The sequence below is a fragment of the Siphateles boraxobius genome, unplaced genomic scaffold (genome assembly GCF_051911475.1).
Source record: "Siphateles boraxobius isolate OS27281-9 unplaced genomic scaffold, OSU_SipBor_1 16, whole genome shotgun sequence".
In the NCBI taxonomy this organism is placed as follows: Eukaryota; Metazoa; Chordata; class Actinopteri; order Cypriniformes; family Leuciscidae; genus Siphateles; species Siphateles boraxobius.
Genome location: NW_027508766.1, coordinates 3,665,101 through 3,809,279, shown reverse-complemented (window position 1 = coordinate 3,809,279; position 144,179 = coordinate 3,665,101). Strand labels below are relative to the sequence as shown.

The 144,179-nt window shown below is 38.9% G+C and overlaps 9 protein-coding genes and 1 long non-coding RNA gene across 21 annotated transcripts in view; 3 read left to right on the top strand and 7 right to left on the bottom strand.

The window, feature by feature from the left end:
* Positions 1-1,227, bottom strand: part of nfkbib (nuclear factor of kappa light polypeptide gene enhancer in B-cells inhibitor, beta) — a 3,798-nt gene extending 2,571 nt beyond the window's left edge. The window contains exons 1-2 of the mRNA XM_077231176.1: positions 374-1,227; positions 166-283 (exon numbers count right to left, since the gene is read on the bottom strand). Of these exons, the coding sequence (XP_077087291.1) occupies positions 166-283; positions 374-885 (630 nt within the window). The 5' untranslated portion in view covers positions 886-1,227. The remainder of the gene's footprint in view (positions 1-165; positions 284-373) is intronic.
* Positions 1,228-21,202: 19,975 nt separating this feature from the next.
* Positions 21,203-33,648, bottom strand: gjd1a (gap junction protein delta 1a). Its single transcript, XM_077231178.1, has 2 exons — positions 32,677-33,648; positions 21,203-22,373 (listed from the first exon to the last, which is right to left on the bottom strand). Exons 1-2 carry the CDS (start codon positions 32,745-32,747, stop codon positions 21,545-21,547), a joined length of 900 nt encoding a protein of 299 aa, XP_077087293.1. The 5' UTR covers positions 32,748-33,648; the 3' UTR covers positions 21,203-21,544.
* A 19,489-nt stretch (positions 33,649-53,137) lies between these two features.
* On the top strand, positions 53,138-56,011 carry h3f3c (H3 histone, family 3C). The gene is made up of 4 exons (XM_077231143.1): positions 53,138-53,268; positions 54,144-54,287; positions 54,368-54,521; positions 54,669-56,011. The coding sequence occupies exons 2-4, from the start codon at positions 54,160-54,162 to the stop codon at positions 54,795-54,797; spliced, it is 411 nt and encodes a 136-aa protein (XP_077087258.1). The 5' UTR covers positions 53,138-53,268; positions 54,144-54,159; the 3' UTR covers positions 54,798-56,011.
* An 8,091-nt stretch (positions 56,012-64,102) lies between these two features.
* On the bottom strand, positions 64,103-67,147 carry crx (cone-rod homeobox). Its single transcript, XM_077231142.1, has 3 exons — positions 66,603-67,147; positions 65,515-65,666; positions 64,103-65,096 (listed from the first exon to the last, which is right to left on the bottom strand). Exons 1-3 carry the CDS (start codon positions 66,697-66,699, stop codon positions 64,500-64,502), a joined length of 846 nt encoding a protein of 281 aa, XP_077087257.1. The 5' UTR covers positions 66,700-67,147; the 3' UTR covers positions 64,103-64,499.
* Positions 67,148-71,807: 4,660 nt separating this feature from the next.
* Positions 71,808-76,876, top strand: kptn (kaptin (actin binding protein)). 2 transcript variants are annotated; one of them, XM_077231141.1, is made up of 12 exons: positions 71,808-72,117; positions 72,203-72,285; positions 72,443-72,527; positions 72,691-72,745; positions 72,902-72,980; positions 73,077-73,150; positions 73,254-73,360; positions 73,457-73,552; positions 74,811-74,874; positions 74,952-75,087; positions 75,238-75,411; positions 75,511-76,876. In XM_077231141.1, exons 1-12 carry the CDS (start codon positions 71,907-71,909, stop codon positions 75,610-75,612), a joined length of 1,266 nt encoding a protein of 421 aa, XP_077087256.1. In that variant the 5' UTR covers positions 71,808-71,906; the 3' UTR covers positions 75,613-76,876. The 2 variants fall into 2 exon arrangements, with proteins under 2 accessions (XP_077087256.1, XP_077087255.1); XM_077231140.1 differs by having other exon boundaries at positions 71,819-72,117; positions 75,506-76,876.
* Positions 76,877-80,931: 4,055 nt separating this feature from the next.
* Positions 80,932-81,621, top strand: LOC143739069 (uncharacterized). The gene is made up of 3 exons (XR_013204130.1): positions 80,932-81,069; positions 81,260-81,302; positions 81,482-81,621. It is a non-coding gene; the product is annotated as an uncharacterized LOC143739069 (long non-coding RNA).
* hnrnpl (heterogeneous nuclear ribonucleoprotein L) lies at positions 81,075-96,662 on the bottom strand. 3 transcript variants are annotated; one of them, XM_077231172.1, is made up of 14 exons: positions 96,517-96,662; positions 95,759-95,877; positions 91,459-91,696; positions 91,237-91,322; positions 90,982-91,078; positions 90,373-90,445; positions 85,212-85,247; positions 84,904-84,972; positions 84,484-84,755; positions 84,003-84,124; positions 83,541-83,742; positions 83,222-83,279; positions 82,930-83,037; positions 81,075-81,381 (listed from the first exon to the last, which is right to left on the bottom strand). In XM_077231172.1, the coding sequence occupies exons 1-14, from the start codon at positions 96,598-96,600 to the stop codon at positions 81,323-81,325; spliced, it is 1,623 nt and encodes a 540-aa protein (XP_077087287.1). In that variant the 5' UTR covers positions 96,601-96,662; the 3' UTR covers positions 81,075-81,322. The 3 variants fall into 3 exon arrangements, with proteins under 3 accessions (XP_077087287.1, XP_077087289.1, XP_077087290.1); XM_077231174.1 differs by having other exon boundaries at positions 82,930-83,031; XM_077231175.1 differs by having other exon boundaries at positions 82,930-83,025.
* Positions 96,663-100,298: 3,636 nt separating this feature from the next.
* srsf7a (serine and arginine rich splicing factor 7a) lies at positions 100,299-104,474 on the bottom strand. 3 transcript variants are annotated; one of them, XM_077231136.1, is made up of 9 exons: positions 104,317-104,474; positions 104,122-104,205; positions 102,648-102,872; positions 102,101-102,280; positions 101,948-102,016; positions 101,820-101,858; positions 101,076-101,195; positions 100,873-100,959; positions 100,299-100,793 (listed from the first exon to the last, which is right to left on the bottom strand). In XM_077231136.1, exons 3-9 carry the CDS (start codon positions 102,863-102,865, stop codon positions 100,742-100,744), a joined length of 765 nt encoding a protein of 254 aa, XP_077087251.1. In that variant the 5' UTR covers positions 102,866-102,872; positions 104,122-104,205; positions 104,317-104,474; the 3' UTR covers positions 100,299-100,741. The 3 variants fall into 3 exon arrangements, with proteins under 3 accessions (XP_077087251.1, XP_077087252.1, XP_077087254.1); XM_077231137.1 differs by lacking the exon at positions 101,820-101,858 and having other exon boundaries at positions 104,317-104,415; XM_077231139.1 differs by lacking the exon at positions 104,317-104,474 and having other exon boundaries at positions 103,986-104,144.
* A 586-nt stretch (positions 104,475-105,060) lies between these two features.
* Positions 105,061-132,307, bottom strand: slc8a2a (solute carrier family 8 member 2a). 7 transcript variants are annotated; one of them, XM_077231134.1, is made up of 14 exons: positions 131,189-132,281; positions 127,015-127,174; positions 116,133-116,378; positions 115,489-115,626; positions 114,748-114,975; positions 114,254-114,508; positions 112,884-113,327; positions 111,956-112,305; positions 110,344-110,447; positions 109,499-109,611; positions 108,042-108,107; positions 107,281-107,380; positions 106,891-107,160; positions 105,061-106,102 (listed from the first exon to the last, which is right to left on the bottom strand). In XM_077231134.1, exons 3-14 carry the CDS (start codon positions 116,241-116,243, stop codon positions 105,726-105,728), a joined length of 2,556 nt encoding a protein of 851 aa, XP_077087249.1. In that variant the 5' UTR covers positions 116,244-116,378; positions 127,015-127,174; positions 131,189-132,281; the 3' UTR covers positions 105,061-105,725. The 7 variants fall into 7 exon arrangements, with proteins under 7 accessions (XP_077087249.1, XP_077087247.1, XP_077087250.1 ...); XM_077231132.1 differs by lacking the exon at positions 108,042-108,107 and having other exon boundaries at positions 116,133-116,460; positions 131,189-132,307; XM_077231135.1 differs by lacking the exon at positions 108,042-108,107 and having other exon boundaries at positions 127,015-127,188; positions 131,189-132,303.
* Positions 132,308-133,049: 742 nt separating this feature from the next.
* nccrp1 (P1, F-box associated domain containing) lies at positions 133,050-136,551 on the bottom strand. The gene is made up of 6 exons (XM_077231179.1): positions 136,235-136,551; positions 134,763-134,849; positions 134,431-134,527; positions 134,011-134,106; positions 133,455-133,593; positions 133,050-133,374 (listed from the first exon to the last, which is right to left on the bottom strand). The coding sequence occupies exons 1-6, from the start codon at positions 136,377-136,379 to the stop codon at positions 133,225-133,227; spliced, it is 714 nt and encodes a 237-aa protein (XP_077087294.1). The 5' UTR covers positions 136,380-136,551; the 3' UTR covers positions 133,050-133,224.
* Between the last annotated feature and the right edge of the window lie 7,628 nt (positions 136,552-144,179).

The following is a 144,179-nucleotide window of genomic DNA, read 5'->3' as shown; positions in this document are numbered from 1 at the left end:
GACTTTGACAGCAAAATGCAATTTAACCTAATCTAATATGTAATATTTTATGAAACAATAAATCAGATCATTGGAAGAAAATCAATTTTTCTTGATCCATAGGTGCTGCCCTGTCAGATCAAGTTGCTTGTTTCTTTAGATCTGGCAACACTGTTGTGCGTTTACCTGGCCCAGGTCATTTTGGATGTGCAGGTAAGGAGTCCAGGTCTTGTCCACCACAATTTCTTCAAGCAGGCACTGAACAACACCCCACTGCTCATGAATCAGTGCCAAATGAAGTACCCTGAGAGACAAAAAAGATAATATACAGTCTAAATCCAATGGCCTTCCAAACAGACAAATGTACAGGCAACAGAAAACAACAAAGACTTACGTGTCACCATCCTCTGACAGAAAGTTGAGCGTGTTGAAGAGTTCTTCTCTCCGCTGCCGAAACTCCTCAGTGTCCGAGACCGCCAGTCTATCTGTAACGTTAACTGCGGGCTCGCTTAGGATCATGGTGCCGATCCCGTCGGAGAGACACCCCACCACCGCATCCTCATTAATCGAGTCCCCTATGGCAGAATCGAGCCTCTCTCCGCCGCCAATCGACACGCAGTCCATGGTGCCCCTGTTGTCGGACTCGTCCGAAGGTGGGATGTCAGGTATGTCAGACATAGATCGATCAGGTGCCCACATCTGCTCGGCCTCTGTGTGAGTGCCGTAAGGACCCTCAAAACCGAGTCCGACCCCGCTTAAGGAGTCTAGCCCGCTGTCACACCAGTCCTCCGGAACAGCGTCCACGGCGCCCCGTTTCTCCATAATGTAGCTCGGTCCAGGCCGTGCATTCTGTCTTCGGGATTCACCGTGAATATCTTGCGTCCCCTCCATTTGAATATGAATCATCCGTTTAAATTATGTCAGCTGTAATAAGAGAAACTGCTTTTCTTGGCCAACAGCTAACGTTATCTGCCTGCGCCGTTTTCGCTTCTATTCAGATGTAACGTTATTGTTTTTAGGGGAACAAGATGAGCTCTTTCTGGACAAATTGCCAAACAACAGCGGCAAGCGCTGTCGCACGAGCCTCAGATTCCCTCCATGTCCGGAGCATTATAAAACTACAGAGTGCTCACCTTGTGAGCGGCTTACTGTTGCCCAGTTTGTCCAGAAAAGGCCGTGTGTCCGCGTAGGTGTTTTCCTGGGGAATTCCCAAATCCTCTCTCGTAACCAGACACCGTGGGAAAGTGCGCATGCGTAGGGCGCAAGGCGCGCATGCGTAGCACACAAAATTAACTGTCAATTAGCCTACATTCGTTTCTTTGGGAGTTTCACCGCGTTGCGTTTGTTAGGGGAATTTCAAGTGGTTATTAACTTGAACTGTCAGTAAAGCAAGGCAAAGAAACGGCGTGGCCATTTGATCTGTCTTTTAATTGTTTGTTTTGTATTGCAATTTAATATGCTGCTGGGTGTGTTAGATTAATAATATAACATAGACTAGCCTACAGTAGGAAGAGCAGAAAATTAACGCTATTTGTCTCAAACATTTATGTTCCCATTTTTGTCTGCTACAAAATTACAGTAGTAAACTGTGTAAATTAGTGCCAAATATAAAGAGTGTTGTTGTTACAAACCACTGCACTACCATGGTGAGTTGTAACAAGGACATAAAATGTTGTGGTTGTTGAATTAATATCACCACCCCACATTTTAAGCACTTAAATACAAAATTGTAAACAGCCTATATGTAGCACTAAAATTCAAATAAAATTGGTAATATGGCCTAATATATGGGTCAGTGACATGACGTGCATATTTTTGTGTCCAAGTGCATTATTTCCTTTTAAAATAATTTGATAAATTCATGACATCACTTTATTCCATAAAACCTAGCCCATTAAGCTAGAATAAATTTTTAGTACAATTAATCAATAGATATTATGTAATGTTTTGGTATCTTAAACCCCTAAAATGTCAGGTGGTGCACTGTCCGAAAAAATGACCTATAAGAAAATAAAAAATGGTGTCTTTCTAATAAAAAGTTAAAAAAAAAAATACTATGGCATCATTTTCGGCTTGAAACCTTTAATATAAACAAATTTTATGAATATCAGTAGTTTTAAAGCTGTTAGGCTACTTAAAAAACCTTTATATACTCTCAAATGTCAGCGTGGCACAACTGCAAACATGGCTTTTTTATTATGAATGGACAAGGTAGGCTAATAACAGTAAGCATGATAATGCATCATTCAGAGGACCTAAACTGATGTTAAAATGTTTGTAGATCTCTCTCAAATACTGGTAAAAACCTGCTAATTTCAAGTATGGGTAGGTTGGTACACTTTCCATGTCAGCTGGTACAACTACATTACATACAACTATTGTACAGCCTGACATGATAAGAGTCAAAAACTGAATTTAAACACTTTGAAATTTTATTCAACAACTGAAACTTGTTTAAACACATTGTTCATGACTTTATTCTATTATCATGACTATAATATCTATTTTATATTAATATTTTTATATTTATATTCATAGGTCTATTTATTAATGTTTTTACATATTAAAACCCGCATGGTCGGTTCAGCCACGTTTTTAACATTTTAGCTTAGATGAGAAGCTTTTTATGCTGTAAATCATTTATATTAATATAATATTTATATTTTACACAGAGTCTTAAAACTTCTGCTGTCATCTCAGAAGGATGGTGGTCGTATAGTGATTTCATCACTGTAGCTAACTTTCTAACACTAATTAGTTAAACAAATGGTGTTACAACTCATCCTGTCTTACAACATTCCCATGCCTCCACTATCTAGATTTACCTTTTTAAAATTTCTGTACTTGCCTTTTACTTGAAATTTTTAAAAAAAAATCTCACAGGGCAGGGAGTGGTATTTTAAACATATCAGACACCAGGTGGCAGTGTATCTGTTAATTTCATATTTGTGCCACTCTCTCTGGTAAACAAAATAATTAATCCTCACCAATGACAGGATGATGTCATTGTTCACGTTTTTTATGCTCTATTTTGTTTTTATTCAGGAAAGATCTGCAATAAAACCTCTAAATTATTTATAAAAATCTCAGTAATATTTTATATGTTTTGATAAAATGTTTTATCTATATATATATAAATATTTTTTTTTTTTAAGATAATGCAGATAATGTTTAACATGTAACAGTGTGACTGTTTGAAAGTGTGCAGGTTCCACACCAGTAACTGCACACAAAGAATGGTAATATGGTTCAAGACAAGGACACATTATTATTTTTTTTTGCCCATGTTAACATGTCTTAATTATAAGTGCCACTGTAGATTGAGGGAAGGATGATTCAGAGTGACTATGAAGCTAAATGGAGAGAGTGATGAAAGAAAGAGTCATTGGATATAATAAAAGGTGTTTGAAGGTCTCTCTCTCTCTCTCTCTCTCTCTCTCTCTCTCTCTCTCTCTCTCTCTCTCTCTCTCTCTCTCTCTCTCTCTCTGTGTGTGTGTGTGTGTGTGTGTTTTGTGTACATTATGAGGAATAAATGTCCTCGCATAAATAGTAACCTAAAATCACTTGCACTGAGAGTATACCAATGGTCTCCACTATGAAAAGGGCTTAATAAGCACAGTAATTAGTGATTAATGCAAAAAAATGAAGAAGGTTTCTGTGAGGTTTAGGGCAGGATTAAGGAATAGAAAATATCATTAGCTCAGTATAAATGTAGAAGTCAGTAGAAACTCCCATGAAAGAAAAACAGACGTGTGCATGGGCATGCAGGATCCTAAAAGGTGCTGGGCTGAATGGGATTTTGTTGGAATTTGAGGGGATTGCTGACAGAGTTTAAGTTCGCCTAACCACCCTTAGCCCCCTCTCTCTCTCTCTGCCTCAGTCTCTGTGTATCTGCATTGCAGTTTTTTCAGCAGGACATCCTCTAAATGTCTCTGATAAGAAACCCACTCCCATTAATCTCCTTCAAGACGATAGGGATATATGATAAAAAGTAGAGACGGAGAGGCATGATGGGCATGTTTTTACTTTGACTTATTATAACTTGTTCCCCCTGCACCTCGCTGTGCTCCACTGCTCTGTCAATCGCTCAATGCCTGGTCTCCTATACTGTACCGTAAGCTGTGCTTTGCTCTGTTTACTGTGACGTCCTTTGTGCTGTGGTCTGTACTGTGATGGATGTTTGCAGTCTCTGTCAAGAGCAATTAGGAAATAAGATTAGCCCTGCAATTAATTTATGCGGCCTTACAGAGACCACCTATTGATCTCAGTAGGGGGCTGTGTGCAACATATTCCTGAGAGAAGTGTAACAGATATAATATAAAATTATATTATAAAATAAGATTGAACAAATATAAAATAATTATATACAGAATATATAAATTATATTATACTTATTTTAATCTTTCATGTGTTACATGTGCATGCGTGCGTGTATGTGTGTATATATATTTTAAAGGGTTTAAGTTCATATTGTTCACTTATATTAAAAGTAGCTAGTAAATTATAAATAAAAACATGTGATAAACAGAATATAGGCCTGGCTTTCAAATACTGTAATATACTTGCGATAATTAATTTTATCCCCAGATAAATTATATATATATATTAAGCATCAATATATATATTAAGCATCAGTATATTAGTATTGGTATCAATGATGCAGGCCTTCATTCATAGTACATTTTAAAAAAATAATAATAATTTCCATTAAACCAGATATTTAAAATACTGTTTATGTTGTTTCCACATTAATTTGGATATTCAATGTGGAAATATATTTATGATTACAAATTGTAATGTTAGGTGCAATTAATTAGAGAAAACAGTTAAATTAATTTGTGCTTTTTTCATCAATCAACAACCCTAACAATGAAAGAAAATCTACATATTATCTCTTTGTATATGTATATTGGATGGGTGTTGCTCAGTATTAAGTGTTTTAAAGTTTATCTCACACATCTTTCATTCTTAGCCTGCCTGTTCTGGCCATTCAAAAATGTGTATTTGTATGTAGATGGGAATAAACTGTAAAACCACGATGCAGAACTCATTGATTGTGAATGTCTGATTTGTGTGTGAGTGAGAGAGAGATGGGGAGAGAGAGAGACGGGACAGTTCAGGTATTATCCTGACCTGTACTGTTCAAATTTGCTCAGGATGAACATGCCGATTATTAAAATGGAAGCGAGGCTCTGAAGGAGAATCCCTCTCCAGGGGTGGGGTTGAGCTTTGACGGGGGGCTGATGGTGAATGCTGAGCTGCAGACCAGATCTGCTGCCACTGCACTTTTCTCTGATCATTCCTCAAGACACACACACTCACTCACACACACACACACACACACTGCTTTACACTCAGACTATAAGAGGCTCCTAATCTCAGTAACGCTCTCAGTAATGTATTAACTCTGAACCAGCACTGCAGAGTGCTGCACTGCGCTATATCAACATTCCCACATAAAAGAACAACACTTGTAAAAAAAACTAAAAACATCCCACCCCTGTAACTAAAGGGAATTCAATTCAATTCAATTCAAATTTATTTGTATAGCGCTTTTCACAATACACATTGTCTCAAAGCAGCTTTACAGAAAGTGCATTTCGGAAATGTACATAGAAAAATACAGTTAGTTAATCATGTATTAATTTATGGCATAACATATCGCCGGCTTTGAGTCGTCTCTTCACAGGCGTCGAGTCGTCTCTTCACAGGCGTCGAGTCGTCTCTTCACAGGCGTTGGGGCATCTAAAGTCTCCGTGAGAGGCTGGATACAAACTGGAGCTGACGAACGCTATTTACCTCGGGACTAGCGTCCCGAGATAACAGCAGAAAGGCAGATGGGAAATAATTAGCATAGCTGATGTTCATAATGTTAATGCATTCGAACTGATTCAGCAGTAGTATTAAAGGTTAAGCATTAAGTGAATGCTTGGTTAAAGAGATGCGTCTTTAATCTAGTTTTAAACTGGGACAGCGAGTCTGAGTCTCGAACAATATCAGGAAGGCTATTCCAGAGTTTAGGAGCTAAATGCGAGAACGCCCTCCCTCCTTTAGTGGACTTAGATATCCTAGGAATGACCAGAAGCCTCGAATTTAGCGATCTTAAAGAGCGCGATGGATTGTATGGCGATAGAAGGTCTGTTAAATACACAGGAGCTAAACCATTTAGGGCTTTATAGGTCAGTAGGAATACTTTGTAATTGATACGTAACTTAATAGGTAACCAGTGTAGAGATGATTAAATAGGTGTTATATAATCATATTTTCTTGATCTAGTAAGAACTCTAGCGGCTGCATTTTGCACTAACTGTAGCTTGTTTATTGAGGATGCAGGACAACCAGCTAATAAAGCATTACAGTAATCTATTCTCGATGTCATGAATGCATGAACTAGCTTTTCTGCATCAGAAACAGATAGCATGTTACGTAGCTTAGCAATGTTTCTAAGGTGGAAAAAGGCTGTTCTTATAATATATGAAATATGATTTTCGAAAGTCAAGTTGCGGTCTAGTATAACACCCAGGTCTTTTACTGTAGTGGATAAAGTAACAGGACATCCTTCTAAATTAAAGTTGTATTGTAAGGGATTTTGTGGGTAGTTTTTTGGACCAATAAGTAGTACCTCCATTTTATCTGAATTTAATAGCAGGAAATTACACGTCATCCAGCATTTTATATCATTTAGACACTCTGTCAATTTAGATAGGTTAGTGTTTTCATCTGGTCGTGATGAGATATATAATTGAGTGTCATCAGCATAACAGTGGAAATTAATTCCATGTTTTCTTATAATATTACCAAGTGGCAGCATGTATATTGAGAATAGCAGAGGGCCTAACACCGATCCTTGTGGCACTCCATAGTCTACTGGCGTTATCTTTGATTTTTCCCCATTTAAACAGACAAAATGGTAACGGTCTGATAAGTACGATCTAAACCAGCTTAATGCCTGTCCCTGAACACCAGTGTAGTTTTGTAGTCGATCCAAGAGTATTTTATGGTCGATAGTGTCGAACGCAGCGCTAAGATTGAGTAGAACTAGTATTGAGATACAGCCTTGGTCAGAAGCTAAAAGTAAATCATTTGTTATTTTAACTAGCGCAGTTTCTGTGCTATGATGCGGTCTGAATCCCGACTGGAATTTTTCATAGATATCATTTTCTTGCAAGAAAGAGCACAATTAAGCGGACACAACTTTTTCTAGTATTTTAGACATAAATGGAAGATTTGGGTCTGTAATTTGCTAAGTTATTTGGATCTAATTGCGGGTTCTTAATGAGAGGTTGTATTACTGCCAGCTTGAATATTTTTGGAACATGACCTAAAGATAAAGACGAGTTAATAATATTAAGAAGAGGCTCTTCCACTACAGGTAACACTTCTTTCAGTAGTTAAGTGGGTATTGGATCTAATAAACATGTTGTTGGTTTAGATGCAATGATAAGTTTATTTAGCTCTTCCTGTCCTATAGTTGTAAAGCGGTGTAGTTGTTCTAGAGGGGCCATAATTGAGGCTGAATCATAAGACATCATAGAGGATTGTATATTTACAATTGTGTTACGGATGCTTTCTATTTTCTCATTGAAGTAATTCATAAAATCATTGTATCTAGACTGCACAAAAGGACCCCTTGCCTGGAGTGAAGTTTTATGGTGTTTAAGAAGAATATTTTAAACGGCTTGGTTTGTTTACACTATAAAAAGCCTCTGGACTATGAACAATGTGCTAGCTTGTGAATGTTGAGTAGAGGAAAGAGAGAGCTCAGCCCACACAGTTAGAGTCCATCACAGCACTGCAGAGGAGACCCGACAAGTTCATTTTGATAAACACCCTCTATTCAGGAAAACAACAATCGTTGTTTTATCATCCAGGTGTGTGTACGATCATATACTCATGTTGCTTTCCAGTCGAATATTATTTTGTACAAAAGCTGCATTAGCTGCTTTATATGGTTAATGTTTAGTAAACGCGCAAAGCTCATAATAATCTGTGTGAGATAAGGTGAGCTGTATCTGCATTATGTAACTCTATTCCAGCTGCTGTTATACCTGACTGCTCGCGTTCTCTTATTCACAAAGACCTCGCCATCTTGAGCTCTCTCCGTTTCTTCCTTCCTTTGCTTTCTTAAGTATACACACATTTGTTAGTGGGGATGTTCTATTGACTTTAATTGTTTCGATACTGAGCCAGTGATATTTGCTCCCCCATATGAGTGTGCAATATTGACAAAAATGTATATCTTGATATTTTCTTTGTTGATTAGGTAATGATATTTTGCTTATGTGTTTTTGTGCTGGTACCTTGGATGATTTAGGCTGGTCGTGGACAGCAAACATTGAAACTTTTCATATTCTTCATTTTCTGCGCTGTAGTCAGTTCATAATAAAAATAACTTTTACATTATGGACTGATATTTACTGCCTTAAATTGATTTCCAGGGCCATTTTTACCATTTATATATGCTTTTCTGTCTAACCTTAATAAATATTTTAACTCGTAATAGTACTTTGTGATCGTAATTGTAACTCACAACTCATAATACATAACACACACCCCTATTCCCTACTTGTGAACCATAAGCTCATACAAATCTTTGTAAAATTCATTAATTTGATCTATTCCATACCAAGCATTTGCATTAGCTTTCTCTTTTATTTGCTACCCCTGGAACCTTAATGAGACTTTAATTTATCTTAATGTTCATTAAAACAGTTGGTATCACTTTATTTCTATAGTCCACTGTAGAAATTCGGACTATTAGTAACTACATGTCAACTACCAGTCATTGGAGTATTAGCAGGCTGTCTGCCTAATATCTACTTTGCAACTACAGCTCAACTTATTGTTCTGTTACTACTAACCCTAACAGAACAGTCTACTAAAACTCTAATGAGAGTTAGTTGACATGTAATTGTAAAGTTACTATTGAAAGTAGAATGTCTAAAGTGAAAATAAAGTTTAACCGAATAGTTGATTCAAATCATTAGAAATATCATGAAACTTATATACATTGTATTATATATCATCTTCTCCACTAACTAACTGCAGTACCTTCACATACTAATTTTATCCTAACCTTTATGAACCCTTCAGTCCCCAATAGAAGCTAAATGATACAAAATAAACACATTACTCTCTTTCTGACACTTTGATTATAACAAAGGTCCCCTGAGATTAGAAGTGACCTAATTAAGACTGATAATGAGCTAAACATGACTAGTATCCACTTGACATGACTAGTCCACTCTTCAAAAACTTTACCAATCACAGCACTGCGAACTCGTGTTAGAAACTCTCCTTGTGTTACCTTGCAGTGACCTTGCTCAGTTTATGTTTGTTTGCAGTTACACCTGCCAATAGGGCATCTTGATGGCCTGTCCATGTGCAGGTTATTCGGCACCATTGATAAATCAATCTAGCACTGAACAGCTAAGCCACTCTAGTCACCTTATTTTCACATAAGAGCAGGTGCCACATTTTAGACTTGAATGTCCAAGGCTTCCGGTGTCAGCCATTCCAGTTATTTTAGCCATACAAATATGGTATGTTATGCTGCTTGATATTACAAACTGGTATCATTTTTATTTATTATTATAATCATAAACACACTGGTCTGTAGAACAAATAATTTTAGTTACTGCACTTTATAGTTATTTACATAGTGGCTAATGAATCAGTCTCAATGGGCCTCATCATTTATTTAATCGCAAATTAGGCTTTCATTGCATACTATAACTTCTAGAAGATAAAGACTTTCATTTTGATGTAATGGGGTTTTTAAATGAATATGTATGTGGTGTTTGCACGCGTGTGTTGTTGTTGATGGATGTATATGGTAGTCTTCGCCTCAAGATCCCTTTCTGAATGCCAGACGTCTTTATTGTCTCTATCTATCACCTCTCTCTAAGTCAATCTATCTCCAGCTCTCTCTTTATCATTCACATGAGTCATGTTAGGAACGTAACGTCTGGTTCTGCTGCTCAAGTACAGCTGAGCTGAGTCTGCCACTCTTGGTAAATATTTGATGCTGTTTGCTATTATACACCAGCCTGAACACACTTTCATCACTCTGTTGTTCTTTTACCAGAGAATAAATATTTCTGGTGTTTGCATTCTGAAGGTTCTAAGTGTGTGTGGTAGAGAGGGATTGTGTTTATACTTCAGACTGAGATTCAGGATTCCAGCTGTACAAGTAAAGCACTGTACCTGTGAAGCTGAAGTGACAGTGTATTAAGCGTTCTTGAGTGTATGCATGACTGTGCGGTTTTGTCTGGGAGTTGAACCGTAGCAGATTAGCTGTGAGCACTTAGGTCTGCTTTCTTCCTCTAATGTGATTCTTTCTGATTCCCTTTCTTTTTCTTTCTTCCGCTCTCTCTCTCTCTCTCTCTCTCTCTCTCTCTCTCTCTCTCTCTCTCTCTCTCTCTCTCTCTCTCTCTCTCTCTCTCTCTCTCTCTCTCTCTCTCTCTCTCTCTCTCTGGTGAATATCCTCTTCTCGGATCACTTAGAAAGAAATTATTTTTAATCTTTTGCATCTAAATGTGGAAAAGACTGCATTGCATGTGTGTTTGTACTCTTATGTATGAGTGTAAATATCGATTTCAATATATTGATTTCTCATTTTACTGTGGTTCTCAGTGCATTGATGTTTTCATTAATGGATTTTTTTAGATTAATTTCATTACAGTTAAAGCCGAAAATTATACTCTTCATCATATTGACATGAGGGAACCTCTTTCCCAGGTTTATCAATGTTTAGTTATTTGTATATCATTAATGAACAATGTTATATTATTATTGTTTTTGTTGTTAACATGTAATATTTGTTGTAATATTGTTGTAATATTATTATTAAAATTAATTTTCACTTATCACAGTGTATGTTTTGCACTGGTTCATAATATATTGTATATTATAATTAAAGAGGAAATCCCAAAGCAAAATTACATTGATGATGAAGTCTCCATTGCTCCTTCTGCTTACTGTTGCTTTACTGCTTTTCAGTTAAAGACCAAAAAAGATTTTCCTTCAATGTCAAAGGTCAGCAGGATCAATGGTCAGATAGGTTCATGTTTTGCTGTGCATCTTTTATTCTCACTTGTTTAGCAGGCAAATGCACTCTCTCCATTGGCGCCTTTCCACTGCATGGTACGGTACGGTTCAGTTCGGTACGGCACGCTTTGTCGCTTTTCCACTGCATGGTAGGCCTACGGTACGGCTCGGCACGGCACGGCTCACGTGTGGCGCTTTTCCACTGCATGGTACAGTAGCCTACGGTACGGCTTGCTTCGGCTTGCTTTAAATGGTACCACCTCTGTTGAGGTTCCAAGCGTACCATACCGATACTAAAATGTGACGTGGAAGCACTGTAGATCACTGATTGGTCAGACAGACAAAATCGTCACTACCAGTGTCATTGTATTTGCGAGACATCAAACCCGCTAGACTTAAATAGCCAGTAACAGCCACCGCTGTAGCACCTGTTTTAAAACTACTTGCTTGACTTGCTTGAAGAAAAAAAAACTTCCAAAAAGGAAATGGCTGAATCATGGTCAGTGGACGAGAAGCGCAGACGTTCCTCTTGTTGGTTGCCGAGGAGTGGATAAACTATAACGATCAGTCATAATCCCACCCACTTTGAAGCGGTACTAACTGCAGTGGAAAAGCAACCGAGCTAAAGCGAACCTAGCCGTGCCCTGCCCAGTCGTACCACGCAGTGGAAAAGCGAAGCGAGCCGAACCGTGCCGCGCTGAACCGTACTGAGCCATACCGAGCCGTACCATGCAGTGGAAAAGCGCCACATGTCATTTACAGCAGCACACGCTTTGCCTTTGCCTTACTCTTTCACTCTCTCAGTCTCAATAGGAGTTAATTTTTAATGCTGAGTCCTTTGGTGTGTAGGCTACAGGAGGATGTGATTGCAGTATCGCTGTTGTAGTGTAAATAATAGATGTTTCTGGTATTATTGAAACTGGTATTATTGAAAGTGTTACTCAGCACAACTTGGTGCAGTGCACAGCACTGCAATGCACAGCAGCATGCATTTCTTGGTAAGGGTGATAGTCACCAAAAAATAAACTGATGTCAGTGTTGATGCAAAGTAGATTTTATATTAAGAAAACACAGCTTGAAATGAATTTAACTATTATTTCAATAAAAGGATTTCACTGACTACACATTGCAGAGTTTATTTTTTGGGATCCATTTGGATTTGTTTTACAGTTACAAACCAGATTTAAAGCAGAGTTCTGTTATAATATGTGTTGGATTCAGGTTTTGTCTATTGTGGGGACCAAAGGAGGAAAACAGCTTAATAAACACAATAAATAATGTCGAAATGAAAGTAATAAAGGCCCCATTTTATACCTGGTATTAAGATGGATCACAAGTAAACGAGGGAGACAACTCGTCACATATGGACGCTACCGTAAATACTAGTTTCCTAGTTAGAAAAATGGACATTGATGCCCTCTCAAGTCAAAATTTTAATGCAACGAGCTCGTAATCACAACTTTAGAAGTGAAGTAGGAAATTTCCAAATAGCATGTGAAGGCAGCATAAGAACGTGTTGCTGGTATTGTAATCCGTATTTTTTTGTCCACTTTCAACCATTTCTGTCCTGTTTTCTTCTTCAAGGGGAGGGTCTATGGGCGGGCTTTTGATGTTACGCACAAAAATAATCTCAAGCTACTTACATATGAATACACCAGAGACGCAGGAAAAACATACGGAAACATTCTTTTCTGCTATGACAGCTGCAAGACCACTACAACTGCTTTGAGTGCATGTTGGAAAACAGGAATGGCGAGAGAACATTGTGCTTGGTATGTTTTTCATCTTCAAACCAAACTTGGCACTTAGTTTAAATCCTGTCTGTCTAGCATGCTTCCCAATTCCCATAATACTTACATGTTAGGACAGGCTGAAAGCAGGCAGTCTTTTGTGGCTGTTCACACTGTCAGTCCAAATCCGATTATTTGTGTATCCGATTGGCGTCTGATTTTAAATTATTGACGTCCGGATTGTGTTTCGCAACTGTTCAGATCCGATTTGTGTGTCCATGCAGCTTTTTCGTTTTCCAAAATATCTGCATTGGTTTCTATGGCAATGACGTTGTTGGTTGGCATAAGGCTTAAAATAACAACAACAACAACCTCAACATGGAGGGGTTTGCAATACAGATGTTGTCTTATTTACAACATGTTAATGTGTCGCTGCCGGGCTGGACTACTGTGTCTTCTGAGGCAGCGGCAGAACTGTAGGAGGCTGGTATGAGCAGCTTTATTCCGTACTGTTGTCACTGCCGGATTCAAACCATGTCTCCATCAGGCTATATTGTCATTTTCTGCTCGTCCAGCACTTTTCAAAAACATAACCTTGTTTTTGCAGCGACTTTCGGCATGTTTTTCGATAGCAACGACTTACGTGGCGTGAGAAAGTCACTTAAACCACGCAAAATCCGTTCAATGACTTTGAATAGAATTTCAAACCACATATGAATATGGCTGGAAACGGATTTGTAAAAATTACATTTCATGTGATATGGACTGACAGTCTGAACGTAGCCTATAGCAATCAGGTCGAATACGTTTTCGACTAGGCCTACCTTATGGAAGTGGTCGAAAGTGGACAGACCCTGTTTACACCTGTGTACTTCTTTAACCTAAGTTGTGAGGCAAGGCAAGGCAAGTTTATTTATATAGCACATTTCATACACAATGGTAATTCAAAGTGCTTTACATAGAAGAAATTAAAATAATCAAAAGAAATCAGAATAATTAAAACAGTTTAGAATAAAAGATAAAATACAGAAATAATCAAATGAAATCAGAATAATTAAAACAAAATAAAATAAAGTATAAACAGTCGGACGAACAGTGGTACAGTGCTCATTCAGTAAATGCACAGCTAAACAGAAGTGTTTTGAGTCTGGATTTGAATGTGACTACTGTAGGAGCACATCTGATCTCTTCTGGAAGCTGGTTCCAGCTGCGGCTGGCATAGTAGCTAAAAGCGGACTCACCATGCTTAGAGTGAACCCTTGGTATTTCTAGCTGATGTGATCCTAATGATCTGAGTGATCTGTTGGGTTTATATTCAGTGAGCATATCTGCAATGTATTGAGGTCCTAGGCCATTGAATGATTTATATAACAGTAAAAATAATTTAAAATCAATCCTATATGTAACTGGGAGCCAGTGTAAAGACCTGAGGACTGGTGTGATATGTTCATATTTTCTGGTTCTGCTCAGAATCCTGGCAGCAGCGTTCTGTATGAGCTGCAGCTGCCTTACAGTCTTTTTGGGAAGGCCAGTGAGGAGTACATTACTATAATCCACCCTACTGGTGATGAAAGCATGCACAAGTTTCTCTAAGTCTTGACTGGAAACAAAGCATCTAATTCTTGCAACATTTTTCAGGTGATAGTATGCTGATTTAGTTATTGCTTTGACATGACTACTGAAACTAAGGTCTGACTCTAGAGTCACACCAAGATTCCTGACCTTATTTTTAGTTGTTTGACCCCTAGACTGAAGGTATGCGTTCACCTTGAGAACTTCATCTTTGTTTCCAAACGCAATGACTTCAGTTTTGTCTTTGTTTAACTGAAGAAAGTTTTGGCACATCCAGTTGTTTACTTCATCAATGTATTGGCAAATGTATTGTATCAATGGGGCTGTAATTGTTAGGCGATAGGGCTAAGTAGATCTGTGTGTCGTCTGCATAGCTGTGGTAAGCGATTTGGTTCTTTCTCATTATTTGGCTCATTGGGAGCATGTACAGGTTGAATTGGAGTGGCGCAAGAATTGAGCCTTGAGGGACTCCGCATGTCATGGGTGTCCACTTAGACTTATGATTTCCAATACTCACATAATAACCTCTCCCTACTAAGTATGACCTGAACCATTTTAGGACTATCCCAGAAAGCCCGACCCAGTATTGCAGCCTGTCAAGAGGTATGTTGTGATCGACAGTGTCAGCACTGAGGTCGAGTAGTACCAGCACTGATAATTTGCTTGTAACAGTATTTAAGCGAATATCGTTTATTATCTTTATGAGAGCTGTCTCTGTGCTGTGATGCGGTCGGAAACCATATTGAAAATTGTCAAAGTATCCTTTCGAGCTTAAGAATTTGTTCAGCTGATTGAAGACAACTTTTTCAATGATCTTGCCTATGAAAGGAAGATTTGAGATCGGTCTATAGTTGTTTAATATGGTCTTATCCAGATTTCTCTTTTTCAGGAGGGGCTTGACAACTGCAGTTTTCAGGGAGTTCGGAAAACTCCCAGAGAGAAGTGAGGCATTTCTCGAGGAGACACTTCTAGGAGATCTGCTTCTAAGCTGTGTAACACATTTTTGAAAAAGATGTGGGAAGTGCGTCAAGGGCGCAGGTTGATGTGCTGTAAGGTGCTGTACGGTTTCTTCCAAAATTTTGCCATCAATTTCTTCGAAATCAGACATAGTGACTACTTTCTCAGGCTGTGGTCTGATCTGCCTGACCCCAGCGCAACTCAAGGATGAGCTGATCACCTTTCTGATATTATTGATTTTCTCAGAGAAGAAAGAAGCAAACTCACTACACTTGCTCTCTGAGAGCATTTCATTGGGAATCTGTTTTGGGGGGTTTGTCAGTCTCTCTACAGTAGCAAAAAGAGTGCGTGTGTTGTTTATATTGCTGTTTATAATATTTGAGAAGAAAGTCTGTCTAGCTTTACCTAGTTCCTTATTTAAAGCATGGATGTAGATGTTACCTTATTTGTACCTTATTTTGTAGATGTTATAATGGACTACAAGTTTTGTCTTCCGCCACATGCGCTCTGCTTTTCTGCATTGTCTTTTCATATTTTGCACTGCTGTTGAGTTTCTCCAAGGTCCTTTTTGTCTGCCATTCTTCTTCCTGACTTTCACAGGAGCAATATCATCAATTACACTGGAGAAAAGGAGAAGGAGAAAATCAACAGAGTCAGCAGATATGCTTGGTGTTAAAGATATAGCCTTCATAAATAGCACACTAGTGTTCTCATTTAAGCATCTCTTCTTGACAGACACAGATCTAGCTTCAATGGCAGGAGAGATCAATATATCAAAGAAAATACAAAAATGACAGACAGTCCTACGTCCTTAATAACAATCGATGAAATGTTTGGAACCTTACTGATAAGTACATCTATAGTGTGTCCACGATTATGTGTGGGTCCATGTACATGCTGAGTCAGATCAAAAGTTTTTAAAACAGTTTTGATTTATTTTGCCATATTGGTTTATGCATTATCTATGTGAATGTTAAAATCTCCAGCAATGGCAAAGCAGTCAAACTCTGAGGAGGAAATTGTTGATAACAGTTCTGTAAAGTCCTCAGCAAAGGCTGGAGAGTATTTTGGAGGCCTGTAAACAATGATAAGTAAAATGCGTGGAGCACCTTTTAACACAATACCCAGATATCCAAAAGACGGGTAATTCCCAAATGATATTTGCTTACATTGATAGACATCTTTAAAAAGAGCAGCTAAACCTCCACCTCTTCTAACAGCTCTGCAGACACTCAAAGAAGTAAAGTTAGGAGGGGCTGTTTCATTGAGGACTGTTGCACTGCAGCTTTCTTCTAGCCAAGTTTTATTTAGCAACATAAAATCCAGGTTGTATGTGGTTATTAAGTCGTTGACTAGAAGTGATTTATTTTTAAGTGAGCGGATGTTTAAAAGTGCTAACTTAACAGTCTTACTTTTTGTCCCCACAGCAATCTTAGTTTGTTGTGTAATAGGCACCAGATTAGATGGGTTTGCTGTATGGCTTTTGAAGGCCTTAGACTTTCTATCATGTAATCGAACAGCAATAGAGAAAGATAAAGATACAGGCACACTGGGTTCCCGCTTGTTCTGTAAACATTTGAGAAAGTTATTGTTATCATAGCGGGGACCCGACACATATCACTGAGAGCTGGTATCAGTTGTTTTTGGTTCACCTCGAGCTGCTGGAGGAGGGTGTGGGCCTTGGCGCTGTGGCAGAGGCCGAAGAGCACTCACAGGAGGAGGGGGAGGGCGAGCTGGGCCCGCAGGTTTTGGTGGTTGCAGGGCCTGCTGTTTTTTGGTTGGTATCTGGGGGCTTGCAGCAAAAGAGTGGGATAGTCTAGTTCCAGCATACACCTGTTGTTCCATTTTCTCTGAGAAGCACAGAAGTGGAGATGCTGGAGAGAGGGATAACGTGCCTGGTTAGAGGGACTGTTGCTCTGGTGTTATCGGAGGCTGTAATATGCTGTCCTGGTTTTCCTGGCTGTTTTCCAGAAAGTCGTCCTTGGGTGCTGAATCTTGGGTGCTGAATCTTGGAGTAGTGCTAGTATGTCACAGTCTGTCTGTGGTGAGCTCTGTGGGCAGGGCTCAGCTGAGATTGTGTCCGTGAGTAGAGGTTGTTGTGGCCTAGTGGTGTTATCATTGTCCTTGTGTGATGTGTCAACCATATGTCCATTCAGGTGCTGAAGTGAAATCCTGTGGTCATTCATACTGTATCCAGGTGTGTGTGTGCCATTCAGGTTGAGTGGATTTGCACAAATTGCAGAAGGATGACAGAGGGAGAAGTAGATTTTGTCCTTTAGCACTCTTGAACCAAGTTTCTTTGGGTGGTGGCCATCCTGTTGAAACAGTTGCCTCTGACTCCAGAAAAGATTGAAGGTGTCAATGAAGTTCACTCCTTTTATATTGCAGTTTTTTTGCAGCCATGTATTAAGCCCAAGCAACCGTGAAAACCTGTTTGTTCCTGTTGCTGGGAGTGGTCCACTGATGAATGTTTGAACTTTCAGTCTTTTAAGTGTTTCAAAAAGTTCATTGAAATCCTTCTTAAGGAGTTCCGACTGCTCTTTATGAATATCATTCTTCCCCACAGGAATGATGAGTCGATTTGCAGTCTTATGTTTAATCAGAATGTTCTGAAGTTCTCTGTTTACATCAGAAGTTGTTGCTTGTGGAAGGCAGCATGTAGTTGTATCCCTGCTGCTAATGTTTCTGATTATGGAGTCACCGACTATCAGAGTCCTGGGCTCGGCTGCGCTCTGAGCTGAGTGCCGCTGTCTGCTCGACCTTGAGCCCCAGTTAGCGTCAGTGTCAGCTACAGGCTGATTCAGTCTGTGTTCAATCACATTCATCAAATTTGGGGATTCCTCATTCATTAATACTTCAAATCTGTTCTCAAGATGTATAGGCGGTGGTAGGAGACCAGTGTTTGCAATCCTTGTCAGAGCCGTATCTGGGGTAGAGGATGCTACTGCAGCAATATGTGATGCTCGTGACAATCTGATGTCTCGAGTGCCTTTGGGTCTCGCTCCCTGTTTGTGCCATCGATTAGTAAGTCGATCGGCTTGTTTCTCTACACTCAGTATGCCCTGTCGAGAAGCACTAGATTCATGGGACTCACCGGCTGTATGCTGAGGGCGTCCATGACGAAGCTCTGTTGTGTGTTCCGTCTGGTTTGGTGGTCCCGCAATTAACTTTGTTTCAAGAACTGCAATGCTTTGTAAAAGTCTGTGGCAGGTAGAGCAGCAAGTAGATTCCAGAGGAGGCATTTTCTTATCCTTATGAATGTTGGCAGTTGTGTTTTCTCTTCCCCGGAATGTAAGCTTTCAGTGGGAGGCTGGTCGGTTTAAAGAATTCTGCTTTTTTGTAGTAATCCAAGCATTTGAGCACTGTGCTGATTTGCTGAAGTTAAAATTAGGTGATAAAAGGAGATAAAATATAAAAATATAAAAGCGATAGAGCAAAGCGCGGAGCAGTAAGCGAGAGCGTCCGAACAGTAGTTGAGCAGGAAGTGAGGACCAAATATCCCCACAAAGATAGTCAAACCTGAGATCACCTACATTGGGGAGTCAGCGGTCCCCACGAGGGAATTGGAAAAAATAAACATACTAAAGGATGCTTATTGAAAATGTAGCAGAGAGTATTATGTGATGGGTAGGGTTAGTGTAGAGGATAGAAAATACAGTTTGTACAGTATATTGTGGGGCTCCCCACAAAGATACCGTAGTGTGTGTGTGTGTGTGTGTGTGTGTGTGTGTGTGTGTGTGTGTGTGTGTGTGTGTGTGTGTGTGTGTGTGTGTGTGTGTGTGTGTGTGTGTGTGTGTGTGTGTGTGTGTGTGTGTGTGTGTAATATGACCGAAGCCTTAGCGAAGCCTTTTTGTGGACGTCAATAATGATCAAATGATATGAGAAAAGATAGAAAAGAAAGAAATATAGGTACTTATCTAAAGCCTTCAGATTTTAATTTTAATTTCATTCTGAGAATGGCTATGATCAGCTAAAAGGAAAAACTATAAATATGATAGAATACCTTTTTCCAAACATTAATTTAACAGTATTAATGATTTAAAATTGAAATAACTTTGAGGACAGCAATGATCCTGAATAAAACATAGTTGGAGTGCAGGATCATTTGTATTCCATGTATGAATAGAGATCCTAGCAGCACATACAATAGAAGCTGTACTTAGCTTGTTTAACAGCTCTGACTCATTCCAAATTAGTTTGCAACCATTACACTGTCTTACCTACACTCATTTTCATTTAATTTCTAATGTCTTAATTTAGCAGCTACTCTCTTTGCGGCTAATGATTCAAGATCATGGATTCGTTTGGCTGTTCATGGCTAAAACTCACTAGATTTCAATTCAACAATCGAAATTAGGAAATCCTAATGAAAAAGCTAGATATGTGCATAAACTCTGAGATGGGTTTTCTCATGTCAAAATGCACATTGAGCTGATGGAAAAAATTGTTTTTGACTGTTGCCATGTGTTTCTGCTCTTTCTCACAACAAAGATGGGCGACAGAAGAGGGTACTTCAAGTATTGTCCGTAGTTGATAAAAACATGTAATGTTACACATTTCAGAAATTCTGTTAAAACTGAAACGTTTGGATGGAAACCCAACTACTATCAACCTATTTAGTGTGTGATGATTTTCCAACTGTGTCAAGGTAAAACACACACACACACACACACACACACACACACACACACACACACACACACACACACACACACACACACACACACACACACACACACACACACACACACACACTCCTCCTCTCTGTGGTTCAGAGAACATCTGCAGGTGAGCAGTGCTGTGTATTGGTTTGAGAGAGTCTGTGATTTATGCTTTCACTGCCTTCATCCCTGCAGTGATTGCAGTCTGGATAAAAACCCTCCAGCAACATGCCCACTTGGATGGAAATTCATGTATATCCACACACACAAACAAGTAAAGAAGAACTCTTTATGCTACTATATTTCATTTATTTTTGTAATAGTTTATTCATTTATTTTTATGACATATATTTATTTATAATTTTGTATATATATATATATATATATATATATATATATATATATATATATATATATATATATATATATATATATTATTGCTGCATTGGAGCCGTACTCAGTATAGACTCTCTCGGTCATTCCCATAGAGCTATAGATCTCCTCCCGCATGCTTCAGAATACACCTCAAAAATACTGGGTGCAAAAAAGAAACAGTCTGTTTCTATACACAGCTCGTAACACTATCTAGCCATTCTAATGATGCATCGTAACATGCCTTTGTCTGGAAATGCCCATAGTATAAAATCACAATTTTTCCTATCCATTGCAGAACAAATGCAAATACAATTATTGTTTTTTTCTTTCTTTTTTCTTTTTCTTTTTGGCAATCAATTATTTTAAATAATGGCAAAAGCTTCACTTCAGTGTGTTAAATACATGATGTTGTGATATCAGTATTCTAAGATATGTACAGTAATGATTTGGGGGTTGGTGAAACAACGGAATTTGGACTGGGGACTGTGGTGTGTCAATGTTGATTTTTGCGTCTCTTTTAGCTCCCAGCAAACGTGGGGGTGTCTTATCAGAAGATGAATGTTCGTTTTCTCTTCTTGCCTTGTATATTTAATAGCTATATCTATAAAACTATGCAGAAAGAAAGAAATTAAATGAAAGAAAGCAAGTGGGGGAGAGGCATAGAGGAGTCTGTGCTGAGGTACATTTTTATACTTTTTTGTTTGTCCTCCTTTTTTCTCTTTCTGGCTGTTCAAAACATGAGGGATGTCTCAGCGTTGACCCTGGAGAAAATTGTTCATATTTTACAATACTTCTGAGTCACATGCTGAGCAGTCCTCTTGCTTTATCCCTCCACCTCTTTTGACAGCAAGCAATTAAATTTTGTTTCTTAAATTTCTCTTTTTCTGTTGGAAGACTTTTGTTGTTCAGCGGGGCTCAGGTATATCAGTGTGTGTGTGTGTGTGTGTGTGTGTGTGTGTGTGTGTGTGTGTTTGCAGTGTAAATTTGTTTGTGTACCAGGTATGAGCCCTTGTTCTGTTCCCCAGCATTCATCATTAAAATCTGAAAAAGCAGTTTTATTCTCCATAAAGTTTATAATTTGCTTTTTTATTTTCACCCTACCCCTCTCTCACCCTGTCCGATCTATGCATAAAATTAGCAGTGTCAAGTATGCAGCACAGGGCGTGGCCGTCGCCTCATCAGCCACACCCAACCTCGTCTAAGCCCCTCCCCTATTCGCTGTCAGACATAGGCTGATTCGCTAGACTGGGTGCGGCCCAGGTTGGGCACAGATGAGAGGTGGGACACATCCTTTTTCCGGATCTCACAAATGGACTTTCTGCGAGCCTGGACGCCACGGATCGCCGCCTTAATCTTCCGCCAGCCCAGATGGTTGAGCTCGGCCAAGTTTAGGACCACGCAGATCCCGCTAACAGCGAACATAAACACCAGGAAAACTGTCTTCTCCGTGGGACGTGACACATAGCATTCGACCTCCTTCACGCAGGGATAGCGATCGCACTCAAACATGGCGGGAACATTGAATCCGTACAGGAAGTACTGGCCGGCAAGAAAGCCAATTTCCAGAACGTTCCGGAACACCACCTGTATGACGTAGAAACGGGAGATGCCCTCCTGTTGACGAATCTTGGCACTTTTGGAGTACGTGACCCCTTGCGGAATGTTGGGGATGTCTTTCAAATCCAGACAGTCACGGTCATCTTTACTTTCCGGGTGAACCAGGATACCGTTGATGTTGCGGAGCTTGCGGTTTGGTCCATGTCCGTGGTCGATGTAAGGGCCGTGCAGGAGGCTGTAACTGCGATCTTTGTGCTTGGCAGACTGGTGCACTGAGTAAGTGATAAAACAGAGACTAGGCGTGCACACCAAGATGATCTGGAAAACCCAGTAACGGATATGGGAGATGGGGAAGGCTTTATCGTAGCAGGCCTGGTTGCAACCTGGCTGCAGCGTGTTGCAAATAAACATAATCTGTTCGTCCTCATACACCTTCTCTCCCACTATACCCACGATCAGGATCCGGAATATCACCACTACTGTCAGCAGGATCCTTTGGGGGAGAGAAAGGAAGAGACACAAAGAGGCAAGGAAGAGGAAGGCAGTGATAGAGACAGGATTGAAGAGAGGAAGGAAAAAAAAGCGAGAAGAAAAAAGGATTAGAGTTCATTTCATTTTCTGGAGGGCTGACAAACAACACATTGTTAAATTGCTTTTTCCCCTCTATCTCACAAATGCAGACACATGTGCACAAAATACAAAATGGAAAAACAGTGAGTAATTGCTGTAAGAAGCAGAGGTAAACAGGCATTTTGTTTACAGAGGTAAACAAGCTGAAATGTTTCATTTTTTTAAGTTAAAAAACATTTGTCTATTTCAGCTTAATATGAAAAGAAACCTTTAAACCAGTCCTATGTTCCCTAAAAAAAAAAAACTTTTTGTTTACACAAAAAATACCAGCCCGACATTGTTACACTAGTTTAACCAGTGGCGTGAGATTGGGGGCGGGACTACCTGTCTGTACAACCAATTGAGGATGAGTAACCTGTTTGAAAAAAAGTCATTAGGTGTGAAATTCATGCAGTGTGTTTGAATTCAAGCAGTGCATGTTGACTTGAAATTTTGTCCGACTTGAGACAGCGCTGACGCCATGGTCAGACTCACTGGTAACAACAATGGCATTTGATGAACACAATAAATGATGTTTATTCTGACAGCTTCAGTTCCACATTTTCTTAACAGTAAAAACTCTTGTGTGATCTTTTCATGTGATTTTAATGTTATATGGGAATGTCAAAATTAAAATATAGACCCCACTTAATCTATATTTAAATGGCTTATGTTTCACTTTTTTCATATACGCACTGTATTAAACCCCACAGAAAGTATTGAATTAAAAGTGTTTCTTTTGAAACTTGTTAATATATGTTATGACAAATACTACATCTTATCATAAAGAAAGCAAACACATGCAAGTGTCGCTACAGGAAGCTGAAAAGTGTCCAAATTGACGACTGCAGTCGAAGTAGAACACACCAAATATTTTTGGTGCTAAATGCTAGTGTCACAGAAATGGCAAATTTCATCTTTAAGAATGTGCTGAAATACTGAAAATATCTGTGTAGGCCATTCAAGAACACCTTTCATGTTTCAGCATTCATTCGTGTGTGTGTGTTTGTGTGTGTGTGCAGGCATACTGTATGCTCCCTGATGATGATGATAACTGGGGCATACTGCATCAAGGCCAGCAGAGTTTGTGTTGGGACGACTGCACGTTTGCATTTATATCCCCACCTCTGCTCTCTTATCAGATTTTTGCAAGTTTAAATGTGTAATCAGTGGAAAAATAAATGGAGATTCATACAAACACACACACAAATCTAGACAAAAGCACAGACTCATTCGATCATAGTGACAGATAAGAACAGAGTAGATGAGCTTGATCAAAGTTCAGACACTAGTCCCACATACTGTAACACACAGTGTGAGTGTCCTGATGAGAAACACCTTGAAGCTTTACGCATAGCTGGGTCTCCTGTGAGTGTGCCATTTAGAGCGAAACATCTCCACCCTTCTGTCTCACGCACACTCTCTCTCTCAACAGATGCAGCTAGAGCACACAAATGTTCCTCAGTCTGTCTATAGCTCTCATCCTTGCACACACCTACTCACACACACACACACACACACACACACACTTGTGCTGAGACCGTCCTTCACTCACAATAACCTTGCTCTAGAACAGCCATGACGTTATTCCATTGCAGGCTGGTCTCAATTCACGAGCACATACATTTTCTTACACACACACACATACATCGTGAGAGCTAGTATTTTGCATTCAGTATTTTATAAGGCTTATAATCATGAAGTACTTATTTTAGGCCCTATCGACTGTGTTAAGCTATTACCCTGCAACAATGGCATTCATATAGCCCTCAGTCCAAGTCCTTCAGCTTATTTTTTAAAATATTGGATGGTGTAGTTTAGTGGTTGAAGATCTGGGCTGTAAGAAAAAGGTTGCATGGGGCGATGCTTGAATTATATCCCGTATGTTTCCATGAGCAGGTTTCAGACTGACTTAAAATTGTCTCATTCTACAGTAAAGCTGTAAATTTGTAGAAACAATGTGGAGTAGCCTTGTTTTTGTGGAGATAAATAAATAAATAAAAAAGTATGAATATTTTACATTGTTGTGATTCATTTGGCATATTAAGATGTACAAGATATACATACAGTGTACACTAATGTTTAAAAGTTTGGGGTCGGTAAGATTTTCTAATGTTTTTGAAAGGAGTCTAAAAATGTCTGTTTTCAATTGTAATATATTTTAATTGTGATGTCAAAGCTGAATTTTCAGCATCATTGCTCCAGTCTTCAGTGTCAAATGATCATTCAGAAATCACTCTCATATGCTGATTTGGTGCTCAAGAAACATTTCTTGTTATCATCAATTTTTTTTAAAAAAAATGCAACTTTTTTCGTGATTCTTTGATGAATAGAAAGTTCAAAAGAACAGCATTTATTTGAAATAAAAATGTTGTAACATTATAACTGTTTTTGCTGTCATTATTTCATCAACTTAATGCATCCCTGCTGAAAAAAATGATTAACTCCCATGACTCTTGAATGGTAGTGTATTTTACAAGACTTCCATGTCACACTCAAGAAAGAGAGTGATTGAGGCAGACAGGTTTTGCTTTCTAGCCTTTAGCGCAGGTTCCCCCTCCTGGACTTATTTAATTATAATGTGGAGTTGGAGGGGTGAAGGATTTCCTGATTCATTTTCAGTGTTACTTTAGCATGCTATTTATACATTATTAGCATTGTGATGGCTCAGCGATAAATGTTAATATATAGAGCACAACAGACCGGTTTTGATATTTGTGTATATTTCAATATTCTGAAATTGAATTGGATGAAAAGTCAGTAATTTAATGCCATATACTTTTTTTTCTTCAAATCAAATTTTTTAATGTTGTGATTGATCCTGGTGGTGGTCTTAGAATTCTTCTTCTGAATTTTTTTGAAATCGCTCTAGAGAAAATGAATGTGAAAAGAATAATGAGAAATCATTTGTGCTCTAAATCAGAAAGGCTAATGTTAGCTCAGTGCTGTGTAGTTAGCAGTGGTTTTAATGGACATATGGTGAACATTTGTGCTGCGGTAAGTAGGACAGTTATGACTCTTGATCAAACTCAATGACAATTTACTGTAGTATAACAGCAAGACAATTTTTCCCCAGTTCAAACGGCAGATGGTGTTACCTTTATATAACACTAGAGTAGAATACAAAAAATCTAACGTAAATGTATCAATGGCTAACAGCCCTGGTGGGTCTTAGCAGCACATCCCCCACTCCCTGCTGCCGTTACTATAGCAACCACATAGTGAACCACTCAGCACTCTGCACTGTAGCAGAGAAAGAGAGAGAGACCGATAAGGAGGGAGGGAGGAATGATTGATGGAATATTGGGAAAGAGAGCAAAAGAGAGGAAGTAGGCATACCAAGGGCACAGGACAGGCACAAACCTACCTGCATACCAAGAAAGAGAGGAAAAATTAGTGTGGAATTGGTGGATGAGGAAAAACACATTGGGACTGAGAATGTGAGACATCTCAAGGTGAACTAAAGAGAGAGAAAGACAGAGCTTGGATGGGATAAGGAAAGGAAGGAGGGAAGATGACACAGACAGATGGGCTGAGGCAGACTTGAGGAGCGACTAGACAAATAAACAGATACTGATAGACAGACGGAGAGAGGCGACTGAGAGCATACCGACAAACACAGCATATTTATGAAATAAAACATGAAGGACTCATTTACAGCACCTGGTGTGTGTGTGTGTGTGTGTGTGTGTGTGTGTGTGTGTGTGTGTGTGTGTGTGTGTGTGTGTGTGTGTGTGTGTGTGTGTGTGTGTGTGTGTGTGTGTGTGTGTGTGTGTGTGTGTGTGTGTGTGTGTGTGTGTGTGTGTGTGTGTGTACAGTACATTCAGACATAAAACTGTAAAACTGTCAAGCTTTCTGTGCTTTTGTTGTTTCTGAAGTCACACAAACCTTTAAACACATTATTTTTTATTTTTTATTTATATGCGTTTATCATTTTAATTACAAAAAGTGATTTTTTTTGTCTTGTTTTCCAGTACAATATCTAAACCATTCTTAATATTTACTTGAGATGCAACATGACTTAAAATATTAACTCTTTCCCCACCAGTGTTTTTGAAAAAAGTTGCCAGCCACCGCCAGCATTTTTGACCATTTTCATAAAAGTTTCATAGCCCCCAGAATATTTTGTTGTATGAATATCTCAATATGCAATATATCATAAGAAAGAACAGAAAAAAATGTTTTATTCTAGATTAATGCATTCTTTTTTTATCAGTACTTTAAAAAAGTAAATTTAATTTTAAAAAAAGCAACATTTCAGGCAAAAAACTGAGAAATTTGTTTGTCAAAGACTACATCCAGTTCGGATTTAGAATGATGAAAATTACTGAATAAGAAAAACACTTTTTTGCAGTGCACATATGCAAACACAGAAGAGGACACACCTGCACATATAATAAGAATAAGTATTCTCTTTTCCAAGTAAGCCTAGGCACACACAAACAAAATTTTATTTGGGTGAAATAACACTCCAAATGTATTTTATGTATCAGAAAGAACAAGGAAAGTTTACTAAAACTAACAGCATCTCACAGGTTATCAATTATTCATATGAACTTCGAGAGCTTTTCAGTGATTTTCAGCTCAAATTCTCTTTTCATCTTGCATCTTCTCTCTTTCCCCACACATCAAAACACACATTCGCCCTTCAATAAACATTGTCCCTGGTAAGAAAGCATTTTTAACAGCCAAGTATACAGCTGGGCCTGTGTCATGCGTCCCAGTCCCCCTGCCTCTCCACAGATAGAGCTCTGAAGTGCCTAATATGTGTGTGTGAAACGTTTATGCTTTTCTCGTTTAATTTCATGCAACAATTAATCACACACATATAGAGACAAACACATATGGCTGTGTATTTAAAATTGTTATCAAAATAAGGACTTCATTCTTTAGTTTTTATATAAAAGCTAACTGTTACTGTAACCCTAGCCCTACTCTTTTAATTTAATTATTTTTATTTTTTTATTTTTATTTTGGGGATTTAGAAAAACCTTATGAATTGATTTTCCAAATCATTGTGTCCTCAAATTTAAATACATGTAAACACATGTCTCCAAAGGATAGCTAAATGAACCCCAAAACACACACACGCACACACACACACACACACTTATTCAAACATATAAAACGAGGACAGCAGGACAGATATGTGTTTGCAAATGACTACCACTCCAGAGATTTACCTCATATGCTCTCTATCTCTTCCACTAACTCTCTCACTTTTTCCTCCTCTGTGTCTCCTCTGTGTCAATAAAGACTTCCTACTTCAAACATGATACAACTAGTGATGCCCTACATCCTGGCTGAAAAAAATGAAAGAAGACAAGGAATGAAGAATACAAAATCATAAATTCTCGAGAGACAAAACCAGCTAAATAGTTGAAAGGATGAGAAAATGTGGGGTAATGTTAGCTGTATACGTGTGGACTGTGACTCCAGAAAACACACTCACATTCTCATATCCTGTGTGTGTGTGTGTGTGTGTGTGTGTGTGTGTGTGTGTGTGTGTGTGTGTGTGTGTGTGTGTGTGTGTGTGTGTGTGTGTGTGTGTGTGTGTGTGTGTGTGTGTGTGTGTGTGTGTGTGTGTGTGTGTGTGTGTGTGTGTGTGTGTGTGTGTGTGTGTGTGGTAAGAGAAAGAAAGAAGGGCTGCGCATTGACAGTTTTCATTTTTAAATAGTGTCACTGTAGCTCGATCAGTAGAGTGTGCTGCTAGAAACGGCAACGCCATTAAATTCCCAGGGAATGGATACATTTTTGGGTAACACTTTAGTATACTGGTCTGTCATTAATGTATAACTACACGAGCAATACCATGTTAACATATAATAACAAGAAATTCTGATTAACGAACTAGTGTAATAGCACTCGGTTGAACTACAATTTACAGGTTCATAATTAATGTTAATAATGCATGATGTATACTTAATTGTAAAGTGAATATCATGGAAACCATCTATGACTGAAGTATCAAACCCTTCAGAAGGATTACTAATTATTTGTATTCTAAAGTGAAAAGCATGATAACTCTCTAGTAATGATGACTAAGTCATTGTAAGCTTTTGAGATTTTTGTTTCAAAAATTGTTAAAAATAGTAGTTACTGATTAGCTAGTGAATAGTTACTAGAATTTTAATATTGTGTTTGTCATTTGTGAGTTATTTATTAATGACAGAAAACCCTAAAGTGTTACCGTGTATCAACTGTTTTACATTTTAATATACTTTCAAATGCAATTTATTCCTGTGATGCAAAGCTGAATTTTCAGCAGCATTACCCCAGTCTTCAATGTCACATGATCCTTTAGAGATCAGCTAAATCATTCTAATATTCTGATTTGGTGCTCAAGAAACATAACATTGACATAATAATTATCAATTTTGAAAACAGTTGTGCTGCATAGTGGAATTTGCAATGGTGTTTGTTTCTAATGATTATTTGATGAATAAAAACTTTAAAAGAACAGCATGTATATGAAATAGATTCTTTGTTTACTTTATTTTCTTTAGGGTCACTTTTGATTTAACGTGTCCTTGCAGAGTAAACTTTTTTTTTAAAAGTTTTTTTCTAAAAGTTTTTATTTAGGAATGGGGTTACTTATTTTGCTAAGTAATTAATGTAAGAGCTAATGTTAATGTTGGAGAAATGGGGCTTGTTTATTTCCGTCTCTCTATAGCATTACAAGATGCACACAGGATGTGTGTGTGTGTGTGTGTGTGTGTGTGTGTGTGTGTGTGTGTGTGTGTGTGTGTGTGTGTGTGTGTGTGTGTGTGTGTGTGTGTGTGTGTGTGTGTGTGTGTGTGTGTGTGTGCGTGCGTGCGTGCGTGCGTGCGTGCGTGCGTGCGTGCGTGCGTGTGTGTGTGTGTGGGGTGGGGTGGTATGTGTTATGGTATGAAATGCAAGGAGTGTGTGTAAGTGGTTCAGGTACTCTCTACGTTGTGATTGTTTGTGAAATTTCCCCATAAAACATGAAAACACAACATGTGTGTGTGTGTGTGTGTGTGTGTGTGTGTGTGTGTGTGTGTGTGTGTGTGTGTGTGTGTGTGTGTGTGTGTGTGTGTGTGTGTGTGTGTGTGTGTGTGTGTGTGTGTGTGTGTGTGTGTGTGTGTGTGTGTGTGTGTCTGTTGACCCAAACGTTGTCCTGACCAGACAGTAAATGGAGAATGGTATAGATACAGTGTTGTGACACCATGAAACAACGGCAGAAAGAAAATATTGACTGGTTGAAACTACAACAGATCATCTATCAATTGCAAGAACACACATTCAACCACACATACAAGTGTTTTTGCTAGGATGAGATCAGTATCATTTATACTCTCTCCCTGCTAGAAAGAGAATAGTGTGTGTGTGTGTGTGTGTGTGTGTGTGTGTGTGTGTGTGTGTGTGTGTGTGTGTGTGTGTGTGTGTGTGTGTGTGTGTGTGTGTGTGTGTGTGTGTGTGTGTGTGTGTGTGTGTGTGTGTGTGTGTGTGTGTGTGTGTGTGTCAATACTCATAAAGCCTGCAACTGAACTTGGCTGAGCTGCGGTGTGTTTGTCTTTATGTGTGTTCTGAGGGAGGGATTGCAGCAGCTGATGAATGATAGTAGAGGCTTTTTTCATCTGTTCATTCATTTATTCATTCAGTCGCTATGATTCCGGCCTCAAGTGCTTGATCAGACCTCAAAGGAACAGAGAGAAGAATACTCAGATTACCTCACACTGAGGGACACATACATCAGCAGCACGTGTTTTCAACAACACAACACTGCCATGCAGATTCCAAAACAGCTCCAGCATGTGAAAAATAAGTGATTTTGTGTGCATTTGCATCAATCTATTTGTGTTTAAGTGTGTCAGGTTTTGCCTACATTGTGTAGATAAATTGTCTCCCACATGTATAGAGTAAGAACAGAAATCTTCTTCATTTTGAGAACACACTCTTAGATGAAAAGCTTTTGTATAGAACCTTAAAAGGTTCTGGCAGGCGATTCATTGAACCTTTTAGAGGTTCCCATTATGAGATTATTTTATAAATGTGGTTTTAATTAATTTTGTTTTAATTAATTTTTCATTTTAACTACATTTTATGAACTAATCAGCTCGTAAACATACTGTATCAGTAAAAAAATGTTAATACCTGGTTAAACATAAAAAGTATTATGCAATAATTTTAGACATTTCTCCTTAAATAGAACCTTTTTGGCATAAAGGTACTTTAAAATTGAGTCAAAAACCCTAGAGTGCCAAAAAATAGGCTTAATAAACCCACTATATAATGTTGTAATGAAAATTAAAACATCCGGAAAGGTGAGTTAGGTTTAAGGTTAAAGGATAGAATTTTTTTTTTTAAGTCAATATAAACTTCCCATCATGATGATGAGAATAACAAATAGCTATATGTATGTGCGTGAGTGTGTGCATTTCCCTCACATAAAGTGTTACATAATATATGAAACAGTTAGCTAACCTCAAGACAACCCTACATTAAGGATTCATTAAATGAATGCAAGTCTGCTTCCCAGTATGTGTCAGAGGTTTTGTAATCGATTGATGTGAAGTGATTGACTGCTGGTTAAAGCAGTGCTGGACTGATGGAAGTTTATTACATCACCTGAGGTGAAATCGGTATTCTTTTACACGCTGAAGTTTCATTAAATGAAAAACACCTAAAGTCATCTCTTGAGAGGCTAACACATTTGAAAAAAATACTGAGTAAAAAAAGCACAAGATTAAAAAATACTTATTTACGGATTACTTATTAAAATACTTATTTAATTTAATTAAAAACTATGAAGTCTGTTTATGTAACCCTGTGTTGTAATTGACTAGATTATATGAACATTCTTCTCAAAACCGCAGTTTGTTATTTTCAGTATGTCTGCGTAGAAATGAAATATATAAACTTGAGTGTGTGCTGCACACACCCACTAACATGCCCTCTGTGCCACAACCCACATATACACACACATCCTCTCACAGACGGGAGAAGGACGTGCCCTTGATGTGGGGCTACCTGCAGTTAAGGTTAATGAGCACAGCAGAGAGCAGTGCTTACTCAATTCTGACACACACACACACACACACACACACACACACACACACATAAACACACACACACACACACACACACAAACACACACACACACACACACACACACACACACACACACACACACACACACACACACACACACACACACACACACACACACACACACACACACACACACACACACACACACATACACACATAAACAAAGGTGCACAAACTTTAGGCTACCAATCTCAACATACCTTCAAGACACACATGATTAGTGTAGGTGGGTGCGTGTTTGTGTGTTAATGGGAGTGTAATATCTCTCAATTAATAGCAAATATCTTGATATGAGTCTTTAAGGCCCATAATGCAGCCTATTGATTACTGACCATTTACTTTGCATCAAAGAGAAAGACGGAGAGGAATGCATAGGCTACAGTCTAAAATTACCAATACATTTTTTATTTTTTATTTATTTCTCTAAGAAGTCTATGATGCTCACCAAGGATGCATTTTTTACGATCAAACATACAGTAAACAATAATATTGTAAAATATTATTACAATTTAAAATAACTGTTTTATATGGTAATGTATTTTAAAATGTATTTTTGTATTTATTTTTTTGCTGTGTGATGCAAAGCTGTATTTTCAGCATCATTACTCTAGTCTCCACATGATCCTTCAGAAATCATTCTAAGGTGCTGATTTAGTGCTCAATAAACATTTTTTATTATTATCAATGTTGAAAACAGTTGCCCTGCTTGCTATATTTGTGGAAACTCTGATACATCTTTTTTAGGATTCTTTGATGAATAGAAATCCAAAAGAACAGCAATTATTTGAAATAGACTTTTTTGTAACATTGTCAAAAGTCTTTACTGTCACTTTTGATTTGATCAATTGAATGCATTTTTGCTAATTGAAAGAATTTTGATAGATAGATAATTACCTCATGTTAATTTATACATCTTGTTAAAATGTTCACAAAATGTGTTAGTACAAATTACCATTCACCTAGATTGACCTAATGCATTTACTAATCTAAACTATTTGAGCCATAATATATAAAGTGTTATCAGCATTTTTGAATTGCACACTACCGAGTCGCCACACATGCACACAGTCCTTCTGAGGTGTGTGTGTGTGTGTGTGCTGCACTACAGCTCTTACCTGCCGATCATAGTAGAGTGCTGCTGTACCGCAGCCTCCAGCAATCTCTCCAGTATAGTCCACTCGCCCATGATGCCGTGCTTTTTGCTCTCACTCCACCTCTGACCTTCAGGTATTGTCACGACCTCTGCCCTTGGCAACTCTTCCAGTGTCCCCCTGTTGACCTTTGAACGGATATCTCGGGCTCCTCTTGAAAGCCGCAGCTGTGTGCGTCCGTCCGTGCGACCGTCCGTGTGTGTGTGTGTGTGTGTCAGGGTAGCGCTCTAGTGCGGAGATGAGCTAGTGTAGCATCTGCAGCAGAAAATCTGATGATGCTGAGACACAGAGACTTCAACCATACTGCATCTCTCAGTCTCACAGACACACTCACTGTCCACATTCACTGCTTTATCTCTCTTCTCAGGGTGTAGGACCCTCTACCTGCTCTTGCATCTTACCCTGTGTTACAAATACACACTCTCTACACCTGTCTGACCTTTTCTACCCTTTCCTCCACATGCACACTCACACACACGCACTCACTTGACGGTCACTGCAGACTCTCTTTTCCCATTCGTTGAACTGAACGCTAAAGGAACACACATGCAGGAGCACACGGATGAAGATGCAGCTCTCTGAATCTCATAGCAACGCCTGAGCGCACCTTCACACACACACACACACACACACACTATCGCCTGTGCTCCAGTGTGTGGCGGCGGCAGCAGCAGCAGCAGACGAGGAACGTCAAGGTTATGTCCGGTTGAGTGATGAGCTCATGGTCATGTCTGCGGCTCAATCTTCCTCAACCTCAGCCTCTTCTCTCTCTCTCTCTCTCTCTCTCTCTCTCTCTCTCTCTCTCTCTCTCTCTCTCTCTCTCTTTCTCTCTCTCTCCACACCTTCCCCGTTCCTTTCGTCTTTATGCTGCACTGCTGTTGCTGCTGATGATACCTTTCCCTCTGCTCCTCCTCCTCTCTCCCTCTCTTTCCCTCTGTCACATGCCATAAGCATGCCACCCACCCTCCCTTCATCCTGGACCTGCTCTCCTCTCCCCTCCTCCCCTCTTCTTTCTCTTGTTCTCCTCTGCTCTGCTGACTGTTTTACTTGTGCTGCTGTTCAGGTTATCTGTGCTGCAGGAGGGAAACAGGTTTTAACCTTCTCTTATTCTGTCCCACAGCATGTACACATTAATAATAACGACACTTCTGCACTTTCAGGAACCTTTTTGATTATTTTGGCTTGTATTTACTGAAGAGTCAGACTATTAATGGGGAATTGTTATTGTGATATTTTGGTTAGCTCTTCTGTTCTTCATCCTTTTTCTTACTGTCATCTATCCAAGCCCGAATGGGTATCAGGCTTTAGAATGTTTGCTGAAAAAAACATTTTGAAGCACGTTTTAGATTAACCAACAACATATAAATAAAGTAAGGGATAATGTATTGCAAAATGTATTTGAGTTGCAAATGTTTTATAATTGTAGCTGTATGTTAAGTTAAAGGTTCAGCTATACAAAAAAATATACAAATCAATTAGATGAGCAACAAGATGAGCACTAATTTGAGGGAATTTTCACTACAATCAATAACTGAGACGCAAGAGCAAAACAGTTGTGTTTGTGTGAAACAGAACAGAGCACTATGTGATATGAAAAACAAGAATGTATACTGCCTTTTTCAGGTATCCGGAAGAGCGGTTTGTATTTACACCATTGCCATGGAAGAAGCAGAATATTTGGAAACATCGGACTGCTGAATGTTCGGATTGACCAGTCAGAATGCAGCATTTCAATTAACATTGTTTTAACATCATATAGTATTATACAATATATTATTTGACATCACTGAATCAACACATAAAAAAATAGCTCCTTAGGGACAGTTCAACCAAAAATGAAAATTCTGTCATTATTTATTCACCCTCAAGACTTTCTTTCTTCATTTTGAAGAATGTTGGTAACTAAACAGTTTTGATTACTTCCATTTAATTAACAAAATATGGTGAGGCATTACTCAAAATATCTTCTTTCATGTTCCACAGAAGACAAAAAGATATACAGGTTTGGAACGACAAGAGGGTGAGTAAATGAAGGTTTAAGACAAACATTAAGTTAAACTTTTTACAATGTATTAGCTTTTTTATTTTATATATTTAAGAGGGAAAACGGCATGTTCTAAATAAAGATATTATCCGATTTCTGGATCGTGCACCCGCACATATTGAAAAGATTGGCTCCATCACAACCTGTCATGCACTTATATTTCATTCAGTTCATTTTCTTATGTCTTCCATCTCTTTCCTCATTCTTGCACTGTCCATCAGTGCGGCCACATGACTCTGAGTGCTGCATTTATTTGATTAATATTTCGGGTTGATTCCCTCCCCCCTCCACTTCTCCTGCACATTCCATCATTTCACCTCCGCCATGTGACTCAGAGACTAGGGGTGTGAAGACAGAGAAAAAGGGAAAGAAAACGATTTACAACCAACATTTAAAGGCTTGGTGTCTAATCAATTTTGATAGAGCACCTTAAACTGTAATTTAAATTATTGTGTATGTGTACGGCTCTTTGTACCGATTGTGTGATGATGACTGATGCAGTTGTGTGCAGGCATGCGTGTGTCAGTGTCATGGTAACATTGTGTATAATTACATTAGTCTTGTACTGCACAGAGAGAGGAGAGGAGTTGGTTATCCAGATAAGCAAGCAACCATTAACCTTTCCCGCACACTCACTGCCTGGGTGACTCTAAATGAAATAGTTAATCACAGAACAGCGATGTCATTATCAGGGGGCATTATGGGTAAGGACACACTGACTTTGGCTATGTCAGGTGTTTCTACTCTCATAATGCACACGCACATGAAAACTCAAGATGTTAACTGTGGAGGTGGAGGAGGGACAGTTTTTGCTTCGTGGTTAAACGGTCTGGACTGCTGTTTGAGGGAAAGCACACTTTTGGAAATTATATGTTGTCAGGTTTTAGGCGATGTGTTGGCTTGAAGGCAAGAGGCACAGGTGTGTCATTTGTGACCTAGAAAAGCTATTTCTCTTTTGCTCTCTCTCAGACACACATACAATTAAATTACATAAACATAAGTGAACATGGGGGTATTCAATCTGGACTCACGCCTGCTCACACTCACGCCTGCTCATACAAACATGAGTTCAATTGAATTTTATAATAAAGATCTATCTTTCTATCTATCCATCCATCCATCCATCCATCCATCTATCTACCTATCTATCTATTTGTCTGTCTGTCTGTCTTTAGGGTCAGTAAGTTTTTTTTAAAAAGGAATTCAAATTTTTATTCTGCAATGATGTCCGTGCGACCGTCCGTCCGTGAGTCCGTCCGAGTGTGTGTGTGCGTGTGTGTGTGTGTGTGTGTGTGTGTGTGTGTGTGTGTGTGTGTGTGTGTGTGTGTGTGTGTGTGTGTGTGTGTGTGTGTGTGTGTGTGTGTCTGTGTGTGTGTGTGTCTGTGTGTGTGTGTGTGTGTGTGTGTGTGTGTGTGTGTGTGTGTGTGTGTGTGTGTGTGTGTGTGTGTGTGTGTGTGTGTGTGTGTGTGTGTGTGTGTGTGTGTGTGTGTGTGTGTGTGTGTGTGTCAGGGTAGCGCTCTAGAGCATAGATGATCTAGTGTAATATCTGCAGCAGAAAATCTGATGATGCTGGGACACAGAGACTTCAACCCTACTGCATCTCTCAGTCTCACACACACACTCACTGTCCACATTCACTGCTTTATCTCTCTTCTCAGGGTGTAGGACATCAGAGACCCGAGTTGTAGTCCCGGCTCTGACAGAAACATCAAGCCATCATGAACCCAGAGACACCCAGCATGCAGGGGCGTCATGCAAGCCAAAATTCTGGGGGGGCACAATCTGAGGCAATTCTTTTCTGACGGTTAGACTAGGCTAGCTATCGATAACGTTACACTGACACAACTTAAGTTAATGCTCTGAATTCGCAGCTAATATCAAATCCATAACTATTTGATCAAGTTAAAATTTCCAGGTCAACCACAAATAATCCCACTACCTTTTAATATCATCCGATAACTAATTAAATGCCGATTTGTTGCTTTGCCCACTTACCACTTCAAGACCATATGTAAAACATTGCCAGGTCAACGTGCGAGACGAGTGAGTTGCTTGAACATACACAGCAAAGATTCTAGAGCGCTGATTTGATATACACAGACACCATATTAGGAAAAAGGGGCGGGCTGATGCTGACCGATTTATTACACATCCAGAAGAATCAGGCATGTGATTGGCTAAGGACAAAAAAGCAGGAAAATATACAGATTTTCTTGTTTTATTAACATTAAATAGATAGTTCTCCCAAAAAATTTAATTGTCATCATTTACTCTCTCAAGTTGTTTTAAACCTGAATAAGTTTTTTTCTTCTGTTGAAGTTATTTGGAAGAATGTGGGTAACCAAACAGTTGATGTACCCCAGTGATTTCCATAGCATATTTTTCACAATGGAAGTCAATGGGGACCAGCAACTGTCTGGTTACCCACATTCTTCAAAATATCTTCTTTTGTGTTCAGCACAATAAATAAATTAATATCGGTTTGGAACAACATTACAGTGAATAAATAATGACAGAATTTTTATTTTTGGGTGAACTATCCCTTTAAGGACAAGCGGCTGCATGTTTATTATTAGGGCTACTGTCTCTTTAAGACCTGTACGCAACGCGTCTAATTTGACAAGCAGATTTCTCTCAATTTTCTCGGTTTGCTTTCAGTTTAGACATAACCAACTTTCCTTATGTATTTGTGTGTAACCTTGTGTGTATTTGAGAGTATTAGCGAAATAAAACTCGAAAGATAACTTAGTCCAGTAACCAGGCGCTGTTAGACAGGCTTTTAGTGCGTGTGCGCGTCGGGTGTTCGCGCTCAGTTAAGCGCATGTTAGAACAGCGCATCTGCAGTGAATGACATGTGTAACCGGCAAGGCTTTAAAGCACATGCAAATAATTAACTTTTGTGAACTCACTGAACTGATTTGTCCCGTTCCTCTGCGCTAACATTTGATATGAGCATTTGTCGCGTTGTACACTAATGCTGTTGAGACGGAGGCGCCAAAACTGCAACTGATAGAATGCACGATATGTATTTCTACAAAAGCAGTCAGCAGCTTGTTTGGAGCAAGGATCATAGCACAAATTTTTGAACTATATCGATATGGTCTAATTCCATATCACGTTTAAAAATATATAGATATATTTTTTATATCGTTATCGGCCAGTCCTACTGGTGGCCTAACGGCGATGTTTTTGTCAACTGACAACGATACCACTGTAGCGCGAGAGCGACTGAGGTACGGAATTGAGCAGATGAACAAGCTGAACGCAAATACGTCCTTGCTGATACTTGGAAAGGAAGGAAAAAATCTGTACGCACGTCAGCCTGTTATGTCTTCATATCCTCTACTTTTTACTCCGGCAAATCGGAAAATCCGGAAAAATCACATTCCTGAGAATAGGCTACATTTGAGTCGTTATAGGCTCTGGTAATTATGGAGCATAATAGGAATCAAAAAAATTATCAGGGAGGAAAAATATGAGGGGGCACGTGCCCCCTCACCTTGAATGGGCATGACGCCACTGCCAGCATGCAAGACCTCTTCACTACCGTGGCTTAGCATGAGTCCTCAGTCCAATGTCATGAAGCAGTGCTAGTCCAACAGGAGGCCTTGATGGTTAAGCATTCCCAGTTACTGTCTGATGTCATGACCTCTGTCTGTCAGATCTTTGATCGGCTGCCTACCCATGATCTCAAGACCCTCATTGACCTGGCGTTCTGGCTGGATAATCATCTGAGGGAGAGGAATCTGAGTCGCCAGTTTGTTTTCACACCTCCTGTCAGTTCAGTTCCCACAGAGAAGTTACCTCCGTCCCAAGGATTTCCTGAACTGATGCAACTGGGTGGTACTCGGATCTCCTCATCAGAATGTGACCGCCGCATGAGGGAGCGGTGTTGCCTATACTGTGGACTGCCTGGATATTTCCTTTCCTCCTGCCCAGAGTTCTCGGGAAACGCTTGGTACCGTACAGGCAAGAAAGGACTGTAACGGAATTACTCACAATGCCCCACCTTCCAATTCAGGATTGATTCTCCCATCACACTTGCTTGGGGAAATCATAAGCATCAACTTAAAGCCTTGGTGGATTCAGATGCAGCCGGGAACTTTTATAGACTTATCTCTTGCTAGGAGTCTGCAGATCCCCTCTGACTCACTCGATACCCCTTACTGCACCGGATGGAAGACCTCTGGGCCCTGGGAAGTTACCCTTCTTACCGTTCCCCTTCACCTCTCTATTTGTCAACACCAGAGGAGCTGAGACTGATACAATCTCCAGAGTTCCCTGTGATCCTCGGCCACCCCTGGCTTCTTCACCCTAACCCCCCTCTTGACTGGTCCACTGGCGTTATCCTCAGTTGGGGTTCCACTTGCCCTGTCACCTGTCCAGAGTTCCCGTGACCCCATTCTTGAGTCTCAAGAACCCCTAGACCTATCTCAAATCCCCACTCAGTACCACCAGTACCTTGTCTTCTCCCAAACATGCAGCTATGGACAATTACATTGAGGAGGCCCTCACGGCAGGGATCATTTGTCTGTCCACTTCCCCCGTGGGTGCTGGTTCTTTTTTTGTGGGTAAAAAGCATGGAGGCCTTCGACCCTGCATCCATTATCGAGGCCTCAACAAAATCCCTATCCGGAACGGTTACCCATTGCCGCTAATGGCAACAGCTTTTGAGATACTGTAGAGGGAGCTTCCATATTCACCAAACTCGACTTCCGCAATGCTCACCATCTTGTGCGCATTAGGCAAGACAAGGCAAGTTTATTTATATAGCACATTTCATACACAATGGTAATTCAAAATGCTTTATATAGAAGAAATTAAAATAATCAAAAAAATCGGGGGGATAATGTCTCATCTGCTGGGAATTTTCAGGGATGCTCTAAGTACTGGGAATGTTCCAATTGTTAAAGCAAACTAATAACAGAAACCTCTGAAAACAACAGTATATTTTATTAACACTCAGCAATGGTAGATACACACACTTATTTAAAATGATTAAATAGGCCAATTATTTTCTCTTTCAATATTTTGATCACATGAAGAATAATGAAGACCACTGTTCGACAAAACAAATATTAGCATGCTGGTTAATAAGGTAATGTATTTGAAATATAAATCATATTTCTGTAAGAATCTGTAAGACATTCTTGAAATTGAATAATAGGGTTTATTTTCCCCCAGGAGCAAATGTTACAACACAGGCATTTCACGAGTTCACACTTACCAATGATCAGAGAATAAAAAGGTTATGCGTATTTGGCGTGCTGTCCGGGGGGAGGGCTCCGAGCTCGGAAATTGTGCCCGAACCCAGAGTACTCCCCCCCCCATCTCTGTTTAGGAAGATAACTAGGCAAGTGTGAGGAGATGGGGTGGTGGAGGGATGCTGAAAACTGTCGAGGAATATGGGTGAGTTGACTGTGTGTATTTATAGGCTTTATTTGTGCTGATTGAGTGGACCAGTTGATTACTGATTGCTGACAGCTGGCTGACTTGATTGTTTGATCATTAGAACGTGTTCCTCCCGAACCTTGTTAATAAAACATCAATTCACGAGTTCACACTTACCAATGATCAGAGAATAAAAAGGTTATGCGTATTTGGCGTGCTGTCCGGGGGGAGGGCTCCGAGCTCGGAAATTGGGCCCGAACCCAGAGTACTCCCCAAAAGCAAAGTGAGTAAAGGACAGCCGCCTGCTTAAAGACCCCCCGAAAAGAGCACAGAGATTGGCGGGCTGGCATTTCAAGAAGAGCCTGGTAGTTTGGCTGGGAGAGCTTGCGGTGTCCGACGAGAGTTCAATGCTTACGGTGTCGGAAGGGTGAGTATGGATGTTCGAACGGGAGGGTTCTTGTGGCAATGGTCCCAGCCTCGGAAAGGGTAAGCCTCACCAGTCCTGGGAAGCTCTCGCGGAGTCCGCTGGGAGCATAAAGAGGAGATATATATACTTGACCGGGAGGGCTGTCTCTGGGTCCGCTGGGAGATCAATACTCGCTGGACGGAGAGAAGACAGAAGCTCGACCGGGAAGGCTCTCGCTGTGTTCGCTGAGAGATCAATACTCGCTGGATGGAGAAAGAGGAGATATAAATACTCGACCGGGAAGGCCGTCTCTGGGTCCGCTGGGAGATCAATACTCGCTGGACGGAGAAAGAAGAGATATAATACTCGACCGGGAAGGCTGTCTCTGGGTCCGCTGGGAGATCAATACTCGCTGGACGGAGAGAGAAGACATAGAAGCTCGACCGGGAAGGCTCTCGCTGTGTCCGCTGGGAGATCAATACTCGCTGGACGGAGAAAGAAGAGATATAAATGCTCGACCGGGAAGGCTGTCTCTGGGTCCGCTGGGAGATCAATACTCGCTGGACGGAGAGAGAAGACATAGAAGCTCAACCGGGAAGGCTCTCGCTGTGTCTGCTGGGAGATCAATGTTTGCTGGACGGAGAAAAATAGAATTTTTTTTTTTTTTTTTTTTTTAACTAATGAGGATTTGGTGGGCTTTTTTGATATGGAAACGATAAGTTCTGATATAGGTTTGGAACGCGTCTGAGGACCATCTTCCAAGCGCTTGGATCTGTTGTTGAGAGAGGCCTTTTTGGGCTGCTGAGGTTGCTGCTCCGATGCGGAACGAATGACTGGAGAAATTCTCTGCTGGGATGTCTGATAGTTGGAGAACAGATTTTAAGTGTTTTTGGAACCAAAAGCGTGTCACGGGTTTAGAGTCGTCGTCGATGAACAGGGGTTCGAGAGGGGATTTAGCATGAGGGATTCTCATGAGATTCTCATAGATGGCGCCGCGGATGGCTGCCTCGGTGTGGAGCTCTCCAGCTATTGTGTTGTTTTTGTTCGTTTGTTCTGCGTTTAGTCATTCTTTTCCTATCAGTTTCACCAAAGACGAACTACTGGACATTAGGAAACACACACCAGAAACCTTTTCTACAGTTTTTGATTATTCGGACGTTTTGCTGGACATTCTCGTCGGAGGGGCAGCGTTGTTGTTCAAACGCGCGTTCAAACGCAAACGCGGGAAGCGAGCCGGCGCGCTGGTTAAACTCCGCGAGCGCGGCCTGCGCACTGCACTCCCCAGCATTCATCTCGCGAATCTCCGATCCCTTCCTAACAAAACGGATGAACTTCTTCTCCTCACCCACACTAAAAAGGATTTTTTAAACTCTGCTGCTTTGTGCTTCACTGAAACCTGGCTGAGTGAAGCCATACCGGACAACGCAATACATCTGCCGGGCTTCCAGCTGTTCCGAGCGGATCGCATCGCGGAGCTAACGGGGAAAACGAGAGGTGGTGGATTGTGTTTCTACATTAACGAAAGTTGGTGTTCAGATGTAACAACACTGAAGAAGATGTGCTCTCCTAATTTAGAGGCACATTTCATAAACTGTAAACCCTTCTACTCGCCTCGGGAATTTTCCTCTTTCATTCTCGTGAATGTTTACATCCCTCCAGACGCGTGCGCGAGCGCGGCGCTACAACAGCTGGCTGAACAAATATCTGAAACGGAACAAAGGTACCCAGACTCTCTTTTAATCATTCTTGGGGATTTTAACAAAGCAAATCTTTCCCGTGAACTACCAAAATACAGACAGCACGTTACATGTCCCACCAGAGACAGTAATATACTGGACCACTGTTACACCACAATAAGAAATGCATATCACTCCGTCCCACGGGCAGCTTTAGGGCTCTCTGATCACTGTTTGGTTCATCTCATACCGACCTACAGGCAGAAACTGAAATCAGCTAAACCTGGAATAAGGACTGTGAAAAGATGGACTAATGAAGCAGAGCAGAATCTACAGGCCTGCTTTGATTGCACTGATTGGACTGTTTTTGAAGCTGCTACCAATGATCTGGATGAGCTCACAGATACTGTAACATCATATATAAGTTTCTGTGAGGATACATGCATTCCTACCAGGACATTCTTATCATTCACTAATGATAAACCATGGTTTACTGGGAAACTCAAACACCTTCGTCATGCCAAAGAAGATGCTTACAGAAGTGGGGATAAAATCTTGTATAACCAGGCCAGAAACAGATTGACAAAGGAGATCAGAGTTGCTAAAAGGAACTACTCTGATAAACTGAAAAACCAGTTTTCATCCAACGACCCATCATCAGTCTGGAATGGCCTGAGGAACATTACCAACTACAAGTCACCATCCCCTCGATCTGTGGACAATCAACACCTGGCTGACGATTTAAATTCATTTTACTGCCGGTTTGAAAAGCCCTCATTCACACCACACACCCGGTCTGATCTGCACTTCACACATTCAGCATCACCTCCTGTTCTCCAATTATCACTCCCCCCTCCTGCCATCCAACCTGAGCTTAAGGTCTGTGTGGAGGACGTGAGCCGAGTCTTCAAAAAACAGAAGACTAGGAAAGCCTCAGGCCCAGACGGCATCTCATCTGCTTGTTTAAAAGCCTGCGCTGACCAACTGGCCCCGGTCTTCACGCAGATCTTCAACAGATCATTGGAGCAGTGTGAAGTTCCCTGCTGCTTCAAACGCTCCACTATCATTCCTGTCCCCAAAAAACCCAAAATCACTGGACTTAATGACTACAGACCTGTCGCTCTCACGTCTGTGGTCATGAAGTCGTTTGAAAGACTGGTGCTGGCCCACCTGAAGGACATCACTGGACCCCTGCTGGATCCCTTTCAGTTTGCTTACAGAGCAAACAGGTCTGTGGATGATGCAGTCAACATGGGACTGCATTATATCCTGCAACATCTCGACAGACCAGGGACTTTTGCAAGGATCCTCTTTGTGGACTTCAGTTCGGCCTTCAATACCATCATGCCTGGTCTTCTCACAGCCAAACTGACCCAGCTCTCCATACCATCCTCGATCTGTCAGTGGATCACCAGCTTCCTGACGGACCGGCAGCAGCGAGTGAGACTGGGGAAACACACATCCAAGACACTCACAATCAGCACTGGTTATCCCCAAGGGTGCGTTCTCTCCCCACTGCTCTTCTCCCTGTACACTAATGACTGCACTTCTAAAGACCCCACTGTCAAGCTCCTGAAATTTGCAGACGACACCACTGTCATCGGTCTCATCCGAAACGGTGACGAGTCTGCTTACAGACTGGAGGTTGAACAGCTGGCTGCCTGGTGCAGTTATAACAACCTTGAGCTGAACACGCTCAAAACAGTGGAGATGATCGTGGACTTCAGGAGGAACAGCCCAGCACTCCCCCCACTCACCATCATGAACAGCACTGTGGAAGCAGTGGAGTCATTCAGGTTCCTGGGCACTATCATCTCTCAGGACCTGAAGTGGGACAATCACATTGACTCCACTGTGAAAAAGGCCCAGCAGAGACTGTACTTCCTTCGCCAGCTGAGGAAGTTCAACCTGCCACAGGATCTGCTGATTCAGTTCTACTCAGCCGTCATTGAGTCTGTCTTGTGCGCTTCCATCACTGTCTGGTTTGGTTCAGCTACCAAATCAGACATCAGGAGACTACAACGGACAGTCCGGACTGCGGAGAGGATTATTGGTGCCCCCCTGCCAAACCTCCAGGACCTGTACTCTTCCAGAGTGAGGAAGAGAGCAGGTAAAATCACAGACTCCACTCACCCTGGACACCACCTGTTTGAACTGTTACCCTCAAGACGGAGACTCAGATCACTGGCCACAAGAACATCTCGGCACAGGAACAGTTTCTTCCCGCAGGCCATTTCCCTCCTGAACAGTTAAAACTCCTCCCAAGGCATATGCCTGTAAGTGCAATACTCCCACTGTTTAGTGCAATATCCCACAACTCAGGTGATACTTATATGTAGATTTATTTATTTATAATATTCAAAACACTGTAAATAGGTTCATAATCTGTAAATCTGAAAATGTCTATTCTGACTAAACCCAACTGTGATAGTTTTATTCTCATATATTTATATTTTTATTTTTTATTCTTATAATGTGTAGTATTATGTTTCATGTTGTATTTGTATATGTCCACTGGAAGCCTTAGTACCAAAACAAATTCCTTGTGAGTGCAAGCACACTTGGCAATAAAGCTCTTTCTGATTCTGATTCAATTGGTGACGAGAGGTTGAAAATATATATGAAGTGGCCTTTTTTGGTCTGATCTGTTTTGCTTTGTTTAATCAGAAACGATATTGTATCGCTGTCAAGCACTGAAAGATCTGAGATGTTTGGGTGGATTTTTGGGTCGAACCTGGAAGTGATAGCCAGTTCCGAGCATCTTAGGAAACCAAAAAAGGCTAAAATGAACATGGCGTCGAGTGTGCGAGAGGTATTAAGGGATCGGTAGCCTGTGCGGAGGGTATGAATGCATTTAGTAAGAATATCTAACGTTATGGGTTGTCTGGTATCCGGGCGGGTGGGCTGGGAACGTTGGATGCCTTTAATTAAGAGGGAGGTTTGTGAATTATTTATTTCTGGAGAGGGGGCGCCGTGAATCAATTTGTGAAAAAATTGGATGCCGCTTAAGTAGCTTTTGATGGACCCGACTTGGAGGCTTTTAACGCTGTTAAGGTAAGAGATGAAGGAGGTTATTGTAAGGAGGGAAAAATCAGGGAATGGCGTGTTATAAGAAAGGTGGAAGGCTTTAAAACATCTCCATGCGGTCACATAGGATTGGAGAGTTCTGGGGGAAACTGCTTGGAGAATGGTGTCGAGCGATATGTTGAGGAGGGAATTTTGCGGGTGGGTTATGGGAATATTATTTCCGAATAATGAGGTACTGGAGTTGGGAGCTTGTCTGCCTCTGGAGCCAGCATCCTGAATTTCTGAAACATAAAGCGAGACAGAGAGTCAGCAATTTGTTTTTTTGACCCGGGGATGTGTTTAGCGATTACGATAAATTGATCACATGCGGAAATCCAGATTAGACGTCTTAAAAGTGGCATCAGTGCAGGTGAATGGGAACGGCCTTTATTAATGCACTGGACTGTAGCTTCATTGTCACAATGCACTACAATACTGCTAGCACTCCATTCTTTCCCCCACAGGAAGGCTGCTACTACGAGCACGAACTAGAGCTCGAATAATGCAGAGGACTGTAGCGTGTCCTGTATTTGGGGGGGCCACGTAGACGCGAACCAGCGTCCTTGGTAGAACCCTCCAAAGCCAACGGAGAGGGCTGCATCTGTGAATAGCTGGATGTCGATGGAGGAGGAAATTAGATCTTTATAAAAAAAAGATAGGCCGTTCCACTGTTTAAGGAAAGTTATCCATAGCCCGAGTTCGTCGCGGCATGCTGAAGTTATGGAAATTAGATCCTCTAGTGCGTGGACTGAAGACGCGAGGGAGAGGAAATGAGAAATGAAAGGGCGGCCTTGTGGAATAATGCGCATGGCGAAGTTTAAGTGGCCGAGCATGGATAGGAGTTCGCGTTTGGAACACTTTGGACTGTCCACGAGGGTAGATGAGATGAGGATTCCTCTATCGATTTTTTCCTTGGGCAGGGAGGCCTGGAATCGAACTGAATCTAGATTAATGCCAAGGAACTCGATGGATGTGGCGGGACCCATGGTTTTTTCCTGGGCGATGGGGATTCCGAGCTCGGAAAATACTTTTTGAACTGTGAGGATCTGGGCTGCTGGAATGGCGCCGGGAGGCGAAATTATTAGAAAATCGTCCAGCAGATGAATGAGATGAGGAATTGCGTAATTGTTTGACAAGATCCAGCAAATGGCTTCAGATAGCATGTCAAAAATTTTGGGGCTACTTTTGCATCCAAAAGTTAAGCGTACGGCGAAATAGAATTTCCCATGCCAGCGCACTCCGAATAAGTGGCATGAATCCGGGTGGATGGGCATCACTTTAAAAGCCGAAGTGATGTCGATTTTTGCGAGCCAGGCAACCCGACCCACGATTTTTATCAAGTCGACTGCGTGATCTACGTCGTGATATTTGAGAGAAAATTCGTCGAGTGGGATCAGGCTGTTAATGCTTGGGAACAGGGATTTATGTGGAGATGACAGATCGACTATGAGGCGTTTCTTACCTGAAAACTTTCTCGTAGCCACTCCAATGGGGCTAATGCGAAAAACTTTGAAAGGAGGCTCGTCAAAAAGGCCAATCATGAAGCATGACTCGACTTCTTTTTTAATCAGGTTGTCTACCACGTCGGGCTCGGCGAGAGCCGATTGGAGATTATCGCAGATGATGTTTTGGGAGAGCGGACAAACCACTCCAGGTTTAAAACCGTGTTGTAGGCCAGACAGCAGATATTCGGTGAAGTCAGAGTCTGGGTGGTGAGCTAGTTCGATGGAAAGGCGAGAAATATTCACGTGAGTCGATAAATAATTTTTAGATCTTTTATTGACATCTTTATACACAGGGCATACGGGACGGGCATGAGCACCGCCGCAGAAGCTGCATATGTGCAAGTACCGACAACGCTGCCTGGTGCATTTGCCAATATTAAAATTGTTGCATGGCTGTTTGTTGTCTGTAAGTGCTCTGGAGCTGAATTTAGACTCATGTAGGTTGCTAGTCGCCGGTCTTGGTGTGTAGCTGGTGGATTTGACTGGTGCTGTTTCAGGGCGTGGGGGAACGAAGGGGTTAACTTGGGGGCACGATGTTGTGGAATGTGCCACTGACCTGCAGACCGCGCAGGAAATATTCCTGCAGCAGAGGAAAACTCTGCTGTGTAAGTCAGTGTCTAGTGCTCCCCAGTAAGGGCATTGGTTCCACTGAGAAACCCTGACAGCGCATTTTGCTGAAAAGAGTTTGTGGTATGTGTAAAAGTGCCCTCCCCCGTAGGACAACGCGAGCTCGGCTATCAGCGCTAAATAGTCATTCAGTTCGCGTCGCCTATGAGGGAAGGCTGAGCAAATGATGTCTGTGAAGTGGCTGAAAGCAATTGAAAACTCTGAAAAAGAAAGTAAACGTGACGAATGTGTATTTTGATTTTTTAAGGTGACTGAAAAATCCCCGCAGTCTAACTGGCAGAGAAAGTAAATGTGAGAGATCTACATCCGCACTTGCCAGAATCTGTGCTCGGATGTTTTGAGTCACCGGGGGAGGCTCCAGAGCGACGGCGTTTGGTGGAACTGTCATCGGGGTAGCTGTGAAGAGAGAATATTGTGATTTGGCATTTAGAAGATAGCTGTAAGGGAGAGAAGCCTGGGCTGCGACTATCGGCGGAGGCAACCTCACGCTTAGGTCGGCCTGTGGGGTTTGAGAAGGAAAATTGAGAAAAGCACCAGGGGGTAAAGGAGGAAATGGATGAGATGCCTGAGCCTGAGTTGCAAGCGGAGGTGGTCTTGCACTTGCTTGGGCTGCAGGCCACTGAAAAGGGGAGGGGTTAGCCGTAGTCGCTGGAAAATGGTGGAAAGTTTGAGTCTCCGCCGCTAGCGGAGGCAACCTCACGCTAGCGTCTGCTACGGGAGCCGGAGGCCACTGCAGAGGAAAAGGGTTAGAAACAGCAGGAGGAAAAAACTGGGAAGCAGAATGAGAGCCGGCGGGCCCAGCTGTAGCGGGGAGCACCGTGTTGAAAAGCTGAGGTGAAGCGGGAGGCGGGCGAGGTCTCGTGGCGGTGGAATCTGGAGCGCGACCCAGGCTCGCAGAAATCCTGGCGCCCCGGGCCGAAGCGCGCGGCAAACCGGACCTTGCACGGGAAGGTGGCGGAGTCGGGCGAGGCGAATTCGGGGCCTCGCGAGAATTTCCCGGCCTGCTGGCCGCCTTGGAACCTGGGGTGGAATTAGGAGAGATATTTGAAGATTGTAAGGTAACATACAGGTTGTAAAGTTGCGCTTTAGTCATCCTGCGCGAGGGCTGAATATAGGAATTTATCAGCGCTTGTCTCAGACTCAAGACTGTCCACTTTCCAATAGGCGGAATCGTTGGCACGGCCGAACGATAGGAGGACGCTGGCGAGGAAGCTGGAGTCCTCGCCGGTGGAGGTGAGGGTAGACCTCGACGTCTTGGTGTGCGACGAGTTGTTTGTACTGACCGGCGCCCACGAGATGAAACGTGGGGCTCGGAGGCGGTATCAGGCGGAGAGGTTGTCCTGGGGCCAGCTGATGGCGGCGGAGCATGGTTGAGCTCGTCATCGGACAGTGAAAGTCGCATTTGGGACATCTTTTAGCAAAGCAGTACGCCAAATGCTGAAAACTGTCGAGGAATATGGGTGAGTTGACTGTGTGTATTTATAGGCTTTATTTGTGCTGATTGAGTGGACCAGTTGATTACTGATTGCTGACAGCTGGCTGACTTGATTGTTTGATCATTAGAACGTGTTCCTCCCGAACCTTGTTAATAAAACATCAATTCTCAATGCACTGAGATTGACAAGCACATGTTCGGACTGCAGTTGCTCTCCTATAGCCGTTGTACTAATCAAATGACATATAGGGATTTTAGGGTCACAGAAACACAATCTAAAGGGAGGATCAATTGGGTCTTATGCTGAGTTAGCATGTGCTAATCTATACATTTACTTTAGTGGTAACTGCAAATAAGATTCACCTATAGCCTGCTACAGAGGTTATGTGAAGTTAAATATAGAGCTGGTTTACTCTGCTGGGGGACCAAATCAGGCCACTAGCAGAAATGGGGTTGGAAGGAAGTGGACACGTCTACACAAGACTAAAAAGGGAAAACTATCATCATGTGGATAAGATTTTTATGATTTTATTACATTATAGCAAGAATATCATTTGTATGTATATGTCCTGAATCATTTATGAGGATTATTCTGTCAGGGTATTGCTAAATTATATTAACAAAGGTAATTTAGCATAAAGAAATGCAATGACTTTAATTGTTTCTGTTGCATGTGTGTATAGAATATTAACATTGTTGAAATTTAATTTATATTTTTTGCATCCTGTCAGTTTCACTTTGAAAAGAGACATGACCATGACTAATTGCTGTACACTAGTGTACAATTTATATCATTGAGATACTCTTTAAGTTTTTTTTCATATTTGATTTTTATTTATTTTTTTAGGTTTTTAGTTTTTTTCCCATTTAAAAAAAATGTCTACCTAGTTTTATTAATTTTTCATTTCAGTTTTATTTATTTTTGTACATCAAGTTAAAATAAATAAAAATGTTACCTTTGGCAGCCTGCTGACATAAAGTTATTTTTTTCAGTTAGCGTTTTATTAATTAATTTCAAGTTACAAATTTTTGTATATGGTTTTAGTTTTAGATAACTAACAACCCTGTTGTACACACATAGTTTCATAGAAAGCCTCATGATTAATCCAATACAAGGTGATAGATTAGAACTTCTTGCCAACATGGAAATTTGAACACACACAAAGGTCAGCAGCTTTACACATCGTTCAGACATGGTCTCTTATCTGCACATTTGCATTCATCTTGCTTATTTAATGCGTGTGCATGTCTGTGATGATGTACCATAAGGCACTAAATGCTTAGCTTAGCCATCATTGAAAAAAACAAAAACAATAATACTTTGCCCAAAAATTGTTAAATGTATGCCGTATAGTAATTTGAGAATACCCGACTGCAAACTAAGGACATAATCCACAACGGGTTTAGCTCTGAGACTAAGAACAAAGCTTTGTGTTTTTAAAATATGTGTTTCCAAGAAACCAACATGAATGCTGCTGGGGGTTTTCTTACTTATCTTTGCCATTTAGCAGATGCTTTTAATCCAAAACTATTTACAGTTCACTAATTGCAGGCACAGTCCCCTCCCTGGAATAAGATGGAGCAAAGTGTTTGGCTCAAGGGCACAAGGAGCCAGATCCCATCTTTTGCCTTCAAATCTCCAGCTTCCGTCTTAGCAGTCTTCCATTTCGTTGCCCCATACCACCTCCCCAAATACAGTGTTATTGTGTCTAATTTCAAGGGTAAGGGATTTAAACACGTGCTTAAATACACAACAGACTGCCAGCTCAGCAATCATGCCATTCTGTTTCTGTACTGCCGTTAATCGAGATAATGTAATTTAGAGCAAATTCAGTTTTTTAATGCAATTTATTTTTTTGTCTTGAATGGAAGTTATAACTAATTTTATCTATTAAACTATTAACTATATTATCTAGTTAAAGCTGCCGGGATTGTGAAAATGGATGGGTTGCACCAGTGATGGTTGTGCAATTTTTTACCGCAAACCCAGATAGAGCAGCTTGCCATACCATACTGTGCTATAGCTGCTGATCACGCTCATAAATCTGGTAATTGTTAAACCTTTTCAGCACTCCAGTGTTCTTGCTAGTAACTCAGCAGTATCGTGCTGCCCAACAACACTGTCAGTTTAGAAGGTGACTGTGTGAATACAGCTGATTTGGGATACACCTCAGTCAAAAGCGTATAGTAAATAGTAAATAAATGCTCTTAAATGGCACACTGCACATTGGAGGTTTTGGAATAAGCCTGATCCAGAACTGGGGGGATGGAAAAGGTGTTCTGTGTGGAGATGAGGACATATGGGCTGTAACTGTTTTCACACTGAGTCTCACCTTGCTGTGATACCTGGCTGACCTTTCAGAGCACACAGGCGATGAGTGTGGGTGGAGGATAGGCTGGATTGTTGTTTGCCTTATTTGTAACTAAAGCTGTGCATATAATATCATTCTTATGAGAACTGTTGGGCAGAAACTCTAAACATCACATTCAAAATATGAAACCTTTTTTACAGTAATGTCAAGGTAACATCTATCACTTGAGCGTTGCCCTGTCAAAAAGTATAATATGTAGCCTATAGGAACTAATGCACCTAAAGTACCAAGGTGAACCTTCTGAAAGGGTAACGCTCCAGTGACAGCTTTTTCTGACAGCGATAGGCAATGTTTTAATTCATTAAAATTACACATTGTCACTACTTTAAGGTTTCATATGAAAGATATTTCAAGCAAGATGTGTGCTAATATTCTTATAGAGCATGTTTAGGCAATGAGACAAATAGCTAGCTACAATAGATACTGATATGAAAATGTATTTGTGTGCTTGTTGAGATACATTTTTATAAATGAAACAGTGATATCAGTGTTCATTAAAGCTGGCTCTCCAACAGCATTGCAGTTTGTGAATGGGTCCATCAGAGTTTATTCACTACTTCCCCATCCTTACCTAATCAGACTGTCTGTTTCATTTTATCAGGAGGACAGTGCTCTCTGTTGTTTATAAGAGGAACTGCAGTTGGTTCCAAGAAAAAGCATTGAATGAGGCTTATATTGCTATTAGAGGAACAAGGAAGTGGAATGAAAAATACTGCAATAAAATTGCTGAATTTGCAGTATTACCATCCCATCTGTATTTCCATTTTATCTTGTCTGTAATTAATCTCACAATTATAAGATGTTTGACATCTGCACTCATGGTAACAGTAACAGATTCACCATATTGTTGCATTTTTTTTGTATTTCAAAAATAAAATAAAGATGACAGGTTATGTAGCTAATTATTCATGTTTAGGTGTAATTCTATGATCTAAACTAGGTTTGGGGGAATAAAAGAATGTAATATTATGGCTGATAAAGCTGCTACACCCACCACTTATGGGTATAAGTCAGTCAGTAAGTAAATAAGTAAATAAATAGATAAATACACCGCGCTTCTACCCAGCTGCCATCGCTAATCTTATGTTTCTGATGCATTACCCACTTTATACATGAATTAGAGAGTGTGTCACATTAAAGACTTCAAAGCACTTTTACTCACTGATCCTTAAGCTTTCAGGACCTTTGAGACAATTACTCAACACGGCATATTGTATTACAGTCAGAATTTATAGCCTAAACGCAAAACTACATTTAGTAGCAGAATACGGAGTGTTTTTCTACATATGCAACTATTACAAGGCATACGTTTTTGTTTTGTTTGTGTTGTTTTTTTGGTACATAGAAAATGGCACATCCTTCCTGAAATGTCACTGAAGCCTTAAAGATAGTGAGCGTAAGAGAAAGAAATGAAACCTTTGGTTAAGATAGAGTTCCTACATGGCTGAAGGGTGGTTTTAAATGTCAGCCTGAAATAATTAAAACATTAATCTGGAATCATCTGGCCAACAAGTGATGTCTGAGCTATACATTAGGGCCCCAAAACAATTCTGTATCCATAAAAAAATAATAGTATATTGGATGACATACCTTAAATCAAAGGAGTCATGGAAAATGTTTAAGATTTTTAATAATAATATAAAACGTTGTTGTTGTTATTATTATATAACCAGCAGTGGATGGACCTATCACCCTGTCCTCGAAACCCGATGACCTCCATTGAGAAAAAAAAGCATAAAAACAAAGGGAATACGGTCAAACGTAATCTGAAACACAGTACTTCAAATACTTAATATGAATCCCTCTAATTACATGGTAAATAAAACGAAAATCGTAATTGAAATTGTACTGTAAAAATGGGTAGTTTTGTGTTTACAGTTTTATTGAGTTGCATTCTGGGAGAGAATGATTGACATCGCGGCCATTTTGGCTCTGGCCAACCCGCTCCCATTGTGTGTGAGATAGTAAATACTGACACTGCCAGACAAGCTGAGCACATATTTCACTGCGCGAATTAAAATACGTTCACCTGAGGTAAGTGCCCCAATTCATCACTGTCTTCTCTCTGATATACTTTTCAACAGCTTTGTGAAACTTTAATATAGAATAATGTTTATTTGAGCGTTAAAACGTTAAATTTCGCATCGTCTGAAAACGAGAAAGCCGATGGCGAGACGCGAGAGAAACAGGCTCTCCTTTTCGTGTCGGAGGACACACTGAAATCCGTCCCACTTTCGTATGTCTCTGTTTACTTCGATTAAACGGCGTAAATTCGCGCCCGATATTCATTTTTACCGAATATTTAGTTGCCCAAGGATGCCTGCTACCGTATTGTGTTGTTGGTTTTGCGGTGCATGCATTGGATTTTGAATTTTATTTCAAAGTTCACGTCCTCCCCTGTGCCTCAAAGCACGGACTCTCTCCAGTTGCCGTTCAAATTGCAGCCATAATCTTGCGGTTTAGGGCGGGGCTTAGACGGACTGCTTTGCCCCCATAACTGGCAGAACGGCCTGTGATTGGTTCGTTTTTTGGACTCCTCAAATGGTACTGGTTCCTGCTTTACTGTTGTTCTACGTTCGTCTGTTATTGGTTGAAAGGCTATACAGTCCACGCTGAGTGGTTGCTTTTATTTATTAGGTTTAATGTGACGTACTGGAGGAAGTGGCCTGAAATAGCATATGTGACAGGGAGTCAAATACCAAAACAAGTGTAAAACTAGAGACTCTATTTTTAGTAGAATCTGTGCACGAGAATGTATACTTATTATTAAACAGCTAATAGAAAGCCCTGCTAAATTATTGTTACTAAACTTTTTTACATTCCTGGCTTGTATGTCATAAACCTGCCCATGATTTACTGACTTAACTGTCTTTACTCTAAAACGGTAGTTATTTTCCTTTTTTCCTCAGGTGATATTGACTAGCAATGGCCCGTACTAAGCAAACTGCTCGTAAGTCCACCGGAGGAAAAGCTCCCCGTAAGCAGCTGGCTACCAAAGCCGCCCGCAAGAGCGCTCCCTCAACTGGAGGAGTCAAGAAACCTCATCGCTACAGGTGATATTCCAGACTTGTAATTGTAATTGTAAAAGTTTTACTGTAATAAACCCTACATCAAACACATTTACTGTGTGCAGGCCCGGTACTGTGGCTTTGCGTGAGATCCGTCGGTACCAGAAGTCCACTGAGCTGCTGATCCGTAAGCTGCCGTTCCAGCGTCTGGTTCGAGAAATTGCCCAGGACTTCAAAACAGACCTGCGTTTCCAGAGCGCCGCCATTGGTGCACTGCAGGTGCGCATAGCCTGTTATCTGGTCTTGCTTTTTCTTGTCATTTATTCATTATATGTTAAACATTTTTGCACACATTCCCATTTGAAGATTTTTTTTTTTTATTGTTTATGCCTAATTAGCATTCTGATTTTGTGTGCGTCTTTGCAGGAGGCCAGTGAGGCATACCTCGTCGGTCTGTTTGAAGACACTAACCTGTGTGCCATCCATGCCAAGCGTGTCACAATCATGCCCAAAGACATCCAGCTGGCACGCCGCATCCGTGGAGAGCGCGCTTAAACTCTCCCCTTCTTTGTATCGCCCCCTATATTTCTTTCTGTCTCTCCACTTGTTCTCCTCCTGCTTTTCTTGTTAGAGTTTAGAGTATCAGTGATGGGGAGTAACTTTGTCTCAGTCTGCTAGTGCTGTCTAAATTACGCGTAGGGTACCTATATGTGCATGTAACAGGTGCTGCTGATCACACACACACACACTCATATGCACGTGCACAAACACATACTCTCACACATTCACATTTGGAGCGTAAACGAGGTTCACCTATGCCCGGTTAAGGGCTACACATTCAACATACGTGCAAGAAGTCGTTTCACACTTATTCCACTGTCCAGATAGAAAAACAGCGTGGTGTCTGGGGTCAGTCTGCTTAAGGGGAGCGGAAACTTCCACAGCAGGGTGCTAGTAAAACTGCCTCAGTCCACCTTACTGAAACCTGTCCTCACCAATCTCCTTCAGAACCCCAACTATGTTTTTATCCCACTCCGGTTTGCCCTGCCCCTTCCCGATCCATCCAGTCCTTACATGTCCTTTTTGAATCCGTACTTGCCCCTTCATAGTGGAGTCAGACTTCATCTATCTGTTAGTGTCTGTGGGTGATGTGATCAGCAAAGCAGAATCGTATTCAACTGCAAACCAGCATCTATTGGTTGAAAAGATGTTACTTGTAATATTGATGATTACTATTATTGTTGATATGGTGTCTTTTTTTTCCTTTTTTTTACAATGCATACATGAATTGTTCTTTAGAAAAAAATTATTAATCCGCCAAGAATCAATTTGAATTAAGTTTCCTTTTTTCTTTTTCATATTGTAGTGAAAGCCGATCCTGCTCCTCCTGTTATAACTTCAGGCAGCCACAGGGGGGCGCTCTAAACCAGCCTCTCATTCAACCTCACTATTCAACTAACATCCTGATCTTCCTTCTCTTTGTCTTTCGCCCTATTTTTTGATCGTTTTTCACTCTTTCAATTCCAGTTTTGTCTAATTAAAGATCGGCATTAGAGTCAAAGAGTGTAGCAAAAAATATATTATTTACGTTTAGTACTCTAGTTCTGGGTCTTTTACTTTGTTTGGGTAGAACTTTGCTCCTCTTCGTGAAACGCAATGTAACCTCATGTTTGTGCTTTTATTTTTCTTATTCAGAAATTTAAATAAGCTGATCTTTGTATTTTCCAAATTTCTCATATTCTGGTGGTAATAAATAGATGTCACACAAATTGGCTCTTCAGTGTCGTTTATTAACACACCCAAACACATATCTGGACACATGGCCTTGTCCTGTGCTAATGTTTACGGTAACTATTAAATGTTGCTTAAATGTCAAAACTGATAGGAAAATATCGAAAGTTAGATCATGCTGATTTTCAAGAAACAAATTCCAGCATTTAGAAGTAATAATTAGCCTACCTTAAAAAAAAAATACTATATACTGTAGACACCCGAATTGCCTTACCCCCTGAAATCATTGTCACAGGCGTCCTATTACTATTCCTATTCCTATACTGCGGTGGCAGCAAACAAAACTATTTAGGACAAGCCCTCATTCAACAACTGTTTCTTTACCAAGCTGAAATTGTAAATGAATTAATGAACGAGGAAGTGAATCTTGATTTTGAATTCCTCTTGGTGGAGCAAAGCATCACAGTGTTTATAGTCTTTAGAGAAGTCAAAGCTTCTGGGAAGTCACTAACTGTACTGACGTCTCCTCTATGATTTTGTCACAGCAGAGGGAGCTGTTTATTTCCAGCAGAATTCATTGAGCAGCAAAGAGGTATACGGGTAGGAGGCTAGGAGCACACACTTTCGAAAAGAAAATCACACTTATTTTACATCCAACACCCAGTTTACTATTCGACATCTGAACTTTTGTTTCTCCTCGCATGATACAGTCGTGAGGGTATAACAAACTTCAATACATTCAGAGTCATTTTTAGTAAAGTGTCAAACCTGTAACAAGTAGGACCAATTTGTCCACTACATGTGCATTAAAAATTAATTATTACAAATATTCAATAATGATAACGGTATTCAAAAGTAGTGATGGGCACCCCTCCACCACACACACACACACATCCATAGGCTACACAGCATGTCAGCAAAGCGGAGCGGCGTGACTCTTATATAAAAAAAACTTAAACATACGTTTCATATTTATGTTCAATAATATAGGCTAATGTTATTTTTTTTTTTATTTCATCTATGTTGATTATATGAAAAGGGAACCGCATGAGATGAGTACAATAGGATCATAAGATGCCCAATATATCGGAAAACATTTGGAATGGGTCAGACATGATTTTGACCACTTATTAAGTTTTGTTTAGTAGAAAGCCTTTCTTTAAAGTGAATTTCGTTTTGTATAAACTGTATCTTCATTTTAATCAATGTTTCATCAACAAATTGACTGGATTAATAATGAATAAATAAGAAGCAAATATAGCAGACATATAATCAGGACACGGAGGCGCCCGCGCGTGATCTGGAGCGCGTCTCATATGAACCGAAACACAGCGATACTTGCCTCACAGTCCTGAGAAGTATATCTATAAAAAGCTTGAAATGTCTACATTTAAACAAAACGATAAAAAAGAAAATAAATTGGCTACTCTCAGCGTATGTAGGCTAATTCGAAGTGTGCATTTCTCTCTATAGGCGCGTACTGCGAAGATGGCGAGTCAGTAGGCTAGTCAACTTTATCTTTGTAGCTGACACTGACAGAAAACACTAGTTAAATTCAAAAATAAACAATTCAAATGTTTCAGGCATAATCATTAGCCTACTTTTGTCGGTTCTTTGTGGCAAGCTTCATCCGTGCTTTGATATGCGGAATAGGTCATTAAAAAACGCTCATTATGGTTTCTCTCCCATAGTTAAGTAATTAAATGAATATAAATATGTGATTAAACTAATGGCTTAAATGAACTACTAATAGTCGACTAGAAAGCTCACACATTTTAAGGAATGAATGAACATAAACAAACCTCTGTTCAGAGCGCCGCCGTGTTGGATTGCGTAGAACGTTCACCGAATTGATTAGTCGAGAGGATTTATCGCGTTTAGGCTAAAAATAGGTTTGGCGCTTATCCCGTTTTGGAAAGAAACTGCATCTTGCAGTAGCTACATTTTAAACAAGGAAATATAGCGATTTGGCATGACGTTGATGGAGCAGTGAATAGGTTTAGTACACCGCAAAATGACATGACAAACTCATTTTTTTTTAAAAGGCGTTTATCACGTTTTGGAAAAGGGCTCTTCATATATAGGCTATATAGCCTATATGTATATATATATATATATATATATATATATATATATATATATTTTTTTTTTTTTTTTTTTTTTTTTTTTTTTTTTTTTGGTGATGGTTGTTCTTGACTGCCCAAAGTTCTTCAGAAAAATCCTCCAGGTCCCGAAAATTCTTCAGTTTTCCAGCATCTTGTGCATATTTGAACCCTTTCCACCAGTGATATGATTTTAAGATCCATCTTTTCACAATGAGAACTATTAAAAAGGAAAGGAATGTTCAAACATTCATTGATGCTCCAGAAAGAAATACGATGCATTAAGAGCCGGGGGTGAAAACTTACGAACAGGATGAAGATGTCCAAATTTCATTATTTTGTATATATATATATGTATATATATATATATATATATACACATTTAGTACTGCCCTTCAAAAGCAACAGAGGATACTTGTTTCCCGAGAGCCTACATGTTTCCCGGAAGACAAATTAAGTAGCCTACAATTTACCTTGATCTTCAAATTCAAAAAGTTGTCACCCCCAGGTCTTTATGCATTGTGTTTCCTGCATCAGTGAATGTTTAAACTTTTTTTAATAGTTGTGTTTGAGTCACTCAATTGTCCTCAGTTTGAAATTATGAATGCACACAACGATAGCACACAAACATTCAGTGTTCACGGCGATTTCACTTGGTAACAGGGTTAATTTAAACCTAATGTTTGAAATATTTTCTGAATATCCCATTTGGTTCTGTGGGAGCAGGAGGTCGAGGGACGTGAGAGAACGGCGCGAGGCCGGTGGCGTGATGAGCGACACCTGCATGACGCACCGGTCTCGAACCTCTCACTTGGAGGAGCGGAAGCATGAAGGAGGAGCGACGACAGTGAAGATCGAGAGAGGAGCAGGCCTGAACGTGTGTTTTGTTTCTGTTTTGTATGGCTAGCAGTCATCCGTGAGGGGCTGCTGGCTTATACTTTTGTTTTTGTATTTGTTTTATTTTGTTATTAAAATGTTGAATGTTCGCCGGTTCCCGCCTCCTTTCTTCCCATAACAACTGAACCTTTTACAGGTTCTTTCTACGGGGACTTAGCCTACTAGGTGTGATCTGTTTAACCGGACTTCTCCTCTCCATCTGTAGCTACTCTCATTACTTCTTATTCTCCCCAGTCTGCTTTATTCCTATTTTTCCTATTTGTAGTAGCCTATCCCTTTATGAAGTAAGGAAAAAGATGTGGAGTTCCCTCACTCTAAACATACTCACAGGAATCTCTCTCCTCTGTGCCATCGTTCATGCCCTCCCTCCCTCCCTCCCCCCCACCACACCACACCACCCCACCCAACCCAACCCCTCCCCTCCTGAGTGCTTCATAATCCCACTCTGACCTGAATAAAACCACATGCACTGTTACCAGGATGAAGGGGGTGTGTGTGTTTGCAATTTTTTTGTGTATAAGTCAGTGTGAACATAATTTCTTCAAACATTTGTGTGTGTAACTTCTCTTAGAAATTAATTAATAAGTAAAACATTACACAATAGTTCAGTTTCTTTCTCTCACCTGCTCTTTCTCTAACTGTTTCTATCTATCTATCTATCTATCTATCTATCTATCTATCTATCTATCTATCTATCTATCTATCTATCTATCTATCTGTTATCTTTCTCTGTCAGCTCTCATTTCCTCTAACCCTCCCCGTTTCTCCAGATATTAATCTCTCTCTCATTCTGTGACAGATTGTCTGTAGTTCATACAAGAAGACAAAAGGAGAAGCTGCTGAGCCTTCAATTCTAACAAATCACACACAGCACATACAAACACTGTACAAACATACTTACTTAGAACCCACAAACCAGCAATGTAGAGACATATGATACTTAACCAGACAAATACATTATGTATAAATACATTACCAAAAATGTCCCCACATGGAAAGGATTTTGGATATTGCCATCTTTGTGGGGACATTCTGTCCCCATAATATGGTTTTTCCAGGACACACACACACACGCACGCACGCACGCATGCACACACAGTAGTAAAAATCTTTATTTGTCCCTTTGCAGGGCAATTTAAGCAGCTTCAAACCTCAGCAACATATTTTTTTTAATACATCACAAAAACATCACAAACAACACCCCGAGCATTTACAATAGGCCTACTTCTAGCTACTATTAAAGTTCATTGTATACCTTTATCTTTGTTTCAGATAAGTATTTACACTCATAACTGCATTTGAAACAAAAGATCTAGAAGCTTTAACAGTCCTCCATTTGGGCACTCTATATCGCCAACCTGAGTTCAAACACACACAAACACACACACACACACACACACACACACACACACACACACACACACACACACACACACTCGGGGCCCTATCTTGCACCCGGCGCAAATGACTTTGTACACTGACGCATGTATCATTCCTATTTTGCACCCGCGCAAAGCGGACTTTTCCCTCCACAGACACACGTTAACTAAGAAATACACCTGCGCTCCCCGAGGCGGTTCAGCGCAAAGAGGAGGCGTGTTCCGGCGCAAACTTTCCCTCATGCTATTTTGCTGTTCTATAAAACAATTGCGCCACTGACCAGAAAAAACTAGTCTAAAGTCAGTGGCGTGTTGCGCGTACATTCAGATGCTATTTTAAGCGCGCATGCTTGGCCATTATACAGAGTGTGAACAACGTGCATACACTGTAGATGGTTCTCTCATCTACACAGATGCATTTAACTTTTTGCAAATTATACATCATTATAAGGAAAAATATTAAAACACGAGGGAAATCATTGTTGTGTCCATGACGATGGGGAAAATAGGCATAAAGCTTACACATTTAACCAAATTATTATATGCATGTTTAACCGAAGCTAATTTGGGTGGGTTTGTCCCATCCCCAATGTCACTTCTCTTTCTTTTACGGCCCTGACGAGAACATCGATCTCCTCGGCTGTGAACCGATTCTGAAGCGCGCCTGGTAAATGCCCCGTTATAATAGTATTGCGCCATGGAACAAGCGCACCTCGTTCATCATGCTCTTACTGTAAAGGGAATGTGATATAAAGCTCGTATTGGTTTGTTTCCAGTCACGCCCAAACCACACCTATGAATAATGAAGCTACCTCAGCTCAGACCAACCCCTTTTAGATTTGCGCCAGGCGCAAGAGGCATTTAGGGATCGCCGGGATCCGCCCACAATGTTACTTGCGCTTTGCGCTTTGACACTTGCGTTTCAGATCGTTAAAATAGCGCCCACTGTGTTTTCATGTTTTATGGGGACTTTCCATTGACACAATTATTTTTATTTTTATTCCGTACAAACTGTAAATTCTTTCACCTAACCCCTACCCCTAAACCTAACAATCACAGCAAACCTTCTGCATTTTTTGGTACATTTTTTCAAAAAACATAACTGTAATTCATAAGCTGTGTTCCTCATTGGGGCCAAAAATGTCCCATGTACAAGGATTTCGGATATTGCCATCTTTTTGATGGACATTTTGTCCCCGTAATGTAGGGTTTACTAGGACACACACACACACACACACACACACACACACACATAGAGAGAGAGAGAGAGAGAGAGAGAGAGAGAGAGAGACGTGGAACTCTGTAACTGTGAATATACTTCAAACAATGCTAAAAGTGAAACCCCTTTAAGGGGCAATAAGATACTAAATAACTTATTGAATAGCTATTGATATCATTACTAATTTCAGGTTCTGCACCAACTGACTATTAGCCTAAATGTGTTACTAAATGTAATTTATAGTAATTTATAGTATGAGCCCCTGGTTATATGTTGCATGCTCTCGTTTTTTTTTTTTTTTTTTTTTAAAGACAAACCATTCAGTTTTGGAAAAAAATGATGGATTTATAGCATTTTCGGAAAAAAATGGATGGATTTACAGCGTTTTGGGAAATAAAAATAACTTTGAATTTATCATAAACAATATTGTTCTTTGATTTAATAGTCATTGTTCAACATGTTCAGTCTGAGCCAATAAAACATTTTTAACAGGATAAATTGAATATTCACAAAATGTGTGGGTCTAGGTAAAAAATGTAGTTTTCCTATTGAAAATTCAAACTATTGAAATGGATTTATAGCGTTTTGGAAAAGAACTCCTCATATATCATCCAAGTAACAACACACAGTGTTAAGAATAAAGGGTATGTAAACTTTTGAAGGGGTTATTTTTTATAATTTATATATATATATATATATATATATATATATATATATATATATATATATATATATATATATATATATATATTGGTTATATGGATTTTAGAGGTTCCATGGATTTGAAAGATTCTTAATGGAACCATCAATGACAACAAAGAACCCTTTATTTTTAAGAGTGTATGTTTGTACAATTTCTTTTAAATTCCAGTTAATTTGACATTAGGGTTCTTTTAATAAACCTAATGCAAAGACCTTAATACATAAAGGCAGACCACTGTAACTCTTAATTTTGAATCTAATTTGGGACTGAGATAAATAATGATGGAATAATTATGGAGTCATAGCAGAGAGAGCTGGAACTGGAATCAACAGGAGAGGTGTGGAGGAGGGAAAGAGAGAGAGGGAGGTTCAGTAATCCTGTTTAATTGCTTTAGGGTAGTGTTCTGTCGACAGTAAGGAGATTGAGGTGCTCTCTGGGTCATTGGCTAAAATAACCCCACACACCCGGCTTCATGGGCGGTGCCACCCACACCACACCACACCATCACAGCAACACGATTACCAGACAACACCATCGCAGCGCTATAAACTTGTGGACCCCAGATGCCTCTTCCATGTAGGCCACCTGCATCCAACCCAAGGGTGTCACAGTAACTCATGGAGAAGATGGTGGAAGTATGTGAATCTTTCCACTTCGTGTTTTTAAACCCAAAGCATGAACTTTGCAAGGAAAATTCATCTTTTTCAGTTCAGTTGGTTAAAGGGATAGTTCACACACCAAAAAAAACATGTCATCATCTACTCACCCTCAAGTTGTTCCAAACATGTATGAATTTCTTTCTTCTGTTGAACACAAAAGAAGATATTTTGAAGAATATGGGTACCCAAACAGTTGATGGGCCCCATTGACTTCCAGAGTATGAGTATCTTCTTTTGTGTTCAGCAGAAGAAAGAAATTTTAAATTCATTACAGTTTGAATCGCCAGTTCCCTACTGATACCAGAAAATCCCTTATTGGAGGCATGAATGCATTTGTTTAAATTTTTTAATACATTGTTTATTTTATTTTATATTCATAAATGTTAGTCCATATATATTTTTATGTGTTCTGCAAGAGGGACAGATGAAGCCCAATTTATTTAAGTTCTGTGCTGTATTTAAGTTCAGACCCATTCTCACGTAAATCATTTATGCGGTGTGCTAACTTTCCAGCCATGTTTTTATTAATTGACAGTAGTACTTCATCTTGCATAATCCACAAGTAACAAAGTTAGACAACTCTTGTTTGACAATTCTTGTTAAACAAAAACACATTTAATTGTGTAGTTAAACTAAATGTAAAATTTAAAACCTTTAGTTCCCTTCTGAGTGTATTCGGTCAAAGCAATATAACAACAATTGTAAACACCAAAAATTTTCAACACAAGGTCACCCAAATAGAAAATATATATCAACAGCATGACTATACTGCCATTAAATGAAGTTTAATAAAGTAAGTAACGATTAACTCAAACTAACAGAAAACAACATTATTTGTTATAAGTTAACATCATTTTAAAATACATAAATAACAATAATCTAAATGCACAACACAAGAACTCCTAATACTTCCCAGTACAGACAAACCAGCCAAACTTATGAAAAAAGTAGAAAGAACTTTGTCCAACAAGAAGGTTGTACCTACAGAGAAACCGAGAGGTTCCCCTCCAATTATGTGCAGGTATTTGTGTGGTGTGTGTGTGTGTGTGTGTGTGTGTGTGTGTGTGTGTGTGTGTGTGTGTGTGTGTGTGTGTGTGTGTGTGCGTGCGTGCGTGCGTGCGTGCGTGCGTGCGTGCGTGCGTGCGTGCGTGCGTGTGTGTGTGTGCGTGCGTGCGTGCGTGCGTGCGTGTGTGTGTGTGTGTGTGTGTGTGTGTGTGTGTGTGTGTTAGTGAATAGCTAAATATCCCCAATGTGTTGAGAAAGCTATTTGATTGTATGTGTGTGTATGTGTGAGGTAAATGGTTAATAATGATGACTGATCAGTAGACTTGAGGAGTCCCTTCACTCTCAGCCAATCACAGAGCAGATCTGGACTACAGAGTCTTGTTCCAAAATGGGCCCCCCTTTTCACTTCTGAGATCACATGAAACCTGCTGAATCAGACCTGTTTCATCATCAAAATGTCTCCGGCATTTCAAGCAATAGTTCTGTTTAATTAATTCTTCATGCATCGTCTCCTAATTCTCCTTCCCTCTTGCTTTTTTTCTTCACTTGCTCACTTTCTCTTTTACAGCACCTGGAATTTATGGTCGAGGCAGTCCATGGTGCTGAAGTTGAGCTTCCAGGTCTGCTGGTCCTTGTAATCCAGGCAGTCTACGGAACTGAAACCCAGTGAAGAGGTGCTGTATCCTTGGGAGGAGAGGGAGGGTGACTGGCTGAGCGAGCCGCCCATGGAGGGCACGGTGAGGGGAGAGAGGGCGCCCCCACTCGCAGACAGCTGAGTGGTCATGGGAGAGAGGTACGGGCTGCAATCCAATCCACTGAAATAAGGAGAGGAGCCGTAGCCCTGGCTATAGGTTGAGGGCTGACCGTAGCTCATGGGATAGGGTGCAGGGCGCTGCACGCAGGGCGTCCCGGAGCCACACAATGGATCGGGAAGGGGGGATAGAGAGGTGGGACTCCACACAGAAACGGGTGCTGTGCCTGCGCTGGCAATAGGGGGCACAGCCTGGGTGGGGCCAGCCGCCACCGAGGAGCTGGCGCCAGGGTCAGAGGTCAGCTCAGAGGGTGGGGAGGACTTCTTTTTGGGGGGACGGGGCTTGGGCTGACCGCTGGTCTGCTGTTGCTGTTGGCGGCATTTAGCACGACGGTTCTTAAACCACACCTGAGAGAAATAAGAGCGGGGTTGAAGATGAAATAAATGTTTGGCTCATTTCTCAATAGATCAAAAAGAATGTGTTTGTGATGGATGTGATGTGATCTGCATTAATAATGGGCCTCACACACACTGACTTTAACTGTTGTGGTCAGAGTTGTGGTCACTTTCAATACATGTGACTTAACAAATTACAATAGATTCGACTTTAAACACAGCACTGTATATATTTAGTTGCAGATATACAGTTTACTTTCATTGCATCATAGCAAGTGAGTTACATGCTGGGATAAATGTATTTTATTTTTATTTGAAGAGCATCGTCAGTGTTTGCTACATCCAACATTAGGCCAGGTGTGCTTAGAAAGATGTTATGCAGTCGGAGAGGTGTCAGAAAGATGTTTGTCTCAGTTTGAGGAAGACTCACCTGAACTCTGGACTCGGGAAGGTTGATTTTCAGAGCCACCTCTTCTCTCATAAATATGTCTGGATAGCGTGTTTTGGTGAACAGGGCTTCCAAAATGTCCAGTTGGGTGCGTGTGAAGGTAGTGCGCTCCCGACGCTGCTTCCTTGGAGTGGCTATTTATAAAAACATCGACATCATACAGTAAGAAACAACTTTAGGTTTTCCAATACATGTAGACCTGAGAATTTTTTTTGTTTTTTACATGGTAGCATCACCAATGTTAATCGTTTTATGTGAGCTAGTAACAGTCATTAATATGGTTGATGTTGGTGAGAGAAAATATTTGTCCATTGTCATCAGATAGATAGATAGATAGATAGATAGATAGATGGTTGTATTTTAGAATATTACTTTTTTTTTTTTTAGCTAAACTGACAGTGAGTCAGTCAGTCAGTGAATGAGTGAGTGACTGAGGTCCGTCACTAAGGCCGCTCATAAAAACATCGTTTCTGACGTCAGTACATATATTTTTAATTAGTGATTTAGGCCGATTACATATTGATATTAGGCTATTTAACCCATTTAGCCTTATTTGTATTCTTCACTCAGTAGCCTACTATTATGATCATTATTTTTATTTGTAAAACGGATGAATAAAACGGACGAAAAATTTACATTTAAAAAAATAAGCTTTTCATAATGGGCTAAAATAAACTTTTAATAAACAAGCAAACAAACAAACATACCATCACAGAAAATTTAAATTTGACAACAAAAAAACCTGATGTTTTTGTAAAGACGATATTTATAATATATAGGTTATTTGACATCTATTTTTATCTAATTCGTTTTTATTATAACTTGGGCGCTACGTTTGTTAGCGTATACTACGTGAGCAAGTTCAGTTAATATGGCTATCAACTGGTGAAATAATGTTCGCTCTGCCTAAATTGTATGGGGAAAAGGGTACAATCATGTCAAATGAAACAGTAAAGATGAGGCTACCTTTTAGTTTGGTTTGTCACGTCTCCTTTGACTTCAACGACCAACAAAATTTAAAAAATGTCTGAAACAAACATATTATAAATAATTAATGAGAAATAACTGACCTGGGTAGCCGACGGCGGTGTGGAGCAGGTCCATTCCTGAGGCGGACAGTGTTAACCCGTTCACAGCATAATGGGGCTGCTTTATGTAGGACATCATTCTTGGGACGGCCGCGTCTCTCTCACACACTCTCTATTGCTCTCTCTCTCTCCCTCCCTCTCTCACCCTCTCTCTCTCACTCTCTTTTTTCTTCTTCTGTGACGCTTTTTTTTTTACGGGTCGGGGGTCGCGCTCTGCCCCTGACGGCCGCGTATCTGTGCTCGCGCCTGGCGCGTGCGGTGCTCCTTCAGTCTCGCGGATCCAAACACCTGTAGATGTTTTCCCGGTCCTTCTCAGTGCTTTGAACAAGCTTACACTCTCACAACTCTTGCATTAATATCGTCCTGAATATCAAAGAGGAGCATAGCTAAATGTGAGGAAATAGTAAAAGTAAATTTACTATTATAGCTCAATAAAAAGTTTTAGAAGCTTGGTCAGAGTTTTGGCGCGTGTCCCCTGGGCAAGACCGGACAGGAGCGGGACACTATGAGAAATAAGAGACCGAGCAGCTAATCAAGGGGCATCTCTCTCTCTCTCTCTCTCTCTCTCTCTCTCTCTCTCTCTCGGTCTCTCTCTCTACAACTTTGACGTAGCCTATCTTAACACGTGGTAGCCTATATGACGGTAAAAAAAAAGATAAAAAAATGTTATAAAAGATTTATAACAAAAAAGATTTATCGAAATGTCGCGAATACTGCCTCATGGACAGAAAATACCAGGGATCGGAGCAAAAATGCCACGAGAGATGCCTCAAAATGCCGCATTTTTTTCAAATCTAACATAGATTTTTAATAATAGGCCTATATATAGTTATCGATTTTAGGAACCGTATAAACCATTAATTGATTCACTGCAAGCATTTTCCATAAATGTTTTCTTTGACACACTCTCACAAACGTAAAAATGCCCCTGAAAACCAATTTCAGAAGGCAGAACTCGTTTCTTTAGCCTATATGACGAAAAAAAATTCTGACACTGCCCAGAAGCATTGAAAATAAATAAAAATCTTAGGCTATTGAATGCTTGCACATGTTTGTTCTTAAAATAATTTAGATTAGCCTACAATTTGCATATCGATAATTCGATTTTTTATTTCCATCTTATAAATTGTGTACAAGCTATTAACCATTATATTTCAATTAGTTGAATGCTTTGTTTTTCGTTTATTGGCATTATATTTTTAGCTATCTTTATAGAAACGAATGGCTCAAACTTCGGAGGCTGTTAGACGCAACTGTAATTTGAATCTCATAAATAAGACGACCAGGATACACTCTGAAATTTCATTCGTTAATCGATTTTTTTTTATAATATATTTTTTCGTATATGAGCTAGGTTAAATGTTTCTTGAGGATATTTTGTTGTTCAGTCCTGTGTTAACAGTTTTTCATGGATACTTGCATAATATAAATCCTTTATTTGTATCAGAATTTAGTTGCATATCTGTTTATTGATTGCAATTAAATCTTAAACTTTTATCATAATTTCTTGACTAAACATAAAAAAGCATAATATCACAAAAATATTTGACACCACATCTGATATAATAATGATTTCTAAAGCATTTAAAATGAGTATTTACTCTTTACTCTTTATTTTTGACTTGACACACACACACACACACACACACACACACACACACACACACACACACACACACACACACACACACACACACACACACACACACAGACACACTGCTGAATTATCATAATATGCTTTATGTAAATAGTCCTTTAACCCTATAAGAGAGGAAAGAGAGATTTCTCATCACTTCACAAGAGAAGAGTAGAACAAACAATAGAATTCGAAAGGTTCCGAATAGAAAAAAAATCACAGGACCCAAAAGAGCTAAGGAATGTATGGATAAATGATTAATTAAAAAAAAAGATGAAGACAGAAGGACGAGTGTTATCTTGACCAGTGATGGAGGGCCTGATAAAAGAAGAAAGGAGAACATCCATTTGGAAGGATTTGGACTAGTTTGCTGTTGAGCTGTTTGAAATTTTAGAATGTTTTCTATACAAAGAACATGGTAAGTTTTATTTGAAAGGATTGTTGGTTTGAGTGTAAATATGTTAGTGACAGAGAGAGGGAGAAAGGTAAGAGAATGGCGTCAATTGGCACTCAGGATGAACTGAATGTGATAGGATGGCTTTAAACAGACAGAGCAGACAGGGTTATTTGGCTGTGACTAGACGTCCTCCCTTGTAAGTACATACAAACTCCACAGTCAAGGGACAAAGGACAAAAAAAGTCTTCAGATTCCCTTAATTATTATATCAAGATTTTCTCTAAATATTGAAAATTCTAGATTTTAGATATGGATAAAAAAATACTTACTTTAAATCTGATCAGCTTTCTACATACCAAATAAAAATTTTGTTTTTAAGTAGGCTAATTTGAAAAAGAAATATGAGATGGAAAGTGATTCTTCAAATCTTAGAAAGAAATTCAAATATCTTTCTTGTTTAGAATCAAAATTATTTAGCTATACACATAAAACAAATATTCCACCTCATACCCCCCCCCCCCCCCCCCCCCCCCCCCAGTATCCAATTGTCCAACACTTCCCAGCAATGGCCTTCAATATAAAATATTTTTTATTAATAGGCCTATATACAATACGAATGAAATATGCAAGTAAAGAACTGACATGAAGAATTAAAGAATTAAAGACAATATCATTACTAAACAATTAATTATTATTTACTTGTTTCTCTGTTTATTTATGCAACAAACTAATAATCAGGCTACTTTTTTATGAATTTTTTTATACTTTGCTCAGATTACCACATTATACAACATGGCAGTTTTTCAGTGGTGATGGTTGTTTTTTTGTGTAAAACCAGTAAAATTATGAAGAGACGATTTGTTGTTGTTCTGTGTCAGTATATGATGTTTGTATGTTTATGTGTTCAGGATCTGGGCTTGTGTGCTTGTAGAAGGCAAAGTTTTGTGGAGGGTGGTGGAGAGGGGGGTGGGGGGACCAGTCCGTCCATCTGGCAACAACCAGCTATGCAGGCACAAGAGCAATTATGGAAGTGGACTAAACTCTAATCCGCAGGCACACACACACACACACACACACACACACACACACACACACACACACACACACACACACACACACACACACACACACACACACACACACACACACACACACACACACACACACACACACACACACACACACACACACACACACACACACACACACACTCCAGAACACATTGACATAGAAATACACAGCCAACACATTGACATAGCAACAAACATTTAATCTGAGTGGAGAGTCACATTGATGAAATAAACAAAATGTTCCTATATGCAAAGAGGTAAATGAAAGAAAAATGTGAAGATAGATTGGGGTGAAGAAGAGCGAGTGAGGTGGTAGATAGATAAAAAGAAAGAAAGAGAGAGAGGGAAGGAGAGAGAGGGAGGGAGGGAGGGAGCAAGAGAGAGAGAGGGAGCGAGAGAGAGAGAGAGAGAAGGAGAGAGAGAGGGGGTGGGGGGTAGTGGGCCGCATCATTGCAGGCACACTGCATCAGTTAATCCAGATTAGGCAGTCTAAAAAGGAGCGGCTTAATCTGCAGGCCAGCCAGTAATACACAGACCGCTGTCAGCACCAATCACTCACACAATTCTAATCCCCTAAGAAACACACACGCTGGACACACACACATCCACTCACACTCTCTAAACAGTGAGTAAAGCATGCATATTAAATATTCTGCACAATCAGACAACAGATTCATTAGAATCTTTGAATATGTGCTAAATATATGTTAAAAACATGGGGTTCTTCTTGGTCTGACTATATAATCCCTCACAAACCAGTGACTGTAAACACTTTATAATACAGGTATTTGAAACAACTGGTGGCAATTTCTAATGTAGTGTATTGAGTGTAATGAGTGTAGATGTGTTTATAAGAAAGATGTTGTGATGAGGCAGTTATTTGCTGATAAGCACAATATGTCCCATGTGGACAGACTTTGGGTCACAGTCAGATTAAAAGGGTTTTAATGTCAGTGGGGATGTATGCTGAAAAGGGCCCCAATAACCAATTGACAGTTTGTCTGGCCCTCTAGTGGATATTCTATCCATTTATCTCAAATCAATATAGCTCAGGTCAAATAAGTTTTACTGATAATAGACGTATGAATAAAAGTATGAATATGTTTGAGTATTGTATCTAAATGTGCAAAATGTAATGAAATTTATTTTTTTTGTGCTTTTTACTTTTGCAGTTTACTTTTATCAGATCTTTGGTGAATTGAATGCATCATAATATGCTTTTCATTCACTTGCATAACAAAACAATATAGGATCTAATAATAGTAAGGTCTAATTGGTACCGGTTTTTACATTTAGATAGCTTTTGTGATCATATTCTGCTAATTTTATTTTTATTTGTTTGTTGGTTGATTTACTTATTTAAAAAAGTTACTTTTTTTTTTTTTTTTACAAAATTGTTAGCCATAGTATTTAATTCCATTGTATAATTCATTGTGATTGCTGCCAATTGAAAAAGATTTTAAATAAAGTAAATTAATTAATGCATGTAATTTCGCCCCCTGTTGGAGGCCCCAGTTCTTTCTCATCGGAAATTTAACTAGTAGAATAATAGCAATAGCCTCCCACAGGTTTCAGTTTGATGCATCTTAACCACAAAGAATAAGTTAAGACATGATCAATAAACACGCTGGTACGGAATATTTGCGCTTAATAAAATTGAGTGTATTGGGAGAGATTGTCTTTTGAGATTGGGAGATGAGAGGGTCTGTGGCTTACCCTACACATATAAAATACATAGACAGGGGCATAGGCTGTCAGAATTACATAAAGAGCTAAACCGACTCATCTCTTCAAAGAAGAGGTGTTTTATTACTCGTCGTCTAATCGTGGCCATTTTTTTATTTCTTTCAAATTGGACTGTTCTCTGCATTTCCAAGATACTGCTCTACTCCTCTTCTGCCTATTGTATTATTATATATGATATTACTATACGATTCATACTATTACATGTTTGACTATTCAATACTCTATTTTATTTGTCGGCGTATCACTGTCGACGACAGCCGATGACGTCAGCCTCATTTGGAAATCTGTGATTTGTCAAGTGGTTCGAAAAACACAGGTGATTGGTTAAATTTACTCACAACCCGCCCATACCCGGATGTTGTTGTTTTTTGTCACTAGTTTGGCAGTCCAGTAAGATCCAGAGGAATTGTTTTATTTCTTTTGTGATCATCTGTAAGATGTTGCCGGATGTAAAAGCCCTGTGTCCATTTGTGGAAGACAGTTTTAGTCGTTTTCCCTCGCAGAGTAACATATACGGACTCTGTCAGGCAGGCGAGCAGGAGTTACTGGCAGCGACTCTGAAGGGGAAAGTCGTGTGCTTCAGATACCAGGACCTGCAGAAGAAGATCAGACCTGTTGCCAGAGAGATTCAGTTCACATATATACCAGGTCACAACCTCTTCGTTTGCTTTGAAAGTATTTTTTTATAAGCTTGCTGTCTAATGCAAAAATATGTCTTGTTTTGTTAATAAAGTTGATGCCGAAATCGTCTCCATTGACGCTTTCAACAAATCTGCCCCTAAAAGGGGACTGGTCGTAGGAATAACCTTCATTAAGGTGTGCTTCATCATTAACTGGTACAAGTAATTCAAGTTAGTTTCCAACTAGATGGAAAATTTTCCTCGCTCACTCTCTTTTAACATCCATGAGAGCTGACATTTTTGCTGCATGTTCTACTTCATGCATTTATTTATTTTGATCTCTTTCCTCTCAGGACTCAGGAGATAAAGCGACTCCTTTCCTTAATATTTACTGTGATTATGAACCAGGGTCAGAGTTCAACCTGGAGTCTATTGCACGTGAGTTTGTCATACGGGGGAAAGATTTTTTTTTTTAAATGTCTGGTTCCTTGACAAGGAAGAATTCACATCATATGGCTTAAATTATACAATATGCTACATATTTTAATCTGATTGAAATTGGTCCATACTGAATAATCTGACGGTTTCATCTGGTTGACAGAGAGCTGTCTGAACCTGGAGCTCCAGTTCACTCCCTTCCAGCTCTATCATACTGAGTGAGTGTCATTGTGTTGTTCATTTATGTTATAATGAAAGGAGCCAGTAAGGTTTTTATGTAGTCTTTTTGTATTTAAATAGATGAAATGCAGTGTGTTGTGGTATTTGGAATCTAACAAAGATTTAGTGTTCAGAAGTACATGTTTGTTTTGCAGGGTGCATTGTGTAGATGGATCCAGGGAGACTGTCTTTCTCCTCAGTGGGCATGATCAGCGCATACATCTTTACAAAGAGGTCAGGCCAGCTGATAAATGTAGTTAGAATAAGGTTTTGCTTTGTCTCTCTCTCATACTAAAGATTTGAAGTTCATCCTCTATGTCTGATTGGTAGAATGCCTCTTTGCACCAGTTTGAGGAACAGCCAGTGGAAAGACTCTTTCCTGAACTGCAGGAGCTGCCAAGCAAGTGAGTGGTTTACTTTTTTGCAGTTCAGGTTTGGATGATGAGACGTGCCGTTATGTGAGATGTTTGATGGTAATTATTAATATGTACTTTGTGTGCATTGCAGTGTATTATGGTTAGATGTCATAAGTATTGATCAAAACCGGCGTCTCACTGCATTTGGATGTCAGAATGGTTCTGTGGGACTTTCTCTTGTCAATCAAAAGAGACCCGGTTAGAAACACACTTGCAGAGTTTTTCTCTTCTCTTCTTGGAATGTAATATAGTATAATAAAAGCTCTGGCTTTCTATGCACATTTGCCTTATTAGAGATTCTCCAGAACTGGCGTGTTCAGCATGACAGTCCCATCTCCACTGTGTTGCTGTTCCCTTTGAAAGAGCAACACCAGAACACAGAGACGAACAGTGAGTGATACAGCTCATACATTCACCAGTTGATGTATAAAATAACTGTTTTCTGTTTGAATATATTTAAAATTTTATTTTATTCCTGTCATGGCAAATCTGAATTTTCAGCAGTATTACTCCTGTCTTCAGTGTCAAATTATCGTTCAGAAATAATTCTAATATGCTGATTTGCTGCTAAAGAAACATTTCTTATTATTATCAATGTTGAAAACAGTTATGCTGCTTAATATTTCTCTGGAAACTGTGATGCATTTTTCAGGATTCTTGGATAAATAGAAAAAAACATTTATTTTAAATAGATTTTTACTGACTAGATTAATTCCTACTCTATGCAAGGTTATTAATGCCTGATATGTTCTCGTGTAGACCAGTGATCCCCAACCGGAGGTATGTGAGCAGGTTCCAAGGGGTGCGTGAAAATATTTAGATTTATCTTGGTTTGTTCCGCATCTATGCGGAATAAGCATGCCAGGAACACCGTCAATCGCCCCAGCATCAGCCTGGCGCATTAGTCGCTGCAAAAGTGTCCAATTACAACTTGATTTTACAGCATTGAGTATTGTAGTTAATCACAGGCCTGTCTTTTGAAAGTAATGGCCAATCAGATGTGTTTAGTGCCCGTTTATGTCTTTATCACATTATCACAAACAAAGCACCTCATTGTAAGTTAGAGATTTAGATTAAATGGTTAAAATTGGAGTTTTCACAAGTGTCCCCAAATCAGTGAGCTTTCGCTGAACTGACTGACCGCTTATAAAGGGAGCTTACCTTGCTCACTTTGTGTAATTCATTCACAATTTGAAGAAAAGTTATTCTTTTTCATGAGACTTTGTGACTTTTCAAAAAGTGCTAAACTTTTATGATAATTTTTTTTACGTTGTGATTTTATAATGTCTTAATATAAATTAAAAAGCAGAACATGTGGAAAACTATTTTAGGGATTGGAAATGGCTTATATGAGCCAATAAGTGCTCCTCTTCCACCATCTACTGGTTATAGTGGTAATTTCATGTCTTTTTAATTTTTAAATATAAGATTTAAAGTTTTTGTTTTCCATCAAATGTTGGATTTAAAATATTAAAATTTAAAATGTGTATTTTGTCCAGTCTTTATTTACTCACAAAATTTATTCTTTAGTTAAGTGTTGATGAAGGGGTACTTATTGGGCCTTATTGATGTGGGTTGTGGGGGCTAAAACGTTTGGAAACCACTGCTCTTGAGATTACTGTTATTAATCTCTCTTTATCTCCCACAGGTAGTCAAAGGGAAACATTTAATCTGTTGGTAACCAGTGCGATAGAGATGGCTGTTGTTTACAGGTTAGAGCCTCTTTAGTATGTTGCTTGTTGTGCACCATGTGTCTGGTTGGGTGTAAAATAATTGTGTGTTTGTTCAGGGATGTAGAGCAGTATGGACTGAGCAGACAGCTGTGTTTGGCAGAAAGTGACCAGTGTGATGCGGTTCTCTGTGCTCTCGTTGTTGATCTGGACTTTGACGGACAGCATGAGTTGCTACTGGGAACGTATGGACAGGTAGAGTGCTGGATTCATAATACATATGCATAATAGGGAACAAATGTATGCCACAATGAAAGAGTTTATAACACTGGTGGTAATTTGAAATTTTGAAATATAATCAGCTTACCAGTATGCACAATAATGTATTTGATTTGTTATCTATAGGACCTGCTCTGCTACAAATTTCCCCAAACAACAGGAGCTTTTGAGGATAAGTTACAGCTGCTGTGGAGACGGAGTTTTAAAAGTCCCCTACTGTCACTGATTTATCTTGACCTGGCAGGAGACGGACTAAGAGAGTTAGCTGTTCTTACCTTAAAAGGCCTGCATATACTTCAGGTGACTATCACTGAGCTGTTTTATTATTATTTTTATTGATTACTGATGTTTTTAGTTAATTAAGATTCTGTGTTTTTTTCTGTCCCTCCCCCAGCACAGTCTGAAAACAACAGCAGATCTTGTTCTTCACCGATTGTCCACGTTAATATCAAGACTGCCTGTTTCTTCAAAAGAAAAGCCGATCAAAAACCAAGATACTGAAGAGCAGTCTATTTCAATCAGCAATGAACAGAGAGCTGCAGACACTCAACACTGACTTTTATGTTAAAGATATTTATTTGTATTTCAAATGGTTAAGGAAGAGCTAAATATTTCATTCTGTTTGTGTATAATCCATGCCATCTAGCAGGCACTGAAATGAAAATTACTTCTTGCCGCTGGTACCATGTTTTGTTGCCAGACTTATTCAATCTTACTTCCTAGTGGCAAGTAGTTGTTGTTGAATTTCGGATGGCACATGGGGTGTTTTTTTTTTTTACTACCTAAATTTTCTGCACATGATTTCATGCTGTTGCTAGTCAGTAGGGGTGTAACAATACGTCGATATGGATCGATACATCGATCAAACGTCTAACGATACGATGCATCGGTGCTACACGTAAAATATCGATATACGGTACCTTTATTTTGACACTCTCCACATCCTAAGTAACGTAACGTCCGTCTACGCATTTTTGCCAAAGCGCGCAGTAACGTTAATCTCCTCATCTAAAATAAACGCCTGACAAGATTGAATGAACCCTAAAACACGTTTTGTCACAAAAGGTATTGTTCACTGTCAAGGCATCGCGAGTTCATGTTTTACAGCAGAAACCGACAAGCATCCTTGGTGTTTGTGAACACATCTCGATAAGTCCGTTTTTGCGAATCAGCGCGCAATATTCAGGTCAGGTGACGAGGCTGCTGGTCACTTCTAAAAGACCAAAGACAATGTATAAGGCTCCATTACTTTGTATCTTACGTTATGGCCCCGTAGAAGCCATTCTTGTAAAAATAGGCTAAAAATTGCGTCATAACCACGCGACTTTATGTCGCACAATAGAGACATTACCGTATAGACAGGAGGAGAAGCTCGCACAGTCTCGCAGGCAGTCTTTTACTGTCTAAAGTCAGCCCATGGCATAGATAGAGTCCATAAAAGCAACGCGACAAAATATTTAAACAACGTTTTTGAGGAATTGGAAATAATTCGATATGTGGCAAGTGAATACATATGAAGTAACATTTATCCACGAACTTTAAATTATTTATCTACTACTACACCTACGGGGGATGGGGAAATTAATTATCAGGAAATTATACAGGCAATGGAAGAAGAAAAAAAACATCTCAATGTCTATCGCGGTTAACGTTGTTCCTTTATTTATTTACACATCTACGCTTGAAGATGAATGTGATCCCGTTCGGAAGCCATATGTACAAAATGCCTACATAACGTGAAATAAAGAAAAACGGTTTTGTTCAAGTGTTTGTGACCGTGATTTATTAGCCAAAACTACATGTTTTACACTTTTACACCTAGCTCACAATTCTTTATATATTGGAATATTATATGGTCATGTAATATTGAATGGATACGAAAATGACTCGAGGGGACATTATTATATGGTTCCTGGGCTCATACTAAGAAGTATTTTTTGGATGGGTTATTATTCTGTTTGATGTAGAAGGAAACGAAAAAGAAGGGGAAAAATTATTTGCATATGTGCCTATATTTGAATCATTTTTAATAGTTTTGGAAGATTGTGCTGTAGCCTACATGCATTTATTTATCTGTTATGTTTGATTGTATTATGTGTGTGTGTGTGTGTGTGTACTAGCCAAATATTTAAATCTAATAGATATATACATAAACATGTTCAAAATAAACTAAACTAACTAACTTAAATTACTAGAACTGCAGATAGGCTACTCAAACGATTACAATCCTAAAGTAGGCTATTTTAAAGTCGATTTTAGCCACTTCTTTTATCATGTCATATTGTAATTATATAGCGTAATATGTTATATTAAATTAATTATTATAACCACGTCCATGGGGCTGCTTTGACAGGGTCAACCACACACACCCACACTACTCTTAAAATGTTACTGTTATTAAACTGCACATATCTGTCTATATTGTTCATTCTGCATACCCATGTGTTCTGCTCATAATGCTACTGTTAATACACTTCAAATATCCTTGGCACAGCTACTAGAAGATTTACAACTGTCAGTCAGGTTGCTCACGTGACATCTACGTCATCAAGCTCAGTTTGAGCCTGCGCAGAACGCTTGGCTATCAGGAAGTGAGTGCCCATGTTTGGCTTCAACTCTCTCCGTTGAAATCAACGGGGTCGCTGTGTCCATTTCTTTTACTGTCTATGGTCTCAACTGAGTTCCAATGAGATGGCTCTGTCCACTTCTTATACTGTCTATGGAAGCACCCAGACCATAGACAGTAAAAGAAAGGAAAAGACGAGCTAGCTGAGAGTTTCGTCAAAGCTGACTAAAAGTGATCGAGGATGGATAATTTCAACGAATTTGAACCCATGGTATCTAAAAGCTGAAACAATCACAACAAAGTTTTTCAGACGTTTATGTCAGCTGAGGAGATTACGTTACAAAGATTAACCGAGTGTTGTATTATATATCATAGCAATTACTTGGTTTTGTTTAACCCTGAAACATGAAATGTGGAGTTATCTGCTTTTGCTAAAAAACAAACTTTTAATACATAAAAAAACATACTTTCAATTAACTTTTAATTTTGTGAGTTACGCAGGGGCGATTCTAGGGTCAGAGCTTTAGGGGTGCTGAGCACCCAATGAGCCCCACTGCCACCACCCACCCTCTTTTCACACAAAAACAAAAAATATGTCTATTGAAAAATTACTTTATAATTTTAACATTGGTTCAACTAACTCCAAAATCCAGATTTTTTCTTCTTTTTTTGAGACCTTTTTCAGAACACCAGCTTAAATGTGAGAGTTCACACAGACATCCAAAAATTGAGCCCTGGTATTGTAGCCACATCAGCCCACATTACCCCCCACAGCCATGTGCATTTAAATGTGAGGTAGTAATGGGGTTCGGGGGCATGCTCCCCCGAGAAAATTTTTATTTCTCTGACCTACATATGTGCAATTTAAGACTTTTGAAGGCCAAAAAAATGGATAATAAATAGCTTTAAAACCATGTCAGTGTGCATTAGATTATTTGTCAATACCTGCTCTCTCATCTTAATTTTTCTTTTTCTCTGTCTCCTTATCCTGCCGTATTTCTTCCCCTCCCAAAGCTGAACTTTGACTGATAGTCTTTTCATTTTTGTCTGTGTCAGTGAAGAAAGTAAACATAGGCTCAACTGATGAGTTTTATGAATCATTTTCTTAGATAAGTTAATTTACTCAAGGCTTCCAGATCAGCATTGCCAATAGGAACCTTCTACAAGCTTTGGAATTTGAAAGGTAATTTTAAATAATACAAATTATAGGCTACGTTTAACGCAGTTAGTGGGATTGGCAATTCCCTTAGACATGCGTTGTGGAAACGCGTCAAAGCATTCTGAGGTATAAATATGCAGGATTAATGCTCAGTGATTTTGAACGAATATTTAATGTCAATAATGGTTACATAATGTTAAAACTAATCCTGCTATTGATATCTTTGTAAGATTGCCGACCCTATAACAGTGGCAAGGGAAAACAATGTCCAGCAAAATATCGAACATTAAACTAATTTTACCGCACTCAACCACCGTGAGTGCATTTCACGCATTTAGAATCACTCGCGTTCAGCGGGGATGAAGGGAGGTTTGTCGGCCAGTCGGTCCATCTCGGGACCAGCGTGATTCGTTGAGAATAATGAATCGATTTATTTAAAGGGTCAATCCACCCATTTGCATTAAGATTTCCATTGTTAGAAATCCAGTCATACTATTGAATGGTCGTGCAACACTCTTTCATTTTCCCCTTAGACGAGAGAAATCCTCTATTTACCTTTTTCACTTCCTCCTTCAATGACGCAAAAATCGTCATTTTACATCATTGTAGGAGGAAGTGTAAAAGGGGGGGATTTCTGTGAAGACTACAAGCACTAGTTCCCACCCTTTCAAACCCGCCCATAGGGGGTTGGACCTAATGCGCTAACAGACCAATCACAGATCAGTGCCAGTGCGTTTGATTTCACCGGGAGAAACTTTTTGAAAATATGGACGAAGGTACTGAATACACAGTACCTTATAGTACGGATGCATTATGGAGGATCTGGATTTTGACAAAGTTATGGTAGAAACGGATGTTCGTGGCTACCTTTATGAGCCACAGTATAGCGACGAGCAGCTGAGGGCTATGGAGGAACCGGAGGCGGCTGAAGCTGCTGTCACCACAGCCGATGCAGACGATCTGCTTGCCGCGGACGAGGAGCCCGCAATGGCTCTCACTGGGGCAGATTGGTGGTGCCCGTGCTCTCACTGTGTGCCAATGGACACAGAACAAGAGTCTGTCTGCTGCCGAGAATTCCAGCGGTGCTACGGAATCGGAGGATGACACGGACATGTGTGTTGTTGTTCACCCGAGTTTCGCACCCCATATGGATAGCGGCGTCCTGGAGACCTACTTTAGAATACCTAAGGTCTGGGGTTGGTAATATAAGTTTTGTATCGCAATTCAATCGCACAATCGCAATTCAAGTGTAAGAAAAAAATATTTGCAGCATTTAACTGTTATTCGTAAGTGTAATTCATGTATTTTGAACCTGCAGCTTCATGCTAAATGCAAAATAAATAGGATCTGTATTTTTCAGACTTTCATTTTTCCGCGCTTATACTTTTGGCACGGTTTTTGCGCACAAATGCGGCCAAAAGCACTGCAAGCCTGTGAACAGCAATTTACAAATCGGGTTATTTCGGAAACTCTTTGCCTCATGCACACAAAGAGTCATGTAGACATTTGCAACAGTTTATTTTTTTTTACATAAAGTTTGATTTACGCAATTAATCTGTTTTGCAGTTCCTGCCTCTGTCGTTTTCGCTTGTAAATTGCTGTTCACAGGCTTGCAGTGCTTTTGACCGCAAAAACCGTGCCAAAAGTATAAGCTCGGAAAAATGAAAGTCTGAAGAATACAGATCTTATTTATTTTGCATTAGCATGAAGCTGTAGCTTCAAAATACATGAATTACACTTACGAATAACAGTTAAATGCTGCAAATATTTTTCTCTTACTATTGAATTGCGATTTACACCTTTACAAATCTTCTCTTGCACATGCAAATTTAATTTACGCTTGCAATCTTATGTACACTTTCACAAATCTTACCCTGCGCATGCGATTCTTTATGTCATCATTTTACCTTCATAGTTTTGTGCTCACCAAGGCTGCATTTAATTGATCAAAACGTAATAAAACAGTAATATTACGAATTAAAATAACTTTTCTATTTTTATACATTTTAAATGCAATTTATTCCTGTGATGGCAAAGCTGAATTTTCAGCATCCATTAGGCTACTCCAGTCTTCAGTGACACATGGAACCACTTACCACAAATGTGTATTGATCTTCATTCTGTTTGGCTAAGTAAAGTTAGTATTCATTTTGTGTTAAGGTTAGTTATTTGGCTGGCTGTTTCCATAGCACACCAGCAATCCAACTGTTTTGAGTCAAACCACATACACAAGGTAAACTGGTTCACAATGATGTCTTTACTAATTTAATACATTTTCCAACAAATTAACTGTTATACAAGACTGATCAAGAAAAAAGTATATTAATATCAATTAAAAAAAATTTATTTAAAAATGAACAATGATACAAAACATTGAGTCCAGTCTTATTCTGGAAATAACAGTCTTATTTCTTTCCCTCCAGGTCAAGAATTAAGACATGCTATGGTGCTGGGATCACCGGGAAGGTTAGTGGGCATTATGGGTTTCAGTTGGCGTGCTGTGCGGTTGAAAAACACAGTTTAAGAGTGTATGGGTAAGGCCCACCTGAGGAAAAAAAAGAGAAAGATGAGATTTAATGAACATTATGATATACTGTGTTACAGCTTATGTCTTTTAGAAATATGTGCTTGTGTTTCTGTTGCAGGAGAAGGTGTGGCCAGCACTCAAGCCAGCAGAGATCCTGATTGGTCTGATCCTGATTCCGTTGAAAAGGACCACCCCGAACACTCTATTGAGGCCGAATGCGTGCCATTTAGTTTGGTCGGTCTTGATTTCCTCTGATTGTGTGCCTTTTGTGAAACTTGCAAAACTTGTGTACTTTTTGTGTGCAGCAATTAGAAAAATGCTGTAAAGATGACTTATTCGCAATTGCAGATTTATATCACATCAAGGTGCCCCGGGGTGCAGTGAAGAGGGAGATTAATGAAGTGGTTGTGGAATATATGGTGGAAAATGGGATCTTGCCAGAGGAGGGCGAGCTAGCGGGTGTTGCAAATCCAATATCGAGTTCTGTGGGTAAGGGAGCAGAGCAGACCAAACCCGAGGAACCATTCAGCATAGATCCCGCAGAGCTGCCATCTCCACAAGCTCCTTTAATTTAATGGTCAATAATGGGTTTTGTGTTGGAACTGAGCTGGCAGCAGTACCAAAGTCAGCTGTCACATGTAAAAACAGTCGAGCTGGAAACTCAGCGCGCAATCCGACTGAAAGAGGTGGAGCTCAAACTTAAAACTACGGTTCCCAACAGGTCTCCAACTACTGGTCCACCCAGCATGAGTACGGCTGTCGGTGCTGATCCACTTGTCCCGAGACGACTGTCGCGTGGTGTCGCGACGCCTCCCCACATTTGTACGTTGATGGGCGTTCATCTGTTTGCCGCTATGGGCGTGGATTTGACAGAGCGGGAAATGTTTGCGTATCAGAACAGAGGACCTGCGAGAGACATCCCTCCGTCTCCATATGCTCTACTTCTATTGGATAGACGCCTCGCGTTCAACGGACGTCATTTGCATAAAGATGGGCATCGGCCAGCTTCTTGACGCGCAACGATTTTCAAAATGAAGCGCAGCCTTCCCGGAATGCTTTGCGGGCACGACAAAGTCGCGTGACGTCACCCATAGGAATAAAGCGGAGCGCGGCGCGACAGAAGTGTCGCACGGACAAGTGGATCAGCACCGTGTCTCTTCTCCAAGCAGCACTTCCACTCCTGGTTCTGAATTTGTGTCTCGACGCAATTTGCAAGTAAATGTTTTGATATTAGTAAACAAATTGCGTTAGTCCCATTCTTCCGTAAAAGTGAAGTGGTTACATACTTCATGGTGTTTGAACGCATCGCCACCACTCTTCAATGGCCAGGAAATGTTTGGCCGCTGCTGTTGCAGTATAAACTGATGGGGAAAGCTCAAGTTGGTTCCGCGTTGACTCCTGAGCAGAGTTTAGATTATGATGCCATGAAGAATGCTGTGTCGCGCACAGAGCAAAACAGCTCCGAAATAACTTGCACCAGTACAAAAATGTGTAGCTGCCATAACTATAGTTGTCACATTGCAGTAGCATTAAAGTGTGCTGGCTGGATGTAAGCTGAGTACTTACTAGGGTTCTTCATCTGGAAGTGGTTTATCAGCGCAAGAGCCTCCATAGCATCGTTTACTGACTCCCACTCCAACAGACCAGATGAACTTCTCTCACCTGCAGCTCCACCAACACAAGCGCGCACACACACACACACACACACACACACACACACACACACACACACACACACACACACACAAACACGTGTATTTACATAGAACCAAACATACACCAGCTATATACACTTTACAACATAATTCACACAATAAATTGACTATTTACAAACATATTAAACCAATTAGTAACTCACTCTTGCCAGTGAACAGTTTGACGCTGGTTGGGCTTTTTATTCCCAACTCATCACAAATCTGTAGATGAAGATACAGAAAAGACTGTTAAACTGAGCCCACACACACAGATTTTTAAAGCACAAAACATTTTTGACCCAATTACTTTACTATGGCATATATTCGAGTAAAATGGAAAAACGAGAGGGGAAAAAAAAGTCAAAAGTTGTTGCGAGTAAATGTTTTTGTTAAAAGTGCAATGTAAAAAATAAAATAAAATAAAAAAGCACAGATATCACTCAGAATAAACAGTGCAACCTTAAATTACATAAGATTTCTGACCTGACTGAAAACTTCAACAGTACTGTCTGGTTGACTGTTGAAGAAGTGCAGTACGTTGCTGGGCTGCTGGATGCGGTTCTTGGCTGCCTGCTCAGCAGTGGTGAAACGGTTGTTTCTGTTGCCATGAAAATCCTTAAAACTACAACTGCCATCTTCCAACTGGTATGACTGACCCGGCATTATAGCCTGCTGTTTGGATACACTGCAGACCAATAGACAAAAAAACTAAATAGTAGTATACACAGACAGAAATCATGCAAATTTAGTTTAACTTGTCTTGAATGGAAAAGCTAACTTTATGGTCAAATCCTTTTACTTTAAATAATTAGTAAATGTTCTAATTTTAAAATAAAATTAAGAAACAAAAGTAATGTATAATAAAATATATAATATATATATATATATATATATAATGGCTTATAATGGATATGCATGCTCTAAAAGACATTCTATTGTACACACCAGACATTGAGTTTTTGTCCAAACAGCATGTTGTTGTTAAGATGTGAAATGGCTCTATCCACAGCATAGCAGTCTCCCATCTCCACCATCGCAGCACCTGGTTTACTCTTCATAAACTTTACCTGAGCAAAAACACACAAATATACAATACATAAGGAGACTATTGTTTGGAATCTGCGAGATTTAAGAAATGAATCACTTATTCAGCAAGGGCACGTTAAATTGATCAAAAGTGATAGTTTTTTTGGTACCATTAAACGTCTTTGCTATTTCAAACAAATGCAGTTCTAGAAATAACTGCAGCCTTGGTGAGAGACTTATGCAGTATGCAGAAGACTCTTAACTTAAGGTTTGCTTGACAAATGCTTTCAGCCATTACTTGGTTATAATTATAAGGCGCAGTTGAACCTACAACTACAAGTTCTTCATCTGAGGATCAAAAGCTCCACAACACCACTTATGTAAAGAATCACCCACTCACCCTTTCCACATTACCGTAGAGACAGAATATGTTAAACACTCTGTCTGCATTGATCTTGTTGGGCTCAAGACCGTACACCATGACCACAGGAGAGTCAGCATGAGCGTTGTAGTCTGGTGGAGGAGGTCCATGTCCGTACTGTGCCCCAACATACCGGGGTCCGCCACGGCCACGCCCTACTGGGGGCCCCATGCGCCTACCCTCGAAGTGAGTTGGAGGAGGAGGTGGTCCATAAGTGTCATCATAGTGGCCATAGCCACCCTGAGGACCAGCTATACATTTTTTAAAAGAAATTATATATATTATAATTAGAGCGAGAGGACGGAGAAAGAAATATACACAATAAGCACCTATAAAAGCTAGAGGGACTGATTCTGTGCCTCTATTTGGGCCAATTGTTAATGTGTGGATCAAACTGACCATATTCAGGTGGATGATCCCCCAGCAGTGCTGGCTGCCGCTGCCGCTTGTTCGTGTTAGCGTTGGGGTCTTAAAGAGACAAAACAATACAGCATCACAACTGCTGTGAGCACAAACAAAAGAAAAGGAAGAGCTGTGCAGTTCAGTGAGTAACATGCAGTGAGAGTTAGGTGTTAGAACTACTAAATCACGATTACTGCAATAAAGTAAGCCATAATGGAGATTTTGAATGACGTCAGGTTATTCAAAGAGAAATTCAACCATTTACATGATCCAAGAAAATCTTTCATACACAACCAAACACACACCTTGTGTATTGTTCCAATTGCCATCTGCATCGGTATCTGCACAGACAGGTATACACACAAATCAGATTAAAATAAGTAATAAAAATATATACAACAAGAACATGACTTAAAAAAAAAAACCTTCGAAAACTAAATATGCATTTATTAATTTCACTTGGGCCAGAGTGCAAAACCACAGGTTCCAAGAGGTGTTCAAAAGAACAATATGTATTGATTAATTGAATGAAAAATAATCACATAAGTAGCCTGGTTCTAGATGTGTTTTATCTGTGCCTGTGAGACCAAAATAAATGGTATTTTCCAATTAAATTACACCCAAATTACATCAAAGTCATAATACAAGACTTCACAGAAAAGGAGAGTAGAGACTACTAAAACAATACAGTGATGTTTATATACCTACATTTTAGACAGGAATTCCAATGAACACAGAATGAATTAATGTTTCAATTAAATTGATAAAATACCAAACACTTTAAGGAAGGATTTTAAGGCTTTTCTAAAAGGGTGGAGTTGAGTTGAAGTGAACATTAAACACTGTTTGCAACCAATTCTACTATCTTTAAACTGACTTATCCCAATGTTCTCATTGAACATCCGATTTCATGTGAAAATAAATGTGCATTTGGAACAGTTGTAATAATGCGCACAAATAAATCATGGACAATAAGTTAAGAAAAAACGCATTAAAGTAAATAGGGGTCAATTTGGATTTCAAGTTGAGTAGACAAATGAACATGGCTACCAAATAAGGTGGTAGGTATTTTTAGAGTTATGTTATGTTGTGATGAAATTTGTGAAACCCAAATGAAACATAATCAAGAAAAAAAAAATTAGGACAGGCCTTTAATCCATTGGTTGTTGAAAGGACGGAGGCAGATCTGAATGCGAGTTTTAAATCGACTCTAATTAAGGGACACGGTTTAAGCAGACTAAATGATTGGAGAGTCTGGCATACATCACCAGAAGTTTGAATAATTATATTGATTCAAACATTCAAGGTCAAAAACGAGTGGTCACCGTATTTTTGCCAAGAAAGACACATTGCTGGATCAACGTTTTTTTTTTTTTTGTTGATCCTGGAACATTCCTGTCCGAAAAATGTTGTCCTAACCCTATCCATAATTTATCCCTAAAATCAGAGGTTAATAATAGGTAAACGCTGATGTAGAAGCACCTAAGCCTGGTTGTAAGCCTAAACTTGACAAACTATAAACTTGTCCCTCAAATCTGATTGGTTGACTGCAATGTTGTTCCTGGATCAACTTCATGTTGTACTTGTTGAAATCATGGTCACCACACACACAGTTCTCGAGATCAATAACATGCATTTACAAAATTGAAAATTTGTAATTTAATTTTTTCTGACTTAAATACGCTTCAGAACTATAAGGAACATTCACACCCACAGGAAATGTTACCTTCTAAAGACAACAATAAATATCAGTCACTTGTGGGAAAACAACCACACAAATAATCCCAAAATAATAATAATAATAATAATAATAATAAAGTAGAGCTACATGTATCCACCACCAGTGGGGGGGGTGAAAGTATTCTTTATTTAGGCTTAAAAGGCCACAGGAAAGTGTTATTCAAGGTCTTCCCTCCATGCCAGAAATGGCGTAAAATTACTAACAAAGTTCTAGCTGATCCAGCTAGGACGAACAGTTTAAATGAGCAATGTGCTATATGCCCATTTAAATAAACACATAAATGCAGCAGGCACCATGGTGGAAGTGTGATATTCTTTACCAGTCGCTCTTTTCCTGAGGATTTCGTTTTCATTCAGTTCTTTAGGATATTCCTCCCAGTCCACTGCATGTGCTTTTGGTGCATTCCTGGCACATAGGTGCTTACCGTAGTAGCAAAGGTGGATAGCAGACAGCAGACAGTGTTGAGTTTAGAAGAGACGCCACATCAGCAATCAGACTTATCCACACCTGCGTCACACAGGGGGCGTAACACAGGGATCAGAACACGGTCAGCCGTGCCCAATGAATAAAACAGATTTAACATAGAGAGGAAGAGGGATGAAGAAATGAGAGAGAGAAAGCACTTCAGTCCACAAAGAGACAAGGCTTGGGGAGGGAGAGCTGAGGATCTGTCTGTGTGATGGGTGGGCAGCTGCGGTCCTTCCCGTGTGTTACGGCGGTGTTTTTTCGCTATTGTCACCCATTGTGTCTTGTCTGGTGCATTTCACTATTGTTAGCAAGATGGCGAAAGGATGTGTTTGCAACAATCTCACGTTGATGTCAGAGCATGTGGACTGTGATCATGCGGTTTAGGATGTGTCACGGTGTAAAGTCGATGTCATCTGTTCGTTATGTATAGACATATATCTGTTCTTGGCCGGGTGAGTAGTGACGATCTCAACTTGTCGTGCTGTGCGCAACAAGACCACCGCCGCTGTGTTGAAGCACTCTTGACTTGTGTCATGGTGGTAATGTCAACTTGCCGTGTTGTCATGATGATCTCTGCATAAATCTCAAACGATTTGTCTGATAGTATGTTGTCATGGCAATGTCAGCTTGGCATGATGTCATGGCGATCTCTGACCAACCCCAATCTCTGACCATGGCACTTGTGTTGTAGCAATCCTGATATGGTGTTGTCACTTATGTCAGTGCGGCATGTTCGCATGATGTTCTCAGGAAAGAGGAGAGAAGCGAGAGCAAAAGTAGCCCAAACACCCAAGAAACATGGCGGCATTAGGCAGGGAACGAGAAGAAAATATCTGTGTAATTCTTCTGTCATTCTGTGTATCTGTACCACTTCCCTTCATGTGTTTGCTGCTTGATCAGTCGCTTGGTCGGTGTTGATGTGTGAAAGTCTTCGGTGATAATCTGTAATGTGTTATCCAAAGAGATTAGACTCATGTCCCTAAAATGTATCGTTAATTCAGAGATGTCCGCCACCTTTGTAGAGAATGGAATGAAAGGATATCTTGAGTGTTTTGTATCCGTGCGACTTCGATACGAGTGAAACGGCAGACTTTGAAGTTGCCATGAGTTCCGTTTGGCTGTTCCATGTGGCCTGCTGAAGTGCTGCGAGTGTGTCTTGCAGAGAAACTTAAGTACATGGAAATGTTTTGTTGGATGTAAAATGTGTTCAGCAGCTAGATCAAGCACAGGAGCTTGACGCATCACATCTCAGGAGTAAAAATGCTCAGCAATTTTACCCTTTGAGACCTGATACATAGATATTTTGCATAAGAGCAAATACATAAACTCTGGCCAAAGACAAACAAGCTTTAGTCTTGAGGAAGAAAAAAAATTCTGAATGCAAAATGTACTATAACAACTTAATCTGGGTAAAGTTGGTTCCTGAATGATCCATTAAATATTGCCTGGACCATTGTGAATCTTTACGTTCACGAATCAACCTGTTAAAATGCAGCCTGGCTCTACAGCCCCGTTCAGTGAAATTCTGCTCCTGGAGGGCCAATGTCCTGCAAAGTTCATCTTCAACTTGCTCCAACACACCTGCTAGGAAATTTTTAGTGATCCTGAAGACCTTGATTAGCTGGTTCAGGAGTGTTTAATTTGGGTTGGCGCTAAGGGTGTCACGAATCGATCGAAATTAATTCACAAACTCAAAAATCTAAATTAAAAATGGAATCGTCGATACTGCCACCCCCCCATGTCGCGCCCGTGATGGGAAATTCGGATCCTTTTACTGACTCTATTGTTCAATCTCGTTCATCAAAATTAACTAACCTTTTTTCTAGTCATTTCAGGGGCTTTAAATGTTATACTTTTAACAGGCAAATTCCCCGAACACATCCAACGCAATCTTGATCATATTCTGAATTAAGGAATCATTATAATGCAGTCAAAAGTAATTTACAGGGAACATTAATAATTACTTGACCTTCCGAGTCTTTTGTTCATTTGTCGCGTGACAGAGGCAATGAACGGATCGTTCATGAACGACTCATCACGGCGCGGGAAAAAAACACACGTGTTGAAAGGCTGTGAGTCCTCTAACTTGGATTCTATGCCCGAGCCCGAACTTGGCCGATATTTCCCGTCACTATCCTTGGGCCGGGGTCTTGATCTTTAGACGTGCACTCCCAACGCAATAGAGTGCGGCTCGGAACTAGATTTGATGGCCCGAGTGCGAGCGCAGGCGGTAATGCACTCACTCTGTACAGGCCAGAGTTTCTATTTATAACATGTTTGCAGCGTTGAGCGATTTAGCCAATCACAGACATATGAGTTGATTTCTTGAACGCAATGACCAATCAGAAGCATTTAAGATAGACTCTCCTCACCGCTCAAAACACTGTCTTTTTGTTCAGTGCTGAATTCTGTAAGCTGGCAAATCCTCTAATTATAACAAACAAAGTGTAGGCTATATATTATGAAAGATTCATTGTGCAGTCAGCTTCACTGATAATAACAGAGATGTGTGAGATTGCGAAGAACTGATGTCAGCTTTTTAGGAGCAACAGCAACCTGTGCTTAAAAAAAAAAAAATCGAGAATCGAATCTAACCGTGACCTTAGAATCGAAAATGTAATCGAATCGAGGATTTGGAGAATCGTGACACCCCTAGTTGGCGCTAAACTCTTCAGGAGAGTGGCCCTCCAGGAGCAGGACTGGATACCCCATTTCTATTGCAAAGCAAAAATCAAATCTCCATCATGTACTATTTGCTTGATGCAGTGTCATGCTCAGTGACTACAGGTGAAAGGAGTGCTTACTTCTCATGAATTGCTATATGAGAAACACTTGTGCTTTAACATGAGACAGGTGGCATGCGCAACAGACCAGTGTACGTCAGTATGAGCTAAGAAGAATGTGCGCTTCTGAAGTCAGTATGACAATCATGCCCTCTCAAGTGCATTTCTTTCCATTAAATAAACGAATGTGCGTTTTTTTTTTAAAAGGCGCATGTTCTTTTTGCGTATGTGCAAGAATGCGTGTCCATGTAAGAATGTCTATTTACAACAACCGTGTACATATTTTGTATTATAATCTAAAGAGAAGGAACACAAGAAAGAAGCAGCATCACTGAAGTGACATACTTGGGAAAATATCCACTATTTAAGTTACTTCAAACTTCCCAAGGGCGTCACCTGAGGAGGCCTGTCCACACACCCATCCCCACAAAACATAAGGAGCAGCACAGACAGAGTGCAACGGCAGTACAATACCTTGGCCACTGAGATTGGGGTTGGTGTAATCCCATGTATCCTGATCATTTTTGAAGACGTTGAGACGGGTTGGCTGTACAATAAAAAGTGAGATTTCATTAGGAATACAGGGTTTACAGGGGGAATAAGTAGTCACAATCATTTGAATTGTCCCTGCTCATTATAAGTGTGATACATAGAAGCCTTCTGCAAATTGTCAAAGCGCTCATTCTGAAATCTGAATTCAGATTGAGTTTATAAGATATATGCATACAACTTAATGTAGCATGTAGCTTATTTATTTATATTTGTTATGTAATTGTTATGTGTTAGATAATATAGATTCTTTTAGTACAATAACTTACTTAAAAGATTGGCTGGCTAAATATCACTTGGGTATACCATGAAATTAGTGTTCCATGTCTCTTTTAAAATGAACAGTCCAAAAGAGACCTTTCACTTTTCAACCTAAAATTTAGTTACTAGCTTAGTCACTAGCCTATACCTTTTAATGAAGAAAAATAATAAATGCACCCATTACAGAATGACTTAATTTGCCATATTGACTCCAGGCCTGTAGAAGGCACTGTACAGCACACACAGTTTGATGTCATTATATGGGGTACTAACCTTGGCATACTCAATTTTAAGGGTGCAGCAGCCCGAGTAGATGTCAGCTCCGTTGAGAGAGGCTTTAGCTCTTTGCGCACTCTGGACTGAGTCAAATGTGACCAAGAGTCAAGGAGAACAATATTTCTATTGTAAATTAGAGCATGCAGCCTAAACTACACTTGTACAGGGTTTGATCTTTGTTCTAGTGAAAAGCCCCATACTCTAATCTTAAAATACATTAGTGAAGGTTGAAGTCATTTTGTTCAAGGATATTCGATCATGGCTTGAACTCCATTTTTCCTGAAGATCACAATCCTTTGCACGGGTCCACAGTTATTACAGATGGTGTACAGAACATCCTATGGACAAGAAATGACAATAAACAGAGGCACAAAGAATGAAGACAAGCACAGATGCAGTAGTAGACAGCTAGACAGTGGAGTCTACTCAGCTACATCATCATAATATATGACCATGATCAATATCTAAACTTACTGTGGTAATGGGGTAGATGGGGTTCATGATTGTGAGGAGTAGTACATTGTTGACGCTCCTTGTATCATCAGAGTCGCTGGGCCGAGAGATTTTTTGACTGGTAGAGTAATTGATGTAAGATGGCCGGCCAGCAATGTAGATTTGATTATTGTTAGCATATGTCACTGCGTTAGAGGAGCCGCCCATATCCTCAAACTCCACCAGTGCCTGACGCTTCTTTGGCATCAACACAACATAACTGAAAGACAAACACATGCACGCACACACAATAACTTTGAATTCCTTCAACAATTTAGCAGAAATTGTGCAAAATGCTAATTAATAGAAGAAGAAAAAAAACTCCCACCCCCATCTTATCATCATTATTAATTATTAAAATTATCATCATGGGATTAGAAAAACTTTTTGTTGTGCTAATGTTGGTTGAACAAGTTAACCTTAATACTCTTAATACCAATCAAAACATCCGTACGGTTTCTTTTTTATTTAGTCATATATTAAAATGTTTCATTTAAAGCAGCAGTTCTCAACAGAGAGGCCTTAAACTTTCAAGGGGGCCACAGGAGGACTTAAAAGTATTTAATTATATATTTTTTAATTAACTAAAATGCAAAATAAAAAAATCCGTTCTTTTCCATCAATAACTATTTTTATTAAAAAACATACAGAATCATAATCTTGAATTGATATATCAACACGCTTTCATAATTACAGCTGAAATACCAGAGAAAATAGCTCTCCTGTGTTGGACAATGGAGAGCCTTTAAGTCAAAAAGACTGAGAACCACTGGTTTAAATTAATTTTTGTTATAAGTAGGGGTGGCGTTTGCGTATGGCAGTTGCCATACACTAGCAGTCAGAGTTCAGATAAAACATCAGCTAATGATGATGCTCGTTAAAGATTTTAGGAGGGCTTTAACCCCGCTAAATTTCCACCCAGCCCCCCTAAAAATTAGCTATTAACTACACTAATTCATGATCACCTCAGTCACCTTTAAAAGTCATATGAAACCGGCTCCTCCCAGTATTATCTCCTCAGCGTCACAACAAAAGCAGAGGACAACATGTGTGCATTTATTGATAGATCGTTATGATATATATGCATCTGTGTAGTTCTTTGTTTGTCATTAATGCAGTTTACATAATATGAAGCTGGAACAATTCAACACGGTTTCCCACTGTAAAATCTCGGCTTATTTATGAAATTCCCTTCATCCAAACGGCATGTGACTTAGTGACTTTTCCTACTGTTGCTATAGTTCATACTTGAGTGAAATAAAATTGCTAGATTTTTTTATAATATATATTTGATAATAAATCCAAAGGCAAAACACGCGATAAGTCAACCACTCACGATGAGCGCTACATGATCTTACCACCGAATTCTCTTTTTGGATCTCACTTCAGAAAAAATGTGTTTTTATTACATTATTTTGACAACGTCGAAAACACAATGGCAGATTTTAAATGAACACAAATGTAAACATTATTGCAAAAGTATTAATATAAAAAAAAATTGTGTGAAGTGTGCGCGCAGTTTATTGCATCACTTAATCGCGGGTCTTTTTGATTAGCCTAGCTGTCAGATACTGGGTAAAAAATGAAAAGAAACAGGCCTATTCAATTTTCCCTGGTTGTTTTTTTAATGAAGAAATTAAATAGCAATCAGGAGAATGGAAGCAGCAATAAAATAAAAAAAGGACTGTAGTGCTGTCAGCTAAACGTTAGGCCTACCCACTTATTAAAGGCTAAGTTCTGCGTTTTACAAGTAAAGCCCTGTTTTAAGATCGTTTCTGATGAAATCAAATGGTTAAGATTAAAATTTGGACACATGCTGCTGTCCCGAGAATTTTAGGTTGTGTTAGCACCCCACCACCTATACAATGGTTTCATAAGGGCACTGGAACAATCATTCATATAAACGCATTAAACTTTAGTTTACAAAGACGTGAAACTCACTGAGTGGTCTGGGGTGTTCACTGATATGCTCACGCAAAAATCGCTGCAAAAGATGCTTTCCAACAGGTGTTTTACCATTCGTTGTAAAACTGTGGACCTATTTTTCAAACGCCTCACAACTGGACATTCTTCCATTGAGAACTTGAATAATAGACAATCCAGCTCAGTTGGTGGCGATAATGCACCATTGCCAATGTCTGGATAGCGTAGCCTACGATACCGCGACTGCATAACTACAAGAAGAATACAAACAACCCCATTTCCGTCTCCGGCGGCGGAGTAATAACGTTACCGCACAGAGGTGGGGGGGTGCTAACACAAAAACCTAAAATTCTCGGGACAGCAGCATTTGTCCAAATTTTAATCTTAACCGTTCGATTTCATCAGAAACGATCTTAAAACAGGGCGTTCCTTGTAAAACTTACCCTTTAAATAAAAACTGCACTGCAACAAAAAGGAATGGCATGTGTATTTATATTTAATGCTGTTCACTGTGTATTTTAATTAATAGTGTAATAGAGTAAACAGTGCATCGTGCATTCTGTTTGGTATAATTTGAGGTATATCTAGGGCTGGACAATAATTCAATATCAATATATATCGCGATATTTTTTTTTCGCGATAACGGTGATATGATTTTTAAACACATTTTCGATATTTCAATATACATAGCAGCATTTGTCACTGACTGACGTTAGGCGCGCAGCCGTCAGAAAGAGCAGAACACAATTGGCTACTTTCCTGATGACGTACACCACAGACACGCAGCCACTGCTCAGAGCAGCGGATCTCCAAAATCAGCCACAGAATGAGCGCCCCTGACCGCAATGCAAATGTGACTGAACGAGCTTCCACAAGTGAGGAGAAAGCAGACGAAATAGTTGATAAGAGAGGAAAGAATAATTCAGACAGTGGTATAAATTCAGTGGTGTTTCAGTGCTGCAAAATGTGCCGGAGTGTGACTGCCGAGTCCGACTAGCAGCGGGAACACATCAAACGAGGATCAGGAGATAGACTGTGCCGATGCGCGCGTCCGCGGCCAGGAACGTCGCGTCCACACTCTAAAAATAGCTCACCGAAAGTTCTAATGAGCAGGTATCGCTCCCTGTGAATGTCCTGACGCGCGCGCACACACACGCAGAATCCAGTTCTCTTTCTTTAGCGCTTGAATAATAACACACACATTTATGCCAAAATGTCCGTTTTGTCAATTGTATCCTCACAAGAACAGTCTAAATGAGTTAAATAAAATCTTAAATGAAAGTTAAGAGTAGCCAAAATGAGAAAATTAAATGCGTAAGATCCTCTCATCAGCGACAGAGAACAAAGGGGAACAGAGCAAATTACTCACTGATCTTGTCTAAAGAACGTGTGTAGCTTTAATAAGAATTAATCTATATTTAAATTATAATTTTTGCAGTTCAGACTATTTGATAACCTTATTCAATTTCTGTATATTTCAATTTTATTTACACACAAAACATTAATGGTGAACATTTTTGACTTTATAAAATGATTATCTCAAGTCTTGAAAAAAGTAAGACATTTTTGTTATACATAGTTTAGTAGCCTACTTTTATTTTTGGCAGAATTTATCATTATAATCAACTTAATTATTTCCTGGATTTTGTAACACCATAGTCCCTAAATTTATGTAAATGCAGGAAATGGGATTTAAATCGGAAAAAAATTCCCCCATTTTGTGTACCAAATGTTGCACAAATGTTATGGCAAATGTAAATTTAAAAACAGAAATGCATTGCCATTTTACATATTACATTGTCATTTTGCATATTACATTTCAAACTGAATATTGCTACCCATATGCTTTCATAGTCTTGTAGCAGGTATTGAGAAGAGAATATTATTGTTATGATGGGTTATGTCATTGCTTCATGTAGTTTGTTATGGTGCAGTAGCGAAAGACTCCAGCAGATTTCATAGACTTGGCAAATTCATTTTTCAGAAGATTGTAGGAACAGACATCTGTTATGGGCGTACTTGGCAGTTTTTCTGAGGCTTTTATATTGTTCATATCGATATCAGAATTATATCGTATCGACCGAAATTAAGAAATATATTGTGATATAAAATTTGGCCATATCGTCCAGCCCTAGGTATATTGTTCGGTAATGTCGTTGTTCTATGTATGCACAAAGGGAATGCCATACTCAAGGTTTTGTGAAACGGTGCCACTGGTTATAAGTGTTCTAAATTAATCTCAAATACACCCTTTTGTAACTTAATATCTCTGTCAACAAAGTAAGGACTAGAATAATAACCACAAGGGCTGAGGATACCATTTGGGAAAGGGACAATTCTTATCCACCATGTAAGTTACCTTATAGTGCCAAACTCCTGTAGCGCCTCCACCAGGTCAGCCTCGGCAATGCCGTCAATAAGCCCCCTTATATGCACCACAAGCGAGGGCAAGGTCTTGTGCGGGTCAATGTAACCCTCCTGCACATACAAAGGAAAAGCAAAGGGTTAAATTAAATAATAGTAGAAAACTAGAATCCTTGTAATTTCTTAAAGCAAATATATAAAATATTCATTCATTTGCTTCACTACGTTAGTCTCTAGGTAAAAATCTGTAAGACTGTAAGTTAGTAAATAAAGGTTCAAACTAGTGAAATTGGTCCAATTACCAGCATCACATTCAGAGTAACATTACAGATACCATGATCTAGCCAGCGTTAGTGTTTAGCGCAAAAACTGAAATTCTACTGCTTTTGAATTTTCTCGTGAACTTTCCGACATTTTCCATTCGGCTAGCGTTAGATGAAAAGAAAAAAAGAGGCTGATCCGACTGACCAGAACAATGAATGCGCATTGAGGAAAGCAATCCTAGCCGAACCACAGGGACCAATTAGTTGTGTTTGATTATGTATATTATGTATATCACCTTATATGTAATGCTTATATCCTCCACAATCGCATAATTATTTCTCATAACTAAACAGACTAACAAACTGGTGTTAGCTACAAGCTAGCCTTATAGCATCACGTATTGAATGGAGAAAAAAATCTTTCAAGAAAAAATTAATATCTAGCACCACAAACCTAAAAAAAATTATAACATGAATTAAATTAAAGTACCGTGGCCATTCCTTCGCCCTCTGTTTTCTGTCTTTTTGTTGCTCTGCCTCCGTCACCGTAATAATGGCCAGTCGCAGCAGCCATGTTGTCTCAAATGTTATAAAATGGAACACACAACTGCCGGAGCTACGGCAACCCTCAGGAGGAGGGGGAAACGCGAGAGGAAAAGGAATTTTGGGAATGGCTGCGATTCAACACTTATTAAGCTGCCTACCTAGACAACATTGCTGCGTAGTCGCGTTCGAATGCGTCTGGTGCACCAAAATGACGTTTATCAAAATTAAAATCAGAAAGAGTTTTATTGCAAAGTGTGCTTGCTCACACAACGAATTTCCAGTACACACATAAATACAACAAGACGTCATAATAACAAAATTAAAGAATAAAGAAAAGTAAATTGGAATATTTACAGATATGAACATGTTTACTGTTAACAGCATTAGCCTATAATGGATAATAAATAAAAAGTGAATTAACAAGATATTGCACTACACAGTAGGAGTATTGCACTAAGATTGGCCTCGGAAGGAATTTAACTGTTCAGGAGGGAGATGGCCTGTGGGAAGAAGTTTCTGTGCCTAGATGTTCTAGTGCTTGGCGCTCTTAATCGCCAGCAGGAAGGCAACAGTTCAAATAGGTTATGTCCGGGGTGAGTGGAGTCTGTGAGGATTTTACCTGCCCTCTTCCCCACTCTGGAAGAGTACAGGTCATTGATGAGTACCAACAATCCTTTCAGCAGCCCTGTACTGTCTGTTGTAGTCTTCTAATGTCCGATTTGGTAGCTGAACCAAACCAAACAGTTCTAGAAGTGCATAGAACAGACTCAATACCAGCTAAGTAGAACTGAATCAGCAGCTCCTGTGGCAGGTTGAACTTCCTCAGCTGGCGAAGGAAGGACAACCTCTGCTGGGCCTTTTCGCAATAGAGTTAAAGTGTCCCACTTCAGGTCAGGAGAGATGGTGGTGCCCAGGAACCTGAATGCCACAGTGCTGTTCATGATAGTAAGGGAGGGGAGTGTTGGGGTGTTCCTCCTGAAGTCAACTATCATCTCCACTGTTTGGAGTGTGTTCAGCTCCAGGTTGTTGTGACTACACCAGGGGCCTGTTTCAGAAAGGAGGTTAAGTCAAAACTCTGAGTATGTTAACCCTGAAATGAAGCAAACTCTGGGTTTTCCGTTTCAGAATGTGAGGTATGTCAATCCCGAGAAAGCAGAGTTAGTCAAGCCCGTTTCTGAAAGAGGGGTAACTTAAACTCAGCAATCAGTTACCACGGTAACTTACTTTGTGAACCTAACATGGTCAGGAGCAGGTTTTCTTATATAAGAGAAGTTTTTCTTTTAGTAAATGCATTTTGATTTAATAATCTTCAGACAATTTGACTGGAAACAACAAGACAAAAATGCTAAGTAAGAAAAGCAGTTTTTGCAGTGCAGTACATTCATTCATTGCACATTTTTCTACATAACATAGGAGATGCAGAGCACATTAGTAAGGCCACTGTATCAGAGCGTGAAGGAAAATGTGCCTCGCTTTCACGCTCTTTCTGAGAGTTTTTGTGTTGTTTCCTGGACACAAACTCATGAGATCCATCAAAGAGGAGTTTCACAGGATTGCAGGACAGTGGTGGAGAAATCGGTTTAAATGAGGATAATCTGATAAATTACGTTCATTTGATAACATCTTGCTGTGTCCTCTGAAAGTAACCTAATAATTAGAATTTCGTTTAGGATTTCCAATGTGGTTGGATGCATTGATGACATGCATATTCCCATCATCGCACCTTCTGAAAATAAAAGAGATTACTGTATGGAAGGATAGTCTGAGATATATGCCGTAACCACCACAGCTGTTAAATACACACAAATTATTCACAATTTATTTGGTCATCTTTATTTCCTACAAATACAAAAGCAAGTTATTTTTTTTTCCTTTTGGATTTTAATATTCTTCCAGTATTGTTTCTCCTCTTCATCTATCAGTGATCGTGCAGGTACAGCCTATGCCTACTTGCTGTTGGCCCATAAGAAGTCAAATGTTAATTTCATTAGCCTAATTAAAAAAATGTAACAGGTTGGATTAGAGAACATTTAATTATGTGAAAAGAGCATTATACTATGTGGAAACAGCTGCTGCACATTGAAATAGAAACTGAATTATATTTATTTAATATGTCAAATGTTTGTAAAGTCATGTACAGCCATGAACCTTTTATGCTTAAAGATTTAACTGATTGAATTATTGGTTCGAGGCAGCCAATGCTTCAAACTAAAGGACATTTAACTTTAACTACAAAAATATTTGTTATGTGCAAATTTGCCATGTTTCCGTCCACTTTTAAATGTTTTGTTTCAGCCGTTTCAGTTTGCCTAGAATATCCATCTTTGTATTTTTCCCCCATAACAGTAATGAGTGTACTACAATTCTACATGAAATGGTTTAACAATTTGATATGATAAACTGCTTTGACTCAAGAATGGAGTGAAACCAAAACACGACTAAACAGCTTTATGTTTGAGCACTGCAAACACACACACAAAACCAAACCTCCAGGAGAGATGCAATTCATTCAGGACATGACTAAAAGCTGTACAAAAAAAGCAAATAAAGACCCAATAATCTTTTTTAAAAAAAACATAAAAAAACCCAATCCATTCTAATTTTATGTTGCAGTAATGATATCATTAATTATTTGTGCTGTAAATGAGGTCATTACAATAACATTTTATATACCAGCAGAATTTCAAAATTCTCAAACAATTTTGACACCGCAGCAAAAACTATTACCAGGCTAACTAAAGTAAAAAGACCTAAAAGAATTACTGACGCCAAGTAAACAGTACATAGCAGCAACTTACAAACAATAAGAAAAATTAATAAAAAACATTTATGGTTGAAAATGTGCCATTTTTAATTTAAAACAGTATACTCCCTATCCCTTGAAGATAAGAGTTGAATAAAGAATTCTTTCATTGTGTATGGGAGTGTGAAGAGATCTTGAAATTCTGGAAGTTAGAACAGACTATGATAGATAAAATAATCAAAGTAACTTTTTTTTTAAACAATATTAATTTCACTTGAAACTAGCCAACATTTTGTATATTAAATTTATATCTTAGTAATCTTAAATTTAGAGAGGAGAATATATATTTGTCTATGGCCTGGTTTCACAGACATGGTTTAGATTAAGCCTTAGTTCAATCAGGGCATTTAAGTAGTTTTTATAGACGTGCCCTAGAAAAAAAACATCACTGGTGTGAACCTTGAGACGAAACAATGACACTAACATATTTTAAGATATCAGTGCAAGTTGCAGTTGCTTTTAATGAAAACAGCTCAAACATGCATTTTAGCCTTGGACTACACTTAAGCCTTATATGGGAAACCAAGAAAAAAAGAAAAGAAAAAGTAAATGTGTATTCTACAAGCTTATAGCACTTTGGAAAAAGTTGGAGGCACCAATTATAGGGGGATGGCATTGAATATGTCATTGGAGAAAATAACATATATTAAAGCCAGGTATAAGGATTTTGAAGATGCTTGGAACATTTATGATTTTCTTTGAAAAAGAAAATGGGGATATATTTTATGGGATATTATAAGATATGCAAGAAAATAAGTATTGTTAGATGCGTATTGTACTAGTAGGCCTAATTTAGATTAGCTGTATGTGAATATATTTGAGTGTTATAACACATTGTCTTATGTAATCTAATAAGCAATAAAAAAAAATCAATAAAGAAACCTTAGGTCAGCAAAAAAATAAAATAAATTGCACTGAAACCGTTAGGTTTGTAAAGCTTTACTTTATTAAAAAGATTGTTGCCATTTTCAATGAAAAAAAAACCCTTCTACAACAAACGAATCACAGCGTACTTTCAATTCATATAATACACTGACTAAATCACAACATAGCTCATTCACCACCTCACCCACAAATCACAGGACACTGGCTCAACACTGAAATTAAAACAATGGAGCTCTTAAAAAAATGTTTAGAAGTAAAGGGGATTATGAAAAAGGGAAGGGAAAAAAACATATTCATGAGCTGCTTGAGATGATAGTGATGTTTTTACAAGGTGGAGGAGCTTTGTCACTGAACTGTGGGGAGGAAAAATAAAAAAGCTTTGTAGCTACAGTAGAACCAGAATTGAAATCATGGGGAAGATAAAATGTATTTTAGCCCTGAGGCAAAGGTGGGGAACAGGGGTGAAGCATCAGTATTCAGATCAGTCAGCACCTGGTGTTGGACTTCTCCTTGGGCTGGCAGACCTGGAATGACTAAGAATACACACCGTGTCAGTTTCTACAGATTTTCGACCTTGAATGACACAACTGAAATGTGCAAATTTGCATTTACCCGTCTTTCTTGTGACTGACCGAACGAGACCGAGATCTGGACACACTACGTTCCCTCTGTCTGGAACCAGATCGTGAACGGGAGCGACTTTAAAAGAAACAAATAAGATTTAAACTGAGATGGCATGTACAACACCAATATCTTATTTTATACACGTGAAACTCAATTAACAAATTAGCATGTGTAAATTGTGCATGCAGTACCTGTCTCTACGGACAGGCGTTCTGGATCTGGACCTCCGGACAGGGCTTTTTGACCTGCGTACAGGTGAACGTGAGCGCCGGACAGGGGTTCTGGATCTGGAGCGGGCCGGGGAGCCTGACCTAAAACAAAGAAGTGAAGTTTAAGAAAAAGCAAAAGCCCAGAGATCAATGACAAAATGTAAGTCCCTCTGTGGTAAAAATCAAGCTTTTAATGTTGTTTATATGTCTAAGTGGTGTTTTCAATATGAATTTGCAAATGGTTTGTCTTAAAGCACAAGTCAACACCATTGCTGAGTATTTTATCCTTAAATGGAGTGAAAAAAGACAGTCTCAAAACCACATCTAAAAATTGCTGGTGTTTCTGACATCACAAACTACCTCGTAACCAATCACGTCAACGTGTGATCGTCAGAGTGGATCTCTGAGCTGGTGTGTGTGAGTGGGGGAAAGGCTAATTTGCATATTCATAGAATCGCATATACTAAATGAGGCAAGGGTGTAGACGAGTTACATTCAAACTATTTTAAGGCATGATGAATTTTTCTTCAAGGAAAAAAATGTTTAAATGTCCTTTTGGTGATTAAAGGCGAGTTAAGGGATAAAATAAACGGACTTTCAGAAAATCAAAACGTCCCATAGAAAGATTGCTTCTTCAACAGTGCTGTGGCAAATCAATGTGTTAAGTAGACTTATCACAATTAAGAGTTGTTAGAAACAGGAATGTGAAAAGATACCAAAGCTCACCTGCTTCTGCGTTTTGAGTATGAAGGTGAACGGTACTTTCTGAGAAAGGGAGGGCATGAAATCAGACTGACGCATATTGAAAAAATAAAATAAAATTCAAACATAACTGGAACAGTGCGTGGTCATACCTTTCATTACTACGGCTCCGAGAGCGGTAGCGGCGGCCTCGAGATCTGGACCGAGAACGAGAAGTTGATCTAAAAGCAACAAAAACAACATGAAACTTAACAACAACAGGCTCAAGTAGAAAGGCAACAAAACTAAAACGTTCATTCATGTACCTGCTGCGTCGGCTTCGCCGTTTGCTGAAACGATAACAGTCATAGGCATAATGACCACTCTCCCCACACTGGTAACAGCGGTCGTTGGGATCAAATTGCCTGCGGCTGGGACGGCCATAACGGGACTTTCTTGACATACCAGTAGACAGCTCAACTCTGACACGGGCTCCACAAAGCACCCTGGGATATTATAGATCAGAAGGTTATTTGTTTCCCTATGTCGAACAAAGGTGTGTACATATGTGATCCAGCTGTTGGGACATCCCAGACTCCCCCCTGTTAGCCTTTTTATTTCTGAGCCATACATTTCACCTAGATGCAGATAAAGTTCAGACAAATGAAAAGCAACTGAACTCAAAAACAGTCTACAATTAATCTGCATCTAGGAAAATGCCACAAAAGTTGGGGCCTTTGTGAGCGGAAAGAGAACAGTGAAACCGCCGACACTCACCCCTGCGGGTCTGAGCTCCCTGAAGAGGTCAGGGGGTTAAATGTGCTGCAGTAGCATCATGGCAAATGTAGGCAGGTAGAACTCAAGTTGACTCACTTTCCATCCATCCCCTTTACGGCATCCTCTGCATCTCTGGCATCCTCATACTCTACGAAGGCGAAACCTGGAGGGTTCCGGGCGACCCATACACTCCGCAACGGTCCGTAGTAACTGAAGGCCCGTTCCAGCTCACCTTTGGCTGCACCATTGCCAAGGTCACCTACATAGACCTTACAGTCGGTGGCACGAGAGGAACTTCGGGATGAGTAAGACATCTTGCACCTGTAGTATTGACAAAGTAAAGAAATGAATAGATGTCTATTTGAGAGAAAAATTTAGGAACTTAAATTTTAAACCAGCTAATGTTTGAAGCAAAATACAAGTAATTGATTCCCTAAATTCACGGACACTCAAATGAATGTTTTTAACCAGGGGTTCATGGACCAATGGGGTGTCTCTGATGGTACTCAGTCTGTGGAGACTATATAAAACATAGAACTCCACATTTAAACTACCAAATATTGAACACCTTCGGTTAAAAGGACAGAACACCCATTATAATACATTTACTCGCCTTCGTACAGTTCCAAATCTGTATAACTTTCTTCTTCAGGGCAAAACCAATGTATAATGGGTTTTTTTTCTAAAAATATAATGAAGGTCAGTGGTCAATGTCACCAAGACAGAAAGTCATACAAGTTTGGAATGAGATGACTAAGACAAATTTGCATTTTTGGTTGAATTTTTCCATTAAGCATTATATAAGTATATAAGTAGTAGCGTGCCCAGGATTGTTGTAAATTGTTTAAAAAAAAACATTTCGTTGTACACACTACAAGTCTTTGGTTTTGTAAAGGTTGTAAACCTGTAGCTTTCCTCTAGTATAAAATACAGTCTAGTGTGTACATTGATCAACCAGCGCGCATGCAAGTGCGTTGGTTTAACGTTAGATGTAGTACAGCCCTGCACTTGTTAAAAACAGAGCAACTCGCGGTCAGCTGTTCCCGCATCACGTGGATGCATCTAAATTCGTTAAAGCTGAAGATGCGAGTGATGCTTTTAGAGCTTTGTTGCTACACAATGTAAATGTATGAATTTCTCAAGAATTATGTTTTGGTTTCGTTTTCATCGGTCTGTAACACCAGTCACGTAACGAACTACAGCCATGATAGACCGCTCAATCATGTTTATCAACATGATATTGGAATTAACAAGACTCAAACAGCCAAATCCAAATCAGACAATAGGATAAGAGCTTATAAGCATTATCAATTTGAGAATGTAGCAAGTGGTTTGATTGTTAGCCAATTAACAAGATTAACGCCAATAATAAGTGCGCCAGAAACGCAGGCCGCTCTTTGTTTGGCACATTTTGGAATTAAACGATACACCTACCGAAACACAAAGATCCGCCAGCTGGCAACAACATTTAAACCACGATCGCTCGTACAAGATATATAATCGCATGTGAAAATAAAGGCCTTTGAAATAATACCAAATAAACAACAGCATCTGCAGCACGCGGACTTACTGTGTGACTCGACGTCCTCGGTTCCGTCGTGTGAGGGCGCGTGGACGCTTCTTCTTCCGGTTGATTAAAGGCGCTCAACCAAACCTTGGCCGACAGGGGAAAACAACTAATGACTACAAGTACAAATTCGAAACAAATCGAATTCATCCAACCGAATAAACAACGTGAGCATGTAACTCAAAACAGAGTCCTCACCAATTCTTTTATCTCATGCTCCTGACTCGCGCTCTTGGCCCGGAAGCGTCACCCGTCACCGGCTGAGAGCGCGGCCTTGACGACTTCTCTTACTTCCAAGAAGGGGCGGTGTCTTTAATGCTTAAACATGATTGGCTCTCACTGATGTAACTCAAACTAAAGGCGCGTTTCCTACTGTTTTATACTGGCGGGGATTTTCATTCATTCCAGTAGTTTGAATCTTTTGAATATGTTCACTAAAACGACTCATTCATTAATTCAAGAGATAATTTCTGCTTCAGTTCTGTTAAAGTCGTTGAATCTTCCACTCAACCGATTCGTTAAAATTTTTTTTATAAACAAATCTACCAAGAGTGCATCTTTAGGTTTGCCAAATTCAGAAAATATAGCAAAATATAGGCTAGCTTAATGTTTGTTTTTAATAGGTCAACAATGTAAGGGACACTAAAAATAGTTTATAGTTCATTTGCATACAGTACCACAAGATGTTTTCAGTAAAATGTCCTATTTTCAAATGATGGACATGGTTTTAAATTAACATTCATAATTCTAACATATCCTTTGTCTAATTGTTGTGATATATCGGCTCTCCGTCTGTATGGATTCTATAAGCAACCAAAGCATTTACAAGATTAGGCCTAGTGTAATCTGTTGATGTTTAGTGAATAAAATAGCAGTAATTCCACTTTTCATTTCTGAAAGCAGCATGTTCCAGTTAGAATACAGAACACAATAAAACAACCATTTCAATTTATTAAGGATTTTACTTAAATTTAAATACTGAAAATAAACATTTGAGTGAATTCACAAAGAGACATATGACATAGACTTGTTAGTGTTTGTTAATATTTGAATGTGAATTCTGATTATTATTTTCACATACATTATTTCCTTGACCAACTTTGCAAGGTACCTCCCATAATGTGTAACATCCTAAAGTGAAAAGTTGTTCAGTTTCACTTGTCAAAGAGGTTTTTTTGTGTGTGTGATAATTTCTATGGAGAGTCATATGTGGCTTCTCTCTCGGAGAGAGGCCTAGCATCTCTTCACAGGTGCATCAATTACTGTCATGAGTCAGCATATAAATCACATCACAGTTCTGTCATGAAAGTGCTACATCAAAAGTTCATAATACCTCTAATGTGCTTTGAAACCAAAGCCGAACAACAGTTAGAGATAACCCTGATAGCTGTGCAGTCATATCTTGCTCTCTCTCACACACTCTCTTATTTTAGGTATGTTTGTTTATACAGAAAGTGCAAACCTATGCCTACTTCATGTACATATTACCATGGAATAGACAGTACTTCATACATTTCTCTCACAGTTTTCACAAAACTAATTTAATCTGAATGCCATTAGTGTTAGTGTGTATGTGTGTTTAGAGAGTCTGTATGTCTTCTCTGTCCTCAGAAGCCGGTGATGTGACAGTAGGCCTCTAGGCTGGAGAATGTGATGTAGAGAAGCCACAAACCGATGAACAACGCTGAAGTCAGAACCTTTAGCGTTTTGGGCCCACCTAGCTCTCCGCCCACCGATTTCCGCCGCCGTAACATCAGCACACCAATGTTGATGAAGGCGAAGATGGTGAAGAGTGTAACAGAGAACGCAAGCGAGCCAGGGTCTACATAAAACACCTGACCTTTGACCTCCCAGTAAATGGCTGAAATGGACCAAGCCACGCCAATCCCAAGAAAAACATTAACGGCGTTGCTACCGGTTACATTTCCAACTGAAGCATCTGCGTACTGATCCTGTTGAGCAGCGACCTTGCTTGCAAATGTATCTAAAAAAGGAAGGGAGGTGAGAAATGCCTGGTTGGTAAAATGATTTTGTCCACATTCATACAGCAACAAAATACAGTTGTCAGTCCTTTTTTTAACTTATAAAGGGACCATGTACAATTTTTAACATAAATGTTTCCATTTCATGCATTGTACCGAATTTAGCCAAAGGCTAATTTTCATCCGTATTGGAGTCCTTTAATATGGTTACGTTCACACACAGTTCCGGTATTTACGGGACTGACATCTTCTCAGAAAACATATGCTGTATGAACGGAACTGGATTGGACAACTAGTTGTCTGTCATGTCATACTGTGTGAGAGAGCTGCTCTGCACTGCACAAATGCTTGTCTACCGTTGCGGGTTTTGGTCTTTGGTATTACTTTCAGTGACTTACAGCGACAGAGATATGAGCTGTGTGTAATATGAAGGCTCAGTCTTGTATTCTATGAGTGACTCTCCACTCAGATATAAAAGCTGCAGTCAGTTGATGAAGATTTGACGGATAACCTTGTGGCTCGATTGGACTTGTCGTCTCAAAAGTGATAAAGCTTTTCAGTTTAATGGACGTTGCCATAATGTCAGTGTGTCGCTATGGTTAAAGGTAAAATAATACAGGCTTGACTCCTGTTGCACGTTCATACAGACAGTATGCGAGACGCTACGGAAAGTTGCTGTGTGAGCGGGACATTTCGAGACTCACACCTGTAAGTAAAAGCGGTTGTCAATCCCAAAAACTGGCAGTATGAACGTAGCCTTTGTTTCACACAGTCTACCATACATATTTACCTGGTATGGAGGTTCCTAAGGCGACGAACACTACAGCAGTGACAGTGTCACGGAGACCCACTGTGCATCCGAAATGAGATGCCAAATCTCCGATGACAGCAGTTAGCATCCCAATGACCAGAATGCACACAATGAAGCAGGTCCAGCCGTTCCCGTACTCTGTGGGTGGAACAAACGCAAACAGAATCTTCCAAAACACTGTAACCGCGTGCATGAAATAATCACAGTGTGAAGGCTGCTGAGGCTCCCCTCCTTCCTCATCACCTTCTCCTGAGAAAAAGAAAAAAGGTAGGAATAAAACATTACCTTAAGAATCTCTTGTAAGTTTTTGTGCACACAAACAGCATAATTCATTTAATATATATATAAACACAAATTATTTGATTTTACCTGCACTAACTGTTACAGCCTCAATGAACTGTTCCCTCCAGGAGTGTGTGCCAATTACTTTGGCAAGATTGGTATCCTTCAAAAGGCGGTCTACTGTATTCTAAACACATATGCACACCATAGCAGAGCTTAGTGATTGAGAAATATATCCGTTAAACAGCAATCAATCAGACTTCATCAGTTGCTCTGTATAAGTCATTACACTTTTTTTTAAATTCCTGTTTGTAATATTGACTGTATTCCTGATTAATTTGGACAAATGGACTGTTCTTGTGTAACGGAGGCCAGCAAGTAAAGAGCTGTGCAGGTAAACCACACACCCCTGGCCTCAATAGGCAGGGCCATCCTTAGGGTGGTGCAGCCAGAGCCGGACTGTCCCAATACCCATTCCATCGCGATGGACCGAGGAGGGACTTTGCTTCATCAACCTTGAGTGAGGACAATAGGCGAACTAACAACTGATGCCAGAGGCTGTGGTCTTAAGCCCTTGTTAACGCATCCCTCTTGAGGCCAGCGAGGCCAGCTCTTTACTAGCTGGCCTCCTTTACACTTGCTCAGCCAAATTAACATTTTGTTTCATTGAAAAATCACATGATAGGTTGTGTATAAAGCTTTAGCAAACATACAGATTAAAACAGAAAGAGTTGAGATGAGATGAGAAAAATGAAATTTAATTGCATCACAATCTTCATGCATTTAGGTGGGATTAATTCAGTCAGAGAGTGTTTAAAGAATGAAGTTAAGGCAATCCCAACACACACTTCACACTGAGGCAAGTAGTCTACTACCGCATCTAAAACTCCATTAGGGGCCATTCCCTGTCGGACCTATATGAGAGGGAAGGAATCACAGCTTATACAGTTTCTGTCTGCATGTGACAGACTAAATTGGGCACTTATGGCGCTTTTCCATTACCAGTACCAGCTCGACTCGACTCGACTCGCCTTGGCTCGCCTCGACTCGGCTCGCTTTTCGTTCCGTTTTCCATTGCAGAAAGTATCGCCACAAATAGTACCCGGTCGTCATAGCGGCGCCTTTCGTTCCTCGTTGCCCCATCAAGCTCTCGCTGGATCCTCTCTTCGGCAACCAAACAAAGGAATGTCTGCACCTCCTCGTTTGACTTCTTCCGAGTTGCCATAATAATAGTAGTAAATTTAGTAACTATCGGCATTGTTTTCACGTCACATTTTAGTATCGCCTTCAGCTCGCTTAGAACCTCGCCGGAGGTGGTACGAAAAAAAGTACCCGAAAGCAGATACAGGTACAACTTTTACACAGTGGAAAACCAAACAGAGTCGAGTCGAGCCGAGCCGAGGCGAGCTGGTACTGTGTAGTGGAAAAGCGCCATTAGGGTGTATTCACACCAGGAAAGTCCGATAGTTCACTTGCTTTGGTCCGGACCAAATACATTTTTTTTTACATTTTTTTTGGTACTGTTCGCTTTCACACTGCTCTTTTTGAAAGTGAACCAAAATTTGTAAACAAAACCACACGTGTGTCGTGCCGACTCGGTGTCATTGGTTGTTGCGTTAAATCTTACCCAGATACAATAGTGCTATTTTCTGATTGGCTAACAACACCAGATGAGACGCGCTTGATTCCTGCCGGTTCCACAGTGAGAGCGGCGCGGCCAGAGTTTTGGGCGCTGCGGCATATTAAATATATTACAAATAGTTTTTCAGCGTGAGAAATACAATGTGTGGCGGGAGAGCGTGACAAAAGACCGAAATGAGTGACTGTCACGCTCAATGCGTGACACTTGAGAGCCCTGTCACTCATTCATTCATTCATTCCATTCCAATGATGCACACACGACGCGCAGAAAGACGTGCAACAGTTACGTGTGGCCAGACAGCACGCCGGAATGGAATGTAGTAGGCTACAACAGATCACTTTCCCATAACGCAACTCCGACTACGGAAGCCTGTTAACTCAAAGGCGCAGTGCTTTCTTGCAATTGGGTCGGTTCATGTTCACACCGTAAACGAACCGTACCAGAGTTCGTTTGGAACCGTACCGAGACCACCTCTTCAGCTAGGTCTCGGTTCGGTTGTTTGGTCCGCACCCGAGTTCGATTGCTGTATTCACACCTGCCCAAAAGGTCCGCACCAAGGGGGTAAACGAACTAGAGTTCGATTCAATCAAACCAAACAATGCAGGTGTGAATACACCCTGAGTTTCATGAGTTTGTTAATGCATGCATGCATATGATGTATACCTTGAAAGCCATGCTCTCCTCTATAATGACCTCTAGCCTGCTGTGTTCTCCCAGAATGGGCTTCCCCTTCTCTGCTATACGCCTGGCATCCTCCACTTTTGGACCAGGAGTGGCTAAGGAAAATGAGCAGGAGAGCAAAGGATAAATACTGAATGCTAAGATGTGAGGTGTAACAATTTTTTTATGTGTAGACATACAAAAATGCATATACACTGCATAATATATGTAGAAAGAGTTTGTAAAATCATCTTACCCTGATTCAACAGCAAATCTACTTGCAGCATGCGAGTAGAGAATAAATGAATGAATCATAGACTGATTGATTAATTAAATGATTGATTGATTGATTCATTGTTTGAATCAATCAATAAATCATCCAATCAATCAATCTACACTACCGTTCTACACTAGTTTTTTTATGTTTAGGCTGCATTTATCTGATCGAAAATACAGTAAAAACATTTTTATTTGCACACATCGGCTCATATTACGTACACACACACACACACACACACACACACACACACACACACACACACACACACACACACACACACACACACACACACACACACACACACACACACACAAGCGTGAGGGTGAAGTGTGTGTGTAGGTGAGTTGGATCTAGTTACTATGAGTGACGCATATCTAGTTTGTCCCCCTGTTGTACTGTTGTTATTGATCTGAAACTGGACACTGGTCATAGAAATGTGTGTGTCTGAGAGACGAGTGGGAGGCTATTGAGGCTATTAACAAGCATTCACAGAAATCTCCCACAATGAGAAAATATGGAAATACTATAACATATTAGATGATTAACAAGAATAGGTACACACACAGACCTGAGATGCCTCTCTTGAGCCAATTGGGTTCTTCAAGTACAATGTAGAAATTTTCTCGCTTCTCATATTCCTGCATGTTAATGATGCGCACCTGTAGTGTCTTACTGTGGATACACGCACACAAAGAGCAAAGGTCAAATAATCGTTTCCTCTTGGTTTTACCTCTGAAATATTAAAGGAGACCTCAGCATTTAAATCACATCAGAGTTGGGCCTACATGAATAATTTAACACACAGTGCATAAATAATTAACCCACACACAGATGAACTGAGACGAGCTTTCGGTTGTGTACATGCTCTCCTCTCCACAAACCACTGCTTCATTGAGGGTTTAAGATTTATCTATTGTTTTAACAATAAAAGGTACTTTAATTCAGTGTGTGTATGCGGCATGATTTTGGTCCTTGCCATGTACTCACTGAAGCTTCACTTTACAGCACAGATTTCAACCTCATAAGATTTCACGTACACATGAATGAAGAAATAAAATCCTGGCAAAAGTGGACTCTAACTGCCAGAAAAAAATTTGAATGTGAATTTGAACCACATTGTTCATCAAAAAACTTGTACTTCCAAAATACAACCTATCGTAAATGCTCTACTTTAAGCATATAACATAATTATAATGTTATAATATAATATTTACAATATAATTATTTAAATTATATTTATTTATAATATAATTATTTATATTATAATGTTATAAAAATAATATTTAATTATAATATCGCTACATGTACTGAAGATCTATATGAGATCTAGATATAGAGATCTATGAATATGCTGTATGGAATCACCTTGTGTCAACCTTAAACCTTCTAGCCCAGGGTAAGTCGGTTAAAATTATTAAAAAAAAATAAATACATTTCCTGCTCAGAATCCAGTTTTAGCGTAAAATATTGAGTCTGGAAGCACACACAGGACACTTGAGAACATCTCAGAAGTTTCAGAGTCTGAAAGTACTAGGCAGGGATTATAGACTAAACAGCATTAAATGTTAGTACTGGGGAGAAAGAGACCTCTAGTGGCTCAAATGAGAAGAGAGGGCATAGTGAGAAATAATAGAGGTTGTTTGTATGCCGAATCCCGATGGCGATGTAATACGAGGTTTAATATCAGTGCATTAGCTACAAAACTACAGCTAAACTAGTGTTTCAGAATTTCAACTTCAGTCTTTAATAATGCTTATTGTGCGTTCTGAAAAATTGTAATTAAATCATAGATAGTAAATGGACATGATATATAAATTGGCAAACACTACTGTTCAAAAGTAAGATTTTAAAATAAATTAAATATTTGTATTCAGTAAGGATAAATTGGATAAAAGGAAAAAATTAAATTGATCAAAAAGTGACAGTAAATACTTTCACATTGTTAAAAAAAAAAAAATTTCAAACAAATGCAGTTCTTTTGAACTTTCTATTCAACTATTATATAACTATTTTCAACATCGATGATAATAACAATAAGAAATGTTTCTTGCACACCAAATCAGTAATGTAAAAATAGCTGCTGAAAATTTAGCTTAAATATAGTACATATAGTAAATACTCAAATCGTGTAGGTAAGTTAAAATAACAAGTTATTTGAATTTAAAACCTTTACCATTTACCTAGTCTGCTCATTGGTAAACTCCAGCTCTCCTTGTGTGTGCTCATAGTCAACACCCTGTCGAGCAGAACCGTCCTCTGTGTGATACGGAATTGTTACGGTCCCACGCATACCTGATGTCCGGTTCACAGGCACCTCCACCACACCTGAACATTCACCCACGCAGAGCTCCTGCTGACCAAATGCGAAGACTCCTGCATGGTCATCATCCAGAATGGTTACTGTGGTTACAAGGGGTTCAACCAGTCGGGCACCGTCGGTGTTGGTTCCACCCTCTCCCTCTCGCAGGTTTGAGAGACGCACAAAGAAGTGTTCGTCTTCTTCAAACACATCATCATCGATAATGCCCACCTATAAAAAGCACACATACATCTTAAAAGACAACTCTCATATTCAACTCGAATACATACACTACTGTTCAATAGTTTGGGGTCAGTACAAATTTTTTGATGTTTTTGACATTAACAATTAAACAAATAACATTAAAAATAACACATTTCTATAGGAATATATTTTAATATAGGAATATATTTCCAGTCTTTAGTGTCACATGATGCTTCAGAAATACTTCTGATTTGATAATATGCTGCTCAGCAAACATTTCCTATTATGATCATTGTTACAAAAAACAGTTATGCTTAGTATTTTTGTGGAAAATGTGATGTATTTGTTTCAGGATTCTTTTATGAATAGAAAGTTCAAAAGAACAACATTTATTTGAAAATATTTGACAATTATACATGTCATTCCTTTTATTTAACAAGGACACACAAAATGTATCCAAAATTACAGAATGATGAAAAAAAATCTTTTGTGTTTTCACTTGCTATTTGAATCATTCACATAGTTCAACTGATTTTTTTTATTGAATCACTTACAAATCAATGATTCTTTTTTTGTTCGTGGATCAGACATCACCACTTTCTCACCTTTATTTCCTTGCGTGTCTCTCCGGGTTGAAATACGATCGTTCCCTCACAATACTCATAATCTGCTCCAGAACTGGCTGACCCATTCTCTGTCCTGTAATCGACGTGGAAGGTTCTGGTGCCGGTTCCCCCCTGTAAACAGACCCATAGACTCACGTTCCCACAGTTCTCACTGCACTGATACTGTGCCTGCTCAAAAGCTATCTGAGAACAGGTGGCCAGGTCACACTCAGTCGAATCTCCAGCGACTCTCTTTGCCTGTTCGGCTGCGGCATGTTTCTTCAGTACGTTCCCAGCACCAATCATCATGCGTGTTGCCTGTACGCGGTAAAAGGCCCGGCTCTTATGCTGTTTCTGCATGGTGGCATAGTTGGCCATCTCAATCAGCTGATCCAGGTCTTTGTCCGGATGCTTCTCTCTCAGTTCCTTCAGCATACGGATCACCTACAACCATAGACAATCTCAGTAACATCCAATAATCTTTCATTTCAATGTTCAAAATGTTTATATGTAAGGGATGATATTCAGTCGATCAATATCGTTAAAAGCTCTGGTAGGGCAGTGGCCAGTTACATAAAATGCTTAGACTAGTCTCAAAAGTTAGTCATCTAATTTTCTCATACCTTTTTGAAGTCAGTTACCTAAAAAGGTATATTGGTATAAATTGACTTGTAAACGTAAGGCTGTTTACCTTTAGTTAACAGTTAGTTGATCAAACTAGTTGTTGAGACAATCTTGACATAGTGGCTATTTTAGGTAACTGGCCCCAGGTCTTGTATCACCCTGTTTATTTTGAGATAATGACTGACTGACTGTGCATTATCCCACTATAAGGCTACTTAGCAAATGAATAAATAAATAGACATGAAATATTGATTTGAGTTTAAAATATGTGAGATAATCACATATTTTATTATTGTTTTAAAATTTGAGATCAGTAAGATTTTTTTTTTATTCTCATGCTCACCGAGGCTGCATGTTTTTAAATACAAAAATACAGTAAAACAGCAATATTGTGAAATACTATTACATTTTAAAAGGATTATGCTGATTTGCTGCTCAATAAGCATTTAAATGTTTAAATAGCTGCTGATATTTAAAATTTAAAATATTTTTTAGCATTATAAATATCTTTACTATTATGTTTACATTTTTTATTTGACAATTTATTGAGTTCAATTTAATGTGTCCTTGCTGACAGTATTTATTTATTTCGGAAAAAACAAATCTTACAAGCCAAAGTTTTGAACAGTAGTGTATGTGAGGAAGAGGAAATATGGAAATATTTAAAAAAATGGTCAAAAATACAAATTTGCAATCAATATACAAAGATATTTGACCATAGAATCGGTTTTATTTTGCCCTCTCACCTCCTCTCGCTCTTGTTCGGGTTCTTTGGTTTTCTCCATATTGATGCTGGTGGTGCTGTTTTGATATTTGTCTGCCATGATGGCATCAATGCCTCTGGGTGCTAGCTCACCCTCCATCTCCACAATGATACCATGACGTTTATCAGCACGGTATCGTTTGTGCAAATACTTGTAAAAGAGCAGGCGCCGGTCAGCGATCCACGCCATTATCACACACACAGGGAAGAAGAATAGAGTGACCAGAGCCTCCCAGACCTCTCACACGCACGCACACACACACACACACACACACACACACACACACACACACACACACACACACACACACACACACACACACACACACACACACACACACACACACACACACACACACACACACACACACACACACACACACACAAAGTTAATAAAATTAGCCACAAAATTTACATCCACTTATAAATATTAACATCTACATTATGCAAACATGTTCTGCTTACAAACACACACACCTCTACAACGCCAGGGCTTATGACTGCCAGGATGAGGTAGAGCCAGATGTAGGCAAAGATGCTCCAGGTTGCAGTAATGAAGAAGACTCGGAGGTGTTTAATCTTCCTCACCTCTCCATCAGGTATAACCCACACACACACTCCGATTATCACGAACATGTTAAATGCGGCACTGCCCACTATAGTGCCAGGACCCAGTTCTCCTGACTCAAAACCATGTCCACACACCTGTTATACACATACAAAGCAGAGAACAATACTACCAATACTAATACTTTACTTTCCAAAGCAATTAGTAATGCACAATTTAGCTGCCTTTTTAAGACTATATTTTTTTCTATCAATGACAGTTGAATGTCACTGGCCGATGTAGGTTAGTATGATTTCTACTACCCTACAGGTTGCTTCATTTCTTCAGGTTTTAGGAGAGACGGAATACTCGTACAAATTAGACATTTCTGGAGAATAATTTCTTAATTTTCCAGAATAATTTCTAGAGAACAAAAAATTAGCCATGTCTGACAATTGAAATATTTAACTGACCGTCACTGTGTTAAACCACACTGAGTTAAATGATATGTCTTGATGACATGGATGAATAGCGGCTGAAGTCATCACTTTAAACTGATGAGGTGTGTGTGTCAGTCGTTTAATAATTAACCTATAAAAAACCTTCACTTTTCTTGTGAAAAACCACTGAGCAATGTGAGTTGCTGGTTTGTTTTCAAATTGTGTGCGTACCTCTATTACAGACAGCAGGATCTCAGGGGCTGATGAACCCAAAGCCATGAGTGTGAGGTTGGAGACAGTTTCATTCCAGATTCTTACTGTCATTACCGTTTTCTCTCCATTAGCTCCTGTCACAGTCACCTCCTTCGCCTAGGGAGAAGAGACACATTAAGTTTATAAAAACAACATCATATGGGTGGGCTGAATGACCAAAATCTTATGTAGTATTGCCTATTTTTCGATAGTCAAGCGAGTTTACTTTATAAATAAAGGCACTTCATCTCATTTGACTATTTTTTCTTTCTGTTTTGAAGTAGATTGACACAAACTACAACAGTAAGGACTTCAACCATATACATTTAATCACATAGTTTTTCCTCTACTTGAAAGCAGTTCTGCTCACTAATGTCTTTGCCAATATATCTACTGTGGATTAAAAGAATATCAAATTCTCTGCTGGTTGACACACACCGTCATACCGTGTACCATACCATTGTCATAGTGGCCAGCATAAGAGACTTATTTTAAAAACATAAAAAAATTCTATATATATTCTTATCCCTCTCTTGTTCTCCCTCTCTCTCTCTCTGTAATATATATATATATATATATATATATATATATATATATATATAGAAAATACTTTTTTTTCACACCTGTGAAGTGATGGTCTCGATGGCAGACATGAAACGATCAGCAATGATAGACACACCCAGGAACATGTAGAGAAGACATGAAAAGTAGATCACTGCTCTTAATGTCTGCATTGCCAGTGAAGGGTTTTGTGGCAGCCACACAGGAAGTAGAATCCCTGGATGACATTTGACCTTATCAGAACAGGATCTTTTGGGGCCATCCGCACTACTGTTGCTGTTCCCATGAGCACTGCCACCCAAACACACCTGTGGAGAGAGGAGGAGAAGGAGGAGAAGGTGGAGGAGAAGAGGAGGAGCCATGACCACATATGGCGAACAGAAAGGTTTTCTTGAGGTTGGGAGATTGAAAGGGAGAGAAAAAGCGAGTGGGGATTATTCATACAAAGCATGATCAATCAATCATGATACATTTTTAATATATAATACAACAATGTACATAAGAATGTTTTTTACAAATGATTTACACAGAAATTCTGCTTGTGTTTTATGAATGAGGCCCAATCTCTATATGTGGATGCAGTACATGCTTGTGAAGAACAGTGAATGTGTGTGAGGCAATCTCAGTCCTAATCTAAACCACAGGACTTGTCAACGGTTTATTAATCATGTCTGGCCCACACTGGACGCAGGCAGTCCAACCTAATGGTTCCATGAGACTTATGGTCATTGCACACTGAGCCTGAAATTTTCGTATGCGTTTTTTTCATATTCGTCATTCGGTGGCTCTGAATTGTCAAAACACCTCTCAATGGCTTGCAACGGATGCGAAGAACACAAAAAATCAAACCCGATTTTTCTTTTTATGACGAACGAAAGTATTGCAGGCAGTGTGTAAACGTGACTGACACAACGTGAGGTCGTATATATTTTTTAACGTGCGAAATGTTCGGACTCAGTATGCATTGCAAGGACCTTAATACTACAAGTGGACTGGCTGCAGTGGCACCATGAAAATGAAAGAAAGTCATAAATACAGTATGCTTTCAGTTTGATTAAGTATATGATTTATAAACTATTTACCATACCATACCATACCATTTTTATTTATATAGCACATTTAAAAAACAAAAGTTTACAAAGTGCTGAACAAGAAAAAACACTAATATAAAACACATCAAACAACAAGACTACACAGCTCTCAAGCTGGGTTAAAAGCCAGGGCATACAAGTGTGTCTTAAGACGAGATTTAAAACATTCAATGGTCGGAGATAATTTGACCTGTGATGGTAACTCATTCCACAGTTTGGGTGCTGCTGCTGCAAAAGCACGGTCACCCCTGGTTTTTAACCTGGTTTTTTGAGTGACCAGCCGAAGTTGGTCAGTAGACCTAAGGGATCGTGGGGGGGTATAGACTTGTAAGAGGTCTGAAATATAATGAGGTGCCAACCCATTTAGTGACTTAAAAACAAACAATAAGATTTTAAAATGTATTCTAAAATGGACCGGAAGCCAGTGGAGCGAGGCCAGCACTGGTGTAATGTGTTCATGCTTGCGAGTTCCGGTTAAAAGACGAGCGGCCGAGTTTTGTACTAACTGTAAGCGTGAGAGAGAGGATTGGTCAACGCCAATGTAAAGCGCATTACAGTAGTCTAGCCGTGTTGAAATAAATGCATGAATCACATGTTCAAAGTGCTTACGAGATAAAACCGGTTTAATTTTAGCTAAAAGCCTCAGATAATAAAAACTGGATTTAACAACATTATTTATCTGTTTATCAAGTTTAAAACCACTATCCATTTTCACACCCAAATTTGTCACTACGGGTTTCGCAAATTGTTGCAGGTAGCCCAGGTCAACAGAAATGTTATCACTGACCCGACTGGGGCCAAACACAAAGGGTTTACACTTTCTAAAGAAAATACCAATGGTTGTGAAGTAGCAAATGAAAAGTGTTTTAGGTAAAGAATCACCGTAAGAAAAGTAACTTAAATACAAGCAGCGACTAACAGTAATATACAAAGATGAAGATAAATACAGTACTGTTCAAAAGTTTCGGGTCAGTACAATTTTTTTTATTTAAATAATACTTTTATTCAACAAGAACGCATTTAATTGCTCAAAAGTGACAATAAAGATATCTATATTATAAATTAAGATTTACTTTTCAAATAAATGCTGTTCTTTTAACTTTCTATATATCAAAGTATCCTAAAAAAAATAAAAAAAATATTAAGCAGCACAACTGTTTTTAACATTATTAATAAGAAATGTTTCTTGAGCATCAAATCAGCATATTAGAATGATTTCTGAACAAACATTTGACACTGAAGACTGGAGTAATGATGCTGAAAATGTAGCTTTGCCATCACAAAAATAAAGGACATTTTTAAATTTTAAATCCATGCAGCCTTGGGGAGCAGAAAAGTCTTTAAAAAATCTTACCAACCCTACATGAATGGTGTATAATAATGGTGTATAATACAGATATATATATAAACTGTAATAATATAATATATGTAATAATAAAAATAGACTTAAAGTACTACACCATGGTACAACAGTATTACTCATGGTTTAGAGAGAAACTCGTAACCTAGAGCACAAATGGAAACAAACTCATTTAGAGGTCTTTAAAATCACAGAGAAAGACACAAATCACATAGAAAGACACAGGCTCTCCAAAGCATCTCCACAAACTCTTAGAAAATAACCAAAACAAGTTTCTTATTTAGTACAGAAGTTAGTTTAACAAATAAATGTGCGTCACCTGAACTGAATATTCAAAGTTTAGTAGTAAGGACTTTACTGAGAAAGCATCAGAAATACAATCGTAAATGTACAACTTTTGACAGTGTTTTATGATTTAGCCTCAATTATCGTCCCTCAAGAACAATTGCAGTGCTTTACAACTATAGGACAGGAAGAGCTAAATAAACTTATCACTGCTTTTAAACCAACATGATAATTAGATCCAATACCCACTAAATTACTGAAATAGCTGTTACCTGTGGCAGAAGAATTGTTACCTCTCATTAATATTCACTCGTCTTTATCTCTAGGTCCCAAGACCGTTAAAGCTGGCAACTATTAATCCTCTTATTAGGAACAACAACTAGATCCAAATGAATTGGCAAAAAAGAGAAAGTTGAGAAAGTTGTGTCCGCTCAATTGTGCTCCTTCCTGCAAAAAGAAAAGGAAAAGAAAAAAGAAAGAAAGAAAAAGATATATATGAAAAATGTAGGCCCCATCATAGCACAGAAACTCACTTCCAGCTTCTGACCAAGGCTGTATCTCAATACTAGTTTTACTTGATCTTATTGGGGCGCTCGACACTATAGATAACTTTAGGATTCGATTACAAAATTAGATCGTACAGTAACCATTTTGTTTATTTAAAAAGGGGATTATCCAAGTTAATGTAACCAAAAGGTCAAAAGAAATGCTAAAGTTATTAAAGAACATTGTAAAAGTTATTAAAGAACATTCAAATATAAAGAAGTTGATTTAAGTTATTTAGTTGAATATTGATTTGACCAACGAGAGCTCTTCATCATCCTGCGAGTGTCCGTGCGCATGCATAACAACAGCAGAGAGAGCTGAGGATGACCGAGGAAAGACATGAGCTGATCTACATGAACTAAGTTAAAGAAATTCTCTGAAAAGTGTACAGAAATAGTAGTTAAACGTGTTCAAGTTCCTTTATTTTATACCTTCCAGTATCTGAAAAAGCCAATTAAATATCGTTGAGTCACATTTTCTTGGTGAATCAGCATAATATAATTAATGGTCAAAAAAACATGTATAAAACTGCATAGTAAAAGATTGCATCACTAATGTTTATTTAGTTGCAGTAAACAGTGTTTATTCCCTTTTTCATGTTGTATTTCGGATAATTTAAAAGAGGGTTATACATGTGGTCATAGAGAACCGAGGGGTTATTCCTTTTCCATTGCAGTTCACCGACGCCATTGAGCCTGTGTAAGAAATAAACAATTAATATAGAGGTAAATGACTATAATATATAATTTTTTGTAAAATGGTATTTTTATGTGTAATTTGTTTAATTTGGTTATTTTGATCTTTGATGTGAAATTATTTTTGGATTCACAAAATGAATGCTCTGGTCTGTGATCAGGCCAATTTTTTGGTTCTATGGATTGTGTAACTCCTGTGATCCGAAACTTCACATTTGATGGCGAGCCGCCCAAATTCTACACTGGTACAGAGAAAAGAGGACAACAAATCATAAAGAAGAGGATCATTTTCTTTCTTTTATTTATCAGCCCTGCTTTATAGAAGTAAGACAATTACAATTTAGAGAACTATAAAGCTCCCTTCTTGGAAGAAATGACAAATACAGAAAAAGAGAAGAAATTGATCAGTATTTTACAGAACATTGAACTATTGATGGTGTATATGGTTACCCAATATGATTGATATTGAGGTCCTTATTCATTGTAACAGCTCCTTCACGGTCTCTAAATCTTCTGATAAATCTTTCTGGTCCTGGAGCATTTAATTTAGAAATCCCAACTTGTAATAATTGCTTTAATAAGATAATTGTTTCTGCCTAAATAAATACATGATGTTAGCTAAGAACTGTACATTTTTGACATTTTGGCAATACTTTGAGACAGTCACCTCTGATAACAGATTACTCTAAACTGTAATGTAGAAACATGCATTTTTCTTCTTTCACATTTTTAAAACGTTTTACAGACCCCCACACTTTTGAAAAGCAGTTGTTTAAAAGATGTAAAAGGACAAGACCAATTTCTATTTAGTATGCAAATATTACAACAGCATCATCATTGTTGGTTATATTTTAGTGCAAGAGATTTTACATTAATTTTAAGATAGAATAGGCCTACAAGATATTTCAATAGAGTGCTGCCACACACCAAAAGCTCTGAAAGCTTTTCCATTTATAGTTTTTTAATCTTAATTTCTCTCCTCCTTCTTTTTTTCCTCTGATTGTTTCTCTGACCGTCACTTGGTGGATTGTGGAAGAGATTGAGAGTGACATGCTGGATTGAACCGTGTGTTCATATTTCACTTTCTAATCTGCGCTATGGTTACCTGGACATCAGCTTTGCTGTGTTACTCTACACCACTGTCCAAAAATAACCTGCCCATCACACATGGGCCTACAACTAAAACACACACATACTCATATGTACATGTGTATGAAAGAGTCTTGTATGTTATTGTAGATGTTGGGTGACAGTGTGTGTTTGTTTGTGTGTATTTGAATAATTGAGTATGTGTTACTCTCATACAGTTATGTGTGTGTATGTTTGTGTGCAGGTGTGTGCGTGTGCCTGAAACTGAAATGTCTCCGATTACCACGATGACACTGTTTCAGTCTGTCAGTGCCGCTGATAAGTGATTGGCCGGATTGGCTTACACACAGAGCTCTGACAGCTTAATAGGAGTTAGCACCTTTTAGTGGTTAAGATTACCACCACCAGAGAGAGAAAGTGACAGAGGGAGATAGAGGGAGAAAGTCAGAGGATCCGTTCTTGGAAACGTGAGAGTGACAAAGAAAAATGAAGAGGATGGTTAAGTAAAAAGAGAAAGAAGAAAAACATCAACATTTTTAGGAAATGCCTCATTTGCTAAAAATGCACATTTATTTTATGAACTAATTAAAAGTGATAATTAAAAAAATAGATATTGTAACGTTTACACTATTCTTATTTGACCCAAAACTTTAAGGTAAAACAAACCATTTAATTTAACTTATTATTTTAAAAAAAGGTTTACAGCATCCATCTGATTTTTAATATAAATTCCATGAATTAATTTTAAATTCTCAGACACAATGCTTGTTCCAGCACACTGACAACTACTAAGTTGTTGCCCTGTGGAATGAGAGGCGTTTATGAGAGCGAGTGTGCTTTAACACCCCCCCCCTCTCTCTCTCTCTCTCTCTCTCTCTCTCTCTCTCTCTCTCTCTCTCTCTCTCGAGTGTGCTTTAACATCCATCTCTCGCTCTCTCTCTCTCTCTCTCTCTCTCTCTCTCTCTCCCGTGTGCTTAAACACCATCTCTCTCTCTCTCTCTCTCTCTCTCTCTCTCGTGTGCTTAAACACCATCTCTCTCTCTCTATCTCTCTCTCTCTCGTGTGCTTTAACATCCCTCTCTCGCTCTCTCTCGTTCTCTCTCTCTCTCTCTCTCGTGTGCTTAAACACCATCTCTCTCTCTCTATCTCTCTCTCTCTCTCTCTCGAGTGTGCTCTAACATCCCTCTCTCGCTCTCTCTCTCTCTCTCTCTCTCTCTCTCTCTCTCTCTCGAGTGTGCTTAAACACCATCTCTCTCTCTCTCTATCTCTCTCTCTCTCTCTCTCTCTCTCTCGAGTGTGCTTTAACATCCCTCTCTTGCTCTCTCTCTCTCTCTCTCTCTCTCTCTCTCTCTCTCTCAGTATTTGCCATCCAATACTGATTACACACACTCACACAGACTTGACTGCATAATAGTGGATGGACAACTTGAAACAATTGACCTGGAGTTGTGTCACATACACAAAAACTCACAGTAAGTTTGGCAAAATATACCAAATAGCTTGCCATAGTATCAACCTGTGTAAAATAACAGCAATGCTCTCGTTTATGAACACTTACACAAACAAAACAAATCCAAAAACACAACTAATAAAAATGAAAACTAATTTTATGCACTGATACTTTTTATTTCTGTTATATCTGAGATATTCTTAGGTATTGTTCAAATATATTGTAGAAATCTGTCACTATTCTAATCATATCTAATGTTATAGTTATTAGTGAACCTTTATTCGGTCATAGAATTTTCATTAATTAATCACAATGACACTTAACCATAGCCAATAAACTTCACTTAAAGCTGTCCATGTGTGACCCACAAACCAAACACCATTTATGTCAGCCTTTTAAAAGTAAGTCCTAGCACACAGTGTTCCAGCTGTCTTCAAGGAGCACTTGCCAATGAGACACACACACACACACACACACACACACACACACACACACACACACACACACACACACACACACACACACACACACACACACACACACACACACACACACACACACACACACACACTTTCAGTCTCTATACACAATAATCTCAGGACCTTCCCCCTCTCTCTCTTCTGCTCTCTCTCTCTACTCACCAGAACAAACACACACACCTAATTATCAGCATCTTATGGTCATCTGTAACTGTCATTAAACATACTACAACCAACATGGTCACGCTTTATATTAATTACATAATTTTATGTAATTACTTTATGTAGATACTAATGAGGTGGGATTTGGGTAAGGTCAGGGACAGGTTTGTGGTATGGTTAGGTTTAAGGGTTAAGAGAAGGGAAACTTCAACAAACTTCCATATTCTGTAAAACAGGCTGCATCGCTTCCCGTTCAGGTCTTTTGTATGTGCTTTCTTAAATAGAGCCGTTTTACTCATGATAACTTCAAAGAAGCGAGCAAAGATGAGCATATCCGATGTCCATTGCATATGCAGTTTGATATCTAAAAGTTTTTTTTTCTTCTCACTAACATTGAGATATTTAAATCGAATAAAGGGTAGCAGATTACCTTAAAAGTCCATAGATATCGGCATCAGTACTGCTGTTAACACTCCCTTGGACAAGCGGATGCAATGAGACCAGTTTGTTCATGTGACGTTTAGCCTATTATAGATTTAAGCAATTATAGAAATTACTTACAGCTGTGATTACATGCAGTTTTTAAATAGCCTACAAGTACAATGCAAAAACATGTATGCATTTAATAAATGCATTGTATCAAATTATGTATTTGAATGTCAGTATATAGTAATGAAACTTAAAGGGACAATGTGTAGTTTTTTAGGTATTTTATTATCTAAAAATCAATATTTTTATTCATAAATATGTCCTCAATGGTGTACAAATACCTCTGCCAATTATCTGACTTATCCTCGTAAACAAAGTATTTATTATCTTTATATACATGTGACGGGTAGGTCAACGGAGGCTTCCATGTCGTTCCGCCATCTTGAAAAATTATAATAGCAGAGAGGGTCAAAAAGTACTAGGCCAACGTGTTTCCAAAACGCATTTTCGTTCAGAGCCAGCATCACGTAACTAAAAGCAGCAGAAACGGAGGAGCAGTGCAGTGAGAGACGCTTCACTGCCCCGGCAAGTTTAAAAGGCTGCATTGCACTGTTATTATTCATACTGTAACATTCATTTGTTCATTGTGTGAAGTTGCAGTTTGTTTGAAATAACAAATCTGTTCACCCGAAGGAAAACTCGACGAAGTGCTGTCAGAAGACATCCTGTCATAGCTTTTTGGTACATAACAGCTACGGTAGATGCAACACGAATTTGAAAAAGCGAGGCGCTGGAGAGCACAATTTGTTTGAATGCAAAATACAATTTCACCGCTAGATGGGAGAAATTCCTACACAATGTCCCTTTAATATAAAATGAGACCGTTTTCTTATATGAAGAAAAAAATTCTTATGAATGTTATATCCATCCTTAGGATGAGACGTTAAACCGAGGTTCTGACTCTATGTGGTCATTAAAAATCCCAGGCATCCTGGCCAAATTTGCCCTTGGCCTCTGTCCATCATGGCCTCCTAATTATCCCCATATACTGTTTGGCTTCATCACTCTGTCTCCTCTCACCAGTAAGCCGGTGTGTGGGGGGCGTTCAGGCACAATATAGCTGCCGTCGCATCATCCAGGTGGATGCTGCACACTGTGTGGTGGTTGAGGAGATTCCCCCTTCCATGTAAAGCGATTTGAGTACCCAGAAAAGCGCTATATAAATTTACCTAATTATTAGGGCTGCACGATTTGGGGAAAATGTCATATTGCGATTATTGAGGTTAATATTGCGATTGCGATATAATAAACAAATGATTTCATGAGTCAATTTGCTTGGTTCAAAAGCAAAATGCACACACAGATTAGTGATAATTCTGAAATGTGTATTTCTCAACTCAAACTAGCAACAACAACTAAATGATTGATAACACCTATAATGATCAATAAGCCATTGATGTCTGGATAAAAAAAAACCCCTCTCCCCCATTTTAAATATTAATTAAAGCCATCCAACATTACAGTGATTTCGTCATTACAATTGAAAGCTATCAATTTTTTAAACATTTATTAGGCTTCAAAAATTATAACAGCTTTTAATTTAAGTGAACTTAAGACAATCCTCACATAAACCCATAATAAATTTTCATATTTACCTGTGCCCTTCCTGTCTAACAGGTAGGACATATACAGATATTGAATAAAGTTATCAACAGTGTGCGCTGCATAAATTATATATAGATTAATCCTTATTAAACACAAGTTATTTAGTCAAGAGCAGTGAGCAATTTTCTCTGTTCCCTTTGTTCTTTGATTAACTTTACTGACAGAAACTTTTACTTGCCCTTTAAGAGCAGCCGTTGCTGACAGAGACGTGGATCTCACACAGCGCGTCATTCTCTTACAACTCATTACGTCCATCATAAGACTGCTCTTATGTTATGAAGATACTCGACAAACGACATTTTGGCATAATTGTGTGTGTTATTGTTCGTTCAAGCGCCGAAAAGAACTGTATTCTGGCGGCCGGTCTGTGCATGCGCATGATACTGGCCCGCATCTTTCTGTGAGTCAAAGTCAGGACATTCACAGGCAGCACGCACTCTTTTGACTTGTCGCACATTAATGGTTTAAAGCATTAGCACGAATAAAAGCGGGATTATGTAACAATAGCCGAAGGATGACAAAAATAACAGATGCCACGTTAATTGCGTTAACAGCCCTAATTTGTTTATTTCATATAAAATCGCAGCATTTTGCGCCATATAATCGCATAGGCTTGACATCGAGAATGCGATATCATTAATCGTGCAGCACTACTAATTATTATTATTAATGTATGTTAAATATGACATCAGCTTGTTACATGGTCTTTAGAGATTAAGTTAATTTTCTTGATATTAAAATAACAAAAAATCTGCTCTTGGGTCTGTCCTGGTATTTTGAACACAAGCAGACACAGTCACGAGTACACACACTCACCAGGACACATGCACAAAGACGGTGCAAGTGACTGACACTAACATGGGCGTTTTGATTGAGAAACTCTACTCTTGCTTTCATGGTCTCCATCCATGCATTAAATAATTAACCTATTGCAGATCGATCTAAGATCAGGTGGTTAACTAATGACAGGTTTAGATCAAGTGTTCGGAACGGAGACAAGTGTGATCATTTGACCTGGAATCACATGATTAACCTGTTACAGTTTTGCATGTTACACATTACATGCTCCCCTATAAGTGGAATGTACAATACAGAGACAAACGAATCACCTCACAGACCTAAAATAAGACAAAGGCGAAGCAGATCGACAGACATGTGCATGTGAGAGAGGCATACGTGCTCACACATACATAGAGAGACAAATAAACCAGACTGCATGTGTACACACATACATACACACTCATCAGACTGCAGCAGGAAGGCTGAGAGCTCAGGTCTTGTGGTGTGTGTTACTGTGGCCCCTCATCCTGGCCAGCGTTACTCTAGAAGGATCCGCAGTCTCAACTTCACCCGCCACTCATCACGACACTGCCGTTATGCAATATTTAGCACAGCACACACACCAGGTACACGTTCATTCTCAGACGAATGCTGTCTAAATCACATTTTGTCTGTCTGACACACATGAACATAAACTTCTGGATTACAAAATCATTCAAAATTTTGTGTGGTGGGATGACACCCCCCACAGTGAATGTTTTAGTGAATGTTGCCCACGGTTTTAGGCTGAGATTCATGTGTACCAGTACAGGTATGTTGTTGGGTTTACATAGAGAAATACTAAACTAAAGAAATAAACAATATGTAGATGCAGTTGAGGCAGCTCAAGTAAAAACAATCTCAAAAGACTTACTAGTGCCTCATGGGGTAGTGTTTTGAGGTGGGTCGACTCAGGTAACCTCAGGAGGCAGATTCAGGTAGAGCTCTGTGTGAGAGCCAAAGCAATGGCAAGAATTCAGCAGCAGCTGCAGAGCTTCAGCTCAGAACCTGCAGAGTTTCATTATCATCCCACACTGAAACAGAGCAACTGGAAGTCAAGAGTGAGTCTGTGTAAGAAGCTGTGGTAGAAGCAAATAAAAAAATTGAATTTAATAAAAAACAACATGCATGTCACATACACATTAAATGAATTCATCAGAAATATAGAATGATGAAATGTAGAGTACAGACACAATACCGTTCAAATGTTTGAAAATTAATACTTTATTAAATAACAAGTTATTTTAAATTGTAATAATATTTCACAATATAAATGTAGCCTTGTTGAGCATTAGAGACTTAACAAAAATCTATCACTATGAATTTCATTAGCTAAACCATGAGTAGCATAAATATTTGCAAGTGCTTTTTAAAGTAAATTTTTGTTGGTTTATTGCTTGACATTTAAATGTTATAGCGCTTACATTACAAAACATAAAACTATTAACAGTAAGGGTGCTGACATTCTGGCCAACTTTATAAGTCTAATAAATCTATACTACATTGTTAACCAGTGAGCTACAATCAACATATATGAATGATTAGGTGTTATATAACAAAGTTTGTTACTGCAAATATCAAAGTAGCGTTAAAAATACTTTTTCAAGAAATTAACTTTTCTTCACAGCTCTGTTATCACTACATGTGCAAAGCAATTTTCTTTTTTGCCATAATCTATGGCCATCTCTTAAGTTGTTCTATATCTTAAAATACAAATAGGCAGAAATAATTGAGTTTCAGATATATTACTGAAATGTAATTATCATTAAATAGTCTTCCTGACAATCAAATTGACAGGAGGAGCACGAATCTACCGTAAAGAGAAAAGCATCCATCACTTACTCTCACAAACACACTTCTTCCACAATACCAAACATAGTGAATCACAGTGCATACACATTCTATCACAGAACATCATATTTTTCATTATGTATTTGAGTGTATTTTGCAAACCAAACCACCATCTAAGTACTTTAATTCACAACCCTTCACTCATCCCTTCTGTCCATATTCCTCCAGTGCAGATGAAATCTTCAGAGCACCATTTCAGTCTTACCTCACTCCCAGAGTATCACATTCTGCAGGCAATGCATTACCTGTCTAAAGAGCAGAAAACACACCTGTCTGGCTGTGTGCTCACAACAAACCAAATCCTACTGTACAGCCCCGAACAGAGAGAAATAGGGTGTGTGTGTGTGTGTGTGTGTGTGTGTGTGTGTGTGTGTGTGTGTATGTGTGTGTGTGTGTGTGTGTGTGTGTGTGTGTGTGTGTGTGTGTGTGTGTGTGTGTGTGTGTGTGTGTGTGTGTGTGTGTGTGTGTGTGTGTGTGTGTGCGTGTGTGTGTGTGTGAATTGTTTTGTGAAAACTGTGCAACTTCACTACCAAACAAGGTGCATGGAAGTAGCAAAACACATGTAGAGAGGGTAAACCAGCAACACTTTCTTAAAATGTATTTATTAATCTCAAAACTGGGGTGTTTTGGCACATAAGTTTTCATCAGAAAACTTAAAAGTGGGTGAAAATAAATCCTTTACATTGACCAAGAAGGTAAAACCATCTGCTAGAAAAGAAAAGACTGGCAATATCGGGAAGAGGAAGGAGGACTTTGGGGGGTTTTCTGTTCTTAAAGGTTTATTAAAGTTAAGTTAAAGTTACTTTTAAAGGATTGAATTTAAAGGATTTCTTTATTTCTTCTAACTCTGCTGAAAGTCTGTGCACCAAAATGCATTAGTTTAAATTAAAGTGTTTATAAATAAATATTAATAAAGTGTTGTTGGTTTACTTTTTTGGAAGGAAAGAATGAATGTTGACATTAAGTTTTTTCATCATCAGTCTCACAAACACGTTCAAAAGTTTGGGGTTGATACATTTTTGAAAGTCTCTTATTTACACCACACCTTCATTTATTTGATCAAAACTGTAGTAAATATACTAATATTGTAAAATATTATTACAATTTAAAATAATCGATTTCTATTGTAATATATTTCTAAATGTAATTTATACATGTGATATGGCAAAGCTGAAATTTCACCATCATTACTCCAGTCGTCAGTCAGTGTCACATGATCCTTCAGAAATCATATACTGATTTGCTGCTCAAGAAACATCAATGCACATCTTTGGCTCAGTTTGTTCATTGTTCACTGTTCTACAGTATGCATGTGCTACTGAAAAGATGGTCTGTCATACTGGACACAAGCCGAGTCTCATGTTTCTGTCTCTTACACAACTTCATGGATACTTTACTGTTTAGAATTGCCCCTCCATCCCAGGGAGTTTAACCACTAACCTGTGTGTGTGTGTGTGTGTGTGTGTGTGTGTGTGTGTGTGTGTGTGTGTGTGTGTGTGTGTGTGTGTGTGTGTGTGTGTGTGTGTGTGTGTGTGTGTGTGTGTGTACATGTGACCATGTGGGAGATGCTGCAATTGAATAGTGTCTGCTTTGCTTGTATTTCCATGTGAGTGCTCTGAAGGATTTTCTCAGAAACAAAGAAAATTGAAGACATTTGGGACTGCAGATTCTGGGACTAGAGAATGTTAAAATTAACTAGAGTAAGTAAGTGAAAGTATAAGTGATTAAGATAACTGAACTCCTATATTGACCTGAACCCACACTTTCTCTGTAAAAAGACAGTCTTCAGGGCAGAATCACTTCTACTCAACCTTCATCATCATCATCATCCTCCTCAACACAACTCATTCATGTGTCCAGTCTACTTGCAGTCACGGTTATCCACGTTACTGACTGACCGCACATTGTAACTAAATATTCTGTTTCTTTTTTCCATTTCGAAAGACAACACCTTTTCTGAGCTAGACCGGTTACCGTTTAATCAGTTCCACTTTGACCGCGCACAGACTTCCACCAGACAAACGTGACTTTCATGTAATCCAAGACTTCAAGTATTACTCTGCTGCAGGAATTTTTAACAGACCACTTTATCAGTGAGACACAATATCCTCTAACTGAGAGAACATAAAAGTAAAAAAAACAAAACAACAACTATTGAGCTATTCAAGAGGATTGAGGAGGTTGGTCTGCAAAATAGCCTAGAAAAAGCAAACAAATCCACACTACTCAAACTCGCATCATCGCAAAAATTGTTTATTTTCACTGTAAAAATGTGCTTCAAAAAGTCAATTAAATTATTCACAGAAAAAAAAAGGTATATAATTTAATAAGACTGAATCAACGCGAATACATTAAGTTAGGGCAAATAAGGTTATATTTAAAAGTAAGATCAGTTAAAGTGAACAACTGTTTATTTTACATTGTATTTTCAGTTACATTAAGTTTTCACTGTTAGATCACATAGTTTTTTTAAATATACAATCAAGTGAATGGATTGAAAAAGATAATTCAATCTATCTCTGTTTTCTATCTGTGATTTTTTAATAGATTAAAAGGCAAGCAGTGAGCTGACTGGGGATATCTCAGGCCATGCCTGGGTTTGAGGTACCAATAGGGGGGCTGCATTTAGGCTATACCCACTGCATGTTGTCCCGTATCCTATAACATCTAAATAAACTGGATTCATTATGATTTAACACGAATGAATCAAACTACATTCGTTTACACCAACAATAGTAATTTTAAGGGTCAGTGCCAAAAGAAATAACTCTTTCAAGGTAACAACTGCCGTTTTGCTCTTTTTCCTGTGTAGGATGAAAACGACTCTCGTTTTTTAGCTTTCATCGACTCCTAAATAATACAAAAGAAACCTAGCAGACCCAAGGTTGAGCGGCTCATTAATAACTTGTGTAAAACAGACACAGACTGGGGCACATGCAACTGCTATCAGATGCGACTCTGTGAGGTGACAGTAACGTTACAGAAATACAGCTAAACACTAGCAAACATATAAAGAGTGCATTTCATTCCTCGGTTTATGATGCCAAACGCAAAGAAGCTGTCAAGAGCGTATTCGGTTATGACAGATGTAGCGCTGGCAATTAGTAAACCAATGTGCATGTCTAAACACTAGTAATAAAGTAGGCTACTATTAAGCCCAAGTGAGTGGTTTATCAAAGTTATTCAACAGAACTTACCTTAATATCTAAGGCAGACCTGGAATGGTTGGGGCGGACATGACCGAAGGCAGTAGAGGATGCTTTTCGAGTGCTCAGGAGAATCGCGCCGTTAGTTTTCGCGGTGTATCTGTTTCTGTCCTGAAGTGTGCCAGCATCCCAAACATGCGCGCATCCTCCACGCGCACAGCACGCGATAGACTGCTCAACGCGACGCTCTGATTGGTGCGTCAAAGCGGTTCGCTCTCAAAATACCTGAACACTGGCCTTTGCCTGAGAGGACAGGGCCGTAGCTGGAGGATTCGGGCCCCTGAAAAAATATTGATGTTGGCCCCCATCACCCTCCACCAATATCATATAGCCTAGGCTACTGTGCAATAGATGAGCATGGAGGCCCACATATAACCGGAGATGGTTATGTTGTTGTTAAACCTTTATTTAAAAAGTTAAATGTTTATATACAAATTAATAAAAACTAACAAAAAGCAAGAAATTGGTATTAATAATAAACCAATTTTAAAAACGTAACGGCAAAATAATGCACCCCCCCCCCCCACCAGTCTGTTATAATTCATAAATCAAAAAGTAACATTTAGAAATTTACAAGAATGCAGTCAAATTTCAAAAATCAAATATTTTATTGTCTTATTTTTTTATAAAGATAATATGGAACTGGTAATATTAAATAAAGCTTATAAATGTATTCATCCAAGTGCAGTGTGTTGTATTCGTGTTGTCTTGATAAATTCATCATCAGCCGCAGGTCAGGTGCTTAATGCAATGCGTCGTGACTCGTGTACATTTTTTAACTCTATTCACAATAGTGTAAAAAGACAGGGATTTTGACCACGTCGCGTAGAGATATTTATCATTCGGTCGATTGTGTTGCGCACCGATGAAAAGTGACAGTTACCCGGCAGGCTAGACGGTAGTTTTCCGATCCCAGCGAAATAACAATACAACCTGTCTTTAGGAACGTCTTGATCGACTGGGATACAACAACTCTCCTGGCCTCCGTCTCCTTCGTTTTACGGCGTTTCTGGTACCCTGATTGATGTTTTCTTTTCCACAACATTTTTCAGTCAGTTAGTCTCCTGAGTCCTGCTCTTCCACCAAGTTCATCGTTAACTTCAGGCAACTGTCGCCTCAACTCTGATTGGTTCTTGTCACGAGCTCGGGTGGGACTTACATTTTTATTGGGTCCATCTGATGTTTGTCACTGACTGAATAATAAATAAATACCGTAGATCGGACTAAACCATTTTTAGGGAGGTAAGAGAATCAGATATTTGGAAAAAAAATATTTAACCAAAATGCATGTTTTTGTGGTTTTCATTGAAGTCTCAGGCATACAACTAATAAGTATTAGAATTAATCATACAACAGGGGCCTATATAGGCCTAGTATAACTACTGGATTTTGTGGGGCCCCTATAATTGTCACCACCATTCACCCCACTAGCGACGGGTTGAATCACCCAAATCCGAAACAAAAATAAAGCTTTATAAAGTTGCTTTATAAACACTTTATAAAAGTGTTAGCTATTCTTACAGTAATTGTTAAAAAGTACAAAGTTATTAAAATGTTAATAGTTATTATATAAATTATTTAATAGCCTGCCCTGTATACTAATATATTTATAGTTATTAAAAATAGTTACATATTGTTTGTTAACTCCCCTTACAATAAATTACCAGTTTCTTCTGTCACTAAAAAATAAATACATCCACTGTCATGAAAAAGAGAAATACAAGATTCTACAGATCAATTTAACAGTGTCTTATTTGCAATGAGTGAGCGCCATCTGCTGGCCTGAAATACTAATATATAATCTGTATATCTAGTGCTATTGTGAATACATGAAAGAAACAGTGTCACAAAATGGATGAGGAATGTTTTATTACATTATTAAGCTGCTGGATACATCTTATAAAAGTGTAGTCAATTTATAATGCATTTGAGACTATAGTGCTTTGTTCTAAATAGTCTACATCTCAAAGTCTACATCAACGGGCAGGGATGCATCAACTTCTACCTGTTTATTTTAATGTGTTGCATTATTTCACACTGGATTTGCTGGTCTTGACAATAACCGAGCTGCCTGTGACTTTGGTATTAAAAAATTCAACCATGAACTGGTTCTTCAGTCTGTGGAGGAAGTGAATGTACCTCACCCCGGGCCCATACTTGGAGAATACATGGGAGACCTATACACATTAAAAAGTTATGTGGACACATGTATATAAAAAATTAATAAATATAAATGTATGAATATAATCTGTGCTACCTTCTTCCAGGTGTGTGTGTACTGCTCCAGGTTCTCTTCAGGGTTAAACGAATGCTGCTCGATGACTGTCTTAGCATCAGCACCCAAGAGCTTCACATCGAGCTGATAGATAGATTTATGAAGCTGGCTTTCCTCATACCTACACATGAAGCGACACACCTAGTCATTAAAAGTGAAAGGGCACATTAAAGCTTCCATTTAGGCTGAAACAACAATGTCTAAAGCACTATGACCCCCACAGACATGACATATGTAGCAATTGCAACAATGCTACTGGTTCAAAAATACGAAATATAGTTATGTCACCGATTAAATTGTTCAGATATGTCAGAAATTCATTCAAATTCATTTGTGTTTTTTGTCCATTTTTGTTTAGCTTTAAAATATGTGAATGTGTGGACACGGATAGATTGCATAGCAGCTAACGTTGTTAAAACAGCTTAACTGATATCCAGTTTAATTTTTTAACCCTTCTTTGCAGCTCAGTTTGCAATTATTGTTATTGAAGATTGCCTAAACTGCAAATACCTAGTTTTATAACTAGTTCATAACTTACCAGTCCTCAATGACTATCTCAGGCTGAAACTCATCCAGCAGTTGGTCCCACAGACCCTCTGCCTTCAGGTCCACATGCTGCTCTAGAGAAAACCACCTGAGGTAAAGATACACAAAGGACATATCAGACAGAACATTCTGCTTACCCTGATGAACTGACAAGCCAATGTCCTTCTAATTTCTGATTCAAATACAAAAACATATATAGCAACACTTATTATGTCTTGCAATTTAAACTACTTAAGCTACAAAAAAAGTTATTGGAACAGTGAAACAATTCTATTGTTGTTGTTTTTTCTTGAAAGTTTTTGCTAAATGACAAGTGACCTTAAATAAAATGACCTCTTATGTACTGGAACATGACAAATGTTTTTATAAGTTTTTGAGACAAGGTCATTTTTCTCACAAAACTGGGCTTCACCTGTACTGAGGCAGCTGGCAAACCACAACCCCGGGGGGTATTCCACTAGTGTCGTATGGCAAAACTTCTGTACTAGTTTTCCAGCCAGAGAAATCGCCTACAATTAACATCCAGGTACAAGATTAAATTCTCAATCATCTTTTATTTTTATTAGAAACCAAAGATATTCATAATGGCATATGTTTTGGGTGTGACGTTCAACCAATTAACAATTCATGTTCTAGTCAAATGTCAGATATAATATAGAAAATTTCCATTGCAGTGGATGTAATATTCAGCAGTGGTGAGGTTTTTAGGCAGCAAATATATTACTGTGTTGATTGCTGACTCACCATCGGGCTCTAACTGAGGTGGCTGGTCTGGAGGAGGAGGCATTTCCGACCGATGGGGTTCAGGTGGTGGCACGGTGTGGTTTACACCTAGTTGTTTGGTGAGCAAGAAAAAAAAGATGAGTTCAAAAGATTTGCATTAAAATATAACATTTCTATTACAGTAAAATGTAATTGCAAATACTGACTTTCAAATGTATGTAAAATAACATCGTAGGCAAATAATATACAGTAAATCCATAATAATCCGTGGGCTATAATTTAAGGGCAACGTGCAGTACTAAATAGGCCACATGTAAAAAGGCAAATTGTTTCATCGCTGCACAGATTCAATATTTTGAAAGCAGCTTCTTTCTCTTTTACATACACAACATTATCAATTATCCCCATCTAGATTTAAATAAAATTTGCCATCTTCATGAAACATGACTTTGTTATACGAAGATAATGCCACTCTACCAACTAGCCCTGTGAATTATATTCATATACATTTAATTGTATATCTTCTCTGTATCTTTAAAAATATAGGGAACATTTTATTCTAAAACAGCAATCCATTTGGAAAAATTAAGTAGGCCTACATCAAATTATTGATTTAATTATATAACAATAACAACATAACTAAAATACATAATTCTACAAGACATCGAAGATGTCTCATTTTAGGAATGTAACCATTATAAAATTGACTGTTATTCGTTGAGTGGCGTAAATTACTAACCTATAATTTCTTTCTTTAGGCCTACTTTGGAATGTAATGGTGACTTTTCAGGTTAAATATCACTGTGGTAAGCTGTATTATAAAAATGTTTTTTTTAAATTTACTTCAGCATTGCGTGATACTAAGTGATTTCAGATATTTAGACCGATAATAAATTGTATTTACCTGTGAAAACAAACATGGAAAGAGACGTGATGATTTGGGAGAAAAAACAGCGATTATTTGTGCATTCCAGTTAATTATTAATCGCATGACATTTTTCATACTATTACAGCGGAATGCAAAAGGGAAAAAAAGAAAATAATCATGAGGAAAAGTATGCAGTGACTGAAAAGAGCTCTTTGCCATAGATATTCTTGTTATAACATGTCACGTTAAAATACCAAGTGTTATTCTCGTGTTATTCTTAAATAAAACATGAAAGAAAACGGCAACCTTATGATTTGAAATGATTCGTTTCAGTCTTTTTTAATGGAAGTTCCCCAAACCGGAAGTGCCACCCATAATTCAAAACCATAAACGCAGTAAGCTCGTCAGGAATAAGGTGGATATAGTTTAACTATATTTAGTATAAGAACTAGGCCTACATCATCGTTCCCCTCCACTCCATCTCAACATAACAGTGTTACGTTCTAAAGTTACAACAAAGTTCAAGCAGAAATGAAATCTCCAGTAGTAGAGATTTAATCAACCCTTACTGTGAACTAGCAGTTATGTGGGACCTATACGTTTTACGTCTGTGTGACGTCATTACCGTAAGGCGATGGGTTCTTCAGTAGGTTGCGGTTAAACGGCTTCTTCTCGTACACCGATTTCCAGTCCACGTTGGCGGGCATGGGGACATCGTGAGTCCCCAGCTGCCACTGCGAATCGCACTTCTTTTTCCAGTCCACCGCCATTTCAGACTGTTTCCCTCAGTCAGACACGCACTGCAAACACGGGGAAGTGTTTTATTATGGTCTGCCCCACCCAGAAAACATGCCCAGAAGAGCCTTGTGCAAGAGCTTCACTGCACAGTGCACACTGAGAAGTGAGTCACAGTGTCACACCAATGACAGACCACCTCTGTTTAACAACACGAATGGTGTGTCAAGATACTTGAGACTTGATCATTTTACCAATACAAACAGCAAAGAGTAGGACAAATGTCATGCTATGAGTTGACAATAAGATAGAAAGCAAATGTTTATGAGTTAAGAGTTTCAATCACTTCATTTTTTATTGTTTTACACAAAGAGTAATAGGTTGAAGTGATATAATATAATTAATGAGCAGCAGACAGGTGAACTATATAGGCCTACCAGTACCACACCCATAAAGACAACATCAAGAGCTTATCATGTCAGCAAAGATTTAAGGTTCACTCCAAGGCTGCCTATACAGGCCGGCTTTAATGCATCAGCCAAATCCATCCGTAAATCTTTCAAATAAATGTAACCAGTGTCTTGGAAATGCACATACATAAACTCTGGATAATAATAAAAAATAAAATAAAAATATGTTAATGAAACATATCTATATTAAACAGTGAAATTATCTAATTAAAATAAAGCTTTATTTGTAAAAAATAATGTATTTTTCTATGTTATACTTACAGCCTCAATGATTAATTTATATCATACATGAACAATCTATGTTGTCTCAGAAAGGATATTTGCCAAGAGGCTTGCTTATCTCTTGATTATATATATATATATATATATATATATCTTTTACAACTACAACTCGTAGTTGTAGTTTACCGCTGTAGTACTACTGCAGTAGTTTACTAAATACATGTACGTAGGGGTGTACAAGTGTAAGAATGTAGGAGAAGCCTACTCTCTGAGAGAACAAAGGAAATTACCATTTGGACCCCCCCATGTCCATTCGAGACGCAAGTCTCACTTCAGAATCATTCTAATTTACATCTCTTTCCCTCGACCCCCACTCGTGGTGAGATCTCCCAAACTCACACAAGAATCTAAATGGTTTAATGTGAATGATTATCATCGAGTTTTATACATGTTTGGTATTATTTGAAATGTCTTGGTGTGACTGGTACAAATGTCTCATTCCCAAAGAAGTAAACCAAAAGATAATAAAGTTCTTTAGAAGTTTAGAAATTTCTTCCAAACTGGAGGGTGTGTCTTTGAGTTAACACCTTCTGACCATTTGACTGAATGCAAATTTCCACTGCTAGCAAATGGTTAACTTGCAGGTAAATTTCCACTGTGAACCATGTTTAGATTTGAAATGAGGTCTGGGTATATAATGAAACGCAACGAGACCTCGTGGCTCTTTTCTGTATCCAGATCAGCACGTGAGGTCGAGAGCCGAGTCTCTCAGCCTCACGTATTTCTTGTCGGGTAAACATTTTTGTTCTAGAGCATATGATGTTTCACATTGATTATCTTTGAATTGGTTATGAAATTGTAATGATACAGTTGCCTGACATAATTGTTATATTTGATAATTCTAATGGACTTTGACATTATTTTCATTTAAGAGTTTAAAAAGAATATTAAAACCTTCGCTCACATTTAATGATGCACAGATATCATTTAAACCTTTTTCATTTATGGAGTCAGATGAAATAACGAGTAAATACATATGACAAAATATATTGAATTTAACCAAAAATACTTTGCCGCAAGAAAAGACTTGTAACACCAGAGCTCTTCCGTGCCGGTCGGATGCCGGACTTTGGGCCGATCAAGCGCCTTACACAAGTCTATATACATTTAAGAAGATATATCATTTAATGGTATTACATTTGACTAGTTTCCCTGATTCAGATTCAGTGCTTATACAGCATTTTGAAATAACTTATTGTGAAAGTATACTCAGTTACTTTCTCCATAAAATTACCAATTATCCCCATGAGAATGGAATGCATTTCATTGTGAATATTTCGTAAAACATTCAATTTGATGCAAAAATGTAATGTATGTATTTTATCAACGATTTACAAAGAAATCTCTTCTGCGTTTGTGGCATCAATGAGCCACAATGAATATTCACTAATTTGATGAATTTTCTTCCTCACTTATACTTAGCTAACTTTGGATAAAAACACTTTTGGATGACCCTCCCAACCACAACTATGTCAGTTGCTGTGGTTTGTTTCAAACGGATTACATAACTACTAACTCTAACTAACTAACTCTAACTCCCTGTCAGCTGAAATCCTGAGCCCTGCCAAAGGCCTGGGACTTTTTAAATAATCTGAAGAAAAACACCAAACCAGCTGTTCCCACAGACATCCACCCAGTACCTCCTATTAATCATCTATTAAACAAGCATTCCAGAGAATTGAACATTCTCACATCTCCATTGTTACAGTGCTAAGTCAGTTTACTGTTGCTTACTGATGTCACAACTCACTCAGCAGAGTCGAGGTTAGTTCTGTAGGCTGTATTTAATGAAATGTGTTGGTGCATTTTCTAGAGCTAAAGCTTAAGAGAGATTATATAGAGAACAAAAGGAACCAAAATCATATATGAATCACAGACATGTTTTGTTGTGATAGCCAACTCAGAACACAACAGGAAACAAAATAATACTGCTCTCTGAGCAATTACTGACACAAAAGCCAATTATACGCAGCTGGTATTGTTAGAACAAAATATAAATATAGCTTTGAGAAAAGATCTGGAAAATATGAATGCATTGTCAGTGCTTTTAAATGTCTCGAGTTTGAACAAAAACCTCTAGCAACAATTTCCTCATTTAATTCTTAAATCAGTAGTTATTATGGATTAATAAATGATTAATGATGCACTATTTCATCTTATTGATTATATTATCACATTCTCATAACCCTCACATCCCTCCCCTTTCTTGTTTTCAGATGGCAGTGGTAGCAGGGTGAATTGTTGGTTGTTTTTAATTACAAAATTTTTAACTTTAATTAAAAAACACTAATCAAACACAAAACAAACGCATGGCGATACATGGAACAGAAAAAAAGTAACATTCAATCCACAGGGCAAACATGAGGGCTTAAATACACTTACTAATTACACGACAAGGAACACCTGTGGACAATGATCAGAGAATTAACAAATGACAAGACACATGGCAGGATCACACTAGTTCACACTGCAGGGGCTTAATGCTCCATTCCTATTTTTTGAAAAAATCCGATTTTTTTGCAAGGCCGTTCACATTTCCAATTAAATGCGATCTTTTGTGATATCCTTTGTGAACGTGAACGTGAAATGACCCAGAAGTGACCCGCATGCGCAGAAGAGTACTCAACGGTCAACGACGTCACTTGTTGTTTGCGGAAGTAGCTTAAGGTAGCCTGAATAGAGCTGTCCCCCCAAATATTAATTAAATCAGAAACCTCGCTTCCCTTCCATTGACTGGTCTAAGCATCGTCCGCCATAGTTGTTGTTTATCTTCTCATTCCCGCCTACTTCAACGCAGAATTATGACGCTTGTCGCATATCAATCACGTGCGGGTCGGATAAATGTGACCTGGCCGTTCAGATTGAAGTTGCATTTCAAAAGATCGGATACATATCGGATTTGGACCACATACCCAAATGGCCTGAGTCGCATTTGAAAAGATCGATTTTAACTAAGCTTTTAACTAAGATTTTAACTAAGCTTTTTAAATACACAAATAAAGCTGTCATTTTGTTTCAAAATCTATAAAAAATATTATAGTATTTCATATGCACGAAAATTATTTAGAGAGCGAAATCCTGCGTAATTATGTAATATGTTGAGTTAGTCAGGCACACTGTGTACTAGTGGCCTCACCGAGTTGCAAATTAATACACTCAGTCATATTGCATTTCAAACAACACATGGCAAATGTACACATGATACACTCCTAAAGTACTTATGTAAGTGGCTACACAGTCACACACTTAGAGATGTGAATCTGTATGAACCATGGTGTTAGAATAATTATCTGTGGGTCCATTAGCAGACTTGCACTACTATGAAAGGGGAATATCTCACTCTCTGTATGTGTGTGAGTATATTCTTGTAATGTATGAGGCATTTTTAGCCTGGCTTTGCTGTCCGCAAGTTTACCTGTACATGTGTTTAAAGAAATCTTCACATTTGAAATATAATGTAATACAGTTATTTGAAACTCAGTTTAAAAGTGTGCAATCAATTTGCATATAAAAAATACTAGTTTACTTAAATTCATATGTATCATACTTCTGCCATTAGTTCTGCAAGTTCTGCCATTAATCATATCCATAAAATTGTAATTGATATCAATTTCACTGATTAACTTCCTTGCTGAGCCAATGCAATACAATCCAGAGACAGAGAGAGACGGAGGACGAGATGGCAAGCCGTTTTAACATTTTAGCACGCGGTTTGTGTGTAACACACAGCTTGTGTTTTACACTAGCTGTGTGCTTTCATTTTGTCATGTTATGTGTGAACAAGTGGCCTATGAGTGTTTTCATTAGCTGCATGTTCATGTCTCGTTTTTGGAGCACAAGGCTTCTGATTTGTTTTACTTGCCATGTGCTTGTGTTTTTGTCGATTTTGTTTGGTGTGGGCACATGGCTTGTCATGTGTTTCCTTGTGCCATGTGCTCTCCTGTTGATTGTCTAGCCCCTCCCATCTTGTTACCTGATTATTGATTAATTTGCCCCACCTGTCCTCCCTCCTAACCTGCCTTGTTTGCTCCCTATTTATTCTCCCCGTGGTTGCGTGGTTCTATGCTGGTTTGCCGTCGTATGTCTACCCTTCTATGTTCCTCCTGTGATTTTTCAAGTCGAGTCATGGTTTCCCCCTTGGGGTAGTTTTGGTTTAATGTTTTTGTTTTAATTTTAATTTTATTCTTAATAAATACCCATTGTTCTGCACTTGAGTCTTTGCTACTTCCACCTACCCAAACCCTGACAGTAGCTTAGACCAGTTTTGCAAATTAGTCATCTGTTTCTTTTTAATTGATCATGAATTTTTAAATTAAGTTGCATAAAAATATAGATTGGTCTAATTTGAATCTGAAAAAGACTTTTAAAAGGCTTCTTAAGACTCAGTTTTGACATAGTGGCTGTGTTTGTGCAACATGCCACTGGTTAGCATAAAAGGTTAGTATTGGTTAATTAGCTCATATTTTATATCTTCTCTCACGTCTCAGACTCAACTGAAAAAACTGTCCAATCATTTAATGGAAATAAAAATGGAAGTAAATGCATTTACTTAATGCAATTAGACATTATTAGTGCATACTATTGTGCATATTTCATTCCTACCAAATATAATCAGTGTCAGATTATTATATGAATCGAAAATAAAATGTAACACCATTCCAGGTGACCTGTGAGACCTTCAGCTCATTCCACTGCACCTAACCGCCTGTACAGGCATGCAAGCACACGCATATTTAAACACATACATAATAATTATTGACAAATGGAGTATGCAGGAAATGATTCATTCTAAGGAGACAAAACAGAATTGTGCAAAAAAAGTACAAGAACAGACATGCGTACATGCTCTACCTTAAAATCAAGCCCTACTGAAGGTCAAATGGAGTGTTTAGACTCAGATTACCTGCTGCCCTTCCAAAGGTCAAGAATATTATTAGCCGCCACTGCTTGTTAACTTGCTACTCTCACCAAGACTACAGAACATGAAGATGACAGGCCTCCCTGGACCCACAGACACATATACAAAACATATAATTCTTCATAGATTCCATGAAAGACATTCTCAAGTCAAAGTCTCACTTCCACTTCCACATTTTGTATGTGTAATGAGTATGTGTCCTAAATAACATTCTAGTTCGTTAGCAGTTACCCAACCATGCGTCTTACACCACTTAATGACTTTTTTAACAGGCTATCATTTGACACAGATAATTTGAGGCTTTAGTGTGGTTCCATGTTTACATGTTCCATGTCCAATTTAGAAAAATGTATACCAGGTTATTGCACACTATGATTTTATATCATGTTCAACAATAGTACCTAGTATGTAAGAACTGCAAATGAGAAAGTTTTTAAGAACTCTCTCTCTGTCCTCACTGTGTTGTGTAACTGTCCTGTAGTAACTGAAGCTGTAATGAGGGTCTGTTCTTTCACTGTAGTTTATACGTAAGCACACTAATGTTACACAACCTACCCTCTCTCCCACATGCACACCATTTTGACACCACTTCACAGACCTAGAAAGATAAGACATAACTATAACTCAAAGAAATAATATTCAAAGATTGGAAGGTATCACATATACCATTCAAAGGTTTGGGGTCAGTAAATAATACTTTTAATCAGCAAGTACGCATTACGTTGATCAAAAGTGAAAGTATAAACTTTTATGTTACAAAAGATATTTCAAATAAATGCTGTTCTTTTGAACCTTCTATTAATTAAAGACAGCATTGCAAAAAAGTATTGACATTTCCACAAAAATATTAAGCAGCACAACATGATAAATGTTTCTTAAGCAGCAAATCGGCATATTAGAATTTTACAGTTCTATCTCCTTTTAGGGTAGTTCTGAGAAATTGAGCATCAAAGTTTTTACATCCCTGCTGTTTTGTGAGATGGAACCTTTCTATTTTATTAATTACTACTGACAAAATATAATTTTTTACAAAAATAACACCACACCGGCATTAATAAACACCTAATGGATAAGATTATGTCAAAAACTCAATTTCGACCAAAAGTGGAGATAGAACCGTATAATTCTAAGCTCACTTAGTGACTTCTTTAAAAAAAAACATTAACATTTTTTTTACCGACCTCAGACTTTTGAATGTCAGTGTACCTCTAAAATACTTCTTAATAGATAGATAAATATATATATATATATATATATATAGATAGATAGATAGATAGATAGATAGATATATAGATAGATAGATAGATAGATAGATAGATAGATAGATAGATAGATAGATAGATAGATAGATAGATAGATAGATAGATAGATAGATACGACAAACAGAAGACAGCTGTGTGAGTAGGGGACATGGGGTGACCAGAGGGCAAGGCCACAGTGAACAACCCTCCCCAACCAACCAGTCTTAAAATATTAATATCCCTTGAATCTTTTTTTCAAAAATATGTGTGGCGCCACATTAAAATCGCCATCTTTTTTTTATGGAAAACTACAATGTTTATTATAAATGATTTCTTGAATAATATGATTTTATGAATGAGTTTATTATTACAAGATATATTTTTTTTGCTTTTTTTTTTTAATTCATGTGCCCTCAATCATTAATCAAAATATATTTCTCTCCCTTTTGCAGCGTCATCTCTTCTATGATGACATGTTTACTGGCACGACGGCGGGACAACCTGTTACTCACATGAGATCACAGCAATAGCAAACCACAACGATCCAACAAATCCAATCGATTACCGGTGGACAAAATCAAGTCCCATCCAACATTTAACATTTCTTGTTCGAAAAGCTGTTTCACTCTTATATACGGGGGGAAAAAGACTATCTCAACTTCTGTTTCATGCCGACTTTAAAATTCAGAGTAATGAATTGAGCATGAGAAGCAAATGAAAAACTTTAAACGTTCATCTCTGCATAATAAGCTGTGCTGGTATGTGTGTGTGTGTTGCATGCTTGACAGCTGCTGGGGAGCATGTGAGCCATGACAGGGCTGTTATTCACAACTGGTGCCATGTTGGAGACTCTTAGACTAGCATTAGAGTCATATGTAACCTAAAGCCATGGCACAAAGATAAAATGAAACAATGCTGTTACAT

Bases quoted from the DNA above. Each gene is read 5' to 3' on its own strand.
- gjd1a (XM_077231178.1), bottom strand. From the start codon at position 32,747: ATGGGCGAGTGGACTATACTGGAGAGATTGCTGGAGGCTGCGGTACAG. The intron at 22,374-32,676 runs GTAAGAGCTGTA...TCTCCCCCAAAG, and splicing joins CACTCTACTATGATCGGCAG to GATCCTGCTGACAGTAGTGG.
- h3f3c (XM_077231143.1), top strand. From the start codon at position 54,160: ATGGCCCGTACTAAGCAAACTGCTCGTAAGTCCACCGGAGGAAAAGCT. The intron at 54,288-54,367 runs GTGATATTCCAG...TACTGTGTGCAG, and splicing joins AAGAAACCTCATCGCTACAG to GCCCGGTACTGTGGCTTTGC. The intron at 54,522-54,668 runs GTGCGCATAGCC...GCGTCTTTGCAG, and splicing joins CCGCCATTGGTGCACTGCAG to GAGGCCAGTGAGGCATACCT.
- crx (XM_077231142.1), bottom strand. From the start codon at position 66,699: ATGATGTCCTACATAAAGCAGCCCCATTATGCTGTGAACGGGTTAACA. The intron at 65,667-66,602 runs GTCAGTTATTTC...TTTTATAAATAG, and splicing joins CACCGCCGTCGGCTACCCAG to CCACTCCAAGGAAGCAGCGT. The intron at 65,097-65,514 runs GTGAGTCTTCCT...TATTTCTCTCAG, and splicing joins TTCCCGAGTCCAGAGTTCAG to GTGTGGTTTAAGAACCGTCG.
- kptn (XM_077231140.1), top strand. From the start codon at position 71,907: ATGTTGCCGGATGTAAAAGCCCTGTGTCCATTTGTGGAAGACAGTTTT. The intron at 72,746-72,901 runs GTGAGTGTCATT...TTTGTTTTGCAG, and splicing joins TTCCAGCTCTATCATACTGA to GGTGCATTGTGTAGATGGAT. The intron at 73,361-73,456 runs GTTAGAAACACA...TTGCCTTATTAG, and splicing joins TGTCAATCAAAAGAGACCCG to AGATTCTCCAGAACTGGCGT.
- hnrnpl (XM_077231172.1), bottom strand. From the start codon at position 96,600: ATGGCTGCTGCGACTGGCCATTATTACGGTGACGGAGGCAGAGCAACA. The intron at 84,973-85,211 runs GTGTGTGTTTGG...TGTCTCTTTAAG, and splicing joins CAATTGGAACAATACACAAG to ACCCCAACGCTAACACGAAC. The intron at 83,280-83,540 runs GTCAGAAATCTT...CTTCATCTACAG, and splicing joins CTGTTGAAGTTTTCAGTCAG to ATTTGTGATGAGTTGGGAAT.
- srsf7a (XM_077231136.1), bottom strand. From the start codon at position 102,865: ATGTCTTACTCATCCCGAAGTTCCTCTCGTGCCACCGACTGTAAGGTC. The intron at 102,281-102,647 runs GTGAGTCAACTT...ATAATATCCCAG, and splicing joins GTAAAGGGGATGGATGGAAA to GGTGCTTTGTGGAGCCCGTG. The intron at 100,794-100,872 runs GTAAATGCAAAT...GTGTATTCTTAG, and splicing joins GTCAGTCACAAGAAAGACGG to TCATTCCAGGTCTGCCAGCC.
- slc8a2a (XM_077231130.1), bottom strand. From the start codon at position 116,432: ATGGCTCCTCCTCTTCTCCTCCACCTTCTCCTCCTTCTCCTCCTCTCT. The intron at 109,612-110,343 runs GTCTGTGTGTGT...CATTTTCCTTAG, and splicing joins GCTCAAGAGAGGCATCTCAG to CCACTCCTGGTCCAAAAGTG. The intron at 107,161-107,280 runs GTAAAATCAAAT...TCTTTTTCTCAG, and splicing joins GGCTGTAACAGTTAGTGCAG to GAGAAGGTGATGAGGAAGGA.
- nccrp1 (XM_077231179.1), bottom strand. From the start codon at position 136,379: ATGGCGGTGGACTGGAAAAAGAAGTGCGATTCGCAGTGGCAGCTGGGG. The intron at 134,850-136,234 runs GTAATGACGTCA...CCAAACAACTAG, and splicing joins GAAGAACCCATCGCCTTACG to GTGTAAACCACACCGTGCCA. The intron at 133,375-133,454 runs GTAGCACAGATT...TAATGTGTATAG, and splicing joins ACACACACACCTGGAAGAAG to GTCTCCCATGTATTCTCCAA.